The 144179-nt window shown below is 38.8% G+C and overlaps 4 protein-coding genes and 1 long non-coding RNA gene across 6 annotated transcripts; 3 read left to right on the forward strand and 2 right to left on the reverse strand.

Moving 5' to 3' along the window:
- The first annotated feature begins 443 nt into the window (after positions 1-443).
- Positions 444-19312, forward strand: vps37ba (VPS37B subunit of ESCRT-I a). Its single transcript, XM_058635365.1, has 4 exons — positions 444-649; positions 7221-7392; positions 13963-14045; positions 15697-19312. The coding sequence occupies exons 1-4, from the start codon at positions 545-547 to the stop codon at positions 16186-16188; spliced, it is 852 nt and encodes a 283-aa protein (XP_058491348.1). The 5' UTR covers positions 444-544; the 3' UTR covers positions 16189-19312.
- Positions 19313-21104: 1792 nt separating this feature from the next.
- ppp3cca (protein phosphatase 3, catalytic subunit, gamma isozyme, a) lies at positions 21105-55785 on the forward strand. 2 transcript variants are annotated; one of them, XM_058635357.1, is made up of 14 exons: positions 21105-21854; positions 31864-32061; positions 32249-32373; positions 37263-37374; positions 39617-39762; positions 39933-40072; positions 43116-43193; positions 43278-43372; positions 43503-43628; positions 44908-44985; positions 46253-46337; positions 47963-48060; positions 50801-50827; positions 55223-55785. In XM_058635357.1, exons 1-14 carry the CDS (start codon positions 21785-21787, stop codon positions 55381-55383), a joined length of 1539 nt encoding a protein of 512 aa, XP_058491340.1. In that variant the 5' UTR covers positions 21105-21784; the 3' UTR covers positions 55384-55785. The 2 variants fall into 2 exon arrangements, with proteins under 2 accessions (XP_058491340.1, XP_058491341.1); XM_058635358.1 differs by lacking the exon at positions 50801-50827 and having other exon boundaries at positions 21109-21854; positions 55214-55783.
- A 16706-nt stretch (positions 55786-72491) lies between these two features.
- adam28 (ADAM metallopeptidase domain 28) lies at positions 72492-88647 on the reverse strand. Its single transcript, XM_058635356.1, has 22 exons — positions 87921-88647; positions 85105-85196; positions 84917-84993; positions 84489-84567; positions 84271-84347; positions 83345-83537; positions 83180-83242; positions 83030-83101; positions 82417-82586; positions 81617-81698; positions 80474-80607; positions 79328-79505; positions 78464-78553; positions 77720-77915; positions 76538-76643; positions 75997-76153; positions 75377-75457; positions 74015-74108; positions 73816-73915; positions 73632-73719; positions 73449-73538; positions 72492-72770 (listed from the first exon to the last, which is right to left on the reverse strand). Exons 1-22 carry the CDS (start codon positions 87976-87978, stop codon positions 72738-72740), a joined length of 2310 nt encoding a protein of 769 aa, XP_058491339.1. The 5' UTR covers positions 87979-88647; the 3' UTR covers positions 72492-72737.
- A 17831-nt stretch (positions 88648-106478) lies between these two features.
- Positions 106479-107564, forward strand: tcima (transcriptional and immune response regulator a). The gene has a single exon (XM_058635367.1). The coding sequence runs from the start codon at positions 106664-106666 to the stop codon at positions 106964-106966; it is 303 nt and encodes a 100-aa protein (XP_058491350.1). The 5' UTR covers positions 106479-106663; the 3' UTR covers positions 106967-107564.
- Positions 107565-132960: 25396 nt separating this feature from the next.
- Positions 132961-135928, reverse strand: LOC131463590 (uncharacterized). Its single transcript, XR_009241071.1, has 3 exons — positions 135867-135928; positions 134174-134285; positions 132961-133118 (listed from the first exon to the last, which is right to left on the reverse strand). It is a non-coding gene; the product is annotated as an uncharacterized LOC131463590 (long non-coding RNA).
- Positions 135929-144179: the final 8251 nt, after the last annotated feature.

The following is a 144179-nucleotide window of genomic DNA, read 5'->3' on the forward strand; positions in this document are numbered from 1 at the left end:
AACTCGAAGGAGAAGCCTTTATTCTGTGATTTTTTTTACTGTTATTATTATGTTCAAAATTAGAGTAAACTGGAATACTGTATGCTAAAAAAAACAGAATTTCAACATTTATTATTGTGACAACAGACAATTTTAACAATTGTTCCAGAGTAAGTTAAGTGCAGTAAAAAACAAGAACAAAAAAAGCATTTCTGTCAATCATTTTAACGACAGTAGTTTCCCAGCATATGCACTAACAAGGAAATTAGACAGCTGTCCAAACCAAAGACATGTCTTTGCTATTACCAAAGACAATGTAATTATGACGATTTAATCCACACAAAAGCAGCTGCACACGTCACATCCGCGACGTAGCTCTAACTTATGAGTGAGCGTTGATGATGATGATGATGATGATGTGCGTGATTTCCGTGATGCTCGTGAACGCAGCACTGGGCCCTCAGTCTGTGAGTAGTTCCTGAAGGCAGCAGCTCAGTTCAGTCAGCTGTCACAACCTGAGAGAGGCGAACACAGGGAGAGAAGAACACACTCACTCACAGCGAAAATGTCTAATTTCTCCAACAAGTTCGGCGCTCACACGATGACGCAGCTCAACGAATTCCTCGAGGACGACGAGAAACTGACGAAAATGATCCAGGAAATGGACGAGGTACGTGAAGCTGTTGGCTTTTGTGGTCCAGTGTATGTGTGTGTGTGTGTGTTTTTCCCCTTAGCCCTTTGTTGTCCATTCCTGAACGGTACCTTAGCAAATGTTACGGGAATACTTAAGTCCCCTCACGTTTAGCATCACGATAATAAACATGTGACTCAAAGTCGAGCGTTTTCGAAGTATAAAACCGCCTTTTTAAATCGTTAATCTCGGCACGGAGCGGTTGGAAAAGCATTGTCTCAAGTTTTACCACAGGGGGGGTTTCACAATTTACGACATTCGTGCTCCGTTTCGCCTTTTCTTCTTCTACACACAACAGGCTCGTTTGTGTTTAATAAAGACTTTGAAGAAGGAGATAATGGCGTTCTTAATGCCGAGTCTTTACCAGAGAACAACACAAGTACTGACTGGCCTTGCTCCCACTCCCACTCCCCTCTGTCAGGGTCAGGTCGTCGCACCAAACTTCACTCACAAATCCACCAATTTATGGCTGAGTTAACTGTGGGCACGGACGGGCGCTTCCGAGGAAAACACAACTTAACAGCCTCGTGTTAAACAGGCCTCGTTCACCGGCTCAGCACACACAACCAGCCGAAGACTTAACACACAGCTGTATGACAATAAGAGATTTTAATTAAACGCACTAGGTGTTATAATGCGGACTAAACCTGTGCCTAATTCTTAATTTACACCTGTTCGGGTGAGAATCTTCACAAGCCTCACGATTCGGTTCAGTTATGATTCACAGGGCTACGATTCGATTATATAATTCATTATTGATGCGTCAGAATTATTTCTTTTGAAAACGTGGTGTATTTTAATGAGTGTAAAAAATACTATTCATAGAGAAATATTGAGAACAACACAGTAAGTGGCTGGGACAGGCCAAAGTGACTAGAGATGCATAAATTAACCAACATGTACTGCTCTGCTATTTCTTTGTTATTCTGTAAATACTCAGATAAATGTTGATTTAACTCCAAGACTAATTCATGGCATCAGCACTTTGGCAGAGCTGATGTGCTACTTGGTATTGGTATTGGCTCCTGACACAGCAGAATACATGTTACACTGTTGTATGTGCTTTGTGATGTTTTGTTGACTATATTAGCCATTTCTAGATAATCTGCGTTGTCAGATTATTTATTAACCAGCCAGTTATTATAAAATTACGGTTTGTCAAATTCCAGAAATATGATAAACGGTGTTAAGTCACTAAAACTTTGTTTTGATGACCTGTTAAATGTATTCAATATATATAAGTGTATATATTATTTTTAATAGAACATACCATTAGTGTTGTTCAGTGATTAGTTACCAAATTAGTTACCAGATTATTTTTTTTTTTCTGCATCGATTCATTATTAAGAGAGCACTTCTTCAGTCGTATGCAACATTTGGAACTTAAAATTCAACACAGCAAAGTGTTGTGTGGGGATACAGTTCATAATATACACCTGATAAATAAATCCAGAGCTGTTCTCGGACTGTGCTGCATGTTTTGAGAGCCTGTTGGCACAGAAACGTGAACTGACACACACTCGCACTTGTGGCTTTGGCTCAGGTTCTTCTGACCCTGGCCTTGCTCCAGCAGCACAAGGACTCAGCAATTCCCAATTAATGTGTACCTGCTTTTCACTGCGTCATAAGTCCTGATAAGCTACCTGATAAGCCTCGGTTTTTCCACACACACAGCGATTACAAGTCCTACTCCTGCAAAAGGTTTTTTTTTTATCACGGGCAGAAATTTGGTTAATCAAGACAGTTGGCTGAGAAAGTAATAGGATTTTTTAATAGAGGATTTGTGCTTGTGATTATTTCCCATGAGGCTACACTGTCCAAAATAGTAATTTACATTATAGGCCCTAAAATGCTATTTTGTGTATACGATCAAGATGCAACTTTGGGAAAATGGTGATGTCATAGCCCCACCCATTAGCTGTCGCCATCTTTGTTGTTGTCTGCTTCCTTTTTTGTTTGTACACAGCACGCTAGCTCCATGCCATCTTCTCTGCTTTTTTGGTGTATTATTGTAGCAGCGTTACAGCGCCACATACAGGCCTATGTATACTACAGCGTTAGAGTCGGTTTTGTACGTATGAAGCCCTATATGATCTTTTTTGTTCTTATGAAGTTTTCTGCAAACAAGGCATTGTTTCATCCACACACTCCCCTCAAAACGCTATAGTACATATGCCAGGCCTATATGTGGCGCTGTAACGCTGCACCAAAGAAATGCACCAAAAACGGAGAAGGAGATGTTGAGCATGCTTTATTAAAATATATACGACCATAGAAACAGACAGAATTAACCATGACAGAGTGACTAAGGGGGGGAAGTAAATCAACTTTATCATTAAGTGAAGGGTTCAAACAATCTCTAAAACACAAGAGGAAGAAGGTGGCGACTACAACATCATGGTTTTCTCCAAACTAGTGTTTTAATTGTATATATGAATTTTCCCACTCTTGGACCCTTTTAAAAAAATATTAGTTTCACTGCTTCCAAAACATAGGTTCCGTGTGGCTCAAAAGCCGATACTATAACAAACATAAGCGCATTCTCCTCAACCTGTTTTCGTGTATGTCCTTTTTAAGCTGTGTGTTTAAATTTAACTTGGTAGTTGGGGGCGTGAGTTGTGTACCATGGCCACGTTATAGCGAGATGATTATCTTGATATTGTACCGGTGCGACGACAACAAGCAGGTCTAGCTCCACCCTGACCGTACCATACATTTTACTCTGGTACCCCCAAGGAAAGGGTGCCAAAAAATTGAACACTAGAGGCTGGTTATTCTTGTACTATTCCACATGGTAATATGTACCATACTGTACCAAACTGAACCATTCCACTAGATGAAAACACAGCTTTAGTCTGTCTTAATGTCCTACTGGACGGATTAGCCTGTCCACAGCCCTGATGTTTGGTTTTACTGCAAAGTGCGAACTCATCAGGAAACACTCTCTTCTTCCTTCTCTCACCCTGTAGCTTGCACTCAGCTCAGTAATTACAAACATTAAACTCACTGTCAGGGCACAGCAGTCTTTTTTTTCTTCTTGTGTGTCTGCTGTCATGGTGCTGTGGTTTTAATGGACAATAGTTAGGAAGCAAGCACTTGTTAAAATGGAAGATAAATTACAGGGGGAAAACAAGGCTCTTTTGAGATTCAAGTGAGGAAACTGTAAGCTACTGTATTTGCACCACATCCATTTCTTCCTCACAAAAGCAAGAACACAGTATGATATTTTTAGTCTTTTTGGATGAATGCAGTGCTGTGAGGCAGCCTGTTGTGTTGTCGGCTCTGTTTTTGCTCCACACCCATGTCTGATTGTCTCCATGGTTTCGTTTTCCTCTTCCCATAAGTTACACAGAGATAGAGAGAGGGAGGGAGGGACTTGTTTATCGTCATGACACAGCAGTTGTTGTCTTAACTCGGTCACAAGGTTGTGGAGATGATGGACAAATCGAGCCAAGTAAAGACATGTCTGAGCCAAAGGTGGAACTGTCTGTGGAATTCTTGTTTAATAACGCTCTGAATGGCGACAAAAGGCAAAGTGGGTGTCATGAGGCACTGAGTGAAACCCAAGAGTGCTGAGAAGCGCTGAGTTTACAGCTGTTGTGTGTGTACGAACACAAACGTCGTCTCTCAGGCGCACATGCTTTGCCGCGGGCAATGATGATCTCATTTAGCAAAACACACGCACACTGACAAACGCCCATGTGTTGCCCTTTTTAAATAATGCAAATAGTGCTTCCATGAACTTGTTTACATTCTGTTTGTCCCATTCTTTAAGAACTAACCCTAACACCTGTCCTACCTGTGTACTGTCTACTGCCCACTAACCTCCAAAGGTCCAGTGTGTGTCACTTTTAGGAGGCAGAAATTGAACATACTACCCCATAAGTGTGTTTGTGTATTGATTGCCTTAGTAAATGGCCAAACGTGTCCCCAACGGCAGAGGCAGACAGACTCTTTATTGAGCCGTGGATGTTTTGTGACTCAGTTTGCTTGTACACCTCCATGTTGGCAGGAAAAGCGTCTTGAAAATACCCAGCGTCAGTGCCGGTTTAAAGTGTTAAAATGTTAAAGTGTCGATTATCCTCTCATTTATTTGGTTGGTCTGTAAAATGTCAGAAAATGTTTAAATGTGTTGTTCTGTGTTCCACAAACTTGTTTTAATCACAAAAAACACAAATGAATCAAAATGGTTGACAACATCACAATAAAGGTGTCTAAGATGAAATAAACAAGTTTTAAGTGTTGGGAGTCTGTAATGGTGCTGAAATTGGAATTTAAGGGGAAACTTAAGGAAAACATACCCTAACGTCCCTTTGACAAATAGAATAAAGGTTCTAGAAAACGTCATAGTTTGTCTCAAAGTACAATAATGTTTTACATTGTAGTCCAGTACATTGCTTTCACACCAATAACAATATAGTATTTTCAATAAGAATAATAACAGGTTGTTTATTTATAAATGATTTACTTGTGGATGAAAAATTTTAATTTTACTGACTTGGTAACATTTATCTTTTTTTTTCCCCCAAACACAAATAACTCATCTGAGTCAACTGGAATAATTGGATATATATAATAATTATAGGCACAATGTGGGACATTTAGTAAATTAGGAATCTGCTAGTCTGTGTTTAAACACTGTATTAATTTCACTGAAACAAAAAATACAATACTTAGTCAGCATCTATGCTGATGTATCTGTAATAACATTATATATTGGAAGCAACAATGAGAAGGCAGACAGCCCAGTGACTCAATGTTATTTACATTTTCAAAAGTGGAGACTAAAAATATTTGTTCATGTTTTTAATCCAGAGTCTTCAAGCCAGTTTCCTTTGTTTCTCCTTTTTAAGTTTCTCTCTCTCAAAGGTTCAAAAACATGTTTTTCCTCTTCTCGTTTTGTCAGTAAAGTTTCCAGACACGTGTGTCTAATTGTGGTTTTATTACTTTTATCACTTCTCCACATCTGCAGGTCTGTCTGTCTGTGGTCCTCAGACTAACTACTGTAGCTCATAACCTACATTCCTCATTATTCCGCACCGGCCTTTTATAGAGATGAAGTGAAACACTGGCAGCCAGCAAACAATTATGTGTTTGGTTTGACAGCAGCAGCCTGCAGTTAAACATGCTATTTTCAGTTCTGCTTCCTCAGCGGCCCACGATGAACGAGTGAAGGCACGGGTTATCCCAGGATATGATGGTTCTGAGTGTAGTTGTTGCTGCTTTTCGTGTGTGTAATTTCAGTCTGACCACCACACGGTCACTTAAAGAATATTCCATCATCACCCTCTCTACACGATAGTGTATTTATAGAGTTTTTCCCACACGTTCTCGCCCCGTTCCTGCTCATGTTTGCACTGCCAACATGTCGGCCCGGTTGTGTAAATTGAGTCATTTGAAAAGTGACAGCGCTTAAGTTATTTTTGGGTAAATCCTCCTCTGTTCTGTAGCATGTGAGAACGTTGCACTTGTATTCATTGTTTTTGTTTAAACTTGCTTTTAAAGTGAGTGAAGCCCCATCATTCCTCACCAAAGACAACAAGGAGTGCTAGTTGGTTTGTTTTTTTGTTACGAGGAAGTTCTCCAGGTTGTCTTTCGGGCAAACCACAAAGTCTCTTTCCAATTTTATTGGAAGTATTTCTGGATTTTGTTCCTCTTCAAACAAACCTTTGAGAATAACATGGTTGTTGTTTTTGTTCCTTCATGGTTCATATGCAGTTATTTTGACAGGTGTTGCGTTTGCGCTATGTTTCATAACTGGTGCAGCTTAACTGTTTTTGCATCTTTTCAACTGTTATTTTCATTTTAAAAAATCATTTTGAGATCATGATTAATTGACATTTTTTGGGAGTTGTCAACAAACATTTTGGGCTGTTCAATTCCCACAGCGTGACAACATTTTATCAAATAATTGTGTCGACTTTCAATTTGTATTTTGCGTTTGAGAGTTTGATTCTTTTGTGATAAATCGTGCTGCCCGCATAGCTAGTTTCACTATTCCCATTAGGGGGAGCTTTCTTTTATCTGCATGGTGGTAAACATTTTAAAAAATATATTTTTTTTTGGATTGTCAAAATAATCTCCACTGTCGCCATATTTCTTCTTCTTCTTCTTCTTCTTCTTATCAGTTACTCTTTGTGCGGCCCTCTAGTGAATGAATTGCTCAACAACCAATGCCAACTTTGGAGAATATTGGTTTGAAACGACAAATCTGTTTTTAAAAGCAAAACAAATGAGCCAGAAACCAAAACCATCAGTTGCTTTTGCTTCAATGATGAGGGTTTATTATATTTTGGCGGTGTAAGGAGAAGATGAATGTGTGGTCATGATTTGTCTTCCTAAAGAGGATTGTGGGTGTAGTGTGAAAACTGGCAAATTAAGCGTAATGATTCATGGATTATATTCAGTAACCTTTTACTTTTTTCTTTCTTTTTTTCTGAATGAATCATAGAGACATATTTCATAAATTTAAGTCCAGACTGTAATAAAGATCTTTTTGTCCTGACAAAGGTTCCTGACGTTTTGGACACTCTCTTGTCGTCTTCCACAGATGCAGGGCGTCCAGCAGAGCAAAGACATGACACTCGCCAACAACCGGACCCTGGCTGAGAAGAACCTGGACCTGCAGCCCAGACTGGAGCACAAGAAGGAGCAGCTCACCAAGCGCTACAGCTGTCTGCAGGAGCGCTTCGAGTCCTACCAGCTTCGCAAGTCCACGCTCGGTACGGGCAGCATTTTTTATTGATCAGTCTCTATCTTGAATTTTTAATGTTGGTCGGCTCTTTGAGAAATTGGAACACACTCTTGTCCGTGAAGTCATTGACAACTGATACATGAGAAAGTGAACCAAAAAAAACACAGACACATACCATACAATCTGTCTGATAATGACTAAGCAGTTTAACATCAGCGCTCAACATGACTCAGTTATAATGTCACTGCAGCTACAGTCTGTGCTCACGAAAGTATTGACATTTTTCGGGTTTTCTGATCATTTAGGGTTTCATAAATTTCTTTTTCTGTCCATACATCTAATCCAGAGTTTTTTGACTGATCGTATCGTGATGTTTTCTACCTATATAGCAGATTAGAGCTGCGACTAACAATTATTTTCATAATCCATTAATCTGGCGATCATTTTCTCGATTAATCAAGTAATCGTTTTGTCCATAAAATGACAGAAAATCAGTGTTTGTCAAACCTGAAAATTATTATCTTTTCAAACGTCTTGTTTTTGTCCTCATACCAAAATAATTCAGTTTCAATGATTTATTTGTTATGTGGAGCAAACAAACCAGAACATATTCACATTTAAGAAGCTGAAACAATCAGAAATCTTGTTTTTGGCAGCAAATTTCGAACTTGTGACAAATTTTTCATTATAATTGTAATGTTAAATTTCTGTCCGATTGTTTTAAATCCTGAGTAAATTCCAAATCTGAATACTTTAAACAAATCGCCTGATTTACAGTCCTTCAAGAATGTAAATAGAATAATAATAGAATAAAATGATCCATGATACTGTATATAATGATCATACAAACATTGTATACTAATCACCAGTGTGTGAACGTTTGTATATAAATATGAAATAAGTATAGGTGTCACTTTAATTTCACAGCTTAAACATAATTGCTGTACAGTAATTGCAATTAAATGTAATTTTATCCACCGTACTGACGCAGAGTTATTAAGTCAGTTTTAAATGTAACTGACATAATAACTTATGAAACTAGTTTTAGTTTGTTTATTCTACATGCTTACATAAGTTTAAATTGTATAATCAAGTGTGTAAATTAAAATGACATAATTTACCATAATCCCATTTTGAATGTAGTGCATCATTAAGTGTCCACTGTGATAAAACTGATTGTATCACAAGTTCAGTTTAGAGTGATCCTCTTCGATAATTTGTTTACCTTTTTTTTCTGTCATAAACGGTGACCTTGTCAGGACCTGTAGTCCTCATGGAGACCAAAACCTGGTCCTAATGAGGGGGAACCTCATTTCCTAAAGAACTAGTTAAGGTTTAGGGCTTTGAGTTGTGGTAATGGTTAAAGTTAGGATCCAAGCTGCGTGCGTCAGTTTTTGTTCCGCACATTGTTTTGTTCTTGTTCTGTGTGACCACGCTGCTGCTGCTGCTGCTGCAGAGACCGGTTTCACCAGTTCCCACGTTTTCCGTAAAAGCCTCCAGCGGCCGTGTTACCAGACGCCCTGTCATAGTTGTGCTGGTCATGGTGTCGAAGCTTCTGAAGATTTCTGTTCAGTCTGTTTCAGAACTCCACTGCAGGATATGAAGCAGACACACCCCCCCCCCCCCATGACACACCTTCACAGTACTTCCTAGTGTGTGAAGAAGACACTGCGCCAATACTTGTGACCTTGTTGACACGCCGGTTGCCAAGCAGCCCTCTCAAAATAGCACAACAGCCATTCACGACTCTGCTACGCTGATAGAAAAAAAAAGTTTGACTGAAGGATTGAGGAATCTGAGAGCAGCTTGTTTTTAAAAACTAGATTCAAAACAAATGTAAATGTATATTGATTTGTTTATCTTAAGTGCGTTCTTATAAGACACAGAGAAAATAAGATACAAAGATGACTACGCAGCGTCTACACTCTCACAAATTCATAGTGATAGTTCTCTAGGAAGAAACGGCAAAACAAGAAAATTGGACATTAAATTGGATAAAATATTCTCTTTCTATAAATGTAAAGAAAATCTCATTCTAAAACAACCAAAGATCAAAATAAATCAGGTATCCTCCCTTGGGCTTTTTGAAATGTACAAATGAGTTAGTCTCCATATACAATAAATGGTATAGGTATAATGTATAGGGTTATGATGTCAATTAATAATAATAGAAATGGTAATAATAATTATAAATGTAATTATATAATGATTACAAAATAAGGAGAATGAAATGGATGATTAGAGAAACACACTTCTTTGCGGAGATTGATGTAAATATTAACCTTTTTCTTACATTTTTGTGTAAATAAATAAAAAGATAATGTGTGTAAAAGTATTTAAAGTAGTAACTCACAAACGTATACAATCAATGTTGTGCTTTTCATGTTCAAAGTACACAACCTTTTTACATTTACATAAATACAGCAGTAAATTAGATTCGACACTTTCCATACAAAAATGATGACATTTTGTCATTTAATTGTAATATGTAATTTTATAAATTAACATTTAAATGTAGTTTTCCAGTCAAGTCCGTAATATTAATGGTGTTTCATACCACGTTTGAAAATGTATCGGTATAATACTTTATACAGCTAATCCAGTGAACCTTTGCGTTCTGAAGCAGTGAGTCGACAGTCCCGTCCACTGTCTCTGTGGACATTAAGTCTCAGTCAGGAGAGTCCATGCATCAGTGTGTTGTTTTGTATGTGGTCAGCAAACGGTGGCTTTTGTCAAATGTAGGTTACCCGGTGTTTTTGCCCCCCCCCCTCCTCTGCCTTCTGTGCACTTGCCACCCTACTTGTGTATTTGTTGTAGATCAGCTGGCGGAGAGTTGAGGGGGGAAACATAGACGTTTGACCCAGATAGAGAATGTTAACATTAGTGTAGTAGCTTAGTGTGCCCCACCACCTCTCTGCTCCATCCTTCTTCTGGGAAACATGTGGCCTCTGCATTACCCTTCACTGTCCATTAGGCTCTGGAGGCCAGAGTGGCAGGACTCCACCACCACCACCACCACCTCCACCCACTGACTCTGAGAACAGCAGCACCACAGTGGGCCATTGTGCTGCCAGGCAAGCTGCTGTATAACAGCCGGAGTGGGAGAGGACAGAGGGAGGGAGGGAGGGAGTGAGGGAGGGAGTGACCAGCAGGCTGGGAGACAGAGAGAAAGACAGGCCAAAAACCTCGTTTCCCCCCTCAAGGCCTGTACACACAAGAACAAGTTTAGTTGTGTTTTTTTCGCATATACAACTGATGGACAACTTTAGGAAAACAATCATGTCATAGCTCCTCCTCTCTCATGCTCTTGCATTTCCTGTCGCCAGCTGTGTTTTCATTTTTACACAATTGGGTCTGCGTTCAAAAAATGAATTTCCCGCTACATGTTGAGTTTTATTCAGAATATCCGTTAGCGGTTGACAGAACCCTTAGCTCGATCTTGTAATAATACAATTTCCTGTTTTCGAAACTAATGAAATCATGCGAGACTTTACCGTGATAGCTCTTAGTTCCGGTCACGCTAACACCGGCGTTCAGATTTATTTACTAATTTATTATTATCTCTGCTGTCGAATCAGAGAAACGCCCATACGCCACATTTCAGATACTTTTTTGTGTATTTGTGATTGTTCGCTCAGGAGGACAAATTAGTTTGTTTCCTTCAGTGATTTTAGGATATAATATTTTGACTTATGCACCAAAGAATTGCACTCTGTCGCATGAAGTACATTAAAGTAATTACATTGATCACATTTTATTTATATTAGTCATATTATTTTTAATAATTATGCACCAGATTAAAGAGATCCTAATTTTATACCATTTGCAGCTTTAGTTCTGTGAAATCCTCTTTCATAACCTAGAAAAATTGGTATGGAAACTGAAATATCAATAAAATTAATTAAAGCTTTATGTGCACGTTCCACATCTTCTTCTCCAGTTACAGCGCCACATACTGGCCTGTCATATATACTACAGGAGTCAGAGACATTTTGAGCGGTTTATGCGTGTCTACGTAAGAATCTTTCAAGAACGGAAAACTAAAAAGCTCGTAAAGGGAACATTCTGTTTCTGTGTAAAGTCCTCGGTGTCACATCAGAGGTCAAAGTGTATTCAGTTACTAAATGGCCGTCTCATGATCTCCAGGTCCACACTGCCTGTGTGTGTTGTGAGCGCGGCTGGTTCCTTGCTCAGCCAGAGAATCGCAGCTTTGTGTGGAGGAGTGCTGTTGCTGATAAGCCTGACAGTCCGCCCTGTTATGGAAAGAGGGCGAGACACAGGCGAGGAATGAGAGTTCACTCAGAGAGAGAGAGAGAGAGAGAGAGAGAGAGAAAACTCTCTGTTCTAGAGCGAGAGTGACGCTGCAGTCTTTAGAGGGTTTTCAGAGCCAAGAATTCCGAGATAAATCACCACTGAATCGGCCAATTTGACAGACATTTTCAGTCTTGTTTTTATAATCATCCCCCACACAAGAAAAACATGTAGCCAGCCTGATGTTGCGTTTATACCTGGAACTGTTTCTTCCAGTTCCTGGTGAGTTAGCTGGAAGTGTCACAACAGCAAGACAAAGGTGTGTGAAACTCTACCTGTGCCCTTTGAATACTTCATTGGTGTGATCATTACAGTTGGGGGCATGTGGAGGCATATATTGTTTTTTTTTTTAGACAGCTGGGAAACGGCCGTGAACGTTGTGGTTGTGGGAAACGCAGCCTGAAGCTGACGTCCGGGGAAAGGATTGAAGTGTGGCTCAGGCCAAACCTTTTGTCAACACCTTATTCTCGTTGTTTGATCTATTAAAATGTATTGCTTGTCTTTCTCACACGTCATCACCATCACTCATCCCCAGTCCTTTTTTTTTTATGTTTTGTTTAAGTATAGAAACGTGTGTTGGAGGACAGTCGTCACAGAGCTGTGCTGTTACTGTACAAGTCATTTCTGAGTCATTTGTAGTGGACAATGTTACAGCATTAAAATGAATGATGGTGACGTGTTTATCGTCTCCTGATAACAATCCAGGCTATTCTTGATGATGACATTTAAGGGGCTTGACAAGAAGCTAGGCACCATTGTTTTAAACCACACTGAACTGGCAAATGGGCCCCAGAGTGAAAAAAATCTCTAAATGCCACCCTTGCGTTATTGTGTATACAACCAAGATTTCATGGCCCCACCTCGTTAATCCAGGTAGACGTCAATCTTCTTGGTGTTTGGACGTCTTTATCTCCACTTGTGGTTTACTTCTGTGGTAGCGTTGCCTCTTACAGGTCTGGCCATATATTCTACACTGTTTATAGCTGTTATTGGGGGAGGTTTGTGTGTAAGAAGCCAAAATGAGAAGAGAAATGTGGACAGCACAAGGTTTTAATCAAAACGAAAGATGTACAGTATTTTTATGTGAACAAAAGAACTTAATTAAATGCAATGAAGTTATTTTACTAAATTAATTTACCTTTATAGGCCTGTATTTTTCACTCGACTTGAGAAAAGAACATAACATTTTTGGTATTTCATTATTATAGCTATTGATAACCGCTCCAGTTCAGTGTGAGAATTGACAAGAAAAGGGTGTTAACATATTATTTCATCGCACAAGTTGCTGATACAGACACTTTTAATAGTTATCACTTTTAAATCATAACAATGGACAGCGAGTGGTAAAAATCTAGGCTGACCTGTGTTGAACCCATGTCCCCCCTATGTAAATGCATGCTCCCAGATCTTTGTTTACTGGGTTGCTAAGTACGGCAAGACGCCAAGAATATCAAATCACGTTAGACTGTAATTAGAGATCTTCTATACTGTTGTGTGCTCTGCGTTGGCTGAGGAGCGATGACAGTGCTGTAGTTGAGATGAGTGTCTGGTTTCAGCGTCAGCAGCGAGGGTGTTTGACTCTTCAGTCCTGCTTATGATCACGAACAAAACACACCTCCTCCTCCTCCTCCTTGGAGGCACCGGTTTGGTTTCAGTTGACTCAGTAGGGCTTTGCCGGTCCACAGCAAACACAGAGGCGTTCAGGTTGTTTGGATGACTGGAAGGTTTTCCCTCAGCTCCGTGTGACGAGCTCATTAAAACCTGTTATTAGTCACGCATGTAGCTGTAGCTGTTTTGTTGACATTATAGACCCTTAATCGAGATTACATCTGTGCTGTTTTCACGAATTTAAACATGGTACGCGAGCATCTTTTGACATTTGTTTTCATAAAAGAGGCGAGGAGTTGTTATTTTGGCTGGTACACAGATCTCATGATGCATGTTTTATTGTAGGAGATACCCAGTGATGGTCACTCACTAGTCTAAATGCCGTGATGGTTGTCTTGAGACATAAACATTGTTAAATGGTATCTTATGTATCATATAACCGCAAAATAACACTCGCTTAAGCGTAGCATGTGGCACACTTGTTGCACCAGAGTTTGCTAATGTACAGGCATTAGATTTAACTCCATGGACGTTTAAAGTTTGTAAAACATCACTGTCCGTTTCATAAGGCATTCGTTTATTGTGACTTTGAATCCCAGCAATAATTACATGTACTATACTGAATGAATGGTTTGAAAATATTGCAGAATAATAATATTTGTGTTGTTTTTTTCCATAGACCACAACTCGGGAAACTCCTCCCTGGACACGTTGCTGGCCCTGCTGCAGGCGGAGGGAGCCAAAATAGAGGAGGAGACAGAGGTAAGCTTGATGATTTCATGTTTCCCAGCGTGTTATTTTTTATTATGTACCTGCTTTTCCAGTTCCTGATCCCCACTCCCACAGTAGCATCAGTGTTGTTAAATCTGAGACTGTAGCTGGAGCATGTGGGCAACAGAGCAAACACAGAGGTCACAATTTACATCCTCGCAACAGCTACACGTCACAGTTCTAGGTGTAAGAGCAAGAAATAAATTGCGTATTTTGAGGGTGATTATTAGGACTGCAGCTAATGATTATTTACAATTAGTTGTTTGCTCCATATCATTTTAAAAAAATGTTGATCAGTGCCGGGTTAGGGTTAGGCCGAGTAAATTCTCTTTAAGAACATGTTTGAGGTGGCCTTTAATCCATCGGTTTGTCAATACATAAGTTAATTTAGACAGTATAATTTATTGATCTGTGGAAAAACTGTGAAACCAACATAGGTTTCAGGCACTTTTTTAATATAAGATAAGAGCAGAAATGTAAAGTTACGTTAAGAAAGATAACATTTAAAGTAAGATGTTTAAGAAGATGTAACTTTAGTTAAGCTCAACAAGTGTACAGTTTGTGCAAAGTACTTATGGTGCAGGGATTTGTATTATATTATGGGCGGAATAATTGTTACATAACGGAGAATCCAGGGTTTTCTCTGTCAGGCTGAGCAGATGTGCAGTGTTGTTCAGTTTTATAAAGACCTCCTCTAAGGTTTCTCATTATGCATACTTCTCTGTACTTGTGTACTCCCGTACTTGGCGAATATGCTAGTACATCCTTGCATACTTGGGTTATTGAGAAACACTCTTAGCCTTCTTACGCATGATAGGGCTAAATGTAAGATTTACATTTAATGACTCCACAAAACAGCAAATATATACATTTTTTATTTCTGGTTTGTTTCAGAGCTCATGATGAGATCATGTTATATATTTATATATTTATATATATATATATATATATATATATATATATATATATACACATATACATACACACATATATATATACACACATATATATATATATATATATATATATATATATATATATATATACACATATACATACACACATATACATATAAAAAAGAGAAGTTAATAGCACAATAATACATCAAGTTCCGCTCATTTGTCCACATCAGTCAACACATTTCTTTTGATTTTACTGTAAATTGTCATTTAACCATCACGTAATTATAAGTCGTCTTTCCGGACTGTTGTCATGTGTTCATCTTCAGGTTAGACACTTACATAAGTGTCACACAGGGTTTAGTGAAACTGGATGAACAACAATAGAACATCAGCGGTGCTAAAAGGTTTTGTCTAAAGCAATAATAGCCGGGTTTCTCTATTGTACGGAGATGTTGACCTGTTGTGTAACCACATTCTCACGTAAGAACTGTGTGACGAAGTGAAGATAATTGATGGGAGAAACAGGAGAGTGCAGACCTCCATTGAGGCTTTGTCACCTGTGTTTTACAAAAGAAATTGACCTGGTTTTTTTTTAGTGTAGATATCTCATAATATTTTAGATTCCAGTATTTTCAGTGTATTGTCACTGACTTTGACCTTTGAGAAACGGCTTTATATTGACCTTTTCTCAACACAGTGTTACTGTAAAACTGTTAAATTCTTCTTTCTTTTGTCGACAGAACATGGCCGACTCCTTCCTGGACGGCGACATGACCCTGGACGCCTTCATCGACGCTTATCATAATAAGAGGAAGTTGGCCCACTTGAGAAGAGTAAAAATCGAGAAGCTTCAGGAGATGGTGATGAAGGGCCAGCGTCTCCCTCAGGTGTCGGTTCCCAGCTCCCGATCTCAGGACGTGTCGGCCGCGGCCTCCCTCCTCAGCGACTCCAGCAACGGCTCCTCCCCTGTCCCTCAGCCCAGGAGGAAACCTCCTCTCCCTCCTTCACAGCCAGCCCCGATTCTAAATCCCAACCAAGCATCGACGGACGCTCCTCTGCCTCCCGTCTTCTACTCCGCTTCGCCATACCCGCCGATTCCTCCCAGGACAGGCCAGCCTTACCCCGGTGGTTCCTCTGGCTACCCCAGTCACTTCCTGTCTCAGTATCCCCCCGCGTTGCCACAGAGGCCTCCACCTCGCATGGCCCCGCAGCCTGGCTTCATCATGCAGTAGATAAAAAGCAGTTTCCCCTCGGAGGAGGACGCAGCGCGTGTGTCGTGGACTATTTCACCACTGGGACCCCTCTGAGGACTGGGTTTCTTTGTCGTCTGCCTTCTCGGATTTAATGACCAATTCACGACAGAAGAGGGCAGACCCTGGGCTGGCTGGTCTGGTCATGTTCAACCGAAGCAGATCTCAAATCATCTCTGCACTCTCTCATTCCCGTCATCGACACTCCCGACTAACTGACAAACCTCGACTCTCCCTTCAGGGAAAGCACCTGACGCAGGCTGCTGTAGCGACACCAGTGTCGCTCCTCACTGGGTCACTGAGCCTGGACTTTGTCATTTATCAGCACTTTGTTGTCTCCAGGCTGTGCCCTCATGCTCTGCTGGGCCTGTGACATCTCAGAGTCTCCGCTCCCTTCAACCTTCAAGTTCCTCCAGCTTTCAGGGAACACTAAAGTCACTCAAATACAAAAGAAAAAAAAAAAAAGGGTTCGATTTGTCCTTTTCCATCTGCAGCGTACTCCTCTTAACTGGTATTGTATATGCAAACAAAGAGAGACCCTGATTACTGTGCAGTTCTGATGAAAAAAATCTCTCCAGGAATATATTCAGGCGGACTGCATCTATGCTGTGATTTATTCTTCCTTTTTCCTCCCTCTCTTTTTATTAATATATAAACATTCACAAGGTACATAGAGATATTTGAATTTTCAGCAACTCTTGATATGATTATAGTACTAACGGAGTTATGATAATAATAGCCAGGATAGACTGATTCACGTGTAACGGAGGGCTTTGGTTAACGTTCTAAAGAGAGTCCAGACCCGCCTGGTCCCAGATGGCCCCGACTCTCGCACTCAGTCGGTCTCTGGGCGGAAGTCTGAAGCGAGTTGGAAGACGGAGAAAAGAAGACGATCAGTGGCTGAAACTAAAACAAATCACCAAGCCTTTTTTCGAAGCCTTGCCTGAAATGAAGGATTTGTGCTTAGCCATACAGTTCAGATGTGCGTCGTTTGTTCAGTGTGGGTTCCTGTTGTGATGCAAACACTCCTTTTTTTATAATGTATGTTGTCTTTATCGCCCTCTGTTGGAATTGGAAGTTATGCCAAACAGATCTTTGGATCTAAGGCTACATCCATGCTACTTTTGTTTTGTTTTTTATTTAAAAACACTTACAAGTTCCGGCGTTTAAGAGAACTCCAGAATGTAGAAGTTCACTTTTAGTTCGATAAAATCAACCCAAATGCTGCTCGTTCACTTTGAAAGCAGCGTCAGGCTCCGCCCCCCAGCGCCAGGGCCAGTCGAGTCAAAATACGCTATGCAAAAACACAAACAAACAAGGTGCTAGCCAAGCAAATCACATCTATGCGTTCAGCTCAAACACTACACGGCCTAAAAAAAGAGCTCTCGTACGAGGTTGCGGGGGGGGGGGGCAATCCACTTTAGCAACATTAGCAACATCGCCATAACCTCTGTTAGCGACCTCTAGCATTAAGCATCAGCCCCTCCCACTGTCAAAGGTCTCTGTGGTACGAAAATCTTCATTAACACTTTTCAGTTTCACCTTGTCGTCAGTCTCCTTACAAATTCCTTGTTGTTTTCTCGCTAGTAATGCTTTCTGAAACTAAGCAAACGACCACAGAGGAGAGAGAGAGTCCGCTTCCCATTTTGCCTGGTGCGCCTGAACGGTCACGTGGTGTCGTCAGGACGTAGATTATTTGAATCCGAAAATGTGGCTTTTAATAGAAAACGTATGAGTTTCTGTATGCAATCGGATAGAACTACAACAAATCAGACCAATGACCTGGATGATGTATTCCGAGCGACGGCAGACGCGTCAACACATTTTCTTGTCGTAGTTTTCGACGAGAGATGGAGATCTAACGACTTGTTGCTTCTCTGTTGTCGTCCCATTAATCCCGCCTCTAACCCAGCACGGGTTTGCGATTGGTTCCCTTGGAAATCAAATCGCTGGCGGACTCGGCTGAGTTCACCCAGGTTAGGAAAACATGGTATGGATGTAGTCAGTTCAGTTTTCTGCGACACTGAGCACCAAAGATTAGCCACACCATGTTATGTTCTAACTATTCAGCTGTGGTCCTGTTTTGTTGTTTCGTTCTCTACCGTTGTTCCTTTCTAACGTATCAGTTTGTGGTTTCTGAGCTGAAACACTTTTTTCTAACTTAAGTGAGCCAGATTTCTCCCAGAGGAACTTGTCTCTGTTTTAAAGTCAGTCAGTTTATTTTCTCGTCCTGGTTCTGCTGTCGCCGTGCACTGTCGACGAGCCACGAGTGCCTACATTTGAAGTGACGTGTAACGGCGTCCTGCTGATCACTCCCGTGTCGTGTCGTGTTTAGCCGCCACCAAGCATTTATTCTCTTCCTCTTCCCCTGCCACTGATGTTCCGCCGCCACCAGACAGCTGAGAAGAAGAGTGCACCGTGTGACTCGGTCTGTCAGGTTTTGCTCTCGCACCAGAAGCAGAAAGGCCAGAGTAGAGTGAACGTGTGCATGTGCCAGAAAAGACGAGACACCCTCAGGCGGTTTGCCTAGTGGTGCTGGTGCTAATGCTTCGCCTCCGTTCTTCCTCCTCTGTGCTGAAACTTGCCTGAGGTGAATTCACACGTACCCCCTTTCTTTTCTTTTTCTTTGTTTGTTTATTTGTTTGTTTTACTTGGATAAAGAACAACAACAGGGCTCTGAAATGTTTAGCATCATATATCTCAGTGACGGTGATCGTGTTTCACCTCAAGGCAAAGACGTTGACCACAGAACGGACGGAGCATATTTATCAGCGGGCAAAGCCGCGAGAGGGAGCAGGAGCTTTTATATAAACCAGCAGTTGTAATAACTAACATAGATATTGGTTTTGTGCATGGCCTTTGCTCTTTGTGTTCAGACTGAAGATTCTTCTCTTCAGAACTCCCCCCCCTCGTTTTTTTTTTTGTTTTTGTTTTTTGCTTTAGCCATTCGAGCTGCTTTTTACATTTGAACTGATCCACTGTATTCGTGGTTTTATATGTGGTTGGTGATATTTTCAGTGTAATGTTGTAGGTAAATTTACTTATAATGAATGTGTAAGTGGAGTTTAATGCTATTTTCAAGTTCAATAAATCTCACATTTTTGTATTATTTTGTATTGTTTTGTTATTATGACACACTGAACACATCTCATGCCTCATTGTTTCATTTTTTTCAGGATGTAGTTTACACCCAGTCTGTTTTTTTTTTTTAGAGAATGCAACAAGACTGCCACCTAGTGTTCGTGGCTTGGAAATGAATTTAAGTTTTCACTTTTGTTACTGTGAAAAGTAACCTGACAATAATTTAATGTTGGCCTAAGCATTTATAAGCAATATGTGCTTCTAAATTCATATTTAAATATCTTCCATTATATCTAATTTCTTTGTATCAATGGTGCAACAAGACAGTTCTACTCAATAAATGCAAAATCCCTTAAAATAACCTTTATTAAGGATTCTGGTACATGGCTCAGGACACTGCATTGACTTCCATGTACATGGAAAGCCTAAACAAAGCCTTATCCTTAACCTTAAATGTAACCAATTAATGCATAACCCTTACCTTAACCAAACCCCAATTCATATATTGGCTCTAAACCTAACCAGTTCCTCAGAAATGAGGTTCTGCCTCATTCGGACCAGGTTTTGGTCTCTCAATGAGGACTACTGGTCCTGACAAGGTTTGTGTTTATACCAGAAAATGTCCTAAAGAGATATTGAATATAAGAATATATATATAATTTATACACACACACACACGGGTATAGGTCCAAGAAACATGTGTTTTGAATAATGCTGCATTCAAGACACATTTAAAGTGCAGGAAAAATGATTCACTGACATGGAACACAAAGAAAATAGTGACTCATGTGGGTTATATATTATCTTAAAATATGCACAAAATGTGCATCATCATCATTTAAAGGCAGCACATTCCCTACAAATGGGTCACTGAGAGATTGTGTTCCCCATTAGAGGTTCTGTTTTATGAGAAAAAACAAGCTTCAGTACAGAAAAGTGGCTGATTTTAATCTTGTTCTAATCAAATCCAAACAACTGTATTTAATAAACCTTTCACATGAACGCTTGAAGCACTTTTTTAAATATGAAAACTCATGAAAAACATTAACATATTGTGAGACTTAATGTCTGTCTTGGACTTAGGTATAGTACATATATTTTAGAATTCTACTTTAAAACTGTAAATTAAACATTTTAATCTTTTCATATTGTCTTAAGGTACAGCTAGTATTCTTTAAAGAATCAATTTAAGACTTTATTAAGTTTAAAACCATAAAACACCCACCCAGACACTCAAGGGTTTGATAATCCCATTTTCACTCATATTTTTTTGGACAGTTGCTCTGATTTCACAACTTTTTCCCTGAATATCCTTTTTTTGTCTGTCAAATTACTTTTTTGTATGGCTTTCTTCTAAAATACAACAATTGTGTGTCTGTGTGTATGTGTTTTGCACACATTTCCCTAGAATTCTACACACTATGTCAGATATGGAATTAACAATTGATATAATGTGTCTGTATATATAGCTTTGTCATTGAGTAAACAGTAACCCCTATTGATTTAGATATTTTAAACTTGTGCTTTCAAAAGTAAATTTTTTTTTAATTATTTTTAGTAGTAGTATTCAGAGGGGGGGGAAAGGGTAATAATATCAGTTTATTGGCCACAGAAATCCCCGTATCGGTCAAGCTCCATTAAAAAGCCGCGTAATACGCTGCCTCCACCGCTAGAGGGCGCCTGCCCACCGTGACGACAGCTGTGTCTGCCCGTGAACACCCCTCTGACCCACGTGTTACGTTTCCATAGTCACGTCACATCGGCTCCACCACCACCACCACCATGTTGTAGGAGGAAATCCACAGCTGCTCCTCACTCACTGTCAGATTAGACTGTAATCCGGGCGAAGGAGGAGACGCTGTCAAATCGCGCTGTGCATCTCTGGGAGAAACTCTGGCTCTTTTTAAACTCACTGAACAGAGAGAGAGACAAAAATATTTTTTTTTAATCACTGCTTTCTTTCATTTTTGATGTCCAATCCGTGGCCCGTGCACAGAAGATGAAACGCCACTCTTCCTCTGCTCTCTTTGACTTAACATGAAGATGTTAGCCGGCTAACTAGCCCGAAAAAGAGCAACTAAATCGGATTAGCTGCTGACAACAGCCTCTCCCTCTACGTCCAGGTATTTTTAGCTGCACTTAGCAAGGCGTAATAACTCGGCAAACTTTATTTATTTATCATATTTTATTTTATTTTTATAGCAGAATCAAGAATACAACTTTGTTTGTGTTTTATTTACTCGCTAGCATGAGTGTTGTTTCGAGCTAGCGACTTAATTAGCTCCTCATCAAGAGCTCGAGCCACTGAGCCAGCGCGCGCGCGTGTGTGTGTCTCTGTGTGTGTGTGTGTGTGTTGGAATAAGCCTGGTGCCTCTGTGAAGCAACGACAACAGAGCCAAGACGGAGGCGCTAGCTTGTCCTCGGGCTAGCTGGCAAGACAGAACTGTCCAAGACTTGTGAACCTCGTAAGATTTGATAGTCTCCGGTGGACGCGAAGATGTCCGGAAAGGACAAAGACAAGCAGGAGAAGCAGGAGAAGCAGTCCACAACAGAGCGGCTGATAAAAGGTGAGTGTTCTTTATATATACAGTGTATGCATATATCAGTGCAGTTTTCACACTAGAGTGTGGGGGAAAAACGCCACCACCTGTAGCGTTTCCAGTCGCAATTTCATCTCTAGCAGACGTTTGATAGAAGTAGAGGTAGACAGCGTACTAACATTGTCCTCATTCCACCAAATGTAAGTACTACTACTTTGATAAAGTCATATTAATTAAGGGGGGGTAATAAATGTGTTTAACTGCGAACTGCAGCGGATAAAACGGTTATTACAATTACAGTACACAGTTCAAATCAATGGAGAGAGTCAAAGACAGGGGCGTAACTGTAAGTGGGCAGGGCTACACACGAAAACGTAACGTAAATTATCTTTTCAATTCCCGCAAACTTGTCATCATTTCAGTAAATGTCTTAATCCACACCTAACGCCACAAAACGTCTTTAAACGCTTTAGTTCATATGCCAGGCCAATCTGTGCGCATGACGCTGTAATGCTTTGTTTACGCCCATCGTGTCTGTCACTCAGGGTCTCAAACTCAAATGACCTGAGGGCCACTGAGTGTCTAGTTTGGTCATTAGGGGGCCAGTTAGGTGGAAAAAAGATATCAAGAAATAACATTATTTATGATGATATTTCACATGATTTAAAAAGATACGTTTGTTAAGATGACTTCTCAACTGAAGCAGTGAATTCACTCCTAGTTCCAAGTATCACGTGATTTTCACATGTCAGCAACAAGGGCAGATTGACAGTGAAAGTGTGTCTACTCTAGAGCAGCATCACATAAAGAGAAGATGATAATATGACAATAACAGACATTATATATGTTAAAATATGTACGTAATCGTAGAATGGAGCAATGAAACTGGCAGCAACTGTGAAACATGGTTGTTTTCTGGTGAGTATTTGCAAACTGTTTCTTAATCCTGGTCCTGTGGACCAACTGCTCTGCATGTTTTAAAGGTTTCCTTGCTCCACTACACCGGATTCAAATAAATGGGCAGTTATTGGGCCGCTGCAGTGCTTGCTGATGACCTGACCATTTGAATCAGACATGTGTTGGAGCAGGAAAACATAGACCCAGCACCAGGATTGAGTTTTAAGTTGATTTGTCTTCAAAATAATCTTGGAGACATTATTTGAAGGTTGGACTCCAACATTGTGTTGCTGTAAAACGAAGTGAGGGAAGCATAACATACATCACATTAGTGCAGAGCATCCCATCAATCCTTTTCAATCAATACAACCCCTCAAGGTGGCCTTCCAATTTGTTCTCCTGTCCATTGTTCTCAGCAGTAGTTTCTAGGGCACTGTGCAGTAAAGTAAAAGATAAAAGTAAACAAAAGATTACATATTTTTTACCAGCTACTTAAAACGTTTTCGAACAGAGTGTCGGTGAAGGTTCTCAGTCAGGCAGGTCATAGTCATCTTCAGGAGTTAGCTGTCGGCAACTGGACTTGCTTGATTTTAGCTGACGACGTTTCACCTCTCATCCAGGAGGCTTTTTCTCTACGGAGTTCCCCCTACAGTTTCAGAGTACATATTTTTCCACATTTCACACTACTGTAAACATTTATCCATCCGTTGTCTACCTCTTTATCCTCACTGTCGTGAAAACTTGACGCTTGTGTGTGTTGTGCTGTGAAGCAATTCATGTTTGTTGCGACACCTCCTGATTCTGAGGACTCCAGGTTGGCAGTTCTGAACTTGCTGGTTTTCCACTAGCGGACAGTAGGGGGAAGTGGAGACAGCAATCTCCCTGCAACAAGACATTTAACGATGACTCTGAAGCTGTTAAAATTTGGGTAAATTTAACTCAAGCAAGCCCAGTTGCCTTCAGCCAATTACTGAAGATACAAGGGCAGAACATGATTAGCACCTTTGTACTGGTGCTAAATCAGCTCTGCACCACCTCCTATATCTAACAAATGTGTGCCTGACCATTTTTTCTGTACAAACCTCACGTTGCCGGTCCAGTGGACATCGTCCAACCGTATCACCCCCATCCCTAGTCAGTTCCAGAGGAACCTCCCTCTTTACCAGTGGATGCTCGGTTACTTGCGGCTTTGACTATTTGCTGACTGAATTTCACAGAAGTCTCCCCGTCCTCATCCACCGCTATAATATGTAAAGCGTCACCACAAAAGGCAAGAAGACGTTCCTATATCGGTGCTCAGTCTCCTTGACATTTAGGTTGGATGAAATGTGAAGTCGTGAGGCAGTTGCTCGCTCACAGGAATACACAACGTCTGCTCAGGTTACCAGCAGAGCTTGACAAGATGGATTCCTTCACGCTGAGGTTGTGGTTCAATGGACACGCAATCCACCATTTGTTGTGTCTGCTGAAACAAGATGGGACATGTGGGTCCAAGTCTGAGGCCGCTCTCCCAAGTGAGAGAGCCCCAACCCCACCTCCGCCACCTCCACTATTACTTAATGCCAACGCAGCCCACATCCTTGTCTGTCCGCAAGGGCACTGGGAGAGTGTCCTGCCAGGACACAGGAATGCTGAAGTGTGAGCCAGTAGGGAGAGGGTGAGTTAATTGTGGAAAGAATCTCCCCAGTGATGTTCCCAACATGGACAAGCCACATGGTGGAGGGAGAATAAGGATGTAGAAGAAGACCGGAGAAATTCAGACAACGCCGCTTTAGGTCCAGATCCTGAACCATGAATTCAAAAGATTTTATCCAAACAAAGATGGGACCCTAAGTGGGTGAACCTTGGTGTGTGCAGTCATGTAGCAGCAGTGATGTTTGTAAGAGGACTTAGCAGGTAGACAACCTAAGACTAATGCTTTGCTCGGCTTTTGTAAGTCAATAGTTAAGCTCTTTCACTGCTGAGTGTTGCTGTCAACCTGGAACCTCAATCTTTTGGTCATGTGATGAAGTTTTCACCCCACGCTCTGTGGGGTGAAAATTGTAAAATTATTATTATTATTATTATTATTATTATTATTATTATTATTATTAATAATAATAAATTGTAATTAAATGAAATGCCAACAACAAGTAATGGAAATAAATGTATTTATCATTTCCTTTAAGTCTGAAATGCATAACTTCAGACAAAACATTTAATTTCAGTATTGGCAAATAACATCAAATGATTTTAAGAACATTATGGTGATTCTTCAACACAGTGTACTTCAGATACTGGCGAGTTAATCACAGACTGCTCTCATCTTCAGGCTGCGCTCTTCCCGGTTTGCTAGGGTTAGATTTCACTAGAAATGGTTCTAGTTCTGGTTCTTCCCACCAACAAGGTGATGTTCCGGGCCCAAGTCTTTTGTCAGACCTGAAACTAAACACAAAACGTTGCACCGTTGGTAATTAAGAGTTTTTTTTTGGGAGAAACTAGTTTTGACGAGAGAAAAATGTACACTTATCACCCGGTTCTTCTGAAGGTGCAAGGCAAGAAGAATATGACGTGCAAAAGGAGGTGGGCCCTTTTGTTGAAGACACAACTTTTCAATCCAACATAGATCTCAAAAATAATTCTGACCTTTGGAATATTCACGCTGGATTACATTACATTACATTACATGTCATTTAGCAGATGCTTTTATCCAAAGCGACTTACAATATGTGCATTTCAACATTTGGGTACAAACAACTAGTGTGCAAATACAAAAACACAAAGTTGATGTAACTTGGATGTGTCTGCCTTTGCACACTTTTGAAGGTACGATGTCACCTGCATCATCTCATGAAGACAAAACTTGGCCTTGCCATGATAGACATGATGATTTTCATTTTCAATATGAATTCAGCTGCATTATTGCTATTATCTCCTCCCACTGGAGGAGAATGTATGCCAGTGCTACCACATCACTCAATTTATGAGCAGAGATTGTGATAAAAACCCAAGGCCTGGCTATTTGGCTTGCAAGGTTTTAATGCATTCACTGATAATAAGAGCAATCTGAAGTGGACTTTACGATTCATCCGGCCACAGTCTGATCCATTCATCTCTCCCCAGCCGCATCTTTTGTAATTCAATCCTGCCCCTATTGTGTGGATTTTGAAACAATAGTGAACATATTCTAGACGCTGGCTCGTATCACTGTCCAAAACATTATCCTGGTTGGGCAGGATGGCAGATAGTAGTGTCTTTGTTTCCTTGAGTCGTTTGTTGTCATGCCAGACGGCGAGGGTGTTGATGCAATGCAGCAGTGGCCCACTGTGTCTGTGGTTTTGAAGAGTTCATCAAACATTAATGCTAATGAGGCCAGGCAGTGTCTAATAATAATAATAATAATAATAATAATAATATTAATGATAACAAGAAGCCAGTGTCAGGGTTGTGGCAGCTTATCATTTATACAACAACTTTTTTTTTTCGCCGCTGGATTATGTGTTGGGGAGGGAGAAAAAAAGTACCTGAATGGTTGACTTCACTTTGTCTGCACCTTTGTTTTCTTACAGCCCACAGTGGAGTGTGTTTGGATTGAGTGATGCTGTTGATTGGCAGCCAGAAATTCATTTCTATCTCTGTTTGAACAGACTTTGATTATACAGGCGAACAGGTGGCGTCGGTGGTGGATGTTTTCCTTTTGAGGAGGATGGAGAGTTCAGTGTTTTTGGTATTATTGTCCAGCAAGGATAATTAAATTGAGTAGGTTTTAGCGATGTCTGTTGGTGAAGTTGTATGTCGCACCCTCTAGGGGTGGGAATCACGGGTTACATCACGATATGATACATGGTCCATGATACCAATACTATCATGATACAACAATTCTGTGATAATCAATATATTGCAAGACAATCATATTGCGATACATCATGATATCTGTTTAACTGAAAAAAACAAAAACATCTGTGAAAAGTTAAAAGTGAAGGATTTCTCTGTTTTCACAAAATAGAGAACAAAGTGTCTAAAGGTGATGTATTGAACGTGGATGGAGCATCTCTTAATGTAGCTTTCACCACCATTACCCGCTGCAAACTCCCTCTTCTTCAGCCAGGTAACTTCCACCCAAGTTTCCCCTCATTCATTTGAGCAGCTTTAATTTAGAGTGCCTTCATTTATGAATTTAAATATTTATATTTGCCCTGGTGTATCGATTATAGTATTTCATGAGGAAGGACGACTATATATCCCCAAATAGATATTTTGACCCACCCCTTCCCTTCCAAGCATGTAGGTCAGTGGTCAGCAACTGGGAACCTCTGGGCCAAAACTGGCGCGCCAGAATTATTATCCAGCCTGTGTGTTTTTTTAAAATGATTTAACGACAGTCATGCAGAATTCAGTGCCTTTTATAATGAAAAAAGTATCTTAAAAGCAGTTTTAACAGTCTGTGGAAAATTCAAGTTCAAACCTCTTAGGAGAAATTAATCTGATTTTGCCTGATGAAGATATGAAGCTTTGGTCCTAGTTCACATTTACTACTTGCTGACCACTGATGAAGGAAAACCTATGGTGGAACCTAAGTTGTAGCTTATTTTAGGAAAGTAATGATGTCCTGTATAACTCTACCTCTTCCAATCACTTGTCACCATCATCATCTTCATAATCTTCTTTATCTTGTATTTAGAGTGTGTACACATTGCACAAGTTCATTTTTGGTGTATTTCAGTGGTAGTTTTGCAGCGCCACATACAGGCCTGGTATATATCGGCAGTGTTGAGACTTGTTTGGTTTTTTTGTGCATGAAGACATTTCTTAAAACAATGCCGTGTTTGTGGGAAAAAAATGCAAGGGTGCTTTTATAATTTTTCATTTGGGACTTCCAAAAATAGCATTTTATGGCTCCCAAAACACTGGTTCTGTGTGGATAAACTGCTGATAGGATGACTTTGGTAAATTCAGGCACTAATACTAATTCTGAGTATCATACACGGATCACCCCTCTTGTATATACCCCTTTGTTGAGGGTTGTTGCAGCGCTTCTCTCGTTCCTCTTTGTGTGTCATCATGTTTTCATGGAGTCTGAACTCTTCCATAAATGTGTCACGGCCTTTCGGTAAACAGCCCATGAATCTGGAAGCCGCTGCTAATTGAGGCTTTACCTAATCTGTTCTTAAGGCTCGTACCTCACCTCAGCGCTCGCTTCGTGGCCGCGCCTCATAGGCCTGGCAGCACTTACTGTTTATTTATACCACACTGGTCAAACGCATGACAGCTTGTTCTCAGCAACGGGCTAGTGAAGGTTTTTCTATTGTGGTCCAGACCAGTGATTCCCAAAGACTGGGTTGCGGGAAATACATTTTTTTGGGTCCCCAAACAAATTTGCCCAACCTATTTGTTAAGATTTATGTGTTTAGGCTTCTGTTACCATCCTGTTGTCGCAGACAGTATTTGGCATGAGTACTTCTCATTACCGTAACTCCTATACCATTTGTGATGTCTAGAAAATTCTAAAACCTATGGACTGGCTAGATTTCCAGAGTGTGACCCTGCCTTTTGCTCTATGTCAGCTGAGATTGGCACAGCCCCCTCCCCACACCCCTGAAGTGGAGGATAAAATGGTAGAAGACAGATGGATGGATACCAGAAAGTAGAGGAATAGAACTTTGCGCCCATATACTTGTCATTAGGGTAGCCCTCAGGACTTCTGCAGAATGACCGTCAAATCATGGACAAGATTCTCATGTCAACCGGAATCCCTTAATGGTTGAATAACTGTCAGCTATGGAAATTGAAAGTTATCTTCAAAGGAATGGGCAGAGGCACTCACTCATTGGACATTTTTTGACAATTCTACAGCCATAAAATCAAAATAAATCCAGGTGGGCTGATTATCATGATGCTCATAAGAGGGTTAAATAACAAGAACATGAATTTACGTAACGTCTCTTGGAAATTATTCTGTTAACAGATGATAATTTGACATTTTTTTAAAAAAATGTGTCCCCATGTTAACAGTTTGGGAAGCTGTGGTCTACCTAAACTCAATTACCTTCATCTGCTACATCAAGTCAAACACCTGCAGTGCCGTTTTTCACACAGTGTCTGCTTTATTATTGCAGCGGCAATGGGGGGAAAAAAGAAAAGAAAGAAAAACTGTGCATAAAATAATCCGAAGACACGATGCATCTGAACTCTTAATGTATTCCTCGTGTCCAGACTTGTACACAATCCTGAGTGAGAAACGCATTAGGCCGCCTCTCTGCGCTCAGACACTGCATCTCTGATTAGCAAAGCCACCCACACTAAAAAAACTCATTAACGCTTTTTCTCTCTCTCTCTCTCTCTCTCTCTCTCTCTCTCTCTCTCTCTCTCTCTCTCTCTCTCTCTCTCTTTATACTGCACTTTGATTTGCTCCGTGTGGGTGTGAAAACATTCTCAGAATGCCTCCTTCGCTCCCGTTTTTCTTGTTCACCGCTTATTATCACACAAGTGCGGCTCATCCACCCAAGCTGATTTACTGTCAGTATTTTATCATACAGTATGTCCTGTTCACTCATCTGTGAATATATTTGAATGATAACAAAAACCATGAGTACAAGTGTTTGATTTGGCATGGTTTTTTTTTACCAAAAAATATGAGTTATTTTCACTTTTGTCTGTCTCTAGTCTAACCTTACACCATATTTATTTGGTGTCATAATGCACGTGTCATAACTCTGGCCTGTTATCAGGCATCTCGGGCCGTAATCCCTCTTACCTCACAGTCCCTCCCTGGAAGTGTCGGGGCTTGGATCACACTCTACTATTGTTTTGAATGTGCACAGCTTAGTCGACAAATATTTGCAGCTAATGAAGCTGCTGTGACAGCACTGATCTGCAGAGTGGTGCATGGATACAGTGTTAAACTCAAGCCTTTTTTAAATTAAGCTTTTTATGAGCAATTTTCAAAAACTTTCAAGGGCCTTGAATGTTTTTTCAAATTTACAAACTTTCAAGGATTTCAAGGACCTGTGGGAATACAATGACAATACATTTTTTGACAGTCAGACTCTTGGTGAATGTGATGAATAGCTCATTATTTAGCAGCCAGTATCTTGTGAATATAGAATAGCACATTATTTGGCAGTCAGTTAATTGGTGTAAATATAGATTAGCTCATTATTTGACAGTCTCGTTGTGAATATATTGAATAGCTCATCGTCGTTCTGTTGATGGTGATGTGTAGAATGGCTCATTATTTGGCAGTCAGTCTGTCGTGGGAGATACTTAATATTAATAAATAAAATAATTGAATTAGATCATAGATGAATGAATGAATTCGGTCATAGATGATGAATGAATGAGTTGTACAGGATTTTCAATGTCACTCACATGAAATATTGATGTTTTCCTTCATTCACGATTAACACGATAACCGACAATTCACCTTGGTTGACTTATTGTAAATTCTTTTAATCCCGATAACCGATGATATCATATATTGTTCCATCGATTAATCGTGATAAAGTACTTGCAATTACGTATCTGTTTTTATCGGCTGTTGCATTGATAATAATGATTTGTATTACATTGAATACATTTGTGAAATACACACAATATTATACATTAGATATGATATTAAAAAATACATAGAATTAACAAGGTTACATTAAAACAAGTCACATAATAATACTTTTACACCTAATTATTTGAGTTATAGCAGAATTTGACCCTATTTATAGTCAATTTCATCATTTCTAATTCAGAGACATTGATATATTATGTACGAGCCATATTAATTAGCCTAATATTGAATGTTATACAAAATCACCAAGGCCTTTATTATCATTCAGATAATGCTTCTGTGTTCATGAGTGCTAATGTTGTATTTCACCTTTGTTTCATATTAAGCCCCTCAACTCTTAACTGCTCTTCGGTTCTTTACGGCTCCTCAGTTCTCCCTCTGAATGCTCGATTAGACATTTTTGCAGTTTCACTTGTCACACACTTGACAGCGCTCATGAAGCTTTCAGGTCTCAGCCTCAAAAGCACTGACCTTTTGTGATGATGGTAAAAGGATTGTGTAGGTGGTGTGGAGCAGATTACTGAGTGAGTGAGGGAGGGAGGGTCAAGTGAGGTGTGGGGCTCCTTTTATCGCCTGTCTTATGCATTTTTACACAGGTGTGTGTGTCCCTCTTTAATAGCTCAGTCGATGCAAATATCATCACCTCCTGGTTACGACTTAAGTTAACGTAGTCTGGGAGTCGAGTCGGTTCTTATTCTCAGTTTTCCCTTTCTGATATCACTTTTTTTTTTTTCTAATGTCCACTCATATCTCAGTGATAACATAATTATTTGGATAATTTCCATGTTGGACTGCGGTTGACACAATGAACCATGTTGTTTTTGGCAGTAGATCATGAAAAAGTCAATATTAATGCATTTTTGTGTTGTATGTCATCTGATTCTGTTTGGGATTACAGTTCCATATTTTAGTGTCTTTGGGGCTTTAAATGTACATAATGTATATAATCAGCTTTATTCGCCAAGTACATACAAGGAATTCTTTGCGTGGTGAACAAAAAAGTAGTAGTATTTAAGAAAAAAAGTAAGAAATAAGGGAAAAAAGTAAATCTTAAGCAAAATGTACAAATATACAATAATGAGTGTGGATGAAAGAATAGTGCAAAATAATGCACTCTACATATACACAAACACACAAATAAGTTCTACTAGAGAATCGGCTGTTTTGAGTAATTGAGTGTCGTGTTTTCCTTTATTTGATTACATACTGGCAAATTAGCACCCTTTAAAAACAGTCTGTGTTTCTTTTGATTTTGCTTTGTTACACAAAATAATCTCCTTCAACACACCTGTTGAGCCCGACCCAGTTTCTGGGAAAGGACTGCTTTTAAGTTTCCAAAATTAGCTTTTGCAGAATAGCCTTAGATTTACAGATGGGCTATTTCTGAATTACTTTTGACACTAGAGAAAAAATATGATTCTTGGGGGGATGTTGTTGATGAAGATTGGGGATGATAACACCCACAGGAAGTCACACAGATTTAAACTTCCATTCCCAGGCGGCCGGGTCTCAGAGTTTAAAAAAAAACCCCAAAAAAACCCTCTCCCTCCTGTAACCCATTTATCGTGACATATGATGTTGCTTTCTTTTCGACCCCAGCTGTGCCATACCCGCCACAACATAAGCTGACTACGAAAGAGCTGTATGAAAACGGCAAGCCCAACGCAGAGCTGCTCCGCAACCACCTAGTCAAGGAGGGCAGGGTTGAGGAAGATGCGGCTCTGAAAATCATCAATGACGGGGCCAACATCCTGCGCCAGGAGAAGTGCATGTTGGAAGTGGAAGCGCCAATAACAGGTACGCTGGTAGATGCCTGCTGGACGTCCAGAAGGTTGTACATTTATAAATTTAGGTATTGCTGTTTGTCCAGATGTGGTTTTGTATGTACCATAACAAAAAAAGACCCTGCAGATGTCACAATATAGTATTAAAAATCTGGCTTTTAATGAGAAATGTATTCATTTGTGTTTTTGTCTTTTGGCAGTATGTGGTGACGTCCACGGACAATTCTTTGACCTTATGAAGTTGTTTGAAGTCGGTGGGTCACCCAGCAACACACGCTATCTCTTCCTCGGTGACTACGTAGATCGAGGATACTTCAGTATTGAGGTATGGTCTTATTTTATTCCTTCCTGTATTTATTAAGTACATTTTTATTTTCAAATTGTATGAAAAAAGCAACGCTAATTACATTAGTACAGCCCTACTAGAAACAGGCCACATGTTCATGTTTTAATGTAAGAAAACAAATCTGCCAATGGGTTAAACAAATTTTTTATTAAAACTTGGTTGTAAATCTGCAGCCACTTCCAGACTGTAAGGTTTTGGCCTCATGAATTGTCTATTTACCTCTGTATTAGGGATGGGCATTGAGTATTTGATCATTTGCCTGATTAAAAAAGTCAATCTGTCCCTGTGACTATTCGTAAGATAATAAGAAAAATTAACATTTATCAATGATTGCATTTATAAAAAGAAATCTTTATACTCAAGTGACGACTTCATTTGTGGTCATTTATGGTGATTATCACAAAGTGGCGGCAGCAGCAGCAGCAAGTATTTAGTTTGTGGACTTTTTGTGTGTTTGAGGAGTGATGAAATTTACAAGGTTTCTTAAATGTGTCTTGAAGCTGCTCCTGTTAGCTCAACACACTCAACTTTCACTGGCTCTCAAGCTCTGGAGTTTACAATATTCAAATATTTGATAAATGTCTTGAATTATTTGCATATCATTTTTGTTTTTGCCATAAATGCCCTTATTAACCTCTGTGTCTTAGTGTAGCACAGCTAGTTGCAGAGATTACGTAATGAAGCCAAACTGGAGGGTGGAGTGTGATGGTCAACATGGTGACTAATGTCTGAAAGGTTTACTAAATCTTAGTAGCTTAGTCATCTTACTGCTCCTTGAGTAAATATATTTTGCTCTCAGAAAATGACTCCACTGGGCAGAGTTCACATACTGCTAGGAAGACTTAAAAATAAGAAAGTTGAATGCAACAGAGACCGCTGGTCAGAGGGTGGGACTGTTTCATGGGTAAAGTGGTAAACAACCTGTCCCTAGGAAACAGAACTGCTGTAAACTCATCTCCTCTGCTGTCTTCCTTTGCTGGCATTAAGGCTGTCACAATATCAGATTTTCACTGAGTGATTATTGTGGCTGAAAGAATTCAGAATAACAATATTTCTCATGCTACTGTGTCACATTTTTGTACAACAGAGAAAAATGGGACTTTGCTACATTTTCAATTTTACCCCTCAAGTGTAGTACATACAGTATGTTGTAATATTTGTAGAGTAAGAGTGTTGTGCCAGCTGTTTTTAAGAGCCAACGAGCAGTAAGCTAACATTTTGAGCTCCCTGTGAGCTCTTTTGATGAACACTGGCTAGTACATTGAGGTGGGTGAAATGTCACCGATGAAAGGAAAAGACTGAAACAGCATAGGGAATCATAGTCTGATGCCTATTTAAGGTTAGTCTCCACAGAAGACCTTGAAAATTGGCTCTGCACTCAGCCCCCCAACCCCCCCATGCACCTCAATAGAGCAATGACTCTCTAAACACTGCCAACCCCAGCAGAGGTGTATCACCTCTTCTTCACTTGAAAAACACTTCACTCTGTGTGAGCCACTGTTCTCATCAGTGTCACTCCAGTGCCTCGGCAGCGCCCACCGCACTCGAAGCATGGGTGTGATCACAGAGGAGAGCGTCGAGTGAACATCCTGCTGTCACTGCTGTCAAAAGTTACGTGTAGCAGCCGCATCAGCCAATTTGAAGATATGGAACACAAACTATATTTTACATGATCAGCAGTCGGGCAACTATTCAAATGGAAATTTAAAAGCATAAGGAAACCTCGAGGGATGAGTCTGTTTAGTCGGTTTTTATAAGAGCAACTGATGCCAGCAGATGTTTTGCATCTTAGAAGCAGCTGTTTTCATTGTTTAAATAACAATAATTCCTCAACTGATTATTAAATATGTTAAACATCTACCTATAAATGCAAAGAACGTATGTCTGGCTTTGTAGCTGTCCAACAGTTTGTTTGACAGGCTTCAAACTTGGCAGTTGACTTTCTCGGGGCACCAGTGTGTGCAGTGCCGACTTTGACGTTGTTTGGATAAGAAATGCAAGAGATATCGGTTGAAATGCGACAGATATGTTTGATTTTCTTTAAAAAAACAAACACAAACCTATTGATGGATTGTCGGAATCATGGATGATTAACAAAAGTGTTAACTTGATAATTCATCAACTGTTGTGTTCAAGTATTTCAAATGGGGATGCATGATATTATCGGCACAATATCATTTTCAGCCGATATTGGCTTTCAAAGGTATTATCAGACATGTTTGCTATAATAACGTCTATTTATTATGCGCAATAAGGAAAATGCATATCTACATCTGCAATGACATGAGTGTGCAAAATATTATTTCACTACAAAAGACACTAAATGATCTCTGCAGTTCAGTTACTTCTGATATATTGCCAAAAAGGTGGTTCAATCTTACATGCACGTATTTTTAAAACTAGTAAAAAGCATGTATGTGTAGGGTTTGGTGTTCAGGAAAGTGGGACATTTTTCAGTGTTCTCTAAAATCTTAGATAATAAAAGATTTATCAAGTTAAAACAATTTGCCATTTAATTATTAATGAAATAGTTATTAGACGGTGCTCATGCTTCACAGTAGGTTATGTTTTTGGAGCTGGTGCGCTTGGTGTGCTTGCGTTCCATGCTACAAATGGATCTGGTCCAGCCTACATCCAGGACATGATCAAAACGTACACCCCAGCCCGCCCACTCCGCTCTGCATGCTGCCCCCTCACTGAGAGGATCCCAGAGGCATTCACCAAACTCAAGACTGTTCGCTGTCCTAGCTCCCAAATGGTGGAACGAGCTCCCCATCGTCATCCGGACAGCCAAAAGCCTCCACATCTTCCGCCGACGACTTTCGAAAGGGAAGCACTTACTGTACTTGTACACGCACTTATGACTAGCACTTTATAGTTGGCTTACTTGAAGCCCTTACTTACTTCTAGCTCTTGTTTGTACCCAAATGTTGAAATGCACTTATTGTAAGTCGCTTTGGATAAAAGCGTCTATCAAATGACATGTAATGTAATGATAAATTCAACTGCAAGTCTGCGTTTCCGATGCAAGATGGATAGATAGATACTTTATTCATCTCACAGAGAAATTCACAGGTAGGTCACCACAAAATAAAACAAAAGTAGCCTAAAAGCGTCAGATTCTTAGTTATTTGCCTTTTAACAGCAGGGCTGAAAATTCCCCTTCATTTTTCTTCGAGGCCCACTGAGCTCACTTCACTTACTCATAAAGACAGATAGAGTAAAATGGATATCATGGTGAGCAAGACTCCCTGCAGCCTCTTGAAGCAATTTGCTAAATTGCCAAAGTCTAAATTCAGCATATGTGAGCAATTCATTTAATTCCATGAGCTCTTCTTTATCTACCTAATAATAAATGAATCTTTGATCTAAGAATGTCTATGGATTAACCCTTCGGGTCATCTGCCGACTCCCTTTACAACACATCAGGCACACACTCAACTGTGTGTGTGTGTTCATCTGTCTGCATATATATGTGTGTGTGTGTCTGGGTTTGATGTGAAGTTCATGTCTGTCACACAAAGCCTTGTACCTCTCCTCTTTGTCTGCCTCCCACACTTCAAGCTTGAACAGAGGGCTCTCATTAAACTCGTGTCAGATTCCAGCCACTCCAAACCATGTCCCTCTCTCCACCTCCACACATGAGAGACCCACTCACACCGACAGCCCCCTCCACACATTTACACACACTTCACAGTTCATTATTAAGCCTCTGTCACGCTGAAATTAGCGAGTATACCTGGGATTTAAAAAAAAAAAAAAAGACGATTAACACCATTCCCTTCACCTGGGGTTGTTCTGCCCTGTGGTGATTTGTGATGTCAAAAAGATGCCAGAAACCAAACAAGTCGGATGACGAAGACAGCAACACCATGATGGAGCTCAGTGTCAAGGTTTCCGTGGTTACGATTTTGTACCTTTTACATTGGTCCCTCTTTCCATAGGGGTGTGAGAAAACATTGGTGCTTTTAAATATTGCTATAATTAATAGCATGATGATCTTTAAAACACTATTGTCTATCTTCCATGTGAGGGTCACACGGCCACTGGATTCCAGCTGACATACCACGAGTCTGGGCAAACATGAAGAGACGAACAACCACTCACTCTCACATTCACACGTGCAGTCAATTGTTGGACTGTGGTAGGAAACTGGAGAACATGCAAACTATACAAAAAGTCCGTTGGTCGTACTGGGTCACAAACCCGGGTCTTTTTGCTGTAAGGCAACAGTGCTAACCTCTACTCCGCCATGTGGCCCCAGTATCATATTGATAACTGTGCTAAATTGGTTCAAAACTTACTTGAAAGATCTCGGCTATTTTGTTAAATTTGGTAACTACAAGTCTGAGTGAACAAGAATCACATGCTGGGGTTCCACAAGGCTCCATTTTCGGGCCACTTTTGTTTACTACCTTCAAGCTCCTGCTAGCTCAAATTCTCATATTTTCATCAAGATCATGACTTTTGCTTCTTGGAAACTTAATTGTCTGATATTATAAAATGTATGCTGCCTGACTACATGCCTGCATGTACAATCACAGCTACTGCTGTTTCCTTCACCACACAGCTCCTATTAAATTTTCCTGGATGCACCATGGACAATTACAACTATGCTAAAAGACTGATGTACCACACATCATAATTTAATTGCCAGAGATACCGTGATACGATATTATCACAATATTTAAGTCAAGATACGATATTGCGATTGCTTGTGTATTTGCGCAATCATATATTGCGATTGGGGTTGGTCAAAATATTGATTTGGTGGGCAATCATCCTTTCTGCTGCTGGTTGAATCCTGGAAATAATTTGTACCTTTCTTTTCCCTCCTCTTTCTCTCTTTCCCTCTCTCGTCCTCTCAGTGTGTTCTCTACCTCTGGTCGCTCAAGATCAACCACCCCAACACACTCTTCCTCTTGCGTGGGAACCACGAGTGCCGGCACCTCACAGAGTACTTCACCTTCAAACAGGAATGTAAGTGCAGCGTGTCTCTCAGCTGTATGAGTCTGATGTGTTCTCTGCTCACAGTGCCACTTGCCACAGCAGCCTGTATCACTCATGTTTCATATTTCACACACTGTACTCGGAGTACAACAGGGCAGCCTTGCCCCGAAACTCACTTAAGGTTGGTTAATCATCCACCTCCGAGGTGAGAGCACATTAAAACATATTTTTGATGGGAATTGAATTTATTCATTCCAGAGCTACTTTTTTGGGAGAGATTTGCAAGAGAATCAGTGACTATTACAGTAGTAGAAGTAATAGATAGTAACAACTTTCTCAGAAGTAGAATGTGTTTATCAGTGTGCGACCTTGCACTTCAACCGCATTTCTCCACAGAGGAGGAGACTTTTCTTTTTTCCGTGTTGCAGATGATAAACTGCTGCAGAGCAGGAAGCAGTCTGACATGGTGCTGATGAAACAGTAACACATTCTGATTTCTCTCTCTGTGAATGTGTGAATTGTGCCTGTGTGCCTGTGTGTGTGTGTGTGTGTGTGTGTGTGTGTGTGTGTGTGTGTGTGTGTATGTAAGCAGGTGTGGAGGAATTAGTATGCAAACTCACAAACACCAAACACACACATTTTGGCAGACAAGCAAAGATTATCATGACAGCTGCTCAAATGTAGGACTTATGCATTTAATCATTTGATCTGTTAGCAACAGACTTCAACGACTAATGGAGCTTTTCCACTACATAGTTCTAGCACGGCTCGGCTCTACTCATTTAGTACCTGCTCTGACAAGGTTCTGAGCAACCTGAGCCGATACTAAAATGTGACGTCGACAGACTGCTGGCCACTGATTGGTCAGAGAGTGTCGTCACTGGAAGAGTGAGCCGAATCACAACCCGTTCAGCCGTATTTCAGTTCAGTAACTGTCAGATTCGCAGGGCCAGTATTGAATGCATTCTGGAGAACATTGGAGGATCTTGAGGGGTTTGAAGGCAAGCCTACATAAAACATAGCAGCAGATTTGTAATGTGTAATGATGGCATCATTAAAAGGTGACAAAAATTAATGAAACAGTCAATTACCTTCAATATAAATATGGATTTAAAGAGCGTTTGAAACAGGCTGGCAAATATAAATACGTTACCAAAAATATATGTAACATTACTCTGTTTGTTTTTAGATATTAAATGCAAAAATTTAACTTATTTTTTCTTTAATTTATGTATTTGCTCCTGCATGACAGTAAACTGAATATCTTAACACCATTTACAATTTTATGAACCAAACCAATGGATTAACTGAGAACATAATACATTATTTGATCATGAGGAAATATGCAGCTGATGTATTCATACTACATGTACGGATAAAACCTCTAAGTTTAGAGAAATACCAGTGTGTTGAATATATGCCTGTCTTAAGCTCTTGACTGTGAGTTTGTACGGTGAGGGCGTCTCCACTGGTGGACGTCGTTGGCTGAAATGAGGATGAGTCACCTCTGTCTGCTGCCTGTTTTATTATACAGCAGCAAAAATCACCTTCTGTGGGAGAAGAGAAACGTGAACAAGCTGATTTACTGAATGCAGTGAATCTGGTGCCGTCCATTTTGATTCTTCTTGTGATTTAGTTTCAGTTAATGTCACCACATCACATGGCTTTGTTGTTTCTCTACTAATAGTTGCACAAATCATAAAACGGTAAGCAATCATGATGGTGGCTGTGGATATTATTCATTCATTATGAATATTCATTTAATCTGTATAACATAACAGATGTCATATTTTGCTTGATATGTAGGACTAAAAAAAAAAAAGCAGTTATTTGCATAATCATCTGTTGGCAATTTTCTCTGTTGATTGATTAATTGTTTGGGTCATAAAATGATCGATCGGTGTTGCCCAAACCTTGAAAATGAATGATTTTACAAACAAATAACCAGAAAATATTGACCTTCAAGAAGCTGAAAATGAAAAAAACAATAGTTTACAGTTGCAGCCCTACAAATTTTACTTGTAGGCACTGGAATATGCTTGAATCCTCACTATTTTATGTATGACGAGACACTGCGTCAAGTATAAAAGCATAATTAAGGAGTCAACGTCCTTCTGGCTTAGTCTGACTTGCATTGTTGTTGCAGGTCACACCATTAACTGTCTGGAAACATAAGTCATAAGTCATTCTGTTGATACAGGAGCCAGTGGTGCATTTGCTTTTGTCAGAATGAGGTTAATGGGAGAATAATGGCTTATTTTGTTTGCTGCAGGTAAAATTAAATACTCTGAACGGGTGTATGACGCTTGTATGGATGCCTTCGACTGTCTGCCCCTTGCCGCCCTGCTCAATCAACAGTTCCTGTGCGTACACGGCGGACTCTCACCAGAAATCAACTGCTTAGACGACATAAGGAAAGTAAGTGGATTTAAAATCTGTTAATTCTTCATACAGACCACATCACCCTTGTCCTCCAAAATCCTTCTCCTGACCCATAAAGCTCTCCATAACCAGCCCTCCCTTACCTCACTGATTTGCCATAGATTTTTTGTTTATGTAACTTTTGTTTTGTTTTCTGTGTTTAACAGTTAGACAGATTTAAAGAGCCTCCAGCTTTTGGGCCAATGTGTGACTTGATCTGGGCTGATCCTGGTGAAGACTATGGCAGTGAAAAGACGACCGAACACTTCAACCATAACTCCGTCAGAGGCTGCTCTTACTTTTTCAGGTACTGAAACACAACACTGCAGCTGCTGCTGCTGCTTCCATCACACCTGCTGCAGCTTCAATTCATATGAGTAAATAGGCTGCATTACACAAGCCAGTGGTGGAAGCTTCAATTTTTGTAGGTCAGACACTCAAAGAAATGCCCTTTTCAAAACTGGTTACCAGATAAAGACTGCTTGTTAAAAATAGCTGCACCATATTTGAAAAAAGGGTTTACAAAATAGGTTATACTGTACAGGACAGATGCAAGCTGTATAAGCTTAGTATATGTATTTTTTTAATATAATTTAATAAGATCAGGGAGGATGATGGGAGGCAAATGAATACAGTGTATTTTGTCCATGTGAGTGATATAATAACTAGGAATGAGCCGATATGATATTCGGTATCGGTCCAATACTGGTCAAAATCTCTAGATTGGGTTAGAGTAGTTAAAAATAAAATCTGACACAATCCAAAAGCCCTATATATCGCCTTCTTCACTATGCGTAGATTGAAAATATGTAGGTCAGAATCAGCATGTCATGTTGTGGGTTAGTTATTTTTCTGAATGGGGAAAAGTATGTATTTTAAATCGGAATATTCGTTGGTATTATTCGTTGAATATTCTAAATTCCAGTGCAGGAGAGATAGTGAAAATAACGCAGGGTTCACAGTGTGTTGGACCAATTGAGCAGCTTCAATGAACATGCATTCAAGGAACCTCGTAAATGCCATCACTTCTGCAAACACACATGAAATCCACAAACTAAATGCTTGCTGCTGCTGCTGCCACCTTGTGATAATAGATGCACCACAAATTAGGTTGTCACTGACGTAGTAGAAGTAGAAAGATTTGTTTTGATAAAAGCAATCATTGATTTTTTTGATCATTGAAAACATTTTTTGTATCCTTTTTAAAATTTTAAAAATAAGTAACTTTATACTTACTACAGAGGATAGATAGATTAATGACATTCCTGTATGCATCAGCTTTTGTTTTTTTTATTGATCAGTAAATGTTAGCAAACAGAGACTGTGAGCTAAAATTAACACAGATGTAAATATAATGCTGTATGTCAAACCACATGTTTACAGTTTGTCGTCATTGTAAGCATTTGGCACGTTATCATTTAGCTAAAATTACAGCCTAGAGCAGCTAGTGTGCTGTAGACCGGGGCAACCCTCTTTTTCATGTCAAGTTTATATATAGTCATGCTTTATATGTTTTATATACACATTCATTTTATATTTAGTTTTTAATAAGATACTCAGAGGGCTGCACTAAGTCTCTGTGTGAAAACGTGTGTGATGTCCGATAAAAGTGATATTAACAGTTGAGTTTTAGTTTTTAGTCTTTAACTTTGCTCGTGCCATACATGGTTTGCAAAGGCACCGTTTCCTCCCTGGTATCAAACTTGGCAAAGGTCCTTTAACTCAAAAATAGCTCGAGGCGGACACATATTTGTTGTTGTCTGTCACTTTCTGAAAAGCCAAAGAGCAAAACTATTTATTTCGCACTGTGTACGTCAGTGTTTTTTTTCCCACTTGTCTTGTGTCATATCAACAGTCTGCTCCCTGACTGTTCTTCAAACTCTAACTGACATCGTCTGACTCTGCAGCAGCTCTGTAGCAGCAGCAGCAGCAGCAGGAACTACTCTTCCTTCTACAAATGCTACTTATAAGGATGATTTCGCTTTTTTTTAGTGTTTTTAACTCACCCACTCACCAAATACCTTGCCAGGATTACATTTTCCCTGCATGAATGTGTGAAAGCTGCTTGTCTGGCACCAAACTCAAATGAAGAGCATCAACATTTGTCCTTTCAACCATTTTAGTGGCTTCATTCGCAGCTGTGATGACTCTGACATTTTTAAACCTGATTTATACTTGGTCAATTTTTCTTGGAAAGTGTGAAATTCAGTGTCTAGTTTTTTGTTTTTTTTTGGTTTTGAAGCAGTAAAATGTCAGAAACCATTAATCTTTCCCTGATGTAGATCTCATAAAATGTTGATCGCCCACTCATTTTTTTTCCCTCTGAACATTACCAGCGGATTAGTTAAGGCGTTGTTGGTGGAAGAGAGAGAGAGAAAGGCAGTAAAAGATTTAAAGGCACAGTGTGTAAACATTTATTGGTGAAGTTGCAGCTGAAAATCCCTCACCTCACCCCATTTTTCATCTCAGAAACTTGATAAAAGTCACAAAAACTGAATTTCTTTTAATACCTGGTACTTAATATGTAGATACATTATTTTTATTGGAAAATACTACATAATATACAGTAGAAATTAAATTGAGGAAGCAAAATAATAGAACAAAAGAAAATAGATGACATATTCGAGAAGGAGTGAGAAGAAGCATAGCTTGTTAGCTCCCACCACCATTACTACTAAGCTATTAAACTACTTAACTATACTATTAAACTTCTATTTTATCGGATGGGAGAAAAAAGAAAATTGGCTAAATATAAGGGCCATAAAAAATGGCATCAATTATCGACCACTGACCAGTGCCCTGTCTTCTAAAAAATCAGCATCTGCTTCAGCCAATATAGGTCGAGCTCTACTTCAGTTAGCCTGAAACTTGAAAGATGTTAAGTTTGTCCATTGTGGGCTACTGTAAAAACATGGCTATCCACAATGTTGACCCAGCTTTTCATTCTTTGCTAATGAAAAACAAACATTCATACAATCAGATGATTGTACACAATTTGGGTATTGTTATTTTGTCCTCAATTTCCGCCAGCTGAAAATACTTTTACACACCGGACCTTTTAAAATCCGCCGTCTTCCCTCAGCTCCGGCTGTTGCCGTCGGCCCTCATGGAAGAAAAGAAACAGCAGAGCTCATAAATGCCAGAGTCGTGCCTGTGGACGCTCAGCATCTTAAATCCTGCAGCTCTGCAGGCCAAGGGACGTGCTAGCATACTAAAAAATGACAAACCACAGTCAGTGTGTTGGTCATAAGTGGTTTCATGCTGTACCTTTTTAATGGTTTATTTTAAGGTTTTAAGGTTTTTTTCCCCCTCCACTCTGTATTAACTCAGTGTCTCTTTTTTCTTTGCAGTTACTCGGCCGTGTGTGACTTTTTGGTAAATAATAACCTGCTCTCAGTAATAAGAGCCCATGAAGCACAGGATGCAGGGTAATTATTATTTATTTTATTTATTCTCAGCATGATGCAATATACAGAATAAGTTATAAGAGTCTTTTGTCTGTGGCTGTCCAGGTATCGGATGTACAGAAAAAGCCAGACCACAGGCTTCCCATCTTTAATCACAATCTTTTCAGCTCCAAATTATCTAGATGTCTATAACAACAAAGGTGTGTGTGTCTTGTTTATTATTTCTTTTCCTCACTGTCTCACTGTTGCTGTTGTTTTTGTTGTTTTCTCGTGGACCAACCTTCAGTCCTTGAATCTCTCCTCCCATCTCTTCCCCTCTGTCAATCCTAGCTGCTGTATTAAAATATGAGAACAATGTGATGAACATCCGACAGTTCAACTGCTCCCCTCACCCGTACTGGTTACCCAACTTCATGGACGTCTTTACATGGTCTTTGCCTTTCGTTGGAGAGAAGGGTATGTTTTGTTTTAAATGTTTGGTCCATAAAATGTCAATGAAAACATTGAAAAATGTTCATCTGTTTCCCAAACCTGGAAATTAGGATGTTCTCAAATGTCAAAACATTTTAATATGTTTTAACTAAACTGGATTATTTCACAGATTTATGCTGATTTTTAAGGAATTTGATTAATAAATCTTGGAAATGTTTAGGGTAGCAACGATTATTCAATTAATTGATGGTTAATCGATAACTAAATGAATCGTGAACTATTTTTATAATCGATTAAATCGGTTTGGGTATTTTTCTGCTTCTTAATTGTACTTTGCTCAATATATCAAAGAAATCATTAAAAGTGAGTCATTTTGGTTTGTGGACAAAACAAGACATTTGAGAACATCATCAATTACAGGTTTGGTAAACATTAATCAACGTTTTCTGACATTTTACTGAATAAATAAGTACTTGATTAATAGAGAATATAATGAAGCTGAAAATTTATGAAAATAATCGTCGGTTAATGATTTAAATAAAATCAAATAGATTTCAATACTTATCAATAAAGTATTCAATGATTCATTTTTTCAGTGTTCCTACTGACTGGCATTGTTAATAATACGTTAAGATCCTTGTTTCTTACCCCGACTTCTCATCTGGAAAGTGGTCAAAGGTGATTTTACGCCCAATTCCGACTTCCATTGTGAAAGTAACCTCAAGAAGTGAATGAAAGGCCATTAATAAAGCTTTGTTTTTACTAACTTTATTGGCTTTTTATGATTCCTCAACTTGTGACTCGGACAAACACAGAATTATTATGAGTCATGGAATCAGAGAAACATTCAAAATAGGCTACTTTATGGTAAATTCTGCTTTTTAACAGCTTTTTCCTTTCGGCAGCTGTTGCTCATTAGTAGAGTATTAAATGGAATAATATTGCTCCTATGTTAATAATCACTCAGGAATCCAGGATTTATTAAAATCATTCTTGTTTTTCCCAATTTGCCACATGTGAAATGTGTGTCATTTTCCAAAAGCAAGTATGTGTTATTCATTACTGTATTATTTTGACCTGATAGGGGAGGAATTTCCAGCTCAGCTCCGGTTTTTATGGAACGAGTTTTATGAAAGCTCTGGATTATACGAAGAACAGTAATTAAGTTACAATATTTAGAGAGAACAATGAGATGCAATTACAGTTCTGTGAGTTGATTAAATATAAATATAAAAGCGATACAGACCTCAAACATGGGTTTGGCCCTGGTATAAATGAACAAAAAATGGCTTCTCTCCCACAGTGACGGAGATGCTGGTGAATGTGCTGAACATTTGCTCAGACGATGAGCTCATGTCAGAGGGAGATGACCTTTATGAAGGTAAGTGGTGGAGTCAGAGTCATATTGCTGTTGAAAACACGTCATTCTGGACAGTTAATGTTAATGATTATAAAGCTGCTGCTCGTTAAATACCGAGTAAAATACACGTTATCTTTTTAAATAATTGTAGCATGCATAAAACATGTGCCTGTGTGGAACATTAAATACCAATAATACTAAACAAATAAACCCCTCCTGAAGGTTTTTCCAGGCGTTAGTCACATTTGCAGCAAAACAATCAGAAGCCATTTCTCTACCATTTTACACTGTTTATGTCCCCAGATATGAACCTGTTAAATATCTCTGATTTTCTGACAACATGTTTTAAATCCCGCATCACTTTATCCAATCAGGAGCCAGAACTTGGTCGGAGCTCTCTGCTCGTGAAGTTAGGTGGATACTGTACATTTTCTATACAAAGCATATAAAAAGCAACTGCAACCACAAAGTTTATGAACTTTTCACTCAAATTGGGACAGGGCAAAAGTACACATTAGAACAAGAAACAGTTTTTTAAGAATGTCCAGGAGAGGTTAAGAAAATAAAAAATTTAATAAAATTGAAATCCGTAGAATAGCAGGAGAACAAAGCATCACATTATCATTTGTGTGACACCTGTATAAAATTGGAATAAACGTTTTATGCTGGATTTGAATTGTGTGTAGCTTGTGTGTCTGTAGCCTACATTATATTCTGTAGTTCACAACTTAAACTCTTAAAATAACTATGTGACATTGTCGTCTTAGGGAAAAGAGTGTGCGTAACACATTTATTTGTTTTGATAATAATAAAACTAGTAGGTGTATATGAGCACAGAATATAGGTCATTTGTTAAGTCTAAAAATAACGAGCACATCTGCCGGTGCCGATGATCGTCTCTAAAGTTCCCTTTTACTTCTGCTCTTTCATTTTCTGTTTTTAAATTTGATAAAAATAAACCAGCCCTGGCACTGGCTTAATTGACACAGACTGCTGGGAGGTGATTTATCCTCAGCCCTTCATCATAATTCAGCCTGTGTCCCACATGCGTGATGTTGATGAGGAAGTTGTGCTCCCCGGAGAACAGCCACTCTGGCTTTGAAAACCACCATTAAACCCTCGCTTCACCTCTCAATCGCTGCGTCCCGTCATCCCTTTTGTTCTCCTTCTATTGTGTGTGCCGCATTGTTCTTTTTTTGATGAGTTGGCAACAAAAGGATGGGGGGGTAAAACCGTGGTTTTGAATAATAATAATGTGTGTTGACCCTGCGTTGTGTTCTCGTTCCAGGCGGCACCTCTGCGATGCGTAAGGAGGTCATCCGGAACAAGATCCGCGCCGTGGGGAAAATGGCGCGCGTCTTCTCAGTGCTCAGGTCTGACCCTGTCATTAATGTTCTCCCTTTGATGTTACCTGTCCTCTCTCGTGACAACACTTCAACTATAAAAGGGCTCCTGCGCATACATACTGTATGTGATGCATGTATGGATCACAGTGGGTGGATGTGGGTGTGTGGTGTCACAATTACCTCCACTGAACAAACCACAATGTACTGTAGTTGTTAGAGAGAAAACACAATGTTGGCGTGTGCAGATTAATGAGCTGGCACGAGATGAGTCACGATGCAGGCAGACTGTATAATGACATTAAATATTGTTCTCGATTAACGCTGCTGCTCCCGCTGTCAGAGCTGTGCTTAAGGCTCAGTGCTCTCAGGCACACAAAGAAAGTGTAATAAAAATAATATTTGACTACATACATTTTCATAAATTACTTTTTCCAATGCAGTGCCTAGTTTTAGTTCTTAATCTCTGTTTTTTTCCAACTCATTAAACAGAAAAGTTAACATAAAAAGCTTGTTGACAGATACTTATACTTTATATTAACGCATACAAATTGGCATTGGTTGTTAATAGAGATGGGGGATGAATATTTACTATGATTGTTTGTTTGACTCTAAAAAGTGGCCGTTCATAATTGTATATTTTTTAAAAACTTACAAAGCTGCTAAATGTTTAATCAATGATTTGATAAAAAATGATAGTTTCTACTCAGATTACTACCGGATTTGTTGTGCAGTAGCAGGAAGTATTTCGTTTGTGGACTGTATATGTCAGTGAGCTATTTTTATGGAATCAGATTTGTGTCAAACAACACTTTAAGAAGCAAATGAAATATTGATTTAATCGTTCAAAAATATTGTATTTTATTCTTTGAAAATCGCTGCCCATCTGGAAAACGTTCCCCAAGTTTTCGCCAACTACATCTGACAAAATAACTGTAAACGTTAGATACTTACAGTTATTTTGTCGGATGTCAACGGGGAACAGGTTCCAGACAGACAGGGACTCCAAGCCCGTGACGACTTGTAACGTCCATTGAGCTGTCACTCAAAAATTCAGTAGCCAATCAACAGGTAGCTTTCTAAGGCCCGCCCACAAACAAAAAACCACGGCGCAAAGAACAAATCAGGGAGCGCAAAGGACAAGTGAGGCATTGCAAAGAACAAATCTAATTCCATATATTTCTGTCATAAAATGAAGAAATCAAAAGAAAGTAAAAAACAATTCAGAATTATGTGAAATATCTATTTTAAGGTAAGCTTTTTGAGTAATCAAAACAAAAAAAGAAGAAAAAGTATCTTGTTTGAATCTAAAGGAGAGCTGCTCATTCCCTCTGGTAACGATCCATAAAAATATTTGCTTCCGCTGCTAAAATGGACACAAGACATCAGTGACCCACTTACAGAACCAGGGCAGATGTTGACAGTATGGCTTGAGGCCGACGATCGAGCAGAGTTGAACACTTTTATCAAGCAGACACGGATTTAGCACGGGTTAAATATCAATTGATGACAGAAACCTCAGACGTCTTGGTTACAGAACAGCGTCATAATCACCAGGTTCTTCCTGAAATGTAAACCTGTGTGTGTGTGTGTGTGTGTGTGTGTGTGTGTGTGTGTGTGTGTGTGTGTCTGTCTGTGCCTTGTTTGTGCTCCAGGGAGGAAAGTGAGAGCGTGTTAACGCTCAAAGGCCTGACCCCAACTGGAACTCTTCCAGTGGGAGTGTTGTCAGGAGGAAAACAGACCTTACAGACCGGTGAGTGTGTTTTATTTCACAGTGTATCCCTCTCTTCAGTACACTGTGTCCTCTCTGGCCTCCATTTTAGCTCAACCTGCACCTCAAAGGACATTTCTATAACCGTTTTATCCCCAAGTGTGTGTTGTTTTGAACCATTTGATTGTGGTGCTTACAAGCAAATTGAATTCAGAAAAATATCTGTCATGATGCTGAAAATGTGTTTTTCCCTCATGAGATAAATGATTAGATTCTCATAAATCAACTGTTTTTCATTGAGTTTTACAATCCTTCATCTCATCTACATTAACTATAGGAAAACAAATCGTTGATTATAACAGGACAAAAACATTCACACTAAAAATTATGTTTTCATGACTGTATAATATATTATATACTTAAAGTTTGAATTTCCTTCACAAAAATGGACACTTTGACTTAAAGGTTAAACCGTAATTCTTATCTGAGGTAAATACTTTATATTCATATATATATTTATTTTGCAATTCATTTCTAAATATGATTGGTGATATTGTGGTAGTCATGATATAAAGTGGACCTGTTTTGGTTATGAAGGAAACAATAAATAACAATAATAATAATACTAAAAGATATACTTAAGAAAAAGTCCCCTATTAGTTTGATATTGCTATGACAAAAATAGCAATTGTCAGATTTATTGTATTTTTTTATGCTAAAAAGAACTTGAGATATATTTTTTATAATAATAGTTTTGTGTTGGACAGCTTTCCTTGAAACATGTCCCATTTGGTGCAGGACATACCGTCTCGTTCTTTCCTTTATCGTACTTGGCTTTCACTCTTTATTTTTCCAGCTGCAAAAATGCAGAGTAGTTTGTGCGAACTCCACTTTAATGGTTAACAAAAGTCGGCCGCTCCACTAATGACGGTGGGAGTAAAAGCTTCCAGTTTGGGGAGACTGTCCTCCCTGTGCTGCTACTCCCTTTTAAAGAGTTCTAGATCAATTGTGTCACGGCCTCCACAGGAAGCTCTGGCTAGACTTTGACTCGAACGCTGCGTCTGCACAAAGTTTTTCGGGGCAGAGCTGTGGGCCTGCTGGTCCAGGAGGTCAGCCTGTCACCGGGATGTGGTGACCGACCCTCTGATCTAAAGGCCAGTGCCTGGCCTCGCCCACCAGAGAGCATGCTGGGAGTTACACTTTACCACGCTGGAGGCTCAGAGCAATCGAAAGAGAAACCACATGTTGTGACCTTTTGGAGAATGTCATTGTCCATGTCAGCTCGCCTGGCCGCAGCTTCTCAGGTCAGGGAGGCCGGTTCAAACCGAGGCTGGACCAGTCATTCTGGTCTATGTTTTTTAATCCTTATATGAGGATTCATCACTTGCAAAGTGTCTCGTAATGTAGAGTTTAATGGAAAGGCTGTCAACACATAAATAATTTAGTATTTCACACATGGCTGGGTAAAATGTATTCAGTGTTATTGACGGTATGTTGATATGATGTTATGACGTGGTGCCTTCGATTCGAAAATCAGGCTGTCCTCAGATTTCTGCCTAATTATTTGGCCCCACCGATGTATAACTTTTACTCATGTGTAAATATCAATTTTTGATTATCTAAAGGTTTTTGCCATAATTATTGGCAGCTACTAATTTGTAGATTTTTATGTTACTGACCTCTTTTTTTTTCTCTCAAATACTCTGGCATCGCAGCTTCCCTAATGAACTACAAACTTACTACTAATATTACTAATTGTTATTTTATTAACAATGCTGCATGCACTCGTCACTCAGTAGAGTCAAATGGAACAAACGCGCTTTGAACGGAAAATCACTGCCAACAGGAGGAGCTCTAACAGCATGTTAGAACGTTAGTTAGAAAGTCTTAGATAAAAAAGCAAATTCTTAACTTATTTTGTTTTTTTATTTCTGATCAAAATCCACTAAGCAGTTTGATAAGCAGTTTTGATAAAAGTATTAGTACCATGTAAAATCTCTGATAACCATCCTTAGTCATAGTTGCACATCTCCAAGAGTCTTAGACTCTTATGCTGTGTTTCCATCATGGCACAGTTCAGTTTGGAACAATCAAGCCCTGGTTCAGGCTTGCGTTTTGACTGAAAACAGTACCTCTACGTGATAGGCGGGGTGTAGCTTGACATCATGCGTACTCATGCGGGGACAAGGAACAACAACACCGAGCGCGACATTAAAGATAGCAGCTTTGCATGAGAAGAGACTGGTAAGGGAGTGACGATTTTCTGTGTTGTGACCATTTTACTCTGGTACCCTGAGTGAACGGTGCCAAAAAATGGAGCAGCAGAGGCTTGTTATTTTGGTACTACTCCGAATGGAAACGCAAAAGAATATATGCACCATACTATACCAAACCGAAGCGTTCCACTCGATGGAAACACGGCTTTAGTGCTCATCCAAATCCCCCCCTCAGCTCCTCACACCTAAGTCCTCATGACCCTTTAACACCAGCACCATCTTAAACCTCCTCCAGGCTTCTTCTATCCAACCTCATAAAACCACTAGCCAGCTCGCTTGCATGTTTTGATGATTTTCTTTTTTTATACAGCTGCTGTGACTTTTACTTCCAGAGTCTTGTACCGGGGGGTTGTCGGCCTTATATTCTGCCATCTGTTTCCCCCTTGTTTATTGCACTGGGGCTTTACAGTTTGATGTTACTGTTGTATTTACTGTCTCTGGCTGCCTGTTGATGACTCAACTTTTCCCCTCCCCCCCCCCCCTTTCCTCAACTCTCACTAACATAGCTACCATTGAGGCAGCTAAGGCGAAAGGTACGCATGGCTGTGTGAAATGTCATGTCTTTGTTTTTTCGTGCGTGTTGTTCACCCTGTAAACACAGACTCCCAACAGTGAAATATGAATGTCTTTCTTCTTTTTTTTTTTCATTCCCCTCCTTCCTTGGTTTTATTGATCTCCTCCTCCCTGTGTTTACTGATTATTGTATTGTGTATTTTACCTCAGTGTGGGTTGCTCTTGCATTATCAGTGCCTGTTGAGTCACACTGGTGTCGTCATTGTAAAAATAGGCCATGTAGGTTAGAGATTGTCAGTCAATCAGTGACAGATTCAAGACATGATGGCACAATATGACTTTTTCATCTTTGATACGGATATCACAGAATCTACTGACACTGATATCAGTCCAGTACACTCATTTTAGACCTTTTAAACTATCGAGTTGGTGCCATTTCAAGCTATTTCAAAGCAGATTTTTGTCACTGTACATAATAAATCATGCGATTTATGGGATTTTTTCTTTCCGATATTGGGTATCATATCGGCTCGTCCTTAACGGATTCATATTACAGAAAACATGAATATGAACATGGATAACCTTTTTGTAATAGTATGGTAGTAATATGGTAATTTTGTTTAAAGGACTATTTCACATGAAGGTGTTATACTTATTCCTTTGAAATAACATGGTATTAACATGATATCTCTTTATTACCGTTGTTATTACTCACTTTTAAACATTTTAAATTCACTTTTTAAATACATTTGTATTTGACTGTACATGTTTAAACTGTCTAATGTTGTCTATCACAGTAGAAAGTGGTATCAGTGCATCCCAAGGTGAAAATGACCATAAAAATAACTATTATTATTACCTCCCTTATATAAAGTTATGACCGTACTATTACTATGTCGTTACTGTACTGTAAACTAATACCAAATCCACTTATAGAAGCACTTTTAAATCAGGATAAATGTCCAGCAGCTCCACTAGAGTTGGGCTTGTTGGTCGGTGCACATCAGAAGACTAACGCCTGTGCTGTTAAAGGGCAGTTATGTACAGTATATCAAGTTCAGGACTCAAACTGTCCCTTGTTGACAAGAAGCTCTGGTCTCATGGGCTTTTCTTGCCAAGTGTGGATCCCCCCCCCTACACACACACACACACGCACATAAAAAGCCCGGCTGCTAAGACCTGGCTAAGATAAGACCAGGGACATCCCTGCCTGGGATATTTTCAGAGGCTAATCCTGTTACATCGCTCGGCTGTTGCTACGTCGTCTGCTCCTTCTGGTCGACGGCGGCAGTTGTTGCTTCGTCAGGCATCAGTCGAGTCGTGAGAAAATGAGTCTTTTTAGTCAGTTTGGCTTGTGGCAGCGTGTTCATACAAACAACCTGCATTTAAATGAGTAGTTTACAAACATTTACTTAATGTTCTCCCACACACATTCCTCTCTTTAATATGCTTTTCCAACATTTGAGTCGTGTATAATCACATTACACAGTCGTAAAATCTCACTACACGTAGGGTTTTTCACAGCTTTCAATATTCACTCTTACATTATTTTGTCAAAACACTGATCTCACTAACATTTTGGGTTATTTTCTCAATTAATTATTATTTGATTATTTGTTTGGTCCATAAAATGTTGAAAAATGTAGATAATGATGCTCTCAAATGTCCAAAAATCAAAATCATTCAGTTTTAGTGATTTCTTTATGTGGAGAAACCAGAAAATACTCTCAGCTGAAAAAGAGATTGTTTTTATTATTAGGAAATAACTAACCCAGTAAATCACTTATGAAAATAATTGACATTGAGTTTTTTACTTGATAAATAATCAATTAATTGATAAATCTTTGCAGCCCATCTAACATTATATCTTCTACTTAGAGTCTATTACTTCTGTTAAACAATTTTAACTCTGTTTAACCTTTAAGTTTATTTTTGAGAGTAAAAAAAAATCATAACCATATGTCATTACAATCATAAACAATATAAAAGTAAGATAAGATAAAGACAAGTCACTGTTGCCCAATCATCTAATAATATCTAATATAATAAAGAATCCAGCTCGTCATACATCACACCATCATCAAATCACTCCAACAATGTTATCATGTATATATCACATGATTTCCAAATATTGCGCAGCCTCAGCGTTTATTAACTTTCCTGCAGGTTACAGTAGCCGCTGTGTGACTCATGGTGATAATACCCATAATACAATAAATGAAGTCATCACTGCAGCATTTCATGTACCTCATGTTTTCCATATATTGTGCGTGGGTCAAAGTTTAATCTCAGTCAGTGTGTGACAACACTTAAGATGATTCTGATGAGAGTAATAATATAGCAGCTTATTGATGTCGTTAAATTATGTGGTCATTACGTTGACCTAGTTTTCATGCACATGCATTTGTCGTATTAGGTGTTTTCTGTGCCCTTTTATACCAACTATTCCTACTTTCAAATCTGTGGGTTTCACACCAAAACCTTAAATATACAATATATTATTGTTTTCATGTGAACAGTGGTGATACAAAAAGTATTATTGCAGATTAATAATCTGTCCACTTTCACTTTATTTCTGAATTTGTGGTATTTTGGTCATTACGGCTGGGCTTATAAAGTTTAGCTTCACAACAAAGTGCGTAATTAACCATCAACATAACATAAATAACAATTTATTGCAAATGTCACAATATTTAACCAAACGTTAACATGAAGAAGCAGAAAATAACATCATTTATAATAATAACGCTGTTTGCTTTGTTTTATTCCTTATAAGTGTTTTTATTATTATTATTTACGGTGCATATTTTACAGCAATTTTTAAAACTTAATTTACAAAACAGAAAATTAAAAACATTTATTTATATTTAATGATCTTTTTCATGACCCACCACTTGGGGAATCACTGTACTATGGGATATTTCTCTCTGAAAATAACAAGGATATATTTATTTATTACCTCCCAAATTTGTGTTACTACTCAGTTATCCTTTTAAAGGTATCCCCATGTGAATCACATCCAATTTAATTTGATCTTTATCTCACTTTTAAAAACAACACAGTTTGCCAATACAGTAACAGTAAAATCCCAAAAAAACAATAAAACACTAGCAAAGAAAAGACATCTCACACTAAAAGTACAAAGCAACATAAGCAACATGAAGGAACCTGCCTGAAACCTAGTAACTCATAATTTGCTTGTAGTATTTTTAGTTACAGTGAACACAAGTGCTTCATCGCAGATATCTGGTGGTGCAAGAGAAAACCCTTGGATATAACCTGCAAATCCACTTCTAAACCCCTGACACATCGTCACAATGTTACCTCTCTGTAAACGTAATTAATAAATAAACATAGTCATTTCAGTAAAGTGAATTAAGAGTTACGTAAATGTGAACAGCGTTTTTTTTTACAAAGTTTGGTTTTCATGTGCACACCTCTCTTTCTCTGTCTGATTTCCTCTGCTGTTACCGGGATGTTGCTGTAAGTCTACACACACGCACACACACACACAATCTAGCTGTCGTCGTTGTTGTTGTTGTTGTTGTTGTTGTTGTTGTTGTTGACCTGTGCATGTGCCGTGTTTTCTGTACGGTTTCATGGTTCATGGCAAACGTGGAGTAAATATCTAAACAAACACGCACAATTTGTCGATATCTTTGACTTTTGTACCGATTTTCTTTCCCACAATGTCTGAAATTGAAATACGATACTGAATTATACTTTTTACAATTCTAATTTCATTAAAATCCCTTCTTACAAACAAAACACCCACATTTGTCGTGTCACGTCGTCAGTGGCTGATATTCTGTGCCTGTGACAGAGGACGTCAAACCACAGCCATTTGTGGTTTTGTGAACGGATGAATTCGGGACAGATTGTGACCGTGTTCAGACATAGGACTTAAATACCGCTTCTTAAACAACACTAAATTCATTTAAAGTGTCACTTTAAATTGTAATTGACATTAGTGCATTAGATATTAGTGTTAAAAAAAACCTGAAACTGCTGCAGATCAGAGGACGTCAGCTGAGAAGACTCTAGGTCTCTAATCTGTCCTGAGAATAGATTACGTTCATGCAGCTGAATGTGGAGAGTGGACACATGTGTCTTCAAGGCACACACTCCAGTGTGGTTTTGTAAGTGAATGAATTCAGGACGGATTGGGTTTGTGTTTAGACCTGGAAATCGCAGGTTTTTATGAACAAAAGTAAAAGAAAAACAGTCTATTTTGTGACTTCTGCACAATCACAACTCGCATAAGAAGACGAAAAATGCATTTTGTAAAGCCTTAAGTTCTGAAAGCATGAAAAGTGTCGTGCAGCTGCATCGAGCAGACAAGTGCAGACGCCTGACAAGATAAATGACTTCAATGTTTTTCTTTTTTCTACCTTTTTGTCCTTCAGCCATTCAAGGCTTCTCTCCGACGAGGAAGATCCGCAACTTCGAGGAAGCGCGAGGCCTGGACCGCATCAACGAGAGGATGCCGCCGCGCAAAGACGGCCAGCAGCCGGACGGTACCACCGCCATCAACACCATCAACACCAACACTCCCAACAACAACGGCACTGGATAGAGTCACATATCCCCGATTCATCCTTTCTCTCTCTCTCTGTCTCTCTCTGTCTGTCTCTGTCTTCTGGGAGGCCGAAAATCACCGTTTTATTCTAGATTATTTTTGTTTGCGTTGTTTTTTTTTTTAGCAACAAATGATTGTATGGAGACTTTCAAACGTGTCCTAACTTATACATGTCAAAGTATAAAAGAGTAAATTTTATAAATTTGAGTTGACACACTTAGACAAATCCCCCCCCCCTTTTAGTCACTTTACTATTATTATTACTTTTATTTAATTTAGTCTTTTTTAAATGTGGTTTCCATGTGTCCACGGCCTCATGTGGATTTTAGGCGCTTTGAGATTCTACATACGATGCAGTGTTTGCTTATATATGTTTCAGTTATATATATATTTATATGTATATATATGTGTATATTTATATATATATATATATATATATATATATATAAACATATATATATATATATATATATATATCTTTTTGTATGATTTCAAAAAGAATAAGGGAAGTTAAATTATATAAATTTAATATTTTCTACTTACAGAAGACGTACAGTATAATCATATTTATACATTTTACACACACACACGCACACACACCTACACACACACTTTTAATGAATCCCCCAAAGACACTGAACGGATTCTGATTCAGTATTTTCACTCTGTAGAGTATTTTCCTCTTGTATTATTATGATGATTATTATGATGACATTAATGAAGGGAAACGGTTTAAAGTGAAGGATCCAGTGACAGTTTTACTGTTTTGACTTGTGTTCACTTGACGTCAGCGAGGACACTTCACCAAAAAAACAAAAAAAAGGGGAATGTCCTGTCACGACAACCGCTCTCGTCAACACTCCTACGACTTTGGAAGCACTTCTTCTTCTTCTTCTTCTTATTCTTCTTCTTATTATTATTATTCTTCTTCTCTTTGAGCACTGACGTTAAGCGGATCTTTTCTGGAGAAGATTAAAGCACAGGGAAAGACATTTTTCTCTCCTTCTCTCGTTTTGGACTTTAAAAAAATAAAAGGACAATCTATGTTTGGAAAGTGAGAAGGAGCTGCTGGACACGCCGTCCTCACAATAGACTGATGTTTGTTATTACTTAGAGGAAAAAAAGCTCAATGTGTTTTAACAGTATAAGTAATTTGTTGATGTTTTATCGCGGACACTAAGATCATTTGTGTGTGCGTACGCCCCCAAAGCCGTGTTAGTGTCTCCACCTACTGAATTATGATAATTGTGATAATCACACATGCGTCAAAAACAGGAAACTAAACGATGATGATGCCGTTTTTTCCCAGACACGAGACCCTGGGCTCTGTTCACACCTGGGATTTAACGTCAGTCCTCAGTGATCAGATTGAATGTCGGACAGACATAAGTTCACATGGTACCACTTTTTGTGTCCGATACCGATATCAAATACTGGAGTATCTACCGATACCGATATTATTCCGACTAACGTATGAAGTCTGAGCCATTTCATAATAATTGTCATAATTAGAATTGACATAATTGTCCAACTGTGTAACAAATTCTCCCAAAAAGAAGAAATGAAACAACCCAATCCCCGGTTGTTTTGGCCCCTACCGTTTATGGCTCGGGCCCAAATAGTAAATTCAGACCTGTACTTGGCCCCATCTGGATCTGGATTAGATCACTCAGGACTGATGTTAATGCCAGGTCTAAACGAGGTCTTAAAAATGACATTAACAGTTCTGTTGTCATCATTTCAACCACAGCTGATTCTTCACTATCATACATTTTTTAAGATGGAGACCGTTTTACTCTTGCTTCCAACGCTGGTGTGTACATTTATTTTTTATTTTTATTTTCTTCTGAGGCTTTACTTGACCCTCCACTCCCAAACCCTTTAAAGGTCCAGTGTGTAACATTACACTATTTTCCAGATTTTTAAAAAAGGAATTTGAGTGTACAATCACTTTTGTGTTTTCACTACCACAGAATAAGCCCTTTACAATGTTGGATTACCCTTGTGTTTTTTTTAAACTAAAAACTTGAATTTTGATGATAACTGAACGCCAAAATAGTGAGATGATATGATCAGCTGCAACGTGCAACTTCCACCACTAGATGTTGCTAGACTCTCTACACACTGTACCTTTAAGCTCCGCCTCTCCACGGACACAAGACCAACTCACCTGGTGCTTCGACACACTTGACTGTAACTCAATGAAAGGCAAGAAAAACAACAAAAAAAAAGAAGCTTTAAGAATTCACTTACACTGTTTTTTGTGCCATGCCACCATATGTGTGTGTGTGTGGATGGTAAAAACTCACAGTTCCAGAATTTATATTTACGTCATTTACGTTCAATAGACTCGTAGGAAAAAAGTTTCCTAAAGACGATGATGATATTTGGCTTCACGTTGTCGACTGTGACATTAGTTTGTTTTAATGGTTTAACTTTTACTGGCTTTACTGGGTGAGCCATGCAGTTTGCTGACCTCCTGTTAGGTCCTTTACATATCCTGCAGAATGTAAAATAATAATATTAAATAATTCAAAAAAAGGAATCTTAAAATAGTTGTAAAAATGGGGTGAAGGAGAGGGGGAAAAAACTGTACCGTACTTGTCATGCAAGGCCATGAAATCTTTTATGTAGTTGTACCAATGGAAAGAAACTAATAAAATCAAGTACAGTGTTTTATTTGACTCTTTATTTATGTTTTATATAAGTGATGCTGATGTTGCTTTCTGCTTGTTCTGCTGCCCCCAGAGGCTATACATATGGAGATTTATCTATTGTAATGTAAAAGAAAAAAAAAAACCTAATTCTGAAACACTTATTGACTTTTTTAATCGTTCCAATTTAGCAAAGTGGTTACAAACACATTTTTCTATAGGGTTTTTTTTTTTTTTTTTTTTTAAGTTTTAATTCAAATTTATTTTTTTATTTGACAATATTCCTTTGAAAATTCTTTATTTTAGTGGCTCTGTGTGTCTGTCTGTTTCTGTTTCCAGACTTGCCAATATGAACCGACAGAGGCTTGTTGCTTAAATGGGGTGAATCCTGTTCGTATGTCGTCCAAAAAAACACCAAAAAGTCATAGTTTAGTATGTTGTCAAAAAAGACACCAAGAAGTCAGTTTACTATGTTGTCCAAAAAGACACCAAAAAGTCGTAGTTTAGTATGTCGCCTAAAAAGACACCAAAAAGTCATAGTTAAGTATGTTGTCCAAAAAGTCGTCCAAATTTTGCCAAAAAGTCATACTTTAGTATGTCATCCAAATTTTGCCAAAAAGTCATACTTTAGTATGTCGTCCAAATTTTGAAAATAAAGTCATACTTTACTATGTCGTCCAAATTTTGAAAAGAAAGTCATAGGTTAGTATGACTTTTTTGTATGTCGTCAACATTTTAACAAAAAAGTCATACTTTAGTATGTCGTTCAAAATTTGACAAAAACGTCATACTTTAGTATGTGGTCCAAATTTTGAAAAAAAAGTCATTGGTTAGTATGTCATCTAAAATTTGACAAAAAAGTCATATTTAAGTATGTCATCCAAATTTTGACAAAAAAGTCCAAATTTGTATGACTCCAAAAAGTCATACTTTAGTATGTCGTTCAAATTTTGACAAAAAAGTCATACTTTAGTATGTCGTCCAAATTTTGAAAAGAAAGTCATAGGTTAGTATGTCATCCAAAAATTTGACAAAAAAGTCATACTTAAGTATGTCATCCAAATTTTGACAAAAAAGTCATACTTAAGTATGTCGTCCAAAAATTCATCAAAAAGTCATACTTTACTATGTCGTCCAAAAGTCATACTTTAGTATGTCGTTCAAAATTTGACAAAAAAGTCATACTCTGGTATATTGTCCAAATTTTGACAAAAAAGTCATACTTTAGTATGTTGTCCAAATTTTGACAAAAAGTCATACTTTAGTATGTCGTCCAAATTTTGACAAAAAAGTCATACTTTACTATGTCGTCCAAATTTTGACAAAAAAGTCATACTTTACTGTCGTCCAAATTTTGACAAAAAAGTCATACTTTACTATGTCGTCCAAAAAGTCATTTTGACAAAAAATTCATACTTTACAATGTCGTCCAAAAATTCATCAAAAAGTCATACTTTACTATGTCGTCCAAAAAGTCATACTTTAGTATGTTGTCCAAATTTTGACAAAAAAGTCATACTTTACTATGTCGTCCAAAAAGTCATACTTTACAATGTTGTCCAAAAATTCATCAAAAAGTCATACTTTACTATGTCGTCCAAAAAGTCATACTTTAGTATGTCGTCCAAATTTTGACAAAAAAGTCATACTTTAGTATGTCGTCCAAATTTTGACAAAAAAGTCATACTTTAGTATATTGTCCAAATTTTGACAAAAAAGTCATACTTTAGTATGTTGTCCAAATTTTGACAAAAAGTCATACTTTAGTATGTCGTCCAAATTTTGACAAATAAGTCATACTTTACTATGTCGTCCAAATTTTGACAAATAAGTCATACTTTACTATGTCGTCCAAAAAGTCATACTTTACAATGTCGTCCAAAAATTCATCAAAAAGTCATACTTTACTATGTCGTCCAAAAAGTCATACTTTAGTATGTCGTCCAAATTTTGACAAAAAAGTCATGCTTTAGTATGTTTTCCAAATTTTGACAAAAAAGTCATACTTTAGTATGTCGTCCAAATTTTGACAAAAAAGTCATTCTTTAGTATGTTTTCCAAATTTTGACAAAAAAGTCATATTTAAGTATGTCGTCCAAAATCACTCAAAAACGTCATAGTCTAGTATGTCGTCCCAAATCGCTCATAAAGGTCGTAGGTTAGTATGTCATTCAAATTTTGACACAAAAGACATAGGTTAGTTTATCTTTCGAAATGACCCAATGCATTCACATTGTCTGATGGGAGTGGGATTTGAACCTGCTCTTTCTCAGGGACGGTGGTTCTAGAAAGAACAGTTTAGACCACTCTGCCAAACTGCAAACATTGCTTTTGAATGTTAAATACAGAATTGTCTGTTGTCCAAAATTTTTCAAAAAAAGTCATAGGTTAGTATGTCATCCAAAATGTGACTAAAAAGTCTTACTTAAGTATGTCATCCAAAATGACTCAAAAACGTCATAGTATAGTATGTCGTCCAAAATCGGTCAAAAACGTCATAGTATAGCATGACATCCAAAATCACACAAAAAAGTCATAGTATAGTATGTCGTCCAAAATCACACAAAAAAGTCATAGTATAGTATGTCGTCCAAAATCACACAAAAAAGTCATAGTATAGTATGTCGTCCAAAATCGGTCGAAAAAGTCATAGTATAGTACGTCGTCCAAAATCGGTCAAAAAAGTCATAGTATAGTATGTCGTCCAAAATCGGTCGAAAAAGTCATAGTATAGTACGTCGTCCAAAATCGGTCAAAAAAGTCATAGTATAGTATGTCGTCCAAAATCGGTCAAAAACGTCATAGTATAGTATGTTGTCCAAAATCATTCAAAAACATCATAGTATAGTATGTCGTCCAAAATCACACAAAAAAGTCATAGTATAGTATGTCGTCCAAAATCGTTCAAAAAAGTCATAGTATAGTATGTCGTCCAAAATCACTCAAAAACGTCATAGTATAGTATGTCGTCCAAAATCGTTCAAAAAAGTCATAGTATAGTATGTCGTCCAAAATCACACAAAAAAGTCATGGGTTAGTATGTCGTCCAAATTTTGACAAAAAAGTCATATTTTAGTATGTCGTCCAAAATCACTCAAAAACGTCATAGTATAGTATGTCGTCCCAAATCGCTCATAAAAGTCATAGGTTAGTATGTCATTCAAATTTTGACACAAAAGACATAGGTTAGTATATCTTTCAAAATGACCCAATGGATTCACATTGTCTGATGGGAGTGGGATTTGAACCTGCTCTTTCTCAGGGATGATGGTTCTCGAAAGAACAGTTTAGACCACTCTGCCAAACTGCAAACATTGCTTTTAAATGTTAAATACAGAATTGTCTGTTGTCAGAATGTGACTAAAAAGTCTTACTGTAGTATGTCATCCAAAATCGGTCAAAAACGTCATAGTATAGTATGTGGTCCAAAATCGGTAAAAAAGTCATAGTATAGTATGTCGTCCAAAATCACTCAAAAACGTCATAGTATAGTATGTCGTCCAAAATCGGTCAAAAACGTCATAGTATAGTATGTCGTCCAAAATCACTCAAAAAAGTCATAGTATAGTATGTCATCCAAAATCGGTCAAAAACGTCATAGTATATAGTATGTCGTCCAAAATCACTCAAAAACGTCATAGTATAGTATGTCGTCCAAAATCACTCAAAAAAGTCATAGTATAGTATGTCGTCCAAAGTCGGTCAAAAACGTCATAATATAGCAAGTCGTCCAAAATCACACAAAAAAGTCATAGTATAGTATGTCGTCCAAAATCACACAAAAAAGTCATAGTATAGTATGTCGTCCAAAATTGGTCGAAAAAGTCATAGTATAGTATGTCGTCCACAATCGGTCGAAAAAGTCATAGTATAGTATGTCGTCCAAAATCGGTCAAAAACATCATAGTATAGTATGTCGTCCAAAATCACTCAAAAAAGTCATAGTATAGTATGTCGTCCAAAGTCGGTCAAAAACGTCATAATATAGCAAGTCGTCCAAAATCACACAAAAAAGTCATAGTATAGTATGTCGTCCAAAATCACACAAAAAAGTCATAGTATAGTATGTCGTCCAAAATTGGTCGAAAAAGTCATAGTATAGTATGTCGTCCACAATCGGTCGAAAAAGTCATAGTATAGTATGTCGTCCAAAATCGGTCAAAAACATCATAGTATAGTATGTCGTCCAAAATCGCTCAAAAAAGTCATAGTATAGTATGTCGTCCAAAATCACACAAAAAAGTCATAGTATAGTATGTCATCCAAAATCACACTTAAAAGTCATAGTATAGTATGTCGTCCAAAATTGGTCGCAAAAGTCATAGTATAGTATGTCGTCCACAATCGGTCGAAAAAGTCATAGTATAATATGTCGTCCAAAATCACACAAAAAAGTCATAGTATAGTATGTCGTCCAAAATCGGTCAAAAAAGTCATAGTATAGTATGTCGTCCAAAATCGGTCGAAAAAGTCATAGTATAGTACGTCGTCCAAAATCGGTCAAAAAAGTCATAGTATAGTATGTCGTCCAAAATCGGTCGAAAAAGTCATAGTATAGTACGTCGTCCAACATCGGTCAAAAAAGTCATAGTATAGTATGTCGTCCAAAATCGGTCAAAAACGTCATAGTATAGTATGTCATCCAAAATCACTCAAAAACGTCATAGTATAGTATGTCATCCAAAATCCGTCAAAAACGTCATAGTATAGTATGTCGTCCAAAATCACTCAAAAACGTCATAGTATAGTATGTCGTCCAAAATCACTCAAAAAAGTCATAGTATAGTATGTCATCCAAAATCGGTCAAAAACGTCATAGTATAGTATGCCATCCAAAATCACTCAAAAAAGTCATAGTATAGTATGTCGTCCAAAATCACTCAAAAAAGTCATAGTATAGTATGTCGTCCAAAATCGGTCAAAAACGTCATAGTATAGTATGCCATCCAAAATCACTCAAAAACGTCATAGTATAGTATGTCGTCCAAAATCACTCAAAAAAGTCATAGTATAGTATGTCATCCAAAATCGGTCAAAAACGTCATAGTATAGTATGCCATCCAAAATCACTCAAAAAAGTCATAGTATAGTATGTCGTCCACAGTCGGTCAAAAAAGTCACAGTATAGTATGTCGTCCAAAATTGGTCGAAAAAGTCATAGTATAGTATGTCGTCCACAATCGGTCGAAAAAGTCATAGTATAGTATGTCGTCCAAAGTCGGTCAAAAACGTCATAGTATAGTATGTCGTCCAAAATCACTCAAAAAAGTCATAGTATAGTATGTCGTCCAAAGTCGGTCAAAAACGTCATAATATAGCAAGTCGTCCAAAATCACACAAAAAAGTCATAGTATAGTATGTCGTCCAAAATCACACAAAAAAGTCATAGTATAGTATGTCGTCCAAAATCACACAAAAAAGTCATAGTATAGTATGTCGTCCAAAATTGGTCGAAAAAGTCATAGTATAGTATGTCGTCCACAATCGGTCGAAAAAGTCATAGTATAGTATGTCGTCCAAAATCGGTCAAAAACATCATAGTATAGTATGTCCTCCAAAATCACTCAAAAAAGTCATAGTATAGTATGTCGTCCAAAATCACACAAAAAAGTCATAGTATAGTATGTCATCCAAAATCACACTTAAAAGTCATAGTATAGTATGTCGTCCAAAATTGGTCGAAAAAGTCATAGTATAATATGTCGTCCAAAATCACACAAAAAAGTCATAGTATAGTATGTCGTCCAAAATCGGTCAAAAAAGTCATAGTATAGTATGTCGTCCAAAATCGGTCGAAAAAGTCATAGTATAGTACGTCGTCCAAAATCACACAAAAAAGTCATAGTATAGTATGTCGTCCAAAATCGGTCAAAAAAGTCATAGTATAGTATGTCGTCCAAAATCGGTCGAAAAAGTCATAGTATAGTACGTCGTCCAAAATCGGTCAAAAAAGTCATAGTATAGTATGTCGTCCAAAATCGGTCGAAAAAGTCATAGTATAGTACGTCGTCCAAAATCGGTCAAAAAAGTCATAGTATAGTACGTCGTGCAAAATCACTCAAAAACGTCATAGTATAGTATGTCGTCCAAAATCACTCAAAAAAGTCATAGTATAGTATGTCATCCAAAATCGGTCAAAAACGTCATAGTATAGTATGCCATCCAAAATCACTCAAAAAAGTCATAGTATAGTATGTCGTCCAAAGTCGGTCAAAAACGTCATAATATAGCAAGTCGTCCAAAATCACACAAAAAAGTCATAGTATAGTATGTCGTCCAAAATCACACAAAAAAGTCATAGTATAGTATGTCATCCAAAATCACACTTAAAAGTCATAGTATAGTATGTCGTCCAAAATTGGTCGAAAAAGTCATAGTATAGTATGTCGTCCACAATCGGTCGAAAAAGTCATAGTATAGTATGTCGTCCAAAGTCGGTCAAAAACATCATAGTATAGTATGTCGTCCAAAATCACTCAAAAAAGTCATAGTATAGTATGTCGTCCAAAATCGGTCAAAAACGTCATAGTATAGTATGCCATCCAAAATCACTCAAAAACGTCATAGTATAGTATGTCGTCCAAAATCACTCAAAAAAGTCATAGTATAGTATGTCATCCAAAATCGGTCAAAGGGTCATAGTATAGTATGCCATCCAAAATCACTCAAAAAAGTCATAGTATAGTATGTCGTCCACAGTCGGTCAAAAAAGTCACAGTATAGTATGTCGTCCAAAATTGGTCGAAAAAGTCATAGTATAGTATGTCGTCCACAATCGGTCGAAAAAGTCATAGTATAGTATGTCGTCCAAAGTCGGTCAAAAACGTCATAGTATAGCATGTCGTCCAAAATCACACAAAAAAGTCATAGTATAGTATGTCATCCAAAATCACACAAAAAAGTCATAGTATAGTATGTCGTCCAAAATCACACAAAAAAGTCATAGTATAGTATGTCGTCCAAAATCACACAAAAAAGTCATAGTATAGTATGTCGTCCACAGTCGGTCAAAAAAGTCACAGTATAGTATGTCGTCCAAAATTGGTCGAAAAAGTCATAGTATAGTATGTCGTCCACAATCGGTCGAAAAAGTCATAGTATAGTATGTCGTCCAAAGTCGGTCAAAAACGTCATAGTATAGCATGTCGTCCAAAATCACACAAAAAAGTCATAGTATAGTATGTCGTCCACAATCGGTCGAAAAAGTCATAGTATAGTATGTCGTCCAAAGTCGGTCAAAAACGTCATAGTATAGCATGTCGTCCAAAATCACACAAAAAAGTCATAGTATAGTATGTCATCCAAAATCACACAAAAAAGTCATAGTATAGTATGTCGTCCAAAATCACACAAAAAAGTCATAGTATAGTATGTCGTCCAAAATCACACAAAAAAGTCATAGTATAGTATGTCGTCCACAGTCGGTCAAAAAAGTCACAGTATAGTATGTCGTCCAAAATTGGTCGAAAAAGTCATAGTATAGTATGTCGTCCACAATCGGTCGAAAAAGTCATAGTATAGTATGTCGTCCAAAGTCGGTCAAAAACGTCATAGTATAGCATGTCGTCCAAAATCACACAAAAAAGTCATAGTATAGTATGTCGTCCAAAATCACACAAAAAAGTCATAGTATAGTATGTCGTCCAAAATCACACAAAAAAGTCATAGTATAGTATGTCGTCCAAAATCACACAAAAAAGTCATAGTATAGTATGTCGTTCAAATTCTGACAAAAAAGTCATACTTTAGTACGTCGTCCAAAATCGTTGAAAAAAGTCATAGTATAGTATGTCGTCCAAAATGTGACAAAAAAGTCATAGTATTGTATGTCGTCCAAAATGTGACAAAAAAGTCATAGTAAAGTATGTCGTCCAAAATCGGTAAAAAAAAGTCATAGTATAGTATGTTGTCCAAAATGTGACAAAAAAGTCATACTTTAGTACTTCGTCCAAAATTGTTCAAAAAAGTCATAGTATAGTATGTCGTCTAAAATCGGTAAAAAAAAGTCATAGTATAGTATGTCGTCCAAAGTCGGTCAAAAAAGTCATAGTATAGTATGTCGTCCAAAGTCGGTCAAAAACGTCATAGTATAGTATGTCGTCCAAAATAACTCAAAAAAGTCATCGTATAGTATGTCGTCCAAAATTGGTCAAAAACGTCATAGTATAGCATGTCGTCCAAAATCACACAAAAAAGTCATAGTATAGTATGTCATCCAAAATCACACAAAAGAGTCATAGTATAGTATGTCGTCCAAAGTCGGTCAAAAACGTCATAGTATAATATGTCGTCCAAAATCACTCAAAAAACGTCATAGTATAGTATGTCGTTCAAAATCACTCAAAAAAAGTCATAGTATAGTATGTCGTCCAAAATCGGTAAAAAAAAAGTCATAGTATAGTATGTCATCCAAAATCGTTCAAAAAAGTCATAGTATAGTATGTCATCCGAAATCGTTCAAAAAAGTCATAGTATAGTATGTCATCCAAAATCGGTAAAAAAAGTCATAGTATAGTAAGTCGTCCAAAATCGGTAAAAAAAGTCATAGTATAGTATGTCGTCCAAAATCGTTCAAAAAAGTCATAGTATAGTATGTCGTCCAAAATCACACAAAAAAGTCATAGTATAGTATGTCATCCAAAATCACACAAAAGAGTCATAGTATAGTATGTCGTCCAAAGTCGGTCAAAAAAGTCATAGTATAGTATGTCGTCCAAAATCACACAAAAGAGTCATAGTATAGTATGTCGTCCAAAGTCGGTCAAAAAAGTCATAGTATAGCATGTCGTCCAAAATCACACAAAAAAGTCATAGTATAGTATGTCATCCAAAATCACACAAAAGAGTCATAGTATAGTATGTCGTCCAAAGTCGGTCAAAAACGTCATAGTATAATATGTCGTCCAAAATCACTCAAAAAACGTCATAGTATAGTATGTCGTTCAAAATCACTCAAAAAAAGTCATAGTATATTATGTCGTCCAAAATCACACTTAAAAGTCATAGTATAGTATGTCGTCCAAAATCACTCAAAAAAGTCATAGTATAGCATGTCGTCCAAAATCACACAAAGAAGTCATAGTATAGTATGTCATCTAAAATCACACAAAAAAGTCATAGTATAGTATGTCGTCCAAAATTGGTCGAAAAAGTCATAGTATAGTATGTCGTCCAAAATCACACTTAAAAGTCATAGTATAGTACGTCGTCCAAAATCGGTAAAAAAAAAGTCATAGTATAGTATGTCATCCAAAATCGTTCAAAAAAGTCATAGTATAGTATGTCATCCAAAATCGTTCAAAAAAGTCATAGTATAGTATGTCATCCAAAATCGGTAAAAAAAGTCATAGTATAGTATGTCGTCCAAAATCGGTAAAAAAAGTCATAGTATAGTATGTCGTCCAAAATCGTTCAAAAAAGTCACAGTATAGTATGTCGTCCAAAATTGGTCGAAAAAGTCATAGTATAGTATGTCGTCCACAATCGGTCGAAAAAGTCATAGTATAGTATGTCGTCCAAAGTCGGTCAAAAACGTCATAGTATAGCATGTCGTCCAAAATCACACAAAAAAGTCATAGTATAGTATGTCGTCCAAAATCACACAAAAAAGTCATAGTATAGTATGTCGTCCAAAATCACACAAAAAAGTCATAGTATAGTATGTCGTCCAAAATCACACAAAAAAGTCATAGTATAGTATGTCGTTCAAATTCTGACAAAAAAGTCATACTTTAGTACGTCGTCCAAAATCGTTGAAAAAAGTCATAGTATAGTATGTCGTCCAAAATGTGACAAAAAAGTCATAGTATTGTATGTCGTCCAAAATGTGACAAAAAAGTCATAGTAAAGTATGTCGTCCAAAATCGGTAAAAAAAAGTCATAGTATAGTATGTTTTCCAAAATGTGACAAAAAAGTCATACTTTAGTACTTGGTCCAAAATTGTTCAAAAAAGTCATAGTATAGTATGTCGTCTAAAATCGGTAAAAAAAAGTCATAGTATAGTATGTCGTCCAAAGTCGGTCAAAAAAGTCATAGTATAGTATGTCGTCCAAAGTCGGTCAAAAACGTCATAGTATAGTATGTCGTCCAAAATAACTCAAAAAAGTCATGGTATAGTATGTCGTCCAAAATTGGTCAAAAACGTCATAGTATAGCATGTCGTCCAAAATCACACAAAAAAGTCATAGTATAGTATGTCATCCAAAATCACACAAAAGAGTCATAGTATAGTATGTCGTCCAAAGTCGGTCAAAAACGTCATAGTATAATATGTCGTCCAAAATCACTCAAAAAACGTCATAGTATAGTATGTCGTTCAAAATCACTCAAAAAAAGTCATAGTATAGTATGTCGTCCAAAATCACACTTAAAAGTCATAGTATAGTATGTCGTCCAAAATCACTCAAAAAAGTCATAGTATAGCATGTCGTCCAAAATCACACAAAGAAGGCATAGTATAGTATGTCATCCAAAATCACACAAAAAAGTCATAGTATAGTATGTCGTCCAAAATTGGTCGAAAAAGTCATAGTATAGTATGTCGTCCAAAATCACACTTAAAAGTCATAGTATAGTACGTCGTCCAAAATCGGTAAAAAAAAAGTCATAGTATAGTATGTCATCCAAAATCGTTCAAAAAAGTCATAGTATAGTATGTCATCCGAAATCGTTCAAAAAAGTCATAGTATAGTATGTCATCCAAAATCGGTAAAAAAAGTCATAGTATAGTATGTCGTCCAAAATCGGTAAAAAAAGTCATAGTATAGTATGTCGTCCAAAATCGTTCAAAAAAGTCATAGTATAGTATGTCGTCCAAAATCGGTAAAAAAAGTCATAGTATAGTATGTCGTCCAAAATAACTCAAAAAAGTCATGGTATAGTATGTCGTCCAAAATTGGTCAAAAACGTCATAGTATAGCATGTCGTCCAAAATCACACAAAAAAGTCATAGTATAGTATGTCATCCAAAATCACACAAAAGAGTCATAGTATAGTATGTCGTCCAAAGTCGGTCAAAAACGTCATAGTATAATATGTCGTCCAAAATCACTCAAAAAACGTCATAGTATAGTATGTCGTTCAAAATCACTCAAAAAAAGTCATAGTATAGTATGTCGTCCAAAATCACACTTAAAAGTCATAGTATAGTATGTCGTCCAAAATCACTCAAAAAAGTCATAGTATAGCATGTCGTCCAAAATCACACAAAGAAGGCATAGTATAGTATGTCATCCAAAATCACACAAAAAAGTCATAGTATAGTATGTCGTCCAAAATTGGTCGAAAAAGTCATAGTATAGTATGTCGTCCAAAATCACACTTAAAAGTCATAGTATAGTACGTCGTCCAAAATCGGTAAAAAAAAAGTCATAGTATAGTATGTCATCCAAAATCGTTCAAAAAAGTCATAGTATAGTATGTCATCCGAAATCGTTCAAAAAAGTCATAGTATAGTATGTCATCCAAAATCGGTAAAAAAAGTCATAGTATAGTATGTCGTCCAAAATCGGTAAAAAAAGTCATAGTATAGTATGTCGTCCAAAATCGTTCAAAAAAGTCATAGTATAGTATGTTGTCCAAAATCGGTAAAAAAAGTCATAGTATAGTATGTCGTCCAAAATCGGTCAAAAAAGTCATAGTATAGTATGTCGTCCAAAATCGGTCAAAAAAGTCATAGTATAGTATGTCGTCCAAAGTCGGTCAAAAACGTCATAGTATAATATGTCGTCCAAAATCACTCAAAAAACGTCATAGTATAGTATGTCGTTCAAAATCACTCAAAAAAAGTCATAGTATAGTATGTCGTCCAAAATCACACTTAAAAGTCATAGTATAGTATGTCGTCCAAAATCACTCAAAAAAGTCATAGTATAGCATGTCGTCCAAAATCACACAAAGAAGGCATAGTATAGTATGTCATCCAAAATCACACAAAAAAGTCATAGTATAGTATGTCGTCCAAAATTGGTCGAAAAAGTCATAGTATAGTATGTCGTCCAAAATCACACTTAAAAGTCATAGTATAGTACGTCGTCCAAAATCGGTAAAAAAAAAGTCATAGTATAGTATGTCATCCAAAATCGTTCAAAAAAGTCATAGTATAGTATGTCATCCGAAATCGTTCAAAAAAGTCATAGTATAGTATGTCATCCAAAATCGGTAAAAAAAGTCATAGTATAGTATGTCGTCCAAAATCGGTAAAAAAAGTCATAGTATAGTATGTCGTCCAAAATCGTTCAAAAAAGTCATAGTATAGTATGTCGTCCAAAATCGGTAAAAAAAGTCATAGTATAGTATGTCGTCCAAAATAACTCAAAAAAGTCATGGTATAGTATGTCGTCCAAAATTGGTCAAAAACGTCATAGTATAGCATGTCGTCCAAAATCACACAAAAAAGTCATAGTATAGTATGTCATCCAAAATCACACAAAAGAGTCATAGTATAGTATGTCGTCCAAAGTCGGTCAAAAACGTCATAGTATAATATGTCGTCCAAAATCACTCAAAAAACGTCATAGTATAGTATGTCGTTCAAAATCACTCAAAAAAAGTCATAGTATAGTATGTCGTCCAAAATCACACTTAAAAGTCATAGTATAGTATGTCGTCCAAAATCACTCAAAAAAGTCATAGTATAGCATGTCGTCCAAAATCACACAAAGAAGGCATAGTATAGTATGTCATCCAAAATCACACAAAAAAGTCATAGTATAGTATGTCGTCCAAAATTGGTCGAAAAAGTCATAGTATAGTATGTCGTCCAAAATCACACTTAAAAGTCATAGTATAGTACGTCGTCCAAAATCGGTAAAAAAAAAGTCATAGTATAGTATGTCATCCAAAATCGTTCAAAAAAGTCATAGTATAGTATGTCATCCGAAATCGTTCAAAAAAGTCATAGTATAGTATGTCATCCAAAATCGGTAAAAAAAGTCATAGTATAGTATGTCGTCCAAAATCGGTAAAAAAAGTCATAGTATAGTATGTCGTCCAAAATCGTTCAAAAAAGTCATAGTATAGTATGTTGTCCAAAATCGGTAAAAAAAGTCATAGTATAGTATGTCGTCCAAAATCGGTCAAAAAAGTCATAGTATAGTATGTCGTCCAAAATCGGTCAAAAAAGTCATAGTATAGTATGTCGTCCAAAATCACACTTAAAAGTCAGAGTATAGTACGTCGTCCAAAATCGGTAAAAAAAAAGTCATAGTATAGTATGTCATCCAAAATCGTTCAAAAAAGTCATAGTATAGTATGTCATCCAAAATCGGTAAAAAAAGTCATAGTATAGTATGTCGTCCAAAATCGGTAAAAAAAGTCATAGTATAGTATGTTGTCCAAAATCGGTAAAAAAAGTCATAGTATAGTATGTCGTCCAAAATCGGTCAAAAAAGTCATAGTATAGTATGTCGTCCAAAACCTCACCTTATAGTCACAGGTACTTCACCTCACGGAGTGAAGTATGGATTGTCTGTTTGACAGAGGACGACAGAGGCTTGTTGCATGAAGTCTTTCATCTCTGATTGCCTTGTTATCACTTTAAACTGTGTTTTAAGTCCTAATTTTAAACAAGGTTAACACAGAACAGAGATAAACTACACTTCTCATACTTAAGATTTAATATACTGACTTATAATAAAATGAAAATGAAAACCTGTCCATGACTCAATTCAATTTAAATTGTTAAAAAAAGTGCAAATTAATTCCCATTTCCGACCAGGTTTTCCTGCCGTTTCTGTAAAACGTGAATAATTAAACCCATGAAAACATAATAAACTGTCAGTTTGATAAATTAGACACAACTTCATTTGAAGCAAGTGATATTAAATAAATATTAAAGACTTAAAGTTTATTTACTCTATGAGTTTGTATTCTCAGTGAAGACAGTACACAAAAACCTTACTTTTATAATATTATACATGTATTTACATTTTGTATGTTATCATATCATCATATATTATTATCATCATTAGTATTATATTTATTAATAACACACATTGCACAATAATGGACCAGAAATCTTTACAGTTTCACGTCAAAAATGCTTTTGCTATAAAAAAACATTAAATATTAAATTTACTGCCAGTTTTTTGATAATGTTTAACACTTAAAGGGGTTTTATATAACAAAACATCTGTTAATCCCTCACAATACAGGATGATTTGGCCAGATAATCTGTTCAAATCAGCCTCAAATCGGTAGACACCTAAGATTGTCACATTGTTGGCTGAAATCTGGCCGATGATCCTCTCGTGTGGGGCATGTTTTTAAGTTAGCATTGCAGTACCCATTTTCAGCACCGAAGGTCGCTGTTGCACATATTTTACATACGTCCCCTTTTAAATCCAGTCATGTACATCAGTATTTACACTTTTGGTAAGAAAATAATAAAGGAATATAAAAAAACACAGTATGGCTCACAGTCAGGGTCAGAGCGGCAGCGCTGATCCTCGCTCAGGTTTGTTGTAGAAAAAGTGCCTTAAATGTTGTGAAAAACCCTGCATTGTCTGTGCATGTAACAATTCACGTTGTTGTTGTTGTTGTTGTTGTTGTTGTTGTTCCTGCAGCAGCGTGAACATCACCCACACAGGCAGCAGGAAACAAACAAATAAACATGTTTCTGTCTTTGGTCCAGTTTTTTTTCCAGCAGCTTCTTGTTGTGTCGTCGTCATCATCATCATCATCATCATCATAACAGGTCACACCTTTGGTGGAGGGACAGGTCTCAGAGCCTGCAGAGTGAACATAAGTCACAAAACAATTAGATTACATTTATTTGTATATTATATATGCATTTCTATATTTATTTTGTCCATAAAATGTAGTTAAAATGTTGAAAAATGTCGATCAGAGTTTGACAAACCTGGAAATCCTGATGGTTTTTTTTTGAGCAAAGAAACCAGAAAATTAAATTCACATTTAAGAAGCTGAGAGATCAGAAAACTTGGATCAATTTGTTTAAAAAACAACAACAATAGATTATTAAAATAGTTGACGATTCATTTTGTCATCGATTAATTGAATAATCGTTGTAGCCCTAGTGTGTGTGTGTTTGTGACAAAGCTGCAGCAGCGTCTCTGTCGCTCACTTCTTGTCTGTTTTTACCTCCCGCTGCGTGTTTGTGAACTTTAGATCAGAAAAACACCAAAAGTGTCTTTAAATCATTGCTCTGATCGCGATTGTAAATCGAATATCGACAGAAACGACGTCACGATCTTCGAAAGCAAAGGTGGAATCGAGCATTAAACCACGCCCCCGGTGCGGCGCCCTGCAGACGTGTGGTTGTAGCCGTTGTAGCACGACTACGCGTTAGCTCCTCCCACTAACCTGAAGCTGCTGCCAACTCAGTGTTGTGCTGATTTTGCTCCCCGTGTAAATGGAACACATATTGTACGTTGAGTGTTCGTTACCTGACGAGCAGCCGTGTAGTTCTGACCCGGAGGTTTGGGTCTGTTTCCTGCTGGAGGAGGAGGAGGCGGAGCTCCTTTGGGTCTTCCAGCCTACAAGTGCAGGAGTAAGTAGTTTGGACCATGTGGTGACGAGTTACAGTCTGAAATAAATCAGGGCGTGTTTGAAATATTCCCATGTGTTACCTGATGTGACACCTGAATGATCGGTGACGGTTTGTGTGGGCGCTGGGCGGAGCTGGACATCGCCGCCGGCTTCCCCCGTGTCTGTGTCCTGTCAGAGAAACAAAAGATTTCATCTCACACATTCCCAACCTCACAAAATGGAGAAATACAGAGACCTACCACCGGGGCGGCGCCGAATACTTACATCGGCAGCATGGGAAGTTTGCGTTTCTTCCAGAGGAATCCGACGACACCTCCGATGATTCCCAGAACCACGAGTACGACGACGACGGCAATAATTATTCCTGCAGGAAAAAAACAAAACAAAACAAAACAACAGATCTGTTTAGTTTCAGTCGTGGTGGGATCATCGGACGGAAAGTTGTCGTATTTATCGCAGGTACCAGTAGAAGGAGAAACAAGAGATCCGTCTCTGGAGTCGCAGTTCGGAGGCATCCACCCCGGCTCACACTGACACTCACTCCTGTGATTACACACCTGCAGCACACACACACACACATTGAACAGTGATATTTTACATTATGTTTCTCTCACACGTTCATGAACATACTGTCGAGCACAGGTTGAAAGAAAAACGTGGAATTCTCCTTTTAACACACGAGTGAGGATCAGGCATTTATTTGCAATGGTCAAGATTAAGGTTCCGGGACCAGGGAAGGTGTTTTTTCACGAGGAAAGATTTTGAATAAATATCTAATTGTGATCATTTTTGACCTAAATTGCGACTGCAATATGATTCACAATATAAGGAATGGTCATTTTTACATAATAATATATTCAAAATGATTACTGTCTTATATTTGTGCAGATCTGTGAGAAATAAACATGTTTTCTCTTCAGTCTGGAGAGTGACATGTGTTTAGACCAGGACAATATTTCATCTAAAATGATATTTTAGCTTTAAGAAATACTGCGCCTCCTGTGATGTGAGAATCCCAGTTCAGTGTCCCCATAACGTAAATTACTGCATTTTAAGGTGAAGACATGTTTTAAGGTTAGGTTGAGGTTAGGATTAGGATTAAAGGTGACATAGACCGGAAGCTCCAATTAACGCTGCGTTTGTGTGTGTATCTGCGTCATTACCTCGTTTATGAAACCCTAAAGTTTCAGAACAAACAGTTCAGCCACTGCTGAGAAAATAGTGTTGTATTGTTTTCCTGGGCTCTGCGAAGCGGATCTACACTTCCTTAATTTGATGTCGTCATCAGAAATCCTCACCACCGTAGCGCCTCCCGGTGCGGGCACTAGTCCGGGCACATCCGGTTGCGTACATTCAACCGCAGAAGAAGAAGAAGAACTACTCTCGTTGTAGCTGCTGAGATGCAGAGCATCCACCGTGCCAGAGGGGGAGCTGTGTATCTGAGAGCTGGACTATCTATTACGTCACTTCCAGGTACCTGGCCAATCACAGGACAGTTGTAAAGCTCTCGTTGGCTGGCCAATCACAGCAACTGTTTGGTCTGAAACAGCACGGCTGACGAGAGCGTCAGTGAGGAGATATTTTGATCGGCTCGTTTGCAGCGATTAGGAGGTTTTTAATCATGAAAACAAGTTAATATATGTAAGTAAACCTCCATAACTAACATATATGTGTGATACAAGCATTCTATGTCGCCTTTAAGCCAGTAGTACTTATAGTTATGGTTAGAGTAAGTCTCCATGAAATGAATGTAAGTCAATGCAATGTCCTCTGAAGTCATGGAAACCGGGAGTTTGTGTGTGTGTGTGTGTGTGTGTGTACTTACAGCATGACCGGAGCATTTTGCCGAGCAGTTAACGTTTCTGTAAGCTACTGCAAGATCCACACACTCGTTCTGACTGCACACCTGAAAGTAAGAAAAGAGAACAACAACACAGTCAGGCTCCACAAACACTGACACTTCAACAATTAGTGAATTATTTAAATTTTGATCGAGTGCATCCAGAGAAAATGTCTTAATCTGTGCAGAACTTTATTTGCTTATAGCTGTTATCATCTTCTATAAACATGACCAAATGAATCTTGATCATTGTAAGAAGTCACTCAGATATTCCCATATTAAATTTAAATTTGCCAGCATAACTTAGTCTGTTGATAGTGTGTCTGATCCTGCACACACACCGAATTCTGTTGAAATCTGATGAGTTTTCTAATTTTTTCACAGTGTTTCCCATTATAATAAATGGGATTTCTTGAAAATGTAAAAAAAATTTTGTGATGTCATCAGTGGGTAGAGTGGGAATATACTTGCTTATATCATGGGTATATCAGATTAATCCTGTTAACAAAAGGACAAACTTCACAGATGGACCCACACTGATGAAAACATGACCTTCTTGGCAGAGGTTAAATAAAAAAAACAAAAACAAAAACACCACTTCTTACTTTTCCATTCCCACACTGCGTCCCAGTGTCCACCTGACCGAAGTCTTTAGTGTGGTCGTCGAAAAAAGCCGCCTTGCAGTCGCCAACTCTCACCATGCGGCCGTAGTTTGGGCTTCCTTTACCTTGTTTACAGAAGAGCTTCCCACAGTACTTGTCTCTGCAAATTAAACAGCAACACTGTGAATCATTACATTACATTACATTACATGTCATTTTATCCAAAGCGACTTACAATAAGTGAATCACACATGTATTGTTACCCCATTCTCATGCCTGGCATCAAAACCACCAACCGTCTGCTTCTAAATATCCACTTTATCACTGAGTCATTATCGCCTAAAGTCATTAATTTACCCAAATCACTCAGAGTTACTAACTATTGACCAAAGTAAATCAGAATTAGAAACAGAAATAATCTAAATACAAAGGTTTTAAAGAAATACTGATCATTCAATGCATCTTTGTATGCAACATGATTGGCTTTTACATTTTAAAAGACATGTATAATGTAAAAGTGACATAAAATTTAGCTGAGACTCACTGTTGCTGACAGGGGATGTACTGGTCTTTAGATGGACGTTTGCAGAAAGAGTAGTAGGTCGCTCTGGTGTTGTGGTTGTAGCAGTAAGCTTCGGCCTCGACAGCACCTGAAAACAAGGGAAGCAACACTTAGCACATATTTAAGGACTATGTGAAGTGATGAGAAATAAAATCTCTCTTCACAGGAAAATGTGTTTAAAAAACTCACTGTTTAAAACACAGATTTATACGCCTTAGTGAGGACCAAAGCAGCTAAACCTCGCTGTTTAAAACACAACAGATTAGTACACCTTAGTGAGGACCAAAGCAGCTAAATGTCGCTGTTTAAAACAGATTTATACGCCTGAGTGAGGACCAAAGCAGCAAAACTTTGCCGTTCAAGACACATATTTATATGCCTTAGTGAGGACCAAAGCAGCTAAACCTCGCTGTTTAAAACACAACAGATTAGTACACCTTAGTGAGGACCAAAGCAGCTAAACGTTGCTGTTTAAAACACAGATTTATACGCCTTAGTGACGACCAAAGCAGCTAAACCTCGCTGTTTAAAACACAACAGATTAATACACCTTAGTGAGGACCAAAGCAGCTAAACTTTGCTGTTTAAAACACAGATTTATACGCCTTAGTGACGACCAAAGCAGCTAATATTAACGTTAAATGTTCCAGTGTCAAACCATTTGTTTAACAAACACGCACGTAGCGAAGCGACATCTCAGTGAGTAGTGGCTACTTCCTGTTTCTGCTCATTTTTACAACAGTTATGGAATGGCGACTAAAACGAAAGATACCATAAAATCATCTGTATTTTATTTTATTAAGATTGACTACTGTTGAGCTGTTTTTAATTTAAGTGTTAGGCAAAAGCCGAACTCAGTGCCTCTTATTTTGAAAGCCAGGGCTAAAAGGAAGTGGGGATATGTAAAATGGGCTGAGTTGACATGTCTGTCTGTCTATTACACAGACATCCATATATTATTAATATGAATTTATCACAATTAGGGGACAAACAGCTGTGCATAAAAGCTAGTGAAAGAGGAGCAGCAAACGAGATGCATTCAATGGCCCTGGTACATTTCATCACTTCACAATAACTGGTGTGTGGAGAGCAGAATCTCTGCATTTGCTTGACACACACGTAAAGTAACATAAAGTGACATTAAATGATAAAAATGACACTCACCTGCTCCGTACATCTTGACACACTGGTTGGGCCTCTGTGGACACCGACCGTTGTAACAGTATCCCCGGCTTCCTTCACACGGGAGACCGTTCACAGCAAACATATCCTCGGGGCAGATGTTGTTAGTTCCGTCGCAGTACTCTGGCAGGTCGCACTCGTCCTGCTCCCTGCGACACTCTCTGGAGCGAGGCAGGATCTGTGTGGAGACACGGGAGAGTCATTCATTCATTCACATTCACTTCAAAAAAAATACAAAACTTTTTCAAACATTTTCCTTAATAGAAATGCATTTCTTTTTTAAACTAAATGGCTCGAATTTTGCCTCTTTCTCGCAATAAAATGACCATGAAACAGTAAAAACTCTCATTGTCACAAGAACATTTAAAACAAAAATTTAAAACCCTGGCATTTTCAAGCAATTATTTGCTGCTTGCAGCTTTAAATGTTATCGTTATTATCAGTAATATAACTAAAATCTCACAGAATATCTAATTACTCTTAAATCTCCAAAGAAAAATGTGACAAAATTATACAAAAACTGAAAGAATAATACTGTTTAGTCTACAATATTTCTGATACTAATATATACAGTATATAGACACATAAATATGAATTTTCTATCTTCTATTTTTCCCCATTCCACAATTTGTAATGTCTCCAATGGCCACTCGAGGGCAGTGACAGATCGGAGGTTGGAAAAGAAGAAGACAGTGCAGCAGATTATAATCTCTCCAATTGACTCACTTTACAGCTCTCACAGCACTCGCCGTCTGCACACTGGGATCCCTCTGACAGCCTGCAGGTGGTAGCATTGCAACACGGGTTGGTGCACTCCTTTAAACACAAAACGGGAGCTGTTAAGACTCGTTCAATAACAGTAATAATAGTAATAATAGTAGTATAATGAATAAAGATCCTGTTCTCTGTGGTTTCGTCATGTGGTAATCTCAGCAAACTTACTTTACTGCTTCACAACTTGTTTCTTGAGGGATTATTATTTGTATGACCACCTGCCACACGTGTTTTACACGTTTACAAAAATGATTAAATAACTGACTACAGTTGGAAGAAATGTGTTTTATTTAGTTGTGCGGAGATAACAGACATTTGTTTATATTTAAATCTTACACACTACAGCTTTAAGAGTCTTTGATTTTAGATGATAACTCTGGTTTTTCCTCATTCTCCTCTCGCTGCTGCTGGATTTGGAACCTCTGTTTCATATTCACTCAAATATGTGTGTTTGGTGTATATCTGATTAAGTTTGGCCTTTCCCCACCACTGAATTTTACAGCAGTTCTTACATGACAGTGGTGCAGTGAACTCTACGATTTCACAATGCAATCTTCTGAAAAGTTGTGGCCGGCGGCAAACAAGCGCGTGCAGAATACCAGCAGACGGTGCAAACATGTCTGAGCACATTCGACATCTCTGCAAATAATCTCACAGGAGTGAACTTCACAACAGAAGTTTACAAGTCAGTTTTAGTCTTAAACTACACTGATACAAATCCTGTTCAGCACCATTGTCATAAATTATAATAGATATATAATTAGATTAATGAACACAGACAAGGGGGATATAATTTAAGATAAGATAACAGATTACCTGCACAGTGCCACAGTCGCACTCCTCTCCCGCCTCCGTGAACCCGTTGCCACAGAAAGATGGCGCCGCCAGACTCGCATAGTTTGGTTTGTCCATCATACAGCTGGGGTTGCGGTTCATCAGGTACTTCTCGTATGTGTTGCTGCTGCAGCTGCTGAAGGTTCGGGGGATGTCCCAGCTGAGGACAAACAAGGACACACTCACGTCGATCAGACACATTTTTTCTACTGGTCAGTTCCATCTCTTGCAGTTTATAAATCCGGCAGAATGGGCTTTTAAATACAATATTCCAACAATGAGGTCATGCCATTTTTCACCTAAAACGTTTTTTTACTTGTATAATATGGGCACATTATCTGTTGGGGGCAGTGACACCATGTGATTGGCAGCTCGTACCATTTTATACATCATAGTTCATACATCTGAAGGGGGGTATTTTCCTTTTTCCTATAAAACAATTTTTCTTTCCACACAAGTTCAATATTTTGTCCACTTGAAAAAATACAAAAACACACTGTTAAGTGGTGTCCAGTCTACAGGTGGCGCCATATGCCTGTTTTGGTCATAAACTAGATGTGATTTTCTGGTTTTCCTGCCTGAAGCCAACTTGGAAGTAACATTATGTTGAATAGCCACTAGGGGGCAACTCCACTGTTTGACTGAAGGTAAACATTTTCCGAAGCATTTAATGGTTTCAATCACTACTTTCAGCTCTTCTTTAATAGAACATGATGTCAGTTTTGTAAGTTATGTTCCAGTTCAGAGGAGAATAGATGTTTAAGAACAGCCATTGTACCGTATAAGGTAAAGTTAGCACAAAAGTTGCCTCCTGTAAACAACCGTGATAGCACTCAAGTAGTTCAAGACGTAAACTACAAAGACTCTAAGACATAACACAAAAAGCTGTATTTATAAAATATACCCAGCTTTGTGTGGACTGAGACACACTCAGGCTCCTCCCCATGTCTTCCAAAGTATGGTCACTTCTGATCTCAAAAAGCCAAGATGGCGCTGGTCAAAATACGAAGCTCAGCGCTTCAAAATAGTGGCTCACAAACCAACAGATGACATCGCTGTGTGTCATTTCCACTTGTTCCACGTCAGATCTTCTTCTATTCAAGACACCGTCATAGAGCGGTTGCTCACCTGAGAGCTGCAGCCATGATGCAGGTGTCTCCAGCACAACTGCACACACTGGAGTCGTCGTGGCTCATGCCCAGGTTGTGGCCCATCTCATGAGCCAGTGTAGCTCCGACTGCGATGGCACGGTCGTTGTGATCCTGAAAGTTAGATAATGTTTTAAATTAAACACACACCAGTGATATCCTTCATATCTGTGTTCTTACTCAATGTTCTTTAACTGATTAAAGCTTTTTACCTTATCTCTATCTCATATATTTTGATTTCATGTGCTGTACTCTATTAAGACTCTTCTATCTACTCTTTTAAGACTCTTTCTATTTCTTTTAAAACCTTCTATTTGTACCATGATATTGTTTTGATTATTAGTTTGCTTCCTTGCATATTGTCTAGTTTTACATCCTGTTTTATGTTGTAGTTCTTCTTCCCACTTCTTACTCATTACTTACATTACATTGGAATGTTGATGCTTTTTTATAAACATCATCATAAGACCTTATGATGCCAATGTCTGTCATGAATTATTCTCTTACATGTTCATCATGTGAGTTATAAAGAAGTAAGAATTTATTTTAACAATAACCACCACAAGCTGTAAGGCATTTTATAAATGACTCATCTTCAAATTGAGTTAATGTTTTTTTTAAATATGAATTATTTGTTAAAAAGTAAAAAGTTATTGTTTGTTTTTTCCCCCTTTACTTAATTGCTTTTAATAATTCACTCTATTAACATTGTGAATATTAACAAATGTATTTAAATTATTTTATGATATGACATCATGATGTATATGAGTTATATATAATTATGAGAGCTTATAACTATGATTATGTTGCACTATAGATCTATCATAAAGAATTTTAAGTATGGTCAGACATAATGTGATTTAATGCATTGTAGACAAAGGGCTTCATAGAAATGAGCTGTGTCTTTTTTAACCTCAGCCTCCTTGAGTTTACTCTCAGTTCAGGTCATTGATCCAATTGTTAGTTTTACAGCATGATTTGGTAAATGATGACCCCATTAAGAGTCAACGGCGTGACTTGTAGCATGGACACGATGTAACTGACATATGGTGCCACACAATAAATGGTGATGACAAAAAAGACAAGGTTTTAAAATATCAAGAAATCTTCCATTTTAGCTCACCTGTACGACCCCGACAGAGTGACCAGAGCACATAGTCCCAATGAAAGCCAGTCCCACAGTCGCTCCTTCAAAGTCAATTCCACTGTAAAACAAAAGACGACATAAAAAAACCCCCACATTAATTATGTTTTTTATATTAATTTTACAATAAATAAACATTAACTGGTTTCACAAAGGTGGGACATAAATAAAATGACTAATCACGTCACCATGAACTAAAATTGCACCCCGTTGCTGTGCTTCCTGTGGCATTAAAAACTGTAAAAAAAAAAAGGCGGGGCTGTTAAACCAAAGACGCATGTGTTTAACCAAAGGGTTATGGTTATCTGGTTGAGACATCTGTACTTCCCCAGAATCTGAATTTAAAACATAACGGACAGAGTTTGTGACATCAAATCTAACGTGGAAGCACAATGAGGACTCAGAAAAGTTACGCAAGGAACTGATGCTTCAAAGTTGTTTAACCTGGACTCCTGTTTCCTATAAAAAAATGCAAACAGGATGTTGAAACATCCTTTTATTGAACAATGTCCTGTGCCAAATTAAAGCAATAATATGCAACGTTCCTCTGGACTTTGGTGCAGGGAGTGAGCAGGTCACAAACTCTAATATGTAGCTGGAAAAAGATGTTTAATGGCAATTTTCAGATTCGAGGCTGGTTCACAAAATGGCATGTGGTGAGGTCAGTGTTGATGTGTCAATAACTTATACATTACCGCATACTTCATACAGTCTTCATAGACTGCACTTATTTTATTTTACATTTCAGTAGTATTTGGTTCCATAGAAGTTGCTCAGACCTGATGAGATGTGCATTGTCATGCTTCTTCCTCTTGGCCAGTTCAGAGTTCCTCCACTTCATGAAAGCATCCAGGTTTGCCCCGGCTGGAGGTGTCACAGTGATCAAATCCCTGTTGGACCAGATCTCCAGCCCCACCAGAGCAATGAAGGTCCTCAGGGGCTTATAGGCCTGAAAACAACATGACAGGAGATCAGCAGAGAGACAGAGCTTAACCTTGAAGGTCCAGTGTAAGACATGTAGGAGGTTTTATCAGCAGAAATTGAGAGTAAAATCCCTTTACAGTGATTTCCAGACTGGGTTGGGACCCCAAAGAAATTAGCTGAATTTTCCAAGTTTCAACATCAAGGCTACATTTTGTGGGTTGGGGTCACAAGAAGCTCTATGACACGGTGTAGACTAATACGACTTACAATCAGGGTAACCTTAGTCATAGAGGACGGTGAAAAGAAGCCTGAATGGACAAAGCCAGTGCTTCGCATTTCAAAGCGGAAGCTAACTTCGCTAAATGAAGAACATCCTCGTATGAACTGAAAATTCGGCTGATGTGTAAAAAGATGTCATCCGTGACTCGGAGTTTGACCAAATATAGGAATCTAAGCCACTTGACTCACCATGTTGACAAAGTTGACAATTTCGAATATCCTCTTTCTCAGCTTGGTCTGGTCTCGCTTCATCTTCAAATACTGAAACACAACGTTGTCATATTAGGCTACATCCTGTTTCTCAGCAGTTGATTCATTTTAAAAGTATTTGTAACTTACCGCACGGTTATCAGCAACAAGGAAGAGCTCAATGTATTTCTGTTGCTGAACAATCGGTATTCCCTGAAGGGCAAAAGCAGTAAAAAGCACCGGTTAGTTAATGTTAGTTAATATTTGTCTTTATAAACCAGGAGTGAATGATGTTATTGTGCTGCAGAATGTTACCCCTGATCTGGAGCGGCTGAGGCTTGTTGGAGGCTCGAAGTCGTCGCTCCAGCTGGTGTTGGTGACGCCACACACTGCAGGTGTGAATTTCTCCTTCTCTTTCTCGCTGAATGTCATCACTGCGTGGTCACCTTCATCGTCTCCTGACAGAGGCTCGATCAGGTATTTCTGTGCAGACGTTCTGAAGTAACCCCTGAAATCAAAAACACACCACCTTAAGTTCTACAGAAATAGCCACGAGTCGGAAGTAAAACTATATATATATATATATATATATATATATATATGTGTGTGTATATATACATATATATATATATATATACAGTATATGTATATATATATATATATATATGTATATATATATGTTTATATATATATTTTAACTTCCTTTTTCTACTATCGTCTTTTAATGTCCCTTTTTCTCTAAAACAGTGGTAGTACATACGTAGCTAGCTTACTGAATCTCTTAATGGCAGACATTTTGACAGTTCACAAGAGGAAAAGCACAGGTGTAAAAAATCTAATTAAAAATGACAGACTTCCATTTAGCTTGACCAGTTTCTACGTGTATGATAGCTCACTGTCACATAGCCTTCAGAGTGCTAGTTAGCTTCTGGTTTAAAGTAGCTGCGAGAAGTTCTTGCTAGCATTACAAATATGACACAGCAAAACAGTGAAGATGGTGTTGTTGGAGCTACAGTAAAATCATTTTAACCTGGTGGATGGAAACATGGCGCAATACTGTTCGCTAACAACACAGAGGCGAAAATATCATTGTGTTAAGAGCGTGTTTTTGCTGATTTTAGAGGCTAAAATATCAGTTAATACAGGATTTAGTTCAGGGGGTGTTGCGCCATGGTCTTTATTTAAGGTATGTAGTGTATGTATTATTATTATTATTTTTTGACTTGACTCTGTGGCCTTACCTTAGTCCATCACACGTGCTAATGCTAACAGACGAGTTGTTGTCATCCACAATATTTCCGTGATAGTAGCAGTGATCCTGGTAAAGACATAAAATAAATCAAATACAATAAATCAGCACATGTAATCACTATTAAAGAAGTGGGTTTAAGCAAACATAGCTGTCAGCATTTTTATAGTGAATGTAGAAGTGAAACTACCCACAAATGCAAACACTTACCATGTCGTCAGGGCTGGTGGTGACTCGAGTCCCATCTTCTTTATAATACGTTTCTGTGTAGTCTTTGGAGAGTAATTCACTTATGATAAAAAAGAAATAAAAAAGAAACTGAAATCATACATTGACGCATCAGTTTTTGGATTCTAATAGTACATTACAGCTTTGACCTAATTATTTTTTTAGACCTGGGGAAACAGAACAATCGATGCTGTACTGTGTCCAACATCAAAAACACATATTACGTTTGCTGGGCAAACAAATAATTAAAACCAGGAAGTTGCAGTGGAAAACTTAGGTCTTGATTCTGCTCAATGTTAATGTTAATGTTACAAAATGTTAATTTTATTTTGAAAAGTCTAAAACACAAAATTTAGGCTATTTTGCTTGTCTTTTTCTTGTTCATGCATGTAAGGCAAATAACTACTTACTCATTTTTCTGTAGTTGCATTTCAATGTTTTTTCCTCCCAATGTCAATCCATACTTTAATGTCACTGGTCTGATGTTCTGTGGTGAGAAAAAAAATGGAAATAAAATGGTGCTTTTCCCATCTGTCATATATATATATATGTATACGTATATACTGACAGTGAAATGATAAAGAAGAAAGTGCTGCACCTCGGCTTGTCTTTTTCTGACTGAATGGAGCCTGACGGGTCGGACAACCTGGTAGTCCTTCACCTCTTCAAACCCGTGGCTTCCATGGCCTTCTGTGGAGACACACACACACACACACACTATTGTATTATGACAGGAAAAGTACATTTGATACAGTATATCACAAATACTGGTGAAAATATGTTTAGTATATTGTTAACCTTTGTAGCAGTGAATTATCTGCTTCCTTCCTCCACATCAACAATATTAAGATATGTTAAGATAAGTGTCTTATAAGTCACAACAAGATAAGATAAATCAAGATACGACAAGATAATTCACATTTTATATTATTTATTATTACACACATCTTTTTGTCTGCATGCACCCTTTTCTGCTGAGAACATTAAGTCTTCCAATAAGTTCCGGCGGAACAGTTAGTTTACAAGTTTGGCTTCTCTTTTTGTTCACTGACCCTAGTCCTTTTAATTTAGAATTTTTCTGACACTAGGAAGCTATTAAGATAGCTAGATAGTTGGCTAGACAGATTATCACAGTTTATTTTAATCTACCGTTTACGGTTGTGATTGATATTCGGGAAATTTGTTCTTAAATTGTATTTTTATAATTTATATTTGAGGTGTCAAACTGGAATAATGTGAAGAACTGTAATTTTAAAGTCACAAAACAAACTAAATGTATTTTATTTATAAAGCATGACATTAACACTATTATACTCCACTATTCATATAGAACAAGTCAAGACAGTAGCCTTAACAATTATGGTCATTATAAGATTAACAATTAGCCCTGTTTAACAACACACCCACTGTCACTTTCAGTCTCTGCAGTAAAACTATGTGTCGCCATTGTTTTTTTAAATCTTTTATCTAACCTGCCACTGATAGAACAAAAACCAGGAATATTGATATTCATAACACTCCTTCAGGGCAACACACGGACTTGCTGCCCTACTTTGTTGGGTTTGTTTCAGCCTGCAGGGAATACATAACTGCAGACTTCAAACACCATTCAGAGCTGTCGCTACATGTTAATAAGATTATTAACTACAAAAAAAAATGATTTGACTATTTAAGTAAGCATTTTTTTAAATGGACACTGGAACTGAACATAGATACTTATATATCTTACATGTCAGAAAAATCACAGTTATTTTCCCTTACAGCTATATTTTTCAGGTTGTCTTTTATTTTTTGAATGAATGAATTGTATTATTTATTGTACTTTGTACCTTTAAATACATGTGACAAATACACTTTACACTGCATTTACAGTTCCCTTTTTCCCTTAATCATTCACTCATTAATACTATTTTTTACGAGTGAAACTGCTAAGGACAGTGATTTTTAACTTTTCCGTCATCCTGGTCATGTGATCTCCCACATTACATATATAGACTGTTCAGATCAGCCTCAAGGATTAGGAATTAAAAATGTTTTAGACTTTATTAAGTCTATTTGCCAGTATCACTTATAGTGGAGTCAAAAAGCGTAAACCCCCACTTCTCTCTTTCATTCTCTGTTCTCTTCTGTCCCCTTTTGCTCTCAGTCATGTCATAATATCTTGTATTGCGACATGTTTCTACCAACAATCTGCGTCCGATACATGCTGTCCTCATGGAAGACAGCATGTATCGTGTCTGTTTCTTATCATAAAGCACCGGATGTTGTCTCACCAAAACTAACACTTTGACCAAAGACTGTATTTTCCCGACTATATGAAGAAGGAAATGACTAAGTCCTCCTGAGTCACAGTCAGTTGCACCTGAGTGGGTGTTGGCTTTGTTTTGAATCATGTGCCAATCCAATAGCACAGATATATTTAAAGTGACTCCCACAGACTTTGCTTCAAGACGTGGGAACACGGCTACTGTGGCAACTTGACTTTTGTAATCATGTCACCGGTTAGCAAATACAACTGCCTTCTGCCTGACCTTAACCATACCAGTTAATGTGTAACCCTACCTAACCTTAACCAAACCTGCATTAAGCTATATTATTTTGGAACCTAAACAGAGCCATAATCACAATTAATGCATAACTAGGGCTGCAACAATTAATAATATTATCGATTGATGGGTTTAAATGTTTTCTTTTATAATTAAAACAAGTTCATCATTTTGGTTTGTGGACAAAATAAGACATTTTCAAGACACTCGAGTCATTGAGAAAATAATCGACAACTTAATCGAGCTGTAGCACTAACCTAACCACAAGTATACATCTCAGCCCTGAACTTAACCCTGAACAAGGTCCAAAAAATGACAACATGGTTTTAGTCTCCATGAGGACATACTGGTCCTGACAGGGTCAGTGTTTATGCCAAAAACAAGGTCCCAAAAACACACTCATTCTTGCACAACATTCTTAGTGAGGACACGTATTAGTCATAATGCATTTCCGAGCCCCTTACCCCAAACTTAATCATCACTTACCCAAACCCTTAACCCTAAAACCAAGTCTTAACCCTCAAAAACACCTTATATATGCGTCTTTATAGCCGACTACAGACATGTAAACACACATTCATTGACTTTTACTGATAGATAACTGTCCGACTGTAGATAAAGTAAACCAGGCTAAAGGTGGATCAACAATCTCTTTCAGAAGAGAACATGATTATCCATAAAATTGACATTTCTTACATGAGTAAAGTGTCTTTAAAGCAGCCACATAATCAGGTCAGTGGGTTAGGACACTTTATTTTATCAAAAACACTGTCAAGTTTAACCTGCTTTGAATCAAAAGGACAGTCTTTTAGTCATTAATTAGCCAATGTGCTCTGCTCAGCGGAGGTCACAGTATCCGGTGACTTACCTGAGGGCTCAGGTGAGGCATTTAGGATGAGGATCCACAATAGGAGAGTCCGGGTCATTGTCCAAGTGCAGAGAGTCCCTGTAACCGAGCAGATCGGTGCTCTGGTCAGGCTTTATGCTGCCTACCTGCACGCACTGGTTTCTGTTTTTTGGCGTTGGCCACGCCTTTCGCCCGCCTCTCCTGCAGCTGTCACAGCAACACTTCCTCATCTGACAGCAAACTTACACACACACACACACACACACAGAGACAAAAACCAGCCTAAACACGCCCTCGCTGCTCTTCAGGAATGCAGGAAACATATTGTGCTGACACAATTAGGGCCAAAGCTGCACTTGCTTTCAGCCACTTTTAGTTTCATGACAGTGTCTCATCACGGCCGCTGTCACTCGAAGGTCGTGTCGTTGCATTCAAAACAAAGACACGAGGGTCAATTTCCTCAGTTGCAGTAGATTTATTCCTTCTTACCTTTTTGCTTGAATGAAACTTCAGCCGCTTCTTCTGTCTTTGCATAAAAGCCATACATCGGCAGTTTGACTCACTACTGTGTGACTCACTCACACACTGACAGGATACTTTATTTCCTCCTACATCACGCTGTGACTTCACCACACTACCATAAAGTTTCACAACGTTTACCATATAAAGGCAATGAAATCCCTGCCTGCCCGTCCGTCCCTCACCCACTGAACACATGCTTGGAGTCGGCGCGGAGACACAAAGTGTCCCAAGACAATAAGGCCAATGTTTTTTGCTCCGTCTGCAGCGTAGAAGGACATCTCAGGACACGACGGCCATGTGTGTGTGTGTGTGTGGATGGAGTTGAAGTAGCGTAGGTGGAGAATGATGGGAGGTTTACATTTGTAATCTAATCTACTAAACTTACATTATTTACATTTTTATTTCATTTCTTTAACCTCTTAACGCTGGGTGACCCTTCCTGACATGACATGATATGACCCTCCCATTTATCTAGGCTTGGGACCAGCACAAAAAATACACTGGGGTCATTTTAAAGCCATGGTTCTCAAACTGTAGTATGTGTACCATCAGTGGTACACGGGCTTCCTCTCATGATACTTGGAGGAAAGTCTGAAATATTGTTCTATTGTATATAACATGGTATGGTATACAGCCCACAATACAGCCAACATTATATTAATGTTAACAAATGCATATTTATGCGTCATATCAATGGAAACCATATAAAAAATAATGATAATAATTCCGTTGAACCCACTGCGCCTTATGTAAATAGTCTGTGTTACCAAGTTAAATTCCTAACTAAGATAAGATAAAGTCTAACAGACAGGATGAGATTGAAGGTCATTCATTGTGTAAATCTGCTTCACTCACTTAAATTCTGATGATAAAATTGTGTTTGTCTGTGCAGTTTTATGATGACCATTCATTCATTCGCTCGTCACATGATCACATGATTCACAGAAGCTGTGACCTCATTGAACAATTACCTCACTGTCAGTGTGGTGACCGCTCTGCTCTGATCTGATCTGATCTGCTGCGTCGACTTCCCCTTGGGGGTGAAGACAGAACATCCTGCTCGAGGGTTGATCACAAAGGCGGACCGATTTTTCTTCCCCAAGATGCCACACACGCCTGGAGGAAAACAAAGCACAAGAAGGATTTGAGAAATATACAATTTTAGGGTCTATGATAAATGTGTTTTTCTACTTTTACATAAAGATGACTAATGACACTGGTTCTTAAATCATACACTTAGTTAAAAATAACACTCACAAGCACGTGTGTGCATTAAGGGTGGTGTCAGTCAGTCACTTTAACCCCATGTCCTGTTCATACCGGCTGCAGAGACATGATATGCTTTCAGGTTTGTGTGTGCTCAGCTAATACAGAGTCTGTAAAATACAGTGCTTCAAAAACAATCACAAAACACACACACACACACACACAAAGTGACAGGAGAAATACAGTGAAAACAGACAGATATTAAAACCTTTAATAGAATTTACCTGCTGAAACACAGCCAGATTTTTATTTTGAAATTGTTGTCTAAAAGCAAAAATAAAAGCACGAGAGAAATAAAAACAAAAATAAAATATCACACAAAAGCAAACAAGAGGGATTTAAAGAATAATGAGGAATATGAAAAGTAATAAAACAGAACATGCACTGATTTTCATGTTCATGTGTGTCATGTGTTCATGCTATTGTAGTTATGTTATCCATTATTTGAACAGTTCGGTGAACTTAATTTGAAGTTCACCAAACCTCAAATTAAAGACATTGTCAAATGAAATCACAGAACTTTCAAACAAATAAAATGAACATAAAAAAACACACAGTCAATACAAACATCAAAATAGCTGGTGACGAGTTAAATAGTTTAAACAATCATAAGAAGTCACTGACAGTGTGTGTGTGTGTGTGTGTCTAGTTGTATTTATATCTTTGTGAAGTCCAAGAAATGTAAAAACCTGTCTTTGTGGGGACATTTTGTCTGGTCCTCACACCTTGGGGTTAGGGTTAGAATTGGGTTTAGGTTAGGTTAAGGGTTAAGGTTAGGCACTGAACCTAAGGGTTAAGGTGGCGATGGTTAAGATTAGGATAAGGGGCTAGGGAAAGCATTACATCTATGATGTGTCCTCATTAAGTGGTAAAAACAAGTCTGTGTGTTCTTGTATTTGTGGCCTCTTTAGGACCATGTATAAACACAGTCCTTGTCAGGACCAGTAGTCCTCATGGAGACCAAAGAACCTCATTTCTGGGTTAAGTTGGTTCAGTTTAGGGTTAAATTTTTAACTGTGGTTAGGTTATTGTTAAGGACAGGGATAAAGCTTTGGTTAAGACCTTTGTCTGTGTGTGTGTGTGTGTTTTTACTGGCACTAGTTTAACAGGCTCAACAAGACAAACACTCAAAACTCACAGGTTAATGTCAGCCTCATGGTGGCGCTAATGGACATGTTAGGAGATGAACTAAAGTGTGATACAGCAGCAGAGTTTGTACCATAATTATAAGAATATTATATATTATGTTAATATAACACACAGCCAAAAGAAGAAGAAACTAAAAGGTTCTTGCAGAAGAAACTAAAAGGTTCTTGCAGAAGAAACTAACTAACTGACTGACATCGGCATCACTCCCTGCTTTAAGCCTCGTGTTACTTCAGAAAGTGGTTAAACTTCAGAACACAGTGTCTTGCTTCTCTCGTGCTGTCTCACCATGGGAAGGATGTAGATTTCCACTCTGTTACAATTGAGTTGTGTAAAAGGTTGTGGTATTTTTTTCAGAAGAATGATGACATTAGTCAGTAACACTGTGACTGGGTGAATAACAAGTAATTAAGGAGCCGTTTCCGTCCCTTTTTGTAGCCGAGGAGCATCGTGTTTATACAGAAACATCAGTGGTGAAATGAACTGTTAATGCTTGGTTTATTTTCTATTAATTCAATTAATCTGTCAGACTTTATTTATGTAGCACCTTTTCATATAAACCAACGCAATTCAAAGTGCTTCACAACAAACACACTGTTTCTTTTATGTGCAAAAATGCAGCAGTTGAGCATGTGTACCTATTAAAGTGGCAAATGAGTGTGTATTACGTTATTTCCTCACACATGATAAGTTTGCACTTTGCACTTTCACCACCAGAGAGCGATCTCTTCATTTGCACCAGGCTGCAGGGAACCTGGACGGCCAGCAGAGGGCGCTCACACCATGCACTAACACAACATCCATCACAACAAAGCCTCAGGTCCAATACAGTGAGTTCATCTTTGAAAACATCATTTCACAAAGAAAGCTTTTTGTTTTATAACATATTATTAATACTGAAGCCTTTTTTTCTTATTTTATTCAAAGTCAGTGATAACAGGAGGTTTATTTGTCCTTCACATGAGACACACTGTTGTTTATTATTTGTTTATGTTCATCAGTGAAGGACTGGTTTCATGTACTTTATGTTTATATGACATTATATGACGGTACAGGCAGGCAGTGGGAGGACAGTAGAGGACAGTGAGGAGACAGAGTGGACAGAAGAGCACAATGAGGACAGTAAAAGACAGTGAGAGGATAGTTGTAGGACAGTAGGACAGTAAAGTGCAGGTAAAGGTCACTAGAAGACAGTTAAAGGACAGTGGAGGACAGGTCTTGTAGGACTGACCCTCTGTGGAAAATAAAAGTGACTGTTGTCCCAGGGACACGGTCTCTCTGTCCTTCTCTGTGTGTCTGTCTCTCTATGTCTCTCAGTGTGTGTGTCTGTCTGTGTCCACTCTGCTGCTCCGACGTTGCTCATCACAGATGGATCAGACAGACAGATTTATTTTGTCCATGTGTCCTTCAGGCAAACATCTATATCTCATCACTGCAGTTTAAACTCAAACCTGACAACTGTGACCTTCTCATGTGTCCCTGCTAAAATAACAACAAATACCTTCAACTGTCGTCTGTCTTTTATATATTTTATAGTTATGACTGCGTCATTTTCAGCTGTTTACTTTTTTTGCAGTGTATTTAATGACATTGATCGAATATCTGTTTAAGTTTTGTCTCACCGCTGCTCGATTTTCTGGCTTTTCGAGACGATATTTTATTTTATTCTGTAAAAATCTCATTCTCCGCTTTTTATTAATGTTTGTGCTTTTAAAGAGCTGAAATCCTTAAAATGTTTTATATTTTTGCAAACTTTTACAAATATTATTATTGTTGTCATAGTTATTCTTTAGCAGTGGTAATAGTAACAGTGTTATCATTAGTATTAGCATTTTTATCAGTGTGTTAACATGTAAGTTGCATTTTAATAAAGCTGTCTGAGGAAAGGTTTTATTTTGAAACTGTAAACTGACAAAGACAATGACAGAGCACAGACACACACACACTCATTTATTCTTAGCACACGCAGTCATGGTGACCATGCAAACACACACACACACACACACACACACACACACACACACACACACACACACACACACACACACACACACACACACACACACACACACACACACACACACACACACACACACACACACACACACACACACACACACACACACACACACACACACACACAGAGCAGGATTCAAAAACATTGAAAAAAACTAGTTATAATGTGATTAACAAACATCCCAAAGCAGAGATTATGTCGTCCCAGCACTGGTGAAATAATCTGCTAATGATCACGGCTCTGGACACTTCAGAGTCGGCAAAGTGACCGAGAGAAATCTTACGTCTAATCTTCTTTCAAAACATATTCCAACATTTACGAAAAAAAAAAAATGCATACCAGAGGTCTCAAACCCCCGGGTCGAGGGCCACATGCAACCTCCAATATTTTTAAATGACCCACTACTTAATGAGTTATTTTCTCTTTTTCCTTTAGTACTATATTCATTGTGCAGCTTATTTATAACTACAGTGTATAACTGAATTTGTTAACAACACATTTGTTCTGGCCATTTGATGTGCAACTTCTTGAGCTTGTTTTGTGTTTGTCAACTGTATCCTTCCTTATCATAACAAAGACTTTTACTTTGAAATTCTGTGAAGTATCCTCATGAATATTATTGATTTTAACATAATTTCCCATATAGTTGAACTTTTTTTTCTCATTCCTGACCAGACTGGACACTCACTGGCCCCCGGGATCATTTGAGTTTAAGATACAGTATATATGCTGATAAATCAGGAGTTGCTGTTGCTGGGGGGAGAGAGAATATTTCCCTTTAGTCTAAATATGCAAACACAGAGCTCCGTCTCTATTGTTTGTGTTGGCGCTGTCACGCTTTTGAACATTGACATTCCATCGCTGCAACAAATCATCGTCCCGGTGGACAAACGTCTCACGTGTTTGAGTGAGAGAGTAGAAGTGACGCCTGCATGTGACACTTTCTCTGCATTTGCGATGGATGCAGTGGGGCTGCAGGAATGTTGTGGACGGCTTGAGGGCGAAAGAGCGAGCTGCATTAACTCTCCCACACATATACACTCATACACACACACACAGTTGTTATTTATTTACACCATGTGCTGCTGCTGCTGCTGCTGCTGCTGCTGGCTGAAACCGGAGCAGGGCAGATGCTGATGCTGATGCTGCTGCTGTGTTTTCTCCCTGTAAAACACAGACTTAACACTCTTATGTGCAATGATGCAACAATGTACATGTACAATAACTGACCTGTCTTGAACATTAACACTTTACTGCAATCCAATGTCACTGGCTCTTTATTAACAGCTGTTTTTATGTGTGTATGTGTATTTCCTTCTTTATGTACCGTCTGTGTTTCTGGGAGCTCTCGTGTCCCTGAATGTATTTCCCTTTTTATCCCTCATAACATCAACCTGCCGTACCATCGCCGTCGTGATGCTATAACCTGGCATATTTACATTTTAATGTTTATTAATAATATGCATTGTCTCTTTACTTACATGAATAAATAAATAAATGACTCCTGTGTGTTTTCCTCTAACGCTGCACAGATGAAGTGACTGTTGACCTAAATCCACTCTTTCCCTCTTTATCTCTCTCCTCCTCCTCTTCCTCCTCCTCCTCCTCTCTTTGTCTCATTTTATGATTCTATCCACGTGAGGTCAAAAGACCCTGCTTCTCTCTTTTTTTTTAATCCCACTCCCACCAGTGTTTTCTTTTATTGCCCATTGTGCATTTTTACTGTATTGTTGTCGTCGTTGTTACAGGAGACCCTAGTGGTGAGATGATGTCATCGGCAGCACAGGTTCCTCTTACAAACAGAGCGACCGGTTTGAACCAGACTGAAGCTGAGAGTCGTCGTCGTCGTCCGCGGCTCTCGCTTCCACATGCACACGACAGCACTAAGCACTTTTAAAGCCCGGTGTGAGCTCAGAGAAAGACCTGCTTCCTCTTCATACGTCTGGTTTCAAATGCAGTTGACTGACGAAACTGACTGTAAACTAAAAAAAAAAAAAGCAATATTATGGTAAAATCATCTTATTTCTACAGGAATTAATAACAATAATTCAGTAATAATGTTAGTAAATGTGTTTAGGACATAAAGGAGGATTTATATCAAATTTATATCAAAGTTAAGTCACTATTGCATACTCTCACTATGTTGTTATTCCACTGTCATTTAAAGCATAATGATAATATTATTTAGATAGAATTTTACATTTAGGAGTCATAATTGCACTATATGCTACGTGTTTTAAAGGAACTGCAATAAAAGCTCAGCAGCCCTCTGTAAATAAGTGTATGTGTTACAGTTTTTAACATATTTTCATATGCAGTTTGTTTTACAGAGCGAATGTGCAACGACAATGAAGCCAAATATTCTATTCTATACATATGTAATATGCAGCTTTAGGTGCTTAAGAGTATTTACGTTTATAAAGATAATAACAACACATGAAAAGATAAAAGGGATATATGACAGAGAGAGTTTCAGTCTAATTTTAAAAGCATAAAGTAAAAAAAGAAAAAAAAGTAAAAAAATTACATGTACAAGTTATAAATAAAATGTACAATGTAAAATGTCAATGTATGTATAAAAGTATAAGAGTAAGAGTGAAAATCAATCATCAGTCGATTTTAAAGATATAAACAGAATGTGCATGTCTAATGCACGTAAGTGCGCAGGGTTTTCCACAGTTTTGCAGCTTTTTTCCTCTGCTGGTTTGTGAACTACTGACAATCCAAGATGAAAAGATGATGATATATTATTATATAAACAGTTCTATGTGCATTAAAATCAGTTCTAACAGAAAAACAGTGAGTGATGTGCTCTCTTTTTTGAGTAATGCAAGTTAAAAGTCTGCTTTGCCGCTCCAATAATTCAGCATCCTACTAATAAAAGCATGGATTAACTCCGATTTGGACAACATTTGTCAAATTGTGAATGTTGGCTTCAAAATGTATGTCTGACTCCAAAAGTCATTCTGTGTTTGTTTTTTCTTTTACTATCAGATCCTGATCCTGGAAGCGTCTGACAGGAACAAACCTCTCAGAGCTTCCTGCAGCTGTTCAGTCAGCATCTCTCTCTGGTTTAATAAACGCCTAATGACGGTAAATAATAAAGTGCCTTGTGTTTCCCAAGTGATGTTTTCCTGTCTGTCTCTGCTGCCGCCACCGCCGCCGCCACCACAGCAGCAGCAGCAGCAGCAGCAGCAGCAGCAGCAGCAGCAGCAGCAGCAGCAGCAGCAGCAGCAGCAGGCTGAAGCTCTTCAAGTGTCTGAGTCTGTTTTGTCTTTCCTGTGTTTCATGAACACAGATTAATGATTCTCTCGGTTTACATGCGTCTGGTTTAGGATTGAGATTAAGTGCTGGTGTGAGAAAAAGAAGAACAAGAGTCATGGAGGTGAAGAATGAGCTGAAACCGCACTTTTAAGCCTCTGCACAAGCTAAACTTTAACCTACAGAACCTAAAAAAACACTGCATACATGTTCCCTGTGTAGTCCAATAAAGTAACACGGTACTATATGTTATCTTGTGACTTCAGAGCTCTGTGACACAAATTTACTAAACAAAGAGCCGTAAACCAGCAGCTTCTGTGTCGCTTGGAGCTAAAAACACAGTTTTCTTACATGGACTTTGGTGCAGGAAAGTGAGCAGTTTACAGACTTCAGTTTCTAGCAGGGTTAGTGTTTCGCACTCTTGCCTTTAAAGCAAGAAGATCCAGGTTCCAGTCGGAACAAGGTCCTTTCTGCTTGGGGTTCAGGCAAACTGTACACTCTAAATTTACTGTAGGTGTTTGAGTGAACGGTTGTTTTGAGATTGGCACCAGCATGTTTGACGTCAGGAAGCAACAACAAAAACTTTGGTCTGAACTTTAAGTCTTGATGACCACTCAAAGTTGCTTCACACTACAACTCTGCCACTCACCCATTCAGTGCTTCTCCACCATACAGTTGTATTACGGCTCACAATCACACATTCATCTATGACACATCTTTCCTACACATTCACACACTGTCACAGTCTTTGGGAGCAACTTGAGATCAAGGGCAAGTGTCTTGCCCAAGGGCACATTGACATGTACACAAGACTAGATGGGACTCGAACCCACAACCTTCCAGTTGAAAGACGACTCGCTCGACCACTAATCCCATCGTCACCCATATCCAGGTCAACAGGTTCATGAAGAAGAACCAGCAAAAAGGTTTCAGCAGTTACTTCTTCTACTGCTCAAAAAGCCGGTTGTTGAACAGTTTGACGGGATAAACGCTTCCTGTCTCCTCCCGTCCCTGCATTACAGGTGTATACACGCAAATGCTCCACAGCCTGTTCTGATTAAATTACACATTTTCCCGACCCTAACAACATCAACGGCAACAAAAAACCTACAAAAGGTACGTACTGCAGCTTTAAGCAGACATAGACGTGTAACATAAGACGAGAAAACCACAGCATGAACCCTTTAATCCTTTTATCTCATAATTTGTCTCACACATAGTTTCAACTGTTTGATGACCTTTTAAATCTGGACAGTTTCCCGCTCTGTTTTTAATGTTTTTATGCTACGCTAACTGTCAGCATTCGTAAAACTCCAACCCAGAAGGTGAGTCAACGCGTTTCCCAAAAACCTCCAACTGTTCCTTTACGTATTCACATTTTACTTACAGTTTATCATCTGTTGCGAGTTTAATTTAAAGTAGTTTTCCGCCCTTTATTTGTGTGTTACAGTAAACACAAAGGACTGGACGCACAGACACACTCACTTTATATATATATATGAAAGACTGTATCTCGTTGGTCTTGATAGAGACCCGCGTGCCCTGTCCCTCCTGTATGACCTTGACCTCCCGCTCAGAGGAACAATGGGCCTGCTGTTGTCTGGCTCCAGCACTTTCCTTTTTACCTGGCGCTGAACCACAGCAACATCAACGCATGTGGTTCTTCTCTCCCGTATTGTGAACTTATCGCGGGGTCAACACATTTGGCCGTCGCACATCCGTCCTCCATTCCCATGGGGGGGGCTGGACATGGAGGTAAATGTCCCTGCCGGCAGTGTTGCAGCATTAATGTGAGTCAGCACAGACTGAAAGTACAGCCTGGGCCAAAGGATCATAAAGGAAAAGAAGAAGGAAATGTTCTGATCAGAATCAGAATCAGGGGTAATTGACCGAGTGTGATTGCACATGCAGGTTATTTGTCGTTCCTGTGTCCTTACACATGAAAAATGGACAAAGGAACAGAACAATGAAAACAAACTGGACAAATTAGTAAGAAAATAAGTTCAAATATTGCACAGAAGGAGTTATATATAGACACATAAAGCCTGTTTACATTGACTTACTTTAATTACATAGAGAATATAGAAAATAACAAAAATATTCTCTACAGTGGTTTTATGCTGTAATTAAGCCTCCGACCACTAGTTGGCAGCAGACTTTTGACCTTTTTTTTTTGATCATTTGCATCAGAAAACAATATCATTTGCATAATAATTTGGAATAATTAATAATTTGGAATAATTTGCTGTGTATAATGGAAAAGTATAACAATATCGTCATCCCTGTATCAGGAAGACTCTTGTATTCAAGCAGGCTTTTAGTTAGACGAGGAGTTAGACGAGGAGTTGGGGCTTATATGGCTTTGAATCTGTGTTTTTGTGTCTATGTTTTTTATGACTCTTTTTAATATTTATTTGATTGTAAAGCACTTTGTGATTTTATAACTGTGAAAGGTGCTATATTAATAAACTAAACTAATATTGTATAGCTGTATTTACCTCCGCATATACAAGGTGGAGGCTACAGTTGTGGGTTGGTCACCAGAGAGATGGCCTCAGGACAAAAACCGGTCCTTAAATCAGGTTGTGAACAGCTTTTTTATGACTAATATCTAATTATTATACGCAGTGACGTCTGAAAGGCAACTCTGGCGTATCAGAAGTTGAATGACCTCTCATGAGCTTTTCCAGTTTACTCAACAGTGTGTGCGACTCACCCTCTAGTTCCACACTGACTGTCTCTGTCTGTAAATCTACGGCACAGTCGGTCGTCACAGTTGCACTGAGTCACTGTGTTTGCAGCTGCCGTGTTATTGTGACCCAGAGAGAGACAGGATTCCTCCCTGACTCTCCAAATCCCTTCTCCTGCCTCCACCCTCTGACTTACCCTACACTGGTGAGCAACAGCAGACGTATGCCCTACTACTGTTTACTTATTGTCATGGAAACGGTAAAGCAGCCGAGGCCACGCTAAGCAGCAGTTAGCGGAGGTGCATCCAGGGTTTTGACTTCACACGGGGGGGGAGGACACTTTTACGGTGCTGCAGGTTCTGTTGATGATAAACTATAGGTGCTAACAGTGGACTGTAGTTGTTGTGGTCTGACCTCTGACCTCTTTGAACTGTGATGAGTTCAGGGTTTTGTTGTTGATATAAAAGATTATATAACCCTATTATATAATTATATAATAGATTGTGCACTGAATTCACCACACAAGATTGCTCACTTTAGCACAGAGTTTCCCAAACTTTCTATACATGGTAGGGCTGGCACTAAACCACTTTTGTGTCCAATACCACAAACTAGAGTATGTCTCATTAATGAGATCAGACCAATACAGTCATTTTAGACACATTATTAGGTACACATGGGTGTCTCCTGCTGCTGTAGCTCACGGTCTTCTTGGTGGTAACAAGTGATTATTTGATATACTGTCGTCTTTCAGTCATTTTTGAACCAGTCAGCGGAGACTGAACATCCTCCTAAATTAGAGTCCAGGTCACAGATAATGGAGAAAGAGGGAAGCCAATGAAACAAACAGATCGTTTGAAGTTTGAGTTCTAGTGATTAAGTGAAATGGACAGTTCATCTTTATCTAACAACTATCCCCGTCTCTCTGAAAACACCACCAGATTGATTCATTATCAAAGTCTGGAATGATTTTTCTTGTGCAGACAGAAGGTTGTTTTTTTTGTGCATTCAATGTTTAAAAAAACCAAAACAAGAATTGGATTTTAAACTGTCCAAAGTGCTTGAAGGCACAAAATGTTCCACAGCCTGTCACTGTTGATATACACTATCCACTTTATTAGGTACACATCACTTCTTATAAAGTGGCAGGGCTGACACCTGGAGTTGTTTTCTTCTGCTGTAGTATATCTGCTTCAGGGTTCCATTTGTTTGTCCTGTTTCTTTGGAACATTCTCTGTAAGCTTTGGTGATGATTGTGCTTGGACATCCCAGTAGATCAGCAGACCAAAGAAACCACATGCATCCATCCATCCATCGTCTACTGCTTTATGTTGACATAGAGCAAAAGGTGGGGGTCACACCATGAACATGTCGCCAGTCCAGACACGTAGATAAACAACCATTCACTCTCACCTACAGGCAATTTAAAGTGTCCAAGTAACCTCTGCATGATTTTGGACATGTGGGAGGCAACCGGAGAAATCTGGAGAAAACCTACACAGAAAAACCCAGACTGGGACACAAACCAGCAACCTTCTGGCTGTGAGGCAACAGTGGTAGCCATGTGCACCACTGTGTGGCCCCCCATCTCATTCAAAGTTAACTCATCTCAACCAGAGTAACACTGGAGCTTTAACTGTCCACCTGTAAGGACTCCTCACTGAATGTCCTCTTGACCCCCTGCATCCATCTGCAAACCAACCTGAGGACAAATGACCTTAATATGATCCACCTGATCCAGTGAGGCATGGACAGACAGAGACACAGTTCAGCACCCCGACCGAGGAGCGTCACGTGGACACATGTACAGTCACATTGGCCCCGCGGGCCCCTGCAGCGCGGCCAGGCCGAGGGAACCAGATCGAGCCGGTTCATTGTAATGGTAACTTGCTTAGCTGTGGCGTTCACGCTGGCTCAGAGCTGGGTCATTTAATCTGCCTGCACAGGCTGCTGCTCCCTGAGGGGATCAGGAGGGAGAAGAGCCAAGAGGAAACATGAACTGTGCTTTGCGTGCAAGAGTTACCGGCCGCTCTATTGTGGCTGTGATGAGACTCACACCCTGCTTCAGTGTAAACGCCATTGATTCCACTGAGCCTCCGTGCGTAGTTTTCATTTTACCAAGAAACGAGCAAGACGATAAACCTCTGGCTGTGACGCAGCTGCATAACTCCCGCTTTATATTATGTTAAGTGCAAGTTTCATCAGATGATTACTTGTAATAAAATATGGCGCATGCTGTGCTTATTGCATCACTGTGCTCTTCAATTACCTCTTCTGTATTTTTCTGGGAAACGCAAACCATTGTTTCAAATCTTTGTTTTACTTTTTATTGCCTAGGCTAACTAACCCCCCCCGCCTGCGTCGCATTCTTACCCAATACATTCTCTTCATGTTTGCCGTTTTAATTTGTTACCGTCAAGCTACCGAACATCAGACACCCACACGGTACCTGTTAAATGTGAGTAATGTTTACACACCCGTACGTGTGCCACCGCACCGCTGCACACAAACACCTTCCCTGGAGACTCCCAGTTTCCTAATAAGTCCTTCCCTTCCTGGGAAGGAGCCCCTTGCCAAACAGACACACACTGGGTGTGATTCCAGTAAAGGTCCTTCACTTTCATATAAACACAGGCTCAAATAAAGACACATGTTTTCTTATTGTAAGCAAACGGCATCCTGGTGTTTCATTGACTGTTATAACTACTTTATGTTCCTGTGCTTTAGCCACTAAATTAAATTTATTGTGACTGAAGGTAAAAAGGAATGCTAGTTTGTTTCCATGTGTTTTATGGCGAGTTTTAGCAAGACACGACTTTGCTTTTCTAGTTAGCTAGATACATAGCTCGTGATTTGTGTCTCGTTATCTACATTTAGTTAACTACTAAGCTAGATAGTTATCTCGATACACACGCTAGCTAGCTCAATATGTTGTTAGATAGATCTAGCTAACTATATTTTGCTAACTACTTAGATAGTTGGATACATAGCTCGATACATTTATATAGCTCTAGCTACCTGGTGCTTTTTGGTGCTCTGACGAAGTTCCAAGTGAGCTTAGTCGATAGTAAAATGTGACGTCAACAGACTAATAGCTCTCAAAGTGAACAATGCTGAACTGTAGATCGTTAGAGAGACTTAAAAATCCACAAAACATGCGTTAATCTCCAACATTTAGCAAAGCGCTACACTTGATCAGTATTTATAAATCACTCTTACAAGGAACTTATATTTCTGTTATGTGTCAGTTTTAGCTTGTATGTCATTTCATGTAGTTTATAAACAGCGGTTTTCATTTTTATTAAATTATGAGGAGAAAATCATAATCACAGAACTTGCATTTGTTAATCAAACATAAAATAAATAAATTGTGGTTTTAAATTTGACAGCACTATTAAGATAAGATTTATGTGGATGTAAATTCTCTGCAAAAATAATAAATTACAACATTCTGGTGTTGATCTATAAAACAGAAGCCGAGTGACCTCGGTGGAGGTCTGTGTTCTCTGTGTACTTTCTCTTGTTCTGTTGTGTTTCAAACACAAACTCTTACGATCAACTTGCAAACTCAAGGGTCAAAGTCTCGTCACAACTGTGAGTCATCTTCTCATAAACCAGATTCTGCTTACCTCAGGTATATAACAGTGAAATGGAGTGGGATATCTGGGACATGAACCGCTTACACAAGGAAAAGCTGAGGCATGAACCATAATACCTGAAACAGACGGTGGATACACAACACCACGCTGGTAAATCAGTGTTCCTGAGTTACGCAGGATTTGGTCATTTCGCCTTCTTACATCACCTGCTGTTTCAACAACTCTGTTAGCTCAAAGTCTCTTTTACAAGAATCCCAGGCGATTTGGATAAACCTGTACTGAAAGCATGCTGTTCCATGATCTGGCAATCTCTATTTGTTGAAGACATTTCAAAGCAACAAAGTGAAAACAAAACTAATACGACAACAGTATGACGTCATGTGCTAATGGTGTTTTCCATTTGTAGTTGGAACTCGGAATTTCCAACTCGGCACAACCTCACCAACTCCGAGATAGAATTCCAGATGGTTGCCACCATACAAACGCAGGTACTTTTACCGTTAAATGCACTTAAGCTGCATTTGTTTCACAGTAAATCACATTACGGTTAAATTTTTAACTGTACAAATGTTGTTATGTTGGCTGTGTGCATAAAATACCATGTAGGGTGTCGTTATCGACTGGTATCGCTAACAACGGCTAAACCGAGGTATGTTTGTGTCAATTTTCCATCTTTCAATTGAAACATGGTGAATGGTGAAGTTCCAAGGAACTGAAAAAAAGTTCAAAGAACAATAGAGAAGTGTTTAATCACTGTTAACATTCGGTCAGGTTGGAATATTGTGGCGGCAGCGACTCTGATCAAACCTCCATCTGACCTCGCAATTTCGTTGTGCAATATCAGTTGTATAATGACAATAAAGATCCTTTCCTTTCTGCAGTTGTGTAGTACATCACCATCTACCTTCCACACTTTTATTTAAGATTTCAGAGAATATTATCAATTTTGGCCTCAATATACTCACAGCCACTTTATTAGGTTTATTAACCACACTCATTCAACAACCCGTCGAATAGCAGCAACTCAGACATGGCCAAGAAACTGAAGTTCAAAATGAGCATAAGAATGTGGAAGAAAGCCAGGGGACTTAGGCGACTTTGAACACTGCATGGCTGTTAGCATTTCAGGAACTTTTGATCTATTGAGACTTTCACACAAAACTGTTTCTAAGGGAGAAGAAAAAAGGTCACGGGGTGAACACTGAAGCAGATTGGACTCCAGCAGAGGACGACCACACAAGGTGCCACTTTATTAGGAGTTCTCTGTACCTAATAAAGTGGACAGTGCTATCTGTTGTGTTACGTAACCTTGCTGCGATATCACAGGCTATGAGTATTGACAATTTCAAATCTAATTATTGCATTTTTTGAAACAGAGGACAGTAAAATCACCTTCTGTCTGCACGAGAAAAAACTTTGCAGAATCATTGTGATGATGAATAATTTGAGGTAGTTTTTAAGAAGAAATCTCATTTTACTGTGTGAACAACCGCAATAAACAAAGACGGCGATAGTTGCTCTAGATAGATAAAGATGAACTGTCCATGTTACTTAATCCCACGAACTCTAAACTTCAAACGATCTGTTTGTTTTAACTCTCTTCCCTATTTTTTTTTCCATGAAGACACCTTATCTGTGACCTGGACTCTATTTTGGGGACATTCGGGGGAGAGTGATTATGCAATTTTGGCTAAAATTGGACGTTCGTGTCTTATCGTGTGGAGATATGCGAGGGAGTAAACCATGCGTCTCCAGAGAATCCTTCCCCACGGGTAAGAAGATGACAGACCTTTAACCCCCGGCTAAACTCACATCCCATTTGTTAAGATAAAGCATGAATGTCTGGTGTGGACAGGAGAACAGGGTCAGCAGCTCAAGGTTCCGGTTTCCGTCTTTAGCGGTGAACTCTCATTGTGTATTGCTTGTCTCTGAAGTCCGTGGGGACAACTTTGGGGGTCATAAATATGCCTTTACCACCGGGTGACACTGTTCTTGTGTGGAGACATTCTTTGTCCGCAGCCGTAACGGGCATGCCAGCTTGAGACAAGACAAGTATCCTGTGGCGACAGACCTGGAAAACAAAGGGTCTGGACATTGTTTTACTTCAGGCCCGGCAAGGACTTTTGCGTTATTGTTCGACTCAGCACATAAAAGTCGGCAGCAAACATGCCAGGGATGCCACGGATGAGCTGCATTCTCCCTGCATTCTCCCTGCAGAGCAGAGAAAAGTGCGACTTCCCTGAGCCACATGTGGCCACTGGCTCTGTCCATATAAGGCACCAGACCGTGGTCACACATGTAGAAGGGAGAATTTCAGGTTCTGTTTCAGGAAAAGCCAATTTTTCTTGACTTGCACCAGCGTGAGATTGACACATGTTTTTGCGAGCCGAGTCGAGGCTCGAGGGGGGAAACGCCTTGAAGATTTATCAGCTGTGATCAGCCAGCGGCACGGACCATGGGTCAACTCGGCTTGTAAACACAACTCACTTAGCCTCCTGTCTCAAAGCCCAAATGTAAGCCCACGTATTTTTAGCAGCCCTTGCTGGGAAGAAAAAAAAAAAAGACAGATATGATCTTAAAAAAAACACTGCATTTCAATGAATTAACGTAATTTAGTTCCTTAATAACACGCCGTGTAAACTGTTGATGTTTACTTCACACAATACTTTCTATATTCTTCATGAAAAGACTTTATATTTATAGAACACACAGTTCAAGTCACATACTTCAATCCTGCACTTTATATCTGAAACAATGACTTGGATGCTTAGGAGTCGACATAAAAAAATGGAATTTGAACATTTAAATGATAACAATGAGTTTTGCACATGGATTTCATGAACATCAGAGCTCCAGCCACGGCTGTGTGATGTGTGTCCCAGCAGGAAATCAAGACCTAAACACACTGTGAACAACTTTATTTAGCTGATTTCCTGTTTTATAAACTGGAACAAGTCACAGAAGTACCACGGTAACAAGCACACGGACATAAATGAGTCACATACATGAACTGAGAACATGAAGTCTCAAATGTTCATAATAACACAGACTGCCAGTCATTGTTGTTACTGTACATAATCTAACCCTGTGTTCTTTCTTTTTTCATACTTTTACAGCAAACTCAAACGACCTGGGGGCGACTCGTCTGGTCAGGAGAGGCCGTGAAGTGTAAAAAATAGTCAAACTTTCTGGGGGAAAAAAAACCAACAACTGTTCAGTAGCGAGTGGACAATATGAGCTTAAAATGTAATCACGTTATATTACTATAACCCCAATAACGACATGGAACGACAAATAGTTTCAGATAAAAAGTAGCAAAATCAATCTGTAAATAATCATAATAACCATTTTCTGAATTAAATAGTTACCAGGCTTTTGCGGAGCTCGTTGATGAGCTGATTGTTTAAATCAGGGGTGTTGAAGGAGAGAAACATCTAAAACATGCAGGACCAGGATTGAGGAACACTGGTTTACTGTTAACATAATCCCATGGTGTTTTTACAGCAGGGTGAGTGTGTTATGTGTAACTGTTTTTATGTAATAATTGTTGTGGGCAAAGTGAATTAAGTGCCAGGTTTCATGTGTTTTTGTTTTTAAGTTGCTCTCATTACTGTCACGCTAATGTAATATATGTATACACAGTGTATAATATACAGGATAACACTGCTACTTACTATATATATACACATATATATATTAAGATGCATAAACAAATATATGAAAGATAAATAAAATAAAACCCTTATTAATGTATATATCCGTTGGTGTACTGCAGATTAGATGCATATTCTCTATCTCGTCTACCGTGTAGCAGACAATATGAATTATAATAAGATAAATGCAACGTAAACATGTATATAAATGTATATGTCAGTGACGTATGTTTACTACAGATGCAGAGATGCTTTGCACACGGTTTCATCACATCCACGCTGCCCTGTGCGCATTTGCAAAGCTGCAGCAGCAGTAGCAGCAGAGTGTGGTGTGGACTGATCTGTGCGCCGAGACGAGAGGCGGCGCCTGTGTCTGCTTCGCGACTGCTGACGTCACCACTATCAGTGCGTGTGTCCACTCCACGCGGAGCAAATCCGCTATAAATACGCTCGGACTCAGCTCTCCTGCGCTCACTCACTCTCCAGCTCTTCGCTACGTGGACTCAGAGCGCGCCTGACAGCTCATCCACAGCGGGTTGGAGAGACTCTGAGTGCAGAGACGCACAAAGACATCCATCCATCCATCTACCGGAGAAAACTAAAAGACGACATGTCGACCTACGCTTCCTCTGAAAGCCGCCGGGTCAGCCCGTCTGTCCACGGCAACAAGTTCGACACGGCGCACCGCAAGAAAGCCGTGGCCAACATCTTCGAGAACGTCAACCAGGACTCGCTGATGAAGCTCTTCCAGAAAACCGGTGACATGAAGGCGGAAGAGAGAGTCCGGAGCATCTACTCCTACACGCAGGACCCGGAGGAGACGTCCCGGGCTCTCATGGCTCTGAAACAGCGCAAGAAGGACAAGTTCCTCCAGATCGCTGGCATGGTGCGTCAGCTGCTCAACCTGCGGTGATTGCTGCTGCTGCTGTAGCAGCGGCCCGTGTCTCTCTCTGTGGGCTCGTGTGAGCCGAACGTGAAAACACTCCCTGTGCGGGTGAGAAAGCCGCAGGTGCGGCGGCTCATTGTCGCCGTGGAAAATGGGCGCGTCAGGCGCGCGGTATGTGTGCGCGCAGCCAAGCCGCCCGGAGCGCTTGACGCAGCGGCTGTGGTGACAGCAGTGAGCCCTGCCTGGAGCGGATGGAGCAACACAATAACGAATGAAGTGACTGTGGAAATATGAAAGGGGCTTCCACGTCTTCCCTTTGTGACACTTGAATCCATGAATGCATTCCTGGGGATGCGCGTGACTGTGGAGCAGCAGCATCACTCAGTGTCTCTGTGTGCGTTGATGTTGATGCGCAGCTGCAACATGAGACTTTATTGTGCCAGAAGAACCAGTCTATACACGAATGCCTGTCCTGAACATGCCTTGTCTCTCACATTCTCTTTGTTTATATGAACACTTTCTCATTAGTGGCCACTGATGTTGACATTGTTACCAAAAAAATGTTGTGAACCTTTGTCCTATGAACCTTTTTAATAAATTATTGAATTGTCTACAAAAGCTGAAACCTCCTTTTGTCCTTATTACACGTTTGAAATGTATAATGTGTGTCGTTAACGGTTATCACATCAGGTTAGTGTCAGAATTCAGTTGTGCAACTTTCATCACAAGGTGCTGTAGAACAATGGAAGCACAAACAAAAGAGGTTTAAAAGACGTAATTAATTAATCAGAAGTAATTAATAATAAAAAAAATACACAGGATATACACAAAAACACTGCAGGGGGCATTGACCTTTGTCATTTTAGGGTCAACTAGTGGTTAAACTGTGAGCACAACAAAAGAAAAGAGCATCTTCAGGTATTTTTAAAAAAAAAAGGAAATGCCACAAAGGTGTAAGAAATGCCTCATCAAAATTCGCCACAGAATCCACCTTTTATCTGCTGTTGAGCGGCTGTGACCTCAGTGTTTGGCGATAAACAGGGGAAAGCCCTCAGGGACAAAACCACGAGAAAGAGAAAGTGACGTGATGCGAGTGGAGACACGGCAGAGCAGAATCACTGCTCCAGTGTCAGGGCTGAAGGATTCATCTCCTCTTTGTTTGTTTGTTTGTTTGTGTACAAGAGAAAAAGTGAGACCACTCCTTTATTGTGATGCAGCGTTTGAAGAGCTAGCGCTGGTTTACTCACAGTAAAGGCAGGAAGAAGTGGTTTCCCCTCACAGTGGCTTTGTGCCTCATCAGACCGGCGTGAACCAGTTTGGCTCGGGGTTGGTGAGGGAGGCGGTGGTGGTGATCTCCTCGTGCTGCAGCGTGTTTAATCATCCTTGCTCTCCCAGATAAGAGCTAGTCTCTAAGTAGCATTACAGGGTTTACAACCTGCAGAGGAGACTTCACGTCCTCATCCTAACACTCACACAATTATTTACACAATTTCACAGGTTTGAGTGCAAGAAACATACGTTATTTTCATTTCACAGGCTTTAACTGTGAGAACATGCCATGTTTTTGTGTTTTATAGTGACATTATCATGGGTGTGGCTCCTGCAGGAGACTGGATTACGTATGATTAATTAGCGATTAAGCAAGTACTGCTTAATCTCTGTAATGTACGGCATAGCTGTGAAGTTATAGTAAAGTTTACAATAAAATAATACACTAACCAACCTTGAAAATACAGTAATTAAAGAGCCATAGTAGTGGACAATACAAAACTGCATTCACACAGGAAAATACTGCTAAATACATAATAAGTGAGTGAAAAACATTACCTACATAATTCAACGTAAAAAAAAACCCCATCAGTGTCCTGGATACTGTGTTTGTTTCCCTGTATAAATACTGTTTTTACTGAAATGTCTCCATTATTGTGCTATAATACATTACATTATTTTAATTTCGCAGGATTTTCCTGTGTAAATACTCATTAATAGGTAAAATAATTGACTGGATTCAAGGCAAATTACCGGTCACAGTAATTGATGAGGATAAAAACACTTAAGCTGTGAATGTGTACTCATATTTTGCTGTGTACAACTGGAAAATACTGTTAAAATCATTGTAATATAACATAACATAGTATTTATATAGAAGAATATTGGTAAACCATAGTTATATATGGCATTGTATGAGTTCTAGAACCGTCAGTTTATAAAATAATATTGTAACTGACGCATTAATTTACTGTAAACACAGTCAGATATTTTACACCGTCACACTCTTTACCTCTAAATTTAAAGGAAACTATAACCATCCCCTGCTTTTAAAGCCCAGCTCAGGTTATTTGGTTTTATCTGACAGGGTTGTCATCAGCACACAGGGTGTGTTCATCATGTGCGTACACACACAGACACACAGACACACAGACACACACATCAGTGGACTCAGTGTCCGTTAATCTGCTGCCTCTGACAGTCAGTGCCTCTGCCGGCTCAAACCAGTTCCCTGGGTTGTTTTGCATGACGGCATCTGACTGTGGGTGCTTCTCGCATGTGCTGAGAGATATGGGAAGCTCGAGTATCAGTGGCCCCTGAGGCGAGAGAGAAAGAGCTCTCTGGTGAATCATGCAACACACACACACACACAAAGAGGAGTGTTTGCCAACGACTGAAACAACAGTCAGAGTCTCTGTCGCTGGAGAGGTGCTTGGGTTTTTAGGGTAAATTTTTTTTAACGGGACTTTCCAAAGAGGAGTGGATTAAAATGTGAGACAAAGGGAACAAAAGAGAAAATTCAATGTAATAATGAAGAAAAATAAGGAAAATGATTCCTTAAAAGGGAAAACAAGCTCTGTACAAGTAATTCATTACTGTTCTTAACTAAGTAACGTTTTAGCGTATCTATTCTTTACTTTAGTATCATTATTTGGTGACTGCACTACATTTCCAAGTGGAATGTAGGCGGTCACACTGATATGAGTGACCGACCGCTCTAAGGGAAGCTCAGCTTCCTCTAAAATGTCAAAGTCAAATATGTACTGTGTTGTTGTAGGAGCCACATTTAAGTGTGATAATATTTTGATCATATAGGATGAGTTTTGACGGTGGACGGCAGCAGCGATGGTTGATACAGTTGCATTTACATTACAATACTAAACGTAGATTAGAACGCATCAGTATAGTTCGTCCAGAATCAGCGGTTTATCGGATCGTCTTACGTGAAGACTTCACTCCCAAGGAAGCTCAGCTTCACTGGGAGACAATGGAGCAGTGGGTGGGGCACGGATGCTGGGATTCTGCATGATGATTGGAGGAAGTGTCTGAAAGGCGGAGCCATTTTTTGATTAACAGCGGAGCCTTTTCTGCCTCAGCTGTGTGGATGGCAATATATAGTAGACCATTTTCCTTTGTACATATACACTGTAAATAAAAACATTATAGCATTTAAGTTATACATTATTAATCACGTTTCCTTGTTCTAGTTGTTAATTTGCAGGATTTATGTAGGATTTAAATAGCTGGGCCTGAAATGAGCTTCCCCCATTTCAAAGACCAGGAACCACTGATGTAATAACATGTGACGTAACTCTCCACTTTCCTCTAAATGGGAACTTAATTCACAAAGATTACATCATTTTCTATTGAAGAAAATCCAAATTATTAGAAGAACAAAAACAAGTGACAAGTAGAAGCTCATTTTCCCAGACGTCTGCTGAATTATTATTATTATTTTTTTTTTTTTTTAAAGCAACCACTCCACTCTCCCCAAGTCCGCAGGGTAGAGTAGTTGCTAGCTTTGTTGCCACACAGCAAGAAGGTTGCCAGTTTGAATCCCGATTGTATTGATTTTGCATATTCTCCCTGCGTGTGTGCGCATGCTTTCTCTGGGTCAAGTATAAAGATCAATGAATCGATTAATTGGACCCACTGTGATGGACTGGTTACATGTTCAGGGTGTGACCCCGCCTTCCGCCCTATGTCAGCTGGGTTTGGCTCCACCCCCTCCCACAAGCCTCAGGTGGAGGATAAAGTGGTAAACAATGAGTGAGTGAAGTCACCCCCTGGTGGCTCTTTACTATATCGTTACATCTGGGTTGGCCTCACCTTGCAAATTAAAAGAATATTTTTCAGTTTTTATATTTGATCTATACATTGACTGAGGGAGCGTTACATTACATTACATGTCAAAAAAAGCGTTGTTGTGTATACAGCAGCAGAGCAGGGGTGGGAGGGACTACAAGCATGTCACCGGGCAACACGACATCTGAACACCGCTTTAATAAACAGAGAGAAAGTCATGTTAACCTGACAAATTAAACAGTGGTTTTAATGCAACACACATTTGTTGATATTTAAAAGTTACATACTACAGCTTTAAGGCCAGGTGTGTCCAAATTCTTTGAAATCACGGTGTCCATTAAATTCATGACAAACGAGATAAGACCGCAATATAATAATTTATTATTGACAGGGATTGTCATGCTCGCCAATAAAACCCAAAACTTTTATACTTTTAGTGATAACGTTAATCATCAGCTGGTCAGAGTTCATTCACCCTTAAAAACTTAAAAACTGTGTCACACACTGTTACTTTTGTTTGGCTCGTGTTTCTCACACTATAAGCGACCCCTTTTTTCCCTTTTAGGGCTGTCCAATTGTGGAGGGAGATGAAAAAAAAATACAAAAAATAAAAATAAAGGTTAAATATTCAAGGCAATTGTCTTGGCCGTCTTTGCTGTGTTGGCAGAGGTGAGCAGGAGTTGGACGCGGGCCTGTCCTCTCCTCTCCCACCCTCTTCCTGCCTTTCATCAGCGTTTAGAAACGAGCTGCGAGAGCTTTGATGTGGACAGACACTAAGGCGGATGGCCTTCGAGTGTGGAGGACAGTAACCACACACACAGAGAGGAAGATACAGGGCGGAGGTGTGTGTGGACTGTAAAATTATATAAGACATAATGTAAGTGCATAAGACATAACTTTGTGCTAAAAAGAATTCAAATCGCAGGAAGTGCGTCATATAGCTGCATAAAAGACACATGGAGGCCATAAACATTCATTTGTTTGACATGAAAATAAATACAATGAATTCAAAAGTATATCAAGAAGTGAGGTCCTGTCTTCTTTGCTCAGGTCTTACTCACACGGGGACAGAACTCAGAACCAATACGATCTTTTCATTTTTTGTTCCTTAAAATCTTTCACATAAACAACCGTCTTCAAACACATGAAACCCTGCAAAATCGACTAAATGCTGTAGTTTATATGCCAGGCATGTACGCTGTAAAATTACATTAGAAATACACTACAAACAAGAAAAACCACAAGGTGAATGCACAAACGAGTGAGGGTTGTTCTACCACACCTGCCTATAATTGGTTGTTTAAATGAAATGTGGATAAAAAATATGATATAAAACTTTTGCGGATTCTCCTGAACTTGTTCTCGTACAGTATGTCCAAGTCTCTTTTCTGCTTAAAAAGACATGATAGCCTCATATCTGGTCTCAGATGTTACTACTGAAAAATGCAGAAAAGGTTAAATATTTCAAAAAGTATAAAGAGCATTACATTTCTTTTAAAATGCCCAAAGAAAGCCAAGTATTTTGATGTTTGAATGAGTGAAATTGACTGAAAAACCTACATAGGAGATGGCATTAATTACATTTTTTTCTAAATAGTTACTTTTATCTACAAATGTTTTGATAATATACTGTATATTATGTCTTCTGTCCTCTTGTTGCTCATTTAATTGTTCATCTGTTTTTCAGATTCTTGACTGTAACAATAATTGTATTCACTATACACGAAAATGCCTCTTTGTCTATTGTGATATGTAGAAAAGAAGCTTCAGACCAAGATGAAAGAGCAGAATATTTACAACACACTTCTCCAAAAACCATATCAGAATATGAACGTACATGTCCATAAATGTTCTTGTTCGATGCTAGAAAGCTTACACGCATGCTTTTCTGCTTTTGTTTGGGCAGCTATAACCAGATCTCTGAATGTGTTGAACATTTATAACATCAATAACATATTTTTTTTTTAAATTAACACCATCACTGGGGTCAAATGAGGAAACTAAAAGGAGGAAGGAAAATAGAGAGGTGTAAGATTAGTGATCAGAGAGCAGGGAGTGGCAGAGACGACTTGATTCTGGTGCAAACTGGTTCAAACCGTGGTCTGTGATGAGGAACCAAGTATGAGCTGTGCACAGGCTTTTAGGATTAGTCAGTGTGTGTGGGAAAACCCTGCCATAAATCAGCCACTTCTGTATATAAACGCGCTAATGGCACAGATTCAGGCTCTGACACTTGGACGCTCTCCGTGTAACAAAAGGCTTTCTGATGAACTCTATATTTGGTTTGTTTCTGCTCATAAATTAGTGGATGTGAAGGAGGTTTTTCCTGAGGAAAACATCAGAGAGTGATAATAAAAATGATAAGATTCATTCATTCATCACACAAAGCAAACACTGATGTTTAAAAACAAGAGGGGGAGGTTAACAGCTTAACATCAGCCATATATATATATATACACACACGTATACACGTGTATATACATACATATATACACATATATAAATATACATATATACACATATATGTACATATACACACACACATATATACACACATACATATATACACACACACATATACACACACGCACACATATATATACATATATACATATATACACACACACATATACACACACGCACACATATATATACATATATACATACATATATACATACACATATATATATATACATACACACATATATACATACATATATATACATACACATATATACATACATATATATACATACATATATATATACATACATATACATATATACATACATATACATACACATACATATACATACACATATATATACACATATATACATACACATATATATATTTATATATGGTCTGTATTTAAATCACTTTTCTAGTCTTGTTGACAACTCAGAGCTGCCTTAGGTTGCATAATTTGTTAGGTGGTGTGATCCAAAGAGTAAAATAATGAATCATTGATTTCAGGAGGATTCGGAAGGACGTTATTATTTAAAGGGTCGACAGGTCGATGTTGTTGAAACAATAAAATATCTCTTCAATCGGAAAAAGAACTGAGTTTATTTCAACAAGGTCAAGACTCTTCGTCTTGGGAAAACTGAGATTGTTTGACCTGAGTGAGAATCTTTTTTGCATGTCTTTTACCAGGGAATTCTTGGCCTGTGGCCTCTTTTATGCTGAGTTATAATGAAGAGGAAGCATCTGTGTTAATGACAAACACAGCAACAACAATCTGAAAATGCTGATGATGTGACTGGCAGGAAAACAGACTCATCAGAAGTCTTTCTAGGAAAGAGGGTGAAGAGGAAATTGAAAACAAATCTGCTTATTAAAGACTAATCTTTATACAATAGAGCGATGTAAACGTTTTATTTGAACAGTTTATTGATTTTTAATGAACAATGACCCGCTACTGAAGATCACGTTTGTAATGATCTTATTTATTCATTAATTTTTCTGTATTGTTGCAAGTTTCTCTATCTAATAAAGGTCAATTACAGAAATGTGAGGTCTGATTTGGTAAAAACAAATACATTTTCTATCATTTTTATGGTGCCAAATCACAAACATACACTGCACATAGTAAGACAGAAACTTAACTATGATAAAGACAGAAGAGAAGACAAGAGTGAGACCAGGAGCAGCATGTCTAACAGCTGTATTAAATACTATAAGAGTAGATTTTCATAACATAATAGTCTTATTTCTTCTAGTAGTAGAATGAATTATAATAAAAATCATGCAGAATTTTAATCAGTAACAAAAAATACGACTAATAATGATAATGGCATTGCAAATGGATCTGAATCTGGTCAACTTATAATAATAGGGGCACACAGTGATAGCGTGGCTAGCATTGTTGTCTCACAGCAAGAAGTTTAGAGGGGGGTTTTGTGTGAAGTTGTTTGTGCATGTTTTTCCCCATGTGTCAATTTCCTCCCAGTTTCCTGCCACAGTCCGAAAACACACAGATTAAGTTAATTATTATATATATATATATATATATATATATATATATATATATATACACACACACGCACGTATATATATATATACACACACACGTGTATATATATACACACACATATACATATATACACATATATGTATGTATATATGTATAAATATATACATACATATATACACATATATACATGTTTATATATATATGTGTATATATATACATATATACACATATATACATACATATATACATGATGTTTATATATATGTGTATATATATACATATATACACATATATACATACATATATACTTACACACACACATATACATATATACACATATATACATATATACACATACATATATACATACATACATACACACACATATATACATGCATACATAATATAATATATTATGATTATTATTAGGAGTGCTCTTTCACCCCATAGCACCCTGTTGCTCATGTGGAGGATAAAGCTGTAGAAGATGGATGGATAATAATAAATATGATAGCATAGCATCAGGTCCGGACACTACTCTCCACCAGGACACACTCACCAATCACATTTACCGTATACCAAATAATGTGGTACGGTTCAAAAGACATGAATATACACAAATATGTAGGTACAACATCTATATATGCTTACTTTCTAGTGAGTAAAACAGCAAAAAACACTAGTTTTTGATGTCTTCTTTTCTATCTTCCTCTTAATACAGAGAGGATGACGTGTGTGTTTTCAGTTTTCACTGACCTAATGAACTGCCCTTTGATAATGGCCTATAAGGTATTTAGTGTGTGTTTCAGCTTGATGAACACTTGTCCAAACACCTCAGACAAAATCTGCTTAATCACCAGCTACAGGCTCCGTCTGCTCGATCCCGTCATCGCGGCACGAGTGAAAGCAGCATCTGCTGTCGCTGACACAGACAGTGTCAAAATCGGAGCCTCTCAAGAGCCATCGTCTTCAACTCTCACTGACTACCTTGCACTCCTGCAGCATGGAGTGTGTTTGCACAACTCAGTCCATAAGTGCCGCCTTATATTGTCCTCCACGTGTGTGTGTGTGTCAGGAACAGCCGGCAGGACACGACAGAGCAAAGGTCAGAGGGCGACTGTGTGATGTAAGACCAGGAAATGGGTCAAAAGTGTATGGAGGAGATGAAGAATGCAGGAAAAAGAACAAGTGTTTTCCATGAAGCGCCGGTGTGTCTGAGTCACAGCCTTTTTTCTCACAGGGGGCCCCGTGTGTGCAGTGGTATCATCCGGATTAGCTCATGATGGGAACACAAAAGAGACGGAGTGAAAACGAAAACACGCACCTCGTCATCAAAGAGGGATTTCAGGAATTTGGCCCGTATGCAGAGTCTGATTGTTTTTGTGCAGGTGTCGGATCAGCGCGGTCTGCAGAGGCCTCGCTGCTGCTGCTGCCGCTGTTTTTTTTGAATGAGTCAGTGTTCCGTGCTCGTCTGTCCAGTGTACGCGGTGCGTCAATGGAAGATGACCCCGACCAGCTGTACAGAGGGCACCGCGCAGACACCGTGACGCTGCATCCACTTCCCTGACAAAACATTTCAGTCGTTTCAGTTTTTGGACAGAGATGCACTCTTGTGTCAGTGCGGCGGCTTGTTGATTTGATTGGACAAACAGTGGATGGATGCTGATGGAGGACACGGAGCAGAGGAGGACAAACATGACTATATATGGTCAGAGTGATGTCGCTGCTCCAAGGAAATGACATGTTTCCATGACAAGTTCCTTCCTACGAGAAACTCTTGCACTCACTCATTCACTTGTTTTTTGTTTTGACATTGAGGACAAACTAAAGCTGTGCAAGGGCGATTCAATTTATTTCAGTGGGCCCTGGTCAAAGGAACCTGGGGGCCCTTTGTTGAACCAAATCAACCTCTTGGTTAATTTAACTTACGTTTTTTTGTTGTTATCCTGCCTCTTTTTGGACTTTCTGGACAGAAACGATGTAAAATGATTTGTTTGCTGTGTCCTTCATATGAAAACAGACTCAGTGAAGCAAAACTATCAGACGTGAGTGAGGAGCGTTTGTGTGTATGCAGCAGCAGCACAGAGGAGGGCGGAGACAAAAAGTGTTTATTTCATCAAACTGCTGGTGTTTTGAGAAGTAGAAAGTCGCCTAACTTTTCTAGTGTAAAGTTGCTGTTGCCTCAGTCTGTCTTGACATGAAATCAATCACTTCCTGTGTGCAGCTGGGGTTATGTCGCCAAAAATCTAAACACTGCTGCACTCAGAATGTCTACATGCACAGTTTAATCCAGCTAAGGCCGTAGTCCGACTAAGACAATCAGACAACATGCCGAGGGGGAAATCGATTTATTGGCCGTGTACGTCTGACTCCGCCTCCATAGGTGGCGCTGTATGTCTCGATAAGCCAGTGCGTATTGAATCAGTTGACCTTTACGTCACAGAAAAACAAACAGTGACCGCTGAGATGGACGGTGCGATGGATGTTAATTGTGATATAAATTAGCTCGAGCATGGCTCCAAACACGTTGCACTGCACCTCGTCCGACCCTTGATGATCATTGGATTTAAAGAGGTTTTAAATTTCTAACGGCGTGTACTAACATTCTCAGAGGTCCCCGCTCCGCTCGGTGCCACAGGTTTGCCTAAGTGGTTCCAATTGCCCCTGAATTTGTATGTGACACATGGTGCAGTGGGACCACAGACGCACTGAGGAGGGAAAATATGGGATCATGTTCTATTAAATGATAAAAACACCGCTTGGAACTGCTTTGCACTCACGCTGTGTGACATGTAATCCTCCTAAACTGCATGTGGCACATGTTGTCTAAGTGCTGCGTGCTTGTTTAATGAGCAGATGGAGCTTCAGGATAACAAGGAAACACATGAGAACGAGATGAATCACGTTATTTTATTTTTTAGCATTTTATGCCCCGAGTCCGTACGAGAAACTGCAAACCATCGTTTCTGTTCATATGCAAACACGCCGAGGCCGTTTCTCCTCGACTACACTGATGACATCAGAGGTTAATACAATGTTTGTGCAGTGAGAAACAACACGAGAGTTTCCTGACAGAGAAAACTCTCTCTCTATAGCTTTAGATCTTGCTCACCACTTGATATGATGAGTATAAAAGGAAGTGATTCATAACAAAGTCCTTTTTCTTAAAATAGCTGATATTCAGTTTCAGACCCACAGGTCGTTTGATTCTGGTTATTTAATTATCCTCAAAGTAATAACTAAATTAAATGCAGACGCAGCTTTTTGTCACTTTTGTTAGAAGAACTGAGGCAGCAGAGAATGTTAACATCTTTAAAAGCAATGCATTTTATTTCATTCCTCATTTTTATTCCATCTTATTCTACATTGACTTTTGGTGTCCCATCTTCTTCTGTCCTCAATTCATCTTATCTCGCTTTAATACTTTATCCTATTAGTATTTTAATCTCTTTGGGGGGAATTTTAAGCTGCTTTACCATTTGCTCTCTTTGCTCTTATTTCAGTGCCCTTCCTTACCTTCTTTTTCCCACAGCTTTGTGCATGTTGTCGCTTTTACACTTTTTATTTTACCTCTCTCTCAGTACTAGGGCTGAACGGTTTTAAATACATATCTAATTGCAATTATTTCTGACAGGAATTGCGATATGATCCGTGATCAATAGTATATTCTCAATTTCATTCCAAAAACATGATAATTGTGTGATATTTGTGAGTAAACAAAGACGTTCTCTTCAGTCTATATTAGATGTGTACAGATCAAGACAATAATTAATCTAAAATGATATTTTGACACATTTTTGGCTTTAACAAATATTGCAGCACCTGCGATTTGAAAATATTAAAAACAGTATTTCATATTGAGATTGTGATACTTTACAAGGTATGCAAAAAAGTTAATTTATCATCAAGTGAACTAATGATTACATGAAGTTGCTGAGCCTTTTTTGTGTACCTTATTATTTTCTGTAAGAACACCAAGCGTGACCCAGACAACACGTTTTCGCAAGCGCACTTTGCATAACTGCAATTACGCCATTGGAAAAATTCTAACGGTTTTTGAAAGCTGAGAAGTTGCACGTCGAAGCCAACATGTGGTTATTACGGTAATTCCACTCGCGCTGCTGGAGGAAGCCAGAGAATCGGTGTCTTTGTCACCAGAGAGGAAAGAGTTGGAAAAAAACGCCTGTATATAGTTTCCATTTTTTGGAAGACTCAAAATTTTTTTATTTTAAATATGTTTCAAAATTTCAAATTGAAGACAGAAAATCTGGTGTTCATGCACAACTACAGTGTGTTTTCTAAATAAAACAGTTTTTCTTCATTTTAAATTGTTAATAAACTATTAAAATGCAGTAAATTGCAAATAACTGCCAGATATTGAAAGCTTTTCTGGAAAACTGGGCGAAACACTTACTCACAGGACATTTTTTGGCCCTTTTATGGTTAAAATAAGCAAAAAAAATAATCCAAACAGACATTTTGAAGCTTAGGTGTTAAATCTGACTCATGCTCACATCATGCCGGCTGTGCAGCGTCATGTAGCAAATGTCGCTTTTCCTTGAGCTTAAGATCAGTGACAGAAGCTGCTGTCGTCCAGTCGTGTTGCAAACACGGCGGAGAGACAGAGTTAGTGCTGTGTAAGCAGATCGCGTGAGTGAAACCCGCGGGGCTGCACTTCAGTAACCTCTGCCTTTGTCGCTCTCGTCTCCCTGACAGGACAGTCTGTTACATCCGTTGTGTGCGAGATGAATCCCTGGAGTTACAGCAGAGTCATATGTCCAGGGTTTGGTCAGGATGGGGGGTGGGGGGTGCTCTATTGTTCACATTTGTCTGTCTCAGTGTGTGTTTGCAGATTGTGTGTTTGAGCCAGCTCTGGAAAAAGCCCTTTCCTGTGTGGCGCTGGAGGTTCCTTCTGGGCCTGGGCGGCCGACGGCCACGCAGACATGCTGTCTCGCCTCAGTTCCACCGCGAAGGCCTTGCTATTGTTCTGCCCCTCACTCCCTTTGTCCTCCACAGACTGCCAACCCTCCACACCGCCACCGACATCACCCCTGCTCAACACCTCCACCCTCTCATGCTGTCGCTCCTGCCCCGCAGGTGCAGCTGATCTGTAGGAAACGCAGGCCCGAGGAAACAATAGCAGACCTCTGATCCTATTTATATATGAATTCTTTGTTTAAGATGCATATTTCAAGAGGGCCTGACATCAGTTTGTATATTTAATGGAAGCACAGTGGACGGTAAAACTCCCTGCGTCAGCATGCAGACATTATCACCCAATTATGGGATTTCCCCTTTGACCTGGGGTGTGAAGTTTTATATGATCTGATAGAGGCACTAAAGGTAATGCATTCACATTAATGCATTCACATTATTCACATACACAGAATAATTCTATTAAATTCAAACAGCTCAGTGAAGCCGAGCACTGCAGCCTGTCCGTGTTCTTTTTGATGGAAAAGCAGGGAAACACCGTGACCTGGCAGCCGCTTCAACACAGAAACAGCAATAAAAGGTGTGATGATGTGACGTAAGGAGTGGATGCAGGTGCAGTGCAAAGGGTTCACACAATCTCCTGCTGTCAAAGTGCAATCAAGCGAGCGATAACATTCTAATGAGACCCCTTAGGTAATACTTCACACCTACTTTATGACGGGAGATCAAAGTGCTGTGCTGGTGAGATGTGGCCGAAGGATAAGGACAGCACAGAGAGTGCATGTCTGGGGGCACAGCGTGGTCAGAATCTGTGGGAAGATTTAAGATTATTACTCTGTGTGTTTTCACCTGAGACAACAACGACGACAGGGTCAATCATCACAGCTTACACCAGAAAGTCTGTAAATGGCTTTTGAGGCAAAATCTAGCTTTATTAGAGCCCGAGCACGAATGGCAGGGGCCGAAAAGGCGAATTTGTCCGGGAACCCATTGTTTTCCTTCAGATTATTATTATTCCATGTCATTGCAGTCATTTTTGAGGAGGTTAACGTGCATAAAAACACTAGAAACTTTGCACGGAGGTCAGGTCGGCGCGAAAATGTGATATTTTGCATCAGGGCTCTATAGCCCCCCCGACCCTCCTCAAGGTGTAACATGGATGGAGCAAGCCAAGATTCAGAGTGTGAATTAGAGTCCGGCGCGGGTTGGATTTTTCTGTTTTTTTCTCTCTGTGATGGACTTAGAATAAGCTGAGGCTTCTCTAGTCTTTATTTATGGTTTACGGCAAACGATGAAAATGACCGTAACAACCATCAGGAAGCAACCATGAACACACACACAAACATGAGTTATCACCAGCACTTATGAGTGTAATAAAGTGTCAGATTGTTGTCACCATTAAGCACAATCACTTCTTCATTATTAAAACTTGTTGAGCTTAACTGCTGATAACTATTTACATAATCCAACCACAGTTTATTTGAAGTTGTTGTGGAGGAAAAAAGATATCATTCACCATGATTGGCTTCAATACTCTGTGTGTTGTATTCACAGGTCAATCATGTATTGAAGGTGCAGCAGTGAACTCTGGGTTGGCACAGGAGGCATCAGGAAAGACCACTTGGCATAAAATCTATCCGCAAATCAACAATGGGGGGGGGCTCTCGGAGCTGCCACAGGAGGTAGCGTGAAAAAGCCTTTTGTCACAGAGAACAATGAGTGGCATGTATTTATGCAGATGACAGCACTTTGTCAGCGGCATGGGTTATCGTGTCTTTTTTTATCGTTTATTCTGGACCTTAGAGAAACTCTTTTGCACCACTGTGCCATTGTTACATCTACTAGACATACTGTAAAGCTTTAAAAATAAAATGATCAATATTTTAATAAGAGCTAGCCAGTTTTTCAAGCTGCAACACAAAGTATATTCCACCTATAAGATCATACAAAATCATTGTGCAAGGCATATCTCCATACAAGAACGAATACTTTGCAGATTCAAGCTGTAAATGTTTTGTATTTATATAACCACTCAAAGCTGCTTTTCAACTCCTAATTCACTCATTCACTCACAATTTCATACAGCACATTTGTGTGCAGCACGTTTTCTAACACACGTTTAATACCCATTCACACGCTGCCGGCACGACTGTCAATGTCTTTGGCATGTAGATTACCGGGAATGGAACCCACAACCGTTGACTTGAAAGACGACTCGCTCTACCACTGAGCTACCGTGTGCAGAGACATTTAACAAACAGACAGAATTGAAAGAAATCAATGCAAAAAGTGAAAATATACAGATATAATATGTCACAAAATGTTAAACAGAGGATAAAATAAAGAAGATTAAGAAGAAGTGTTGAAGAGGTAAAATGAATAAAAAGAAACAGATTTGTGTCTTTAAAAAGGCAAAATAAATAAAGATGAAATATTTAAATACTGGTTATTAATACTAGAGTTGGCACTATATAATGTTTTTGTGTACAATACTGATACCAATATTGAGGATCTACAGATATCAGTCCAATCATTTTATACCGTTTAAATTATGAAGCTAAACATGACTCAGCTAAAACGCTGATACCGACACCTAATATTGTATCGACGCATTCATAGTTAACACAATGTTTCAGAATACACTGACATTTTTTAAATGGGTAAAACATTTACAAGAGTAAAATACACTTTAACCAGTTTTTAAACTGTGGCACTGCAGTGAAAAGTTAATAAATGCAATTATCTAAAATAAATTAAGAAAAAAAAACAATCAACAAAGGGGTAAACAGTGTAGCTGCTGTCCATGTTAACACAGTGTCCTATAGTCTGAGCGGGTAATAAAGACAACCTTTGTTTGTTTACATTCTCGGCCTCTGTGGATTTTTTCGCTCTCGCACCGTAGCGCTAACGTCCCACAGTGCAACGAGCACAACAATGGCCGTGTCCGAACACAAAGACATCCATCAGCTGCGACAGGGCCTTGATTAAGAAAGGGGAAGCTGATAAGACTCAATTGCTGTGTAGCTGATCCGTATCTGCGGGGGCAAACGTCAGGCATTACGCCACAGGGAGAGCCGGCGGATACATTCGCTGTCTGCCGCGGTCATGCTCCAAGTTTACGTCCCTTCATTAGCGCTAATGTGTTAAACAGCTGCTGCTGCTGCTGCTGCTGCTGCCGAGGCCGTTTCATTGGGACACGCGATAACAGTAACAAAAGAGTTTCATAGCACTTTGATGACTTGTGCTGCTGAGCACAATTCACTCATGTTGTGCAAACAAACGCAAACATCAAAGCTCCCACAATTAGAATGTGAATACTTTACTAATCCCTGAGGAGAGAATTGGATGAAATGGGTGCAACTTTGTCTTTGTTATTTATATGTTCCATTGCATTGTTTAAATGTGATACAATTCAAGTGAATCAGAGAGTAATGAATATTTTTATATTATGTATTACTTGCTTTAAGAAAGTGTAAAGGGTTTAAAACCCATACAGGCAAGACACTAAAATAACACTTTATGCAGACGACGTTTCGCGCTATTAAAATATTTATTTATGAATTTATGACTCCACCCACTGCCTCCAATCATCAGTCAGCTACTCCTAACCACACCCCCTAAGTTATATAAAAAAAACTCCTGCACTGAAGAACTTTGACCTCTCTGTTCCTGCAGTTTGAGGAACAAAGACAATGGTCCTGTGAGTTAATAAAGTTTTTTTCATGTTTATATATTCATATTATTTTATATTTGATAGATTCCTGACTGATGTCATATAGAGTGAAGATCTATCTTTGATTTGATGAGTTTCAGTTTTTTCTAGAACTGTGGAGTGGGAAAACACCATGAGCAAACACCTGTAAAGAAGAGAATCCACCTACTGTTTACAGTAAGTTGTCATGTGATACACAGCTGAACTGCTCACCTGGAAGGAGATCACTTTCAGTTTGAATACATTTTCAAATAACATCACATGGCTGCAGCCAGAGTGAGATGTCTGCTCAGCAGTAGACCACAGAGTTTGAGACAGTCAATGTCGCAAAATCTGTTGCAGACTGCTGGAAATGACTCGTCACTGCTTGCATTCATCATGTCCAGACAAAATGGACGTTTGTCTTCAGTGAAATGTCAAATATCCGGAAACAAATGCAGGCCTTTTCTGGCAAACATGCAGCACTTTTGGCATTGTGTAATGTGGATGTCATAAATAATGAGTCAAGCCTGAATATTCAGACAAATGTGAGACACCATTAGTAAAAGATGTGGCACAACTGCTCACGGCTAATATGGATGTGAGCTCTACTGTAGCTCATTATTGACTTTTTAACTATGACCCGAACATTGTCAGACTATATTCGACCGCTTCGGGAAAAAGACGTGGCACAAACTCGTACAGGCTAATGTGGATGTGAGTATCGAGCGTCCCACATAAACTGCAGTAATATTCAACATAACTGGACTAGTTCAATTTGTCCTGATTCACTTTTGGCCGACATGTGATAACGCAGTGGTCACATGTTGTAACCTAGATCTGCCTAGAAGAGGATCAGACCACCCAAGTGCTAACATTCCACATGGTGTGTGTGTGTGTGTGTGTGTGTGTGTGTGTGTGTGTGTGTGTGTGTGTGTGTGTGTGTGTGCCAGGTTTAGGCCAGATCAGGGTCACAAAAACTCTTCCAGGAAACTGGTCACCTTAATTTCCTCATACCTACCAATAGAGATACATGGCTTAAACAGCATCATGTTAACAATGTGTCTGAGTCCTTTATTTCTTCCTGTTCAGACGACTGTACTGGCCTTTTTACTTGTTTACTTGTTGCACACCAGTTTCAGCATCACTTCACTGGTTTCCCATTCATTTTAGAGTACATTTTAAAATCCTGGTGCTTACTTTTAGAGCTTTTCATTGACAAACTCCCTCTTACATCTCTGCCCTGACCCTACGTAACAGGTGCAATAGGCTGTAATTTTACACATGCAATATGTACTGTATATACACTATCTCATTCAACTCGTTTATACTGTAAATATCAAGCCCATACTGTATATATTCTGGTAATGGTCTATAATGTACATTCTATTTTAACTTTATATAGTCGTTTTGTTAATATCTTTCTATATTGTACTTTGACATTATTTGCAAACGCATGTTTATTATTTTTTTTATCTTTATCTTCACTGCTCTTTGCTGCTGTGACAATGTAAATTAACCCACTGTGGGACTAATAAAAGACCATCTTACCTTTATGGTGTTTCTGTGTCCATGTTTTTATCCATTGTATTTTAATGTCTCTTATTATTTATTGTATTTGTATCCTTTTTTTCCCTTTTATTTTCTTGCTGTTAAACCAACATTTGTTTAACATGAGGGTTCTGCATAATTGCACAGGCCTAGAATCCCTCTCCCCCTCCTCCCTCTCCTCCTCCTTCCTCCTCCTCCCTCTCCTCCTCCTTCCTCCTCCTCCTCCTCCTCAGAGTGGTATAAATTCACTTGTTCAGCTGCTGGTTTGATGTGAGAGGCTGCATTTATCTCAGCCTGTAATCAACATCAAGGCAGTCGGTGCATGTTTGTCTGTGGCGGTGGGTGTTCAAGGTTAAAAGCCTAATCGTGATATTGGGTTAGTGCAGCAGTGAGAATGAAGAGTAGTAAGATGGTAACTACAGTAAGTAACACTTCACTGAGCTGGAAGAGAAACAGAATCTAAAATAGCTAATACACTATAATTCCTATTAATAAATCACATTTTAACAACTGACTCAGACACATTTCGAATAGTTTTCTTTCGGTTCAACTTTGGTGTTGACGACTGCCAAAGCAAATGAATGAGTCTGGCTATTATGTTCATGGAAAAACCGATTCTTTCTCATTATCATACAAACATACACTCACCCACACAGTCCCTCGTTGTTTAAAAGATATAAACAAAATGTACTGAGAATTTATGTCTCATTAGACCACAAACACTCAGAACTGGAGAGAGTTGAAGTATTAGTGCTCAGTGTTATTGTCCAAAAAAACAAAGATAATGCCTTCAAAGAGTTTGGATTAAATTCTGTCAAACACAAGCAGTGGGAAAAACAGATTGAGGTGACGATGATGGATTGATTCAATAACAAAACTTTAACTTCCAGTAAAGATGAAAATTCTGGAGAAAAAAAGAGTTCTGTGAAAATAGAATGTGTGTTTCTCTCAATCCATTTAAATAGAGGAACTCAACCTTCTGAAGGGAATATAAAGCACATTTTGCACATTAAAATAGGTAATTATGCTTACATATACTACATACACATAAATGTATCTGGTACAAGAGGAAATCACTTAAAACCGACTAAAGTGAAGATTAGATTAGCTTTATTTTGTTTTTTGTCTTAATTATTTTATCTACAGTCAGTTCATGAGTTGTTTCAGATATGCATGATTCCATGAAGATGAATTATCCAAATATTCCACAAATGTTAGCATTATTTAGCTTTAAAAAGCGTCAACATGGTCGATATCGCAACTGCTAAACACAACTTAGCATGCAAGCGTTATAATTTTGAGGAAATTTAGCCACATTTAGTGCTATTTAACAAATTTTATGCTAAAGAGACTAAAATTATACCAATTTAACAAGCTGGCAATAATATCATTATAGGCATATGGACTGACATTTAGCTTAAAGTTTTGCTTCCCATACACTAACCAGCTACTAGCATGACTGTTGCTATTCTGTATTAGCTAGTAATGCCGAGTCAGTCTTTACAGCTATTGTTATTCCTTATTATTTTAGATGATTTTATCTTTATCTGGCGATTTTTTTGGTTGTGTGTTTTTGGAATAATGATTTATCCAAGTTTTCATTACTGCCTCCATCATTCCAAATCTCCTTCTCATTGAAAAATGTGTTTGCATTATTAATCTTCGTGTAATTATTACTGCAAAGTCCAGTCCAGTGTATTTCAAACAAAGCGCAATGCACGTCAACTGTCAACAATGGACTAAATAGAGATAGATAGAGGGGAGAGTGAGCTAAGACATGAGGCTTTTAGAGGATGCACAGAGCAGATAACGCTGGATCAGCAGATGCAACAACAACAGAGAGTGACAGTCTACAGCGTGCATGTGCCTGGACCAAGGCTGGCTACCACAGAACTGGTTTCAGACCTGTTTAAAATAACCCTGCAGGTCAAATCAGAGGGCGCTGGAGAGATCATAGCACGGCACAGCTCAGCCTTATCCCGGCGGCCTGGCACCTACAGTAAAGCCTGTAAGCAGATCAGCTGTCAGCTGGCCAGGACAGACGCACCACACCGTACACCACAGTACAGTAACCTGCACTGAGTACGCTGAATTTTAATGTTTCACTGACACAGATCTGGGACTCTCATTGTAAAGCTTCATTTTTAGAGCATTGTCTTAAGCGGAGTCCGTCCATTGTTCCTTAATTCTTGAAACAACAAACTTTCCGAGCCTTGTAAGGGACACTCATAAATACCAGCTTTTTCTTAAATTTAGATTGAGAAAACACAGGTGCTGCAACAAGTTAGGGACACGCATCTGAATTATTCTCACAATTATGTCATGCCTCTAATCTGGCTGGAGTAATGTCACTACACTGAAGGTCATTGTCTTCAGGAGGGAGTTCAAAGCTCACATTTTAGGACGCACTATCGGCATTTGTGTCCATTTTGATCATACTTTGCCCAACCTTTAATTAATAATGATAGTTTTCCAAGTGTGGTTGTATGAGGTATTGACATTATATCAACAGATACTAAACCACCATGTGAGTCATTCATTCTATGGATGCACCTGGGAGACACTTTGTTCCAGCAGAGACAAAAAGACAAAAATGCCTCTTAACAAAAGGCTGACGTCATAAAACTTTCTTTGTGTCATTGCTCGACAGTCATTTCCGTCTGAAAACAGAGGTTTGTAATCCTGCACCAAATTCCATTGAGAAAACCGGTGTTTAAAGCCTGCAGGGACACAGGAGCTGCTGCTCTACTGCGGCATTGTTTGGTTAAGTGTGCCACGTAGGTTAATCTGAACGAGAGATTATAAACAACAAAGTCACAAAATACCACATTTGAATTTACTCATGGGGGCTGCAGTGGATTAACAACTCCTGTGTGCTGTGATGTAAAATCGCTGATTTTTTTCCATGATCTTGCGGGTGCGGGTGAGGTGGTGGTCTACAAACTTATTTTTCCATTTAATAAAGGCAGTCTACATAATGTTAAGATATCACATGTGTAGATTTTATGGAGGCGAGCCTTGGATAAAATCAGGTTTCTTTCCTCTTACATCAAACAACCACACTTCAACGAAGAACCCCTGAACCATCAATATAATCATTTTACGTTATGTCAACATGTGATTATTCGCAATCCATAAATGTGAAACCACTCTTCGACATACACGTTTTTTTTTTTTTTATCACCACCTGTCCCCAGACTGTTTACATTGTCTGTAAATGTTAATCTCAGCCTTCGGGGAGGAGGGGGGGTTTCCACACAGCGTCTGCTCGGCTGGTGTGGTAATTACCCCGAGTGTGTTTACCTCTCATTATCCACAGAGAATCTTTGAATCAGTGAATTATAGACAAAAGAAAATTAAGTGAAGAGAGAGAGAGAGAGAGAGAAATCACGAGGGCGCGGCTATTGTTTAAACGACACAGAGGTGACACTGAGATGAGACACATGAGATTACTGTTGGCGTCCACATGGAGCCATAAAAAACTGGTTCTAACCAGTCGTGATGGTTTTGCATGTGCGCCTTTGTTCTCTGCGCTCGCATGAGCTTGTGTCCTTTTGTATGGATTCCTGCAGCCTACAGCCACTAATCCATACAGTCATGACTTTTCTTTTCCAAGAGTTCATGGGTCGGATGAGTGTGAGTTCAGAGTCATAATCGACCTTTGATTCCAAATAAACACTGAAAATCGATTTGCTTTCTGTTATTCATTGCAGTTTTGTCATTGCTTCTGTATCTGAGGATGTTTTGGCTCATTGTTTGATAACCTTCTACATTTTATAAAGGACACGTTAAGTAAAGTCTGTAAGGTGTGTGACCTTTAACCCGCTCACACTAACAGGTGTTTACTTTCAAGGATGAGTAGAAGACAGAGGCAGCGCTAGTGCGGATACTAAGTAGAGATCGCCCTCTGGTGACAAAACAATAAAAATAAAACCAATCCAACAAATTAATTTCATCTGTTTTTTAAGACACTGACAGGAACAATATTTGTTAAAGATATTAAACTCAAATAAAATAAAATTAAAGTAATAGTCACTAATGTTAATGACGACACTCCCTGTGGATCCTTCATACATGTACATAAAAATAAATGTAAAACAGAAGCCATAACATATTGTGCATTAAGGGGAGGTGAAGAAAAGCTAAAATATGTAATAACCGACACGTCTTCTGTCAGTGAACAAGCTCATTTAGTTGGGAAATAACCACACAATAATAATTATAGCTCATGAGAGGAGGAATGAAGAAAGAAGTTAAAAATGTGGCTGTAAAATAACCCACGTGAGAGACTTGGTAAAAGTTGCTAGATCATTTTGATTTACATAAAGTACGCTGCAAATTGCTGAATAAAAGTCGGAATATAACATTTTCTTCGTACTTTATATTCTTCTGTTTCAGTTATTTCATGTGCAGCTCACATAGTAACATAGTCCAGTAGGTTGCTGGAAATTTAACTTCATAATTCCTGCTCACACCTCAGTAAACATCTGTTTATGTGGATAACTACTCCATCTAGTGGTCAGAATGTATACTGCAGCAGTCTGTACCTCGCTCTGCATTTATGTTGATTTAAGACGCAGCTGTTTTCTTTCCCTGCAGCGAAACACGGATACATCACTGTCAAACAAACATGAACATGATCTCAGGAATGCACTGGCTCATAAACAACAACAACAACAACAAAACAAACAAAACAGCATCCAGGGAAAGAATGGGCACTTCCTGTGTGTGTTTGCCTCACATATTCTCTCCTGCAGGAATGTGGCTCATATTTGACACTGTGTTTTGTTCAGGTTTCTACTTGTCATTGTGTTTGCTGTTGATTCCATAATATGTTATGTTCCACGCTGAACAGATGAATAGAAAAAAAGCCAAGAACAAACAGGAGGAGCATGAGTCACCGTGTAAAGAAAAAACAATGTTCAGAGAAATTACTCGATGACTCATTTTCTATTCTTCTCCATCTGACAACAACACATTAACACTTCAGGGATTCCTTTGATAAACAAAATGTGCTGATGTACAATGCCTTTTTGAAACTATTATGGTCTGTAATCACCATTGAAATACAGACCTTGACCACTTAAACTCATTCCCAACCACCAGGAGCAACACGGGGTAAGGTGTCTTACCCTGCAGGGACACATTGTCATGAAGACTAGAAGAGCTGGGGATCAAACCCACAACCTTCTGGATGAAAGATGACCCGCTCTACCACTGATCCACCACCGTAAGAATCAGATTCTAATCAGTTAATCCTTGAGTCCAAGTGAAAAAGATAAAAAGGTACATGAATCACAAATGGACAGAGCTGTTTCTCTGGTCTTTGGGGCCCAGTTTGTCCAAAACCTACAGACTTTTCATTTGCTATCATTTATACACATATATCATATATACTGTAGTTCTCCAAACACTTTTTATACCAGGGCACACTTTTTAAAACACGACAATCTATTTAATTCACTCAAAAACACAAGTTAAAAGACATATTTCTCTATAAAACTATATTTCTGACTATTTACTGCCACTTCTCAAGAAATGTTACAGAGTGTAATATTGAATATTTTGAACTGCATTCACGTCCTCGACCTTTCAACTCAAATTTCATTTACTATTTGTAATTCAATTTGTAAATATTCCTCAGATTTCACACTCAAAAAGCAAAACATGTGATCTACACATGGTCTTCAAAGAAGTGAAGGTATTAAAAAGAAATCAGTTTTCCTTGTAAGAAAGATGTATATTGATATCTATGTAGTGAAAGGTAAGTGAAAGATTAGCACTGATTGCTCAGGGACCCACTACCCCACTGGTGGTACACGTACCACAGTTTGAGAACCAAGGCCTTAGACCATATGTACTAATATAATCCAAGCTAATAAGCAATAATCTGAATCTGAACTCCCCTCTGTGACCTCGGAACAACTGCTGCTGTCTAACTCCATTAAGCTGAATTAAGATGTAAAGCCTCAGGTATATGAACGCACGCTGACATCAGGCGACGCCGCCAGACACGACAGTTCACTGTATCTTCACCTCGTCACTCACTTTTAATTATGTCGATGTGATGTTTGAAGGTCGGCTTTATCATTATGCTCTAGATGCTATGGATTATATACTATTTTATGTGATGAAAACTCAGTTAGTCGATCAGGGTGAATTTCCATTTTCAGGATCACATATACTGTTACACACTCATAGGCCACTTTATTAGGTGCAACTCTGAACTGTATGTTAACAAAAAAAGAGCCAATCACATGTCATTTAGGTTTGTAGACAGTCCATTTTGAATAAATATCTGATTCTAATTATTTTGACAGGAATTACGACAAGATTCGCGATATTAGAGGGAATGTTAATTAAAAAAAACACATTTAAAATGATTACTCCGGGACATTTGTGCAGATCTGTGATTAAACAAAGATGATCTCTTCAGTCTGTAGAACATGATGTGTACAGATCAAGACGATAATTGAACTAAAATTATTATTAATTATTATTATTAATTTGGACCCATTTTGGCTTCAACAATGAATTACTTTAGTTATTAGTTTAAATAGCCCTAGTTTCATCACGTCAAATCAATTTATTTTAGAGCCCATGTTCTACATTTTACATTTCTATAATTTATAGGTTCCTAATCTTTATTATTTTGACATTTTTGCTGAACATTTCTGTATATGCGACACCTACTACACATCTATGCGTCCTGGTAGAAGGATTCCTCTCCTCTTCGGCTCATCCTGAGGTTTCGCCCCCTCCTCCCTCTCCTTAAGCACATTTAGAATAAAAAGTAGTCTATACTGTATGTCAGAATAGAAATAAATAGAATAGAAAGTCATTTTATGTCTTGCATATTACATACACAACAAAAACAGGATCGCAAGGATAAATTGCTTTAAAAATGACTTGAGGAGACTGGATAATGCTGTTAAAAATATGGATTTAGACACAGGGAATACAGCACTTGACTTTTAATCTACAGTATATATTAGTAACTGTATATATTTGTTTATCCCTGGCTCAGACTGTGAGTAGAGTTTTTTGAAAACAAATAATCTTAGAATTGATATAATGGTAGGATTTTTGTACAAAGACAGAAACTGAGAGTCTGTTTCTGCAGCCTGTGATGCCTTTGTTCGACCTTCAGAGGGCAGTAAAGTTGATTTAAGACCAGGATGGGTTAAGTATGGGTTCACTAGAGTAAAGTGCACATCACATCACAACCACTCGCCCAAAAGTAATACGTACGTGTCCATGCACGACATATGTAAAATAGTTCAAGTGCAGGCTTGAATGGTAATGAGTGACACAGGCGTCCTTGTTTAAAGCAGCGTGTAGCTTTAAAATATTAATAATAATAATAATAATAATAAGTCATGGATGTAGAGGTCAGGGTGAGAGGATCTTTCTGCCTGCACGTTTGACCCTCGTGCTGTCACTCACAGCTCGATGAAGGGCTGGAGAGAGGAGTCAGATGTGAGGAGGAGGAGGAAGAACATGGATGGTGGAGCGTGGTTAATTCCTACGAGGCCGTCACACGACAACAACGACCAAGGGGCACTCACCGAGAACCCGTGCGGCCTGAGTCGGACGTGGCAACAGTGGCACGGCATGAATGTTTAATGGCCTGCTTTTCCAAAGAGAGAACACACACATTTGGCAGCGTGTGATTCAATTAAATAGAGGGGAGGAGATGAGACGGACGTCATATTCCACTCCATTCAGTCGCTGGCAAATTAACAGAGCGCGTGTGTGTGTGTGTTTGTGTGTGTGTGTGTCCTTGCCTGCATGAGACGACTCCACCAGATTGGTGTTCAGGGTCCATTTTCACTCGTCCTCGTTGTCCTTGTGTCATATTGCAGTGTGTTAGGAGACGCACTGGAGACGATAGGAGACGCCTCATTACCAGAGCTGGCAGCCGCTATAGTGTTTGCACTTCTTATTAACTCTGTTAATTAGGCAAAAAAAGAAAGAAAACTCTTTTTTTTTCTGTTTCTAATAGCCACTGTTAAAATGTGGAATTACTAAAGATGAAAAAGATGAAAACTGCAGGGCGTAACATTTAAAAATAAATGTCTATTATACGTTCAAACCAGGGTCAAATGGCTTTACACGACTGACTAAAAAGGTACAGTGTGCAGAAATTTAGCAAACGTATTGGTAAAGTTTCATCCAGGCAGAACAGGGACTAGAGCAGGGGTCTACAACCTGTGTGTATTTTATTTTATACAAGTTTTTTCTGTAAAGCAGTACATTTGAAAATTCATGGATCACAATAACCGCACTCTGCCTCTGTAAAGCACCGTGTGTGTGATAGAATTAAATGTAACCTTGCTTGAAATAGACCTCATAATTGAGTTTTGTTATACAGATACACAAACATAACTATATTCTAATTTTCAGTGATACTGATCGCCCCCCTCCATGAGTCTGGCTGTATCATTAATCCCTGTGCCTCAAGTCTTTGCAGGACATGATCAGCAGCGACCTTCAAATATCATCTCGTCACCTTATTACTCATCTGAATCCAATACTTTGGCAGCAGCAGCAGAACAGATCTAATGTCATGCAGCGCTGCTAAAAAGATATCCGAGTTGTAATTTGATGGAACATAGCAACAATGGAAGATTAGTTGTATTAATGAATTATGAATACTAATCAGTTTGTCAAAAAAAAATGTTATATAATTTTTCATATTTCCTCAGAGCTTTCAATCATTCAGACCCTGAGAGATTAAATTAAATTGATTAATTACACCTGTAAATCCAGCATGTGGAATCCTCTCTGTAAGTGAAATTTACATCCAGGGATTAGATTTTATATTGATGTACAACATTTGAGATTTCTTGCATATTGTAGTAAGAATTTGTGTCTCAGGAGGCGTGTGTAGTTTAACTTGCAGAACAGGAGAAACAGGAAGTGTATCACAAAGTTCTCATCAAGATTATTGATCATTAAGAATCAAATTTCCCCCCCAAATAAATAGATTTTTGAGATTCTTACCAGATTAAGAGCGGTGATGAGTGAGTCAGCCATGGCATCTTTGTTGTGCATCTCTTGAGGATGTGGAGACCAAAGATTTGAGGATTCAGAGCTGAGTGATTCCACATTAAATCTGAAAAATAAGATTGATAAATCAAAACCAGGTTGTGTTTGAGCTCTTTATAGTAAAGTCACACCGAGAGATAACAAGTCTCCTTTTCTCCTGATAACTAGACAATTGTGGAGAGACTGAAAAGTGTCAGGTTGGCCCCTCAAGCACTTGTCGGGGAGGAATCAAACAACGTTTAAACAGGCCTGAATTTGATAATCGGTGTGACTGTGGTGGTTCAGTGACAGGTGAAGGGTGTCTGCTAAACACAGCATAATAATGCATCCACGGTGAGTACAGTCAACCTACATGATGGGAGATGATTCTGTGTCTTCCTTTGTAACAAAATTGATTATTCCATGATCTCAAGATAACGGACTGGAAAAAGATTTATTAGCAACCATGGCCACTCTCAGCTTCCCTAGATAAGAAGTCACAGCTGTGTTCAAGTATCAGAAGTTAGAAGAAGCCTTTAACCTTGTTATACATTCTTTTTCTACAACACTTCTCTCATTTAAATCGAGTACCTACAATACATGGTCCTGCAAACTAATACTTCCTTCAGATATTGTAAAACTTTACAATCTAGCATTTTTACAACAGTTCTTAATTCCTAATGTTGACTGTGCCTTTGCTTATTGCAGGTGCCTCTTGAAAAAGACACTTTAATCTGATTAAAATTGAAGTAAAAAGATGTATGCAAAGAGACACAGACATAAAAATGGGAATGTGAGGCGACCGTTCGATGGCGTCGAATGCAGTTAGCACAATCGAAAGCTTTTGCAGAACAAAAATCTCTATTCTTTTGTCTCGTGAGGAGAGAAAACTGCTTTCACTTGACCAGCGACTGACAATAGATTTTTTTTCTCCAGAGTTCATTGATGGAAGAAAATCACTTGTGCAGTAATGTGTTAATTAATCCCTGAAGCAGGCGTCACAGCAGAGATCTTTAATATCGAGTACGAATCAGATGTTTTGTGAACAAACAGCAATGTCTTCTTTGTTTAATGCCAAACCTAATGTAAAGAATATAAAATACAATATAAACACAGTTGCATTTCTCAAAGCCGCCTGGGCATAATGTCACCGTTAGTTAACTTGAGATGTTGACAAAGTCAGATCATTCAAACATTAATTTCCACATTAAATTACTTTTTGCTGTACAGGAAAAGGTCAACTCAGTCTAAAGGTTGATATTACACGTGGAGAGTTAATAAGAAGTCTGAAGGAATAACTAATCAAAACTACTAATAAAAACCTGATGGAGTCTGTTAGCTTGTTTGCTCCACTGAAGATCAAACTGCTTCATGTTTACAGAGGTTTATAACAGAAGAAAATGCTACAAATGCATATTTTGAATAAACTAAACGAGATTATCATTCTAACTTTTAAGAGGAAGTTCAACAGAAGCTAATGAGGCTACATGAGCTAATGAGGCTACATAAGCTAATGAGGCTAAAACTACAAACCTCACATCTTTGGGAACTTTGTGTAAGATTTTGCTCACTTTTAATCAAATAACTAAACCGTTTGAGTCTATTTTACACATTCTATGTTAACAGTAACACTGTATTTTTGTTCACATTCTCAGTAGCAAACACTCACCTGTCTCGTTTCCTGTGTTTTCCAGAGTTTGGCAAAAAGCCTGCCGACTAAATGAGACGCCCTTATATGGAATGACCACAGGAAGTGGAAGGGTCCAAGTCGCAGACAGAAAAAGGGGGGGGGGGGCTTTAATTGATTCTTTGGTTTTGTCTTGTTAATAGTTCTTTAAGATCATTATTCACTAGAAAATCATCTTTTTATAGATTGTGTGTGAGTAGATTTACGTTTCTTTGAGATTAAATATTATTATTGTTAATAATATATTTTTTATAGTTTTCACCAATGTCTCTATCTTGGATGAGCACATGACAGCATACATCTCTGTGAAAGTTTAAGTCAGGTTTGTTTTATTGCTTATTCGACCTCTTTTGTTAATCTTAGGTCATATATTACATCGTTTTTTTTACTTTTTATCGAACTTTACCTTTTTCAATGTTTCCACCTCACATTTTTCCTTTTTTTGCTCAGTCCTTAACAACAAACAAACTCTAAATTTCTTGCAGACTGTTGGTCTCATGCATTTCCACAGCCGTGTAAAGACAGTGGCAGATTATGCTGCTGATATTCACACAGTATTGAGGACACTTCATAAATCAAGAGTAACAATGGAGGTATGGAGGTATGCTATTAATCATTAAAATAAAAACCCATTAGCAAGCAAAATGACTTCAAGTAATGAAACATATATATTACTATACTATTTATATACTGCAGCCCAAGTTAAAAGCTGCACTGCAAGCCTGAAATTAAAGGTTCCTGCTTAGTTTAGCTGGAACCATAATTGCAGTTGTAGGCAAAAACTGGCTAAATTAAATTACTTGTAAATGCAAATTAGTATGAGTAGAGTATTTGTATGTGAAGGGGTGGTTGTAGATTTGGAAATTGTGATTAAGTGTTATCATCGGTGCTTTTAGGCACGGTATCTCAATCCCGCCCTGCATGTTTTAAAGGTTTCCTCGCTCCAACACACCTGATTCTAATAAATGAGTGGTTATCAGGCTCCTGCAGAGCCTGTTGATGAGCTTGCTGAAGCCAGACCTGGTACGAATGGGGACTAGGTTCAATTGGGGGTTGCAATATTCAGCCGGTCCGAGATTGCTTTCACACTTTTGTACTTGAAAAACACATTCCCTTATTCGCCTGAGGCAGCGCTGCATCAATAATTAATGAGGGAGAAGACGAGGCAAACAACGAACAAGACAACTTGCTCAACTATTGTTTTAATGGAGGGCAACTTCTGATTCAAAGAGCAAAATATGGAGCTGCATCAAATCCTGTCGGCTCTTGGTTTTGTTCAATTTAGTGTGAACATATGACAAATGTACGCGGCAGCAATGCACGTATGTTTTCGTTGTTTACCCACAATGCCCTGCGTTGTAGTCCGGAGGCGGACTAGAGTTCGAACAAAGCAAACGAACTAAGGTTCGATTTACAGTGCGCTGGTGTGAATGAATGCACCCTAAAACATGCAGGGCAGTGGGTACACATGACCAGGGATTGAGAAACCCTGCACTGGTGCAATGTCAAACTGTCACCTGTCATCACGGCAGGAGTTTAAATCAACAAAATATGCGATAACCATCCATTCATCCATTTTCTACCGCATGAGGGCCACAGGGGGGCGCTGGTGCCAATTCCAGCCGACATAGGGCGATAGGCGGGGTCAAACCCTGGACAGATCACCAGTCCGTTCACACCATTCGGTCAATTTAGAGTGTCCCCATATTGCCTGTTTTTGGACTGTGGGAGGAAGCCGGAGAACCCAGAGAAAACCCGTGCACACACGGACAGAACATGCAAACTCCATTCAGAAAGGCCCTTGTTCTTGGACATGCTATAACCATGGTTCTATAAATAAACAAAGACATAAAATCATGCATTTCCTCACATCATCATTACATCATTCACATGTTTTCAAAAAGACACATTTGTCTTTCCTGGTGTGAAAAACAGCTTCACCTTTTACGTTTGCACACAGGTGAAGTGAAACCCTTTTCATTTATTTATCTATCGTGAACATTGTTTGGCTCCAGTCAATGCCCACATCCCATAATAATGCATTTGAAATGTGAGAGGAGGACGACTGACATTTGGTAATGTCATAGCCATGAAAAAAAGTGCTGAAATATTCAGCAGGTACGTCCCCCGGGACACGTCTGCCCTCTGCCTCCACGTCTGCACATGCAGTATTAACCTGCAGCATTTATGGAAATAATGACGCCTTTCACCGGGGATATGACAGCGTCCTGACGGGCCGTCGACAATTAACGAGCGACAGCTCAAACAAAAACCTCTCGGATGACCCGGGCGGCTGAGCGCTGAGTTAAATGACTGCACACTGTGAAGAGTGTTAGTCTAAGATCTGATTACAAAAAGGGGGAGATGATCGAGTCTCAGGTAACACAGCTGCCACTCAGCGTCACTGAGACAATGCAGCTTTCCTTCAGACGATTAACACATTCTTTTTTTTTAAGGCGATCACTGAGGATTTGTTCTGATCCACACAAACTGAATTAAAACACTTTTGTACTTTTGGTGTAGAGTTAGTGAGGGCAGCCACATTCCCTTAGCTTCACATGAGATTACAATGAAACCATTTTGTTGGAGACCCCCCAAATTCTGTCCAATTGGAACACACCAGGGGTTCCCTGATGAACAATCTGTAGTCTCACCATTAGATGTCGCTAATTCTTACACATTTCACCTTTAAATACATTTTTAAAAACCTCTCAGATTTCCCTTAAAGCGGCAGCATCAGATGCACTGGTCACCTTAGGGAAATGAAAACAAGCTAAGTGGCTTTAAATGCTTACATTCACATCCACGTCAGTGTACTGTTTACTTTAAATGTGATTACTCTTTGCATATTCACTGCAGCCATAATGAAAGAAAATTACAACTTTTGGAAATGTGGTCGGTGCCATTTTGGCTCCAACTCTCCAGGTGATGAATAGTAAAAACAAGACTCAGCAAATCTGAACTTGAGGTCAGTTAAACAAACTCGTTTGCTACAGTGAGAAAAAGACAAACGGAGAAAACGGCGTCGCTTTAATCAGCAGATGTTTCATGCTGAGCAACTTTAGTGGTTTTTATCCGTGAACGCAGCAGAAAGTCTGTGTGGACGTGGACAAAAGCGGTTACATTTTGGGCCATAAAACCAAAACAATGAGCCGAGATCCAGTTGAGCGGCGAGGGGAAATGCCTCTCATCACATTTCCACGCCGCCGTCTTCGTCGTCGTCTGACCCCGGTGTTAATATAAGGAAAAGCTTTGATGAGTGAGGAGGAACACAGCAATTATGTTTATGTTGGAAGGGTCGGCGACGCACTGCACATTTAATGTACAACATTCAAGGATAATGAAGGGAGTATCGTGTGCTTTATGAAGTGAGGCATACACTTTACACTTCTTACACTCAGCATTTGCTTTTGTGTTAAAGCTGCAGTAGGCGAGATTAGTGGAGAAACAGTGGATTTTGAGTTTCATCACTCAAGTCACCGCAGTTTCATGCAGCTGTGCAGTGATGACTCCGCCCACATTGAGTAGGTACTTTTTTTGTAGTGGGGAAAAAGGGAATAGTTTTTTTTAATGCAATTTTTTTTATCTATACAAACCCTGAAATGCAATTTTTTGAAAACAAACGGTCTGATGGTGGAAAAATCCTATTGTCGTGTCGACAACCATCTTATAAATGACATTGTAGTTCCATAAACATGTCATCACTGACTCAGAACTGTCCTAAGTCCTTTCTGTCCCCCACCTCTCCTCTGTCCCCCATTTTTTCCTTTCACCCCAACCTGTCTAGGCAGATGCCCGCACATCTTTGAGTCTGGATCTGTCAGACATTTCTTCTTCTGTTAAAAGGGAGTTTTTTTGTGTGGATGAAGACATTTCCTGAACCAATAATGCGTGTGTACAGAAAACCTTTTCAAAACAACAGATATCATTTTAGTTTTGTTCCGTTTCTGTGCAGAGAGGGATTTTATTTATGATTAACTGCAGGAGAGAAAGTTACTGGAACTTTGTCAACAAACTTATCCTATGACGGTGCAGACTGACCTTCACTGTGGGAATGAAAGAGGATGTAATCTTGTTAAAGTTCTGTTCGAGGAAATGCTACTTTATTTGTACCACGTCCGCGCCGTCCTTCTGTTTTAGGGGCGGATGAAAGTAAAGGCTCAAGCGTGTCACTACTTGGGATTCTCTGCTTTGACATTTCAGAAGAACACGGCCTTGTTTTCCCCCAGAACAAATCTTTAGAGGACTGTACAGAGCTTGTTTTTTTGTCTCGTTGTAATGAAACATTAAAGTACGGGAAAAAGAACGAGCGGGTGTAATACATTTTTCAAATACAATATGTCACTTCACTCCAAACACTGTAATCAAGCTGACCCTGCTTCCTGTCCTCTGATATATGTGGAGCAGTTTTCCACCTCAGAGGAAATGAAACAGGATTGTGCAAAGACACAGAGACACATCAAGACCTGATGCTCGACTCGCCTCAATCTACAGACGAAGAACAAAGACGGACTGTGTTTTCCCCAAAAGCTCCGGTGAAAACACGACTGGTGAAAAACTGACAGATCAGACACAAACAAACAACACACTTCCTGAGATGTTATTTAACCTGTGAGGTTATCACTTTTAAACAAGTCATACAAGTTTTAGATTTGTGACCATCATGGGGAAGAAAAAGTGGTAGAAGATGAATGAGTGAGTGAGTGATGATACAAAATAATCTCATTTTACGATATTATGTCTAAAAAAACATGTTTAAATATAATTTCTTAGATCCTTAGACTGAAAGAGGCGTCGTCTTCTGTGTGCACTTATGATGGTCAGAAACATCACAGTTAAGATGCATGTTCTTTAATGAAAACTGATGCAGCTGTGACACATAAAAAATAAATCACAAGGACTGTATGTTTGTGAGTTAGACAGAATGTATCTCCCGTCACGATAACAAGAAATTCACCACAATCATTAGTTATTGTGAGTGCTTTTTTATCATGATGAGCGATGACATCGTTATTTGTCCCATCATTAATTCTGATGTTATAGTTTTAATGGAGAACATGTTGTGACATTATGGAGTGTTTTATTTAAAACATTTTGGATTTTAGTTGTAAGTCACGGTGTGTGGGTTTTGTTTTGGGGGAAACTGAACATGAATTTCTTATAAATAAATAAAGTTTTTCTATGTAGTTGATTAGTTTGAAATGTTTTTATGACTAAAAAAACCCCAGTAATAATTTGGAATTTTACTTGATCCTGTTTTTATCATTTGTGAAGATATAATGTTTTATTCACTGTAGTTATATGAGTATGATGTCATTTCCTTTCCTTTGGTCTATATACGTCTGAACATCCTGTTCGCATTGAGTCATAGCCTGAGTTTTTGCCAAATTTTACCCTTCATTCGTCATATTAATAAAGGCTTTTTAAGTCTTGTTTTTCAGATCTTTGGTTCTATTTTGGCTCTTGATATGACTGATCACAGTCTGTTTCCACCATTTGCCTTTTATATAAACGCCTTTTCAGCGTTTATATAACAGTATTTAAATGAAATTTTAATGTGTCCTCTGGCAGGGGCATCTCTATCGCCGTGCACGCCGAGCCTTCCGGGATCAGTGCTGAGGAGTTTAAGGGCACCGTGTTGAAAGCTTAAGAGGTTTGTCCCAACAAAACCTCCCATTTGCCAGGAGCTCTCATCTGTGACTTTGCAGCGTGAGTCAAACCTCTATCTGTGGGGGGAAGAAAAAGAACTTTCAATTTAATTATTAAAAACGAGGCAGAGATTGTGGAGCGGGGCCACGGCGCGGCTCGGAAACAGGGGGCACTGACATGTGCAGATTAATCAACTTCTGATGACTCAGCAGAATCTTTGCAGAGGTGGGGAAATGAGATGGGAAGCTGGGGGAGAATGGATGTGTTGACATTTTACTCTCTATTACACTTTAATGTTTTCTCTTTTTACAGTGATGCCAGATTAAAGGCGGAGATCGGACAGTTTGCAGAAAGATGCCATAAAAGCAGCGTGAGGTACGGCCTCACAGTCAGGGTTCAGCTGCAGGGTAATAACGAGCCTTTGTGGACATTATGTGCTTGAGCATTATACATTAAAGGTTCAGTGCGACATCGTAGAGCGCTGGGCAGGGCGGGCAGCAGGGGCAGAAATAGGAGAGCCCTTCTGTCCAGGGTTGTCCACTGGACTCCATCGAGACGGTGACAGACAGGATTATGGACAACACCACCCGCCTCCGCATCACACAGTTCTAGCCCTGAGAAGCTTCTTCAACAATAATCACTTCATCACATTCTGTTCATGTCATGAGTAATATTCTTGTTCATGCTGTTTAACACCCTACAGGCTGTAAACAGTGTTGCCAGATCTCGCGAGAGAAACAAGCAACTGAGTGTTTGAAAACAAGAGGGACTTAAACCAGCTATTAACATTTTAGTGGATGGAAAGTGGTTGTGGACGGATCCAGCAAGCGGACTAACTATCCAGCGTTTGAATAACATATCGAAAATATCTTGGAACAACCAACAAGCCCAAATACACAGCTAGCCTTTAGCAACAAGGCCAAATACACAGCTAGCCTTTAGCAACAAGCCCAAATACACAGCTAGCCTTTAGCAACAAGGCCAAATACACAGCTAGCCTTTAGCAACAAGCCCAAATACACAGCTAGCCTTTAGCAACAAGCCCAAATAAACAGCTAGCCTTTAGCAACAAGGCCAAATACACAGCTAGCCTTTAGCAACAAGCCCAAATACACAGCTAGCCTTTAGAAACAAAGCCAAATACACAGCTTGCCTTTAGCAACAAGCCCAAATACATGGCTAGCCTTTAGCAACAAGGCCACATACACAGCTAGCCTTTAGCAACAAGCCCAAATACACAGCTAGCCTTTAGCAACAGGCCCAAATACACAGCTAGCCTTTAGCAACAAGGCCAAATACACAGCTTGCCTTTAGCAACAAGCCCAAATGCACAGCTAGCCTTTAGCAACAAGGCCAAAAAACCATGCAACCTGCTACTACCAATATTTGTCATCAACTTTATAGAAAAACAAACACAAAGTGGACTTGGCAATATGACTGTAAATTATGATACACATTTTTTTTCATAAACTCTTTCCCTTGTTTTCACACTGTTATTGCCTTTATGTTGTTACAACAACTGAATTTCCCCATTGTGGATTAATAAAGTCTTATCGTATCTTATCTAATCTAAAAACATGAAACACTCTGTGGCTGGTTTGTCCATTTGCGTTGCTGTGGAAAACTTGCAAGAATCACTTTATTACTGCGACATTTTAGTACGATACCTTCATCAGGCAAATTAAGGGCTAGTACTGAAACATTTTTTAATGTAAGGGACGCCAAAGAGCTCATTTGTGGGGCGAAGGGCCCATTGCAGCGACCCAGGTTTGATTGGTCCTTGGTCCCTTGCTCTCTCTCTTTCCCCCTTTACATGATACTCTAGCCTATCAATTTCAGGCAAAAAGCCCAAATAATATCTTTCAAACAGATATATTCTTGCAGGTTTAGACAGTGTGTGAGAGTCTCCTTGCTACTTGTAATAAATGTTTACTCTTTACGAGCCTGTCTTAAGGATTGGAAGTGCAAAGTTTTTCTTCCTTGCAGTAGAATCATGACATCACAAGATTGCAGACTCCGTAAAGCAAGGCCATTGCCTAAAGTCAAAGTAAAAGACTAATTGTTTTAACACAATTCCACACTTTATAGCTGTTCCCAAAGTTTTTCTTCTAGGACAGGTGAATCATGCTCCAGCTCATGTCTGAGCAGTTTTTAACCCACCTTTTTTGATTTAACACATCAGTAAGATATTAATATGAAATCAGGCAAGAATAAACATGCAGTGACTGCCTTCGATCCCAAATTTATGAGCTGCTACTTTGCACCCTCACTGTAAAAAAAGAAACTTATCTTCTAGCAGCACATGTCTCCTTCTCTAATGACTACTTAAGAATTAAGCAACTATCCAGTCTCTGGCAAGGAGACTGAACTGATGCTCTTTCAGCTCAAATAGTCAAATATTTAGAAGTTTATGGAGGGTAGGAAACTTGGCATGGCGCTCGACATGCTAACAACTAGCCTTCAGCTAAACCAAAAAAACAAGGACATACAGACACTTAGCAAAGCTGAGACTGACACATTTCATTCAATAAATTGATTCCCTGCTGGTGCTTTCATAGCGGGACAAGGACAGAAGTCCAATTAAACGGCGTAGTCGAGCTACAACTGCAGCTTCTACTGTAGCTCGACTTAACGGTGCGTGGAAAC

This window comes from Solea solea, chromosome 8, assembly GCF_958295425.1.
Source record: "Solea solea chromosome 8, fSolSol10.1, whole genome shotgun sequence".
NCBI lineage: Eukaryota > Metazoa > Chordata > Actinopteri > Pleuronectiformes > Soleidae > Solea > Solea solea.

What these genes read in the sequence shown, in the direction of transcription:
- adam28 (XM_058635356.1), bottom strand. Translation starts at nt 87,978, where the DNA reads ATGACCCGGACTCTCCTATTGTGGATCCTCATCCTAAATGCCTCACCT. An exon ending in CCACCAGCCCTGACGACATG is followed by an intron (nt 84,348 to 84,488) that starts GTAAGTGTTTGC and finishes TGTCTTTACCAG; the next exon opens with GATCACTGCTACTATCACGG. An exon ending in TTGTTGCTGATAACCGTGCG is followed by an intron (nt 83,102 to 83,179) that starts GTAAGTTACAAA and finishes GTTGTGTTTCAG; the next exon opens with TATTTGAAGATGAAGCGAGA.
- ppp3cca (XM_058635357.1), top strand. Translation starts at nt 21,785, where the DNA reads ATGTCCGGAAAGGACAAAGACAAGCAGGAGAAGCAGGAGAAGCAGTCC. An exon ending in GCCTTTCGTTGGAGAGAAGG is followed by an intron (nt 43,629 to 44,907) that starts GTATGTTTTGTT and finishes TCTCTCCCACAG; the next exon opens with TGACGGAGATGCTGGTGAAT. An exon ending in TGAGGCAGCTAAGGCGAAAG is followed by an intron (nt 50,828 to 55,222) that starts GTACGCATGGCT and finishes CAGCCATTCAAG; the next exon opens with GCTTCTCTCCGACGAGGAAG.
- vps37ba (XM_058635365.1), top strand. Translation starts at nt 545, where the DNA reads ATGTCTAATTTCTCCAACAAGTTCGGCGCTCACACGATGACGCAGCTC. An exon ending in TGATCCAGGAAATGGACGAG is followed by an intron (nt 650 to 7,220) that starts GTACGTGAAGCT and finishes CGTCTTCCACAG; the next exon opens with ATGCAGGGCGTCCAGCAGAG. An exon ending in GCTTCGCAAGTCCACGCTCG is followed by an intron (nt 7,393 to 13,962) that starts GTACGGGCAGCA and finishes TTTTTTCCATAG; the next exon opens with ACCACAACTCGGGAAACTCC.
- tcima (XM_058635367.1), top strand. Translation starts at nt 106,664, where the DNA reads ATGTCGACCTACGCTTCCTCTGAAAGCCGCCGGGTCAGCCCGTCTGTC.